Raw genomic sequence first — 144,179 nt, forward strand, 5'->3', positions numbered from 1 at the left:
CTAGAAAGAAGTTTAACTCTCAGATTGTTAAAAAGCTGAAATAGATTTGATTGATGCAGAGGTATTCCTTCCCACTCCTTTTCAAACAAATTTGCGCTAGAGCCAATCACTTTTGTCTAACCTATAACATTCAGTGGTGTATTGTAACTAATACTGTGTTATATATTCATGTTAATACTTGACACTTCCTGATTTTAAAACGTTGCAAAATCAATCATAACTCCCTCTTTTTTTAAACTCTTTTACAGGCAATCCACACTGCCTATTGTTCCCAAGTGTATGAACCAGTCCTTTTCAAGATGTATGGAATGTCACATGTTACAGCAACACCACGAGGAAGTAAATTTGTGCACATTTGTCTGTCTGGGCTTTTGATAAAAACACTTTGGTGTGGAAGGATTGAGGGTGGCTGACAAAACTTGGGATTAGATCTGCTAACCTAACCACCTGTTGAGTTTTTCCTGCATTCTCATTTAGTGTTCAGATAAACCTCTTTTTTTTGAGTGTAATACTTTGCATAATTGAAAGTCATGATTGTATGCATGATTTTGCCTACAGTAAGAAAAAATCTTTCAGGAGCTAATTGCGTATGAAACATAGGTCTACAACATGTCAGTCAGGGAAACACGCAATGCCTATCTTTTGGGCAGTTTGTTGTGTGACATTCTGGCTGATGCTGCTTGACATCATGTACCTCCACTCCAGATTGTTTTTGCCTGGAGAAAAATATAGAGCGTGTTGGTTTTTTTTCCCACTAGAAAGTGAAATATGTACTTTTGGAATGTTAGAGAAACAGTATGCATGGGAATAGCATACTGGGACTACCAAAGGGGGAATGCTGACCTTTATGCATTTTCTTTGCCTCAGCTCGTACTTCAACATTAAAAAAAAATCCTGTCATTCATCTATCGTCTCTCACAGGGGAATGACAGGCATTTACTAATAGCATGATGCTCTAAAGATACCAGAGAGATAAGGAAAGATTGTACCATCTATAATTTTATGTAGCAACAGATATAAATCTGTTATAAATATATATAGATATATCCCTCTGCTTAGCTATTGCTCATATTTTGTAAGATTGACTCTGACAGCTGCTGAACATCTGGCAGCATTTTGCAAACTTGAGCTGTGGTAATCCAGACAAATCCTATTTATTTCCTTAGTTTCCTGCCACAAAGTTAGTGTCAATTTTTGTCACTGTCTCTATCCCTATGCCTACTGTGGCATGTCAGCAAATTTTGTCTGAAAAAATGACAAAATGAAATACCTTAATGATAATGGTGGTCCTTCCATTCCTCTCTGTAGCTATAACAAGTATGTGCACTATTTTCAGCATGAACCAGACTTCTGGGCAAACACCATTAAAATTACTGTAGCTATTGCTTTTGTACCAATAATTATATACCCCAAGGTAATAACCTGCACGGATATTTGACTATAGGCAGCTCTGATTCTGTGCTGTCCTGATTGAGGTGATGCTAAACAGTCCTGCCAGAGTCAGTGTGTCTTTCCTCCATCCTTTTATTTTTCTCTTCCTATGTTTTTGTTTAGCTTATTCATGGTCTTTTGATTTCCACAAGGTGCCTGTCAATGAAGACCTGTCAACTGGGGAAGTTGTCAGTGAATATGATAATGACTCTTTCTTATTTGGCCTCTGTAGGTTCAACAGTGCTTGATGGAGAACACAAGCACAGCCTCTCAGAACATATTTATCAGAGGTATTGATGAAAATTATACTTGTTTAATATTACTTTTATTTCAGTTGAGGTTTTATAGAGTTTCTAGAGATGAAACTAGTTTATGAAGTACTTCCATGGAGAGTTAAAAGCACTAGCTTTGCAATTATGAGGTTTTGGAATATCTCTCTTCCACGTTCCCTCCCCCTTACTGAAATCATGAAACCCTTTCATGAGATGTTGTATGGGATTCTGAAACCTGCTACTGAAACCCAATTTCAAACACTGTATCAATCCACAGTCTTCCTAGTTTTTTGTGAATATCACTGAACTCAAAGCTGTTGAGAAGAAAGAAGACATCAGAAGTGATTACTTGATTGTAACAGTAGCTCCAGAGCAAAATACTGGAATACTTGTGAGGACACCATGCTGGGGTAGGTGTGGCAGATCTCCTCAGTGAAAAGCACTGCCGCAGAAATGCACCATGCACTTCTCAAGCCAAGCTGCCATAGTGCATTCATGAAAATGCTGCACCTGTTGTGAAACCCTCCTGTAGTCTGATGCTCTGGAAAGTGTGATGCAGACACACTGTGGTTGGCTGAATACCTCCTAGGCATTATCTGCATATTTTAAATCCATGTCACTGCCAGCTCCCGTTAACTGAGTCAATGACATATGTACATTTATTATCATGAAATCATGGTCTTGTACTGTCTAGACATTCTCTGAATCAGAGCTTTTTCCTTCTCTCCTCCTCAGTTATGCTTGCACGTTTCTCGATGATGGCACTGCCCACAGGTGCTGCTCCACAAGCCCTTCGAGAGGCTCCCTCTTCACACGTCGCCGCAGCCCTCGGCTGCTTTCCAGTGGTTATTACATTTTGACAGAAGACAGCTTTCTGTCTGATGAAGATGGCAACATAACACTGTCACCATCCCAGACAAGCGTTACCTATAAAGAGAACTCAGTTCGGTAAGCAAACTACATGCAGATTTTACTCCATGCTGGTGATAGGCTCAATATCTCTGGACTTATCGGAAGATACTTTCATGGCTGCCTGCATTTAGCTTGGCTTAAGATAATTTCTTATTTGGCTTAAGATAATTTCTTATTTTTTCTTTATTTGTGTATATCATAAAAACATATAATGACATAGGTTGGAAGAGACCTTATAGATAACTTGCTTTTAACCTCCTGCCATGGGCAGGGTTCCCACCCACCAGACCAGGCTGCCCAAGGCCCCATTCAACCTGGCACTGAAACACCTCCAGCAATGGGGCATACAGAACTTTTTTTGGGCAACCTGTTCCAATGCCTCACCACTCTCTGAGTAAATAATTTCTTCCTACCATCTATCTAGATGTCCCCTCTTTTAGTTTAAAGCCATTTCCCCTTGTCCTATCACTATCAGATCATGTGAAAAATAGGTCCCCCTCCTGCTTGTAAGTTCCCTTCAAATACTGGAAGGTTGCAATGAGATCTCCCGAGAGCCTTCTCTTCTCCAAGCTAAACATGCTCATCTCCCTCAACCTTTCTTTATAGAAGAGGTGCTCGAGCCCTCTGATCATCTTTGTGGCTTTCTTCTGGTCCCATCCCAACAGTTCCACATTCTTCCTGTGTTCAGGGAGTTGTCTCTTCGTAAGAATATCTAAACTGATTTAATTTTTAATTAAAATCTCTTGATTTGCAGTCATACTAACCCAAAACTGTACAGTACACAGTTGCTATAACTAGAGTTGAAAATGAGAGCTACAACTCATTTTGCCAATGGGATGTTATCAAGATAAGGAATAAAAATATAAGTGTTAAAAGAAAAGTCTGGACCTGCCATTCTTTGTTGGGGAAAACTTTCTCCTTGATTCAGAAAAAGCATTGGTTTAGGATGGGATATAAGATATTGTTCAAAAAAGTACAAGAACAGTGGATCCAGGCTATATCACTTTAGTATATGGTAGGGTGAAAATTGTGGGGAGCGTAAGACCCAATACTCAGAGCAGTATTAAAGTCTGTCAAATGAGGTATCATTTGGTACCACAATATGAAGCATGACAATATCCTGATGCATTACTGTGCTGTTATTACATCCCCTGACCTTACTGCAGTGTGCAGCAGTGAACCGTAGTGGTATAGCCAGGTCCACAGCAGAGCTGGGAACAGTATCGAGAATCTGGTTCTTCCATTTCAGTTCTACAAGCTTTTGAGCTCTGCTCCTGCTTGTTAATAAGAAGTAAGTCTATCCCTTGGCAATGAGCCTTTTCTTTCTAGGATATTCCGTCGCAGGAAGAAAATGCGAGGCTCTCTTGCCAGCTTGTTCAGTTTCAGTGCCTCCAGCCAGTGGCTCAGCAGCACCATTCTCAACACTATGGATTCCTCCCATGTAGACGATCCTTGGCCTGACAAATGCAGTGAACTACAGCCCAGTCAGACTGATACTGGTAAGCTCTGACCATGTACAAAGTAATCTAGCCACATTACAATCTGTATTTAGCAGGAAGTTATATCTCCTCTACTTTTTATTTGGATTGTCTGCCAAAATGTGCAGGTAAAGGATACATGAGCAATCGAATTATGGTGAACTGAGCTCCTGGCATTAAAATTCAGAGACTGTGATTCCATAAGGACTTTTGTGGCAAAAGGGCATTTATAGACTGAGTTTGAACACAAAGACATCACCAGTGACATTTGCCCTGCAGTCATTAATATCTGGCTAAGGCTGCTTTCACCTGGTTATTTTAATATCATTGTGTTATGCTCTATGTAGTTCTGTCTTTGCTCTGCTTACTCTCTCCTGCATACATTGAATTTGCCGTTCCTGCCCCTAACAATTTGAAAACCTTCCTACAATTGTTGCTGTTTTGGTTTGGTTTTGTTTGTTTGTTTCATAAAATCTATTACCACAAATTCTCAAAGCTCATCCTTTGTGAAGTCTCATTTATATATCCACTTTTTATAGACAACTCAGACCTTTCTTGTGAATATAACATCTTAGTGCCACAAGGGCAAATTCCAGCATCAATTGGAGCCTCTCTTACCAAAGATGAGGAGTTTATTGAGCCTGGGAAATCACTGTGTGCCTCACCATCCTGCTCTCCATTTATAATAAATGGAAATAAAGATACACTGAACAAAGCAGGTATGTTAGATTCTTATCCTGATAAACTTCATTTTTAGAGTGAAGCAGAAATATTCGCATTAAAAATGCTGATGTACATCATAAAAATGCAAATGTACATTAAAAAATTAATTAAATGACTACTTAAAAATAATGAAATCTTAAGATTGGTATTTACTTGTTCATTTCTCCCTACTTCCTTTTTCTCTCCTATTTTCAGCAATAAACATAAAAAGAAAAATGCAGAGAGAAGAGGAAAATGGAGGAAAGGGCATGAGAACAGAACATGAAAAAGGCAATTATTCAGAAGTGCTTGTTTTCTGCAAGCGGTGAAGGGCACAGAGTCTCTATGGCTGTGGGGGAAAAAGACTCCTGGGAGACACCCAGAGCATGAAAATTAGGTTTCTGCTTTAAGCCAGTCTAGGTGAATCCTCATAAAAACAGAGAGAAACTGCTAGCCTCATGGGCTAAGGGTAGTCTTTACTAACACCTTCTGTCATGTATTTACTTTCTTGAAAATTCATGAGAATTGTTTTCCTTATTTTTCTTTCAGAATCCAATTCAGTGCCAAATTTTCTGGCTCAGATTGCTGCACTGATGGTGTGTTTAATCATTTCAGTATGTACAAGGTAATCCTTTTTAACTTTGTTGCTTTTTATATTAATGCTCACTGTGTTTCACCTGGTGAACAAAACACAAATTAGTCAATTTTGCAAAGAGATATATCTTATGTTATCATACTTTCACAATTGTCAATGCAGGCAAATATCTCAGCTGTATGAGTATGAACAAAAATAAGAAATATGTTGCAGATGCCTACTTTGTCAAGCATGTTTTTGACAAGAGTTGTGGAAGTCTGAGGAGAATCAGAATAGATCTGTATCTTTCCAGGTGACTAATAGGAGTGTTTCTCTCAGGCTGGCAATGTTGATATCCTTATTTCTAGGTGGTTTTCCTCAATAGCTCAAGTAACTTAAGGTTTCACACTGCTGTTCACCTAGAAGAGGTCAGTTGGTTATCTGCAAAAGCGTCCTCCTTCACCCAGTCATCTGTTTATGCATCCCCTGCTTTCCTCTAACTTTATTGTTATGTTCACAGGTATTTTCTGGGAGGATTTTCTGCCATTTTGTTGTTGATAATTTTAGTCTGTAAGTACAGACCTTCTTTACATTCAATACATCTTTTGCTGAGTGATGTCTGTGGACAAAAATATTTTCTTATATAAAAATCCATGGCTCTTATTGATCCTGATAAGATCAATATGTGGGCATATGGGGACAGAATGTAGCCTTCAATCAATTACAGGATTTTGCATTTAAACTTCACAGTTCTTGTATCCCAAGATGCTGCTCTGTCATCTTTCTTCAGTCTTGTCACATCTTTCAAAACAACTAAGTTTGGTAAGTAGCACTAATGTGATGAATAATGTAATTTAGAAATTTTATACTGAGAGAAAGGAGAGCCTCCTTCTGTTGTTTTCATGGCAAAAGACAGAAGGCATAATCTGAAATTATTGATGCAGATTTGGCTTTTTGTGTTACTGATTTGTATTCATAGAAACTTTCTATTTACTTTGAAAAACTGAGTTTTAATGATGTGCAATAAGTGTTGTAACAGTTCACAGAAAGTCACAGAATCACAGAATCACCCGGGTTGGAAGGGACCTCAAGGATCATGTAGTTCCAACCCCCCTGCCTAGCAGGGCCACCAAACATACACATTTAGATCAGGTTGCCCAGGACCCTGTCCAACCTGGCCTTGAACACGTCCAAGGACGGGGCATCCACAACCTCCCTGGGCAGCCCGTTCCAGGGCCTAACCACTCTCCTTGTAAAGAACTTCCCCCTAACATCCAACCTAAATCTTCCCTCCTTCAACTTAGATCCATTTCCCCTAGTCCTGCTATTGTCAGCCCTTTTGAAGAGTTTACTCCCCTCCTGGGTGTAGGTTCCCTTCAGGTATTGATAGGCTGCAATGAGGTCGCCCCGCAGCCTTCTCTTCTCCAGGCTGAACAAGCCCAACTCCCTCAGCCTGTCCTCATAGGGGAGGTGCTCCAGCCCCCTGATCATCTTAGTCGCCCTCCTCTGGACCCTTTCCAAAATCTCTATGTCTTTCTTGTACTGAGGGCTCCACACCTGGACACAGTACTCCAGATGGGGCCTCACAAGAGCCGAGTAGAGAGGGACAATCACCTCCCTGTCCCTGCTGACCACCCCTCTCCTGATGGAGCCCAGGATACCATTTGCCTTCCGAGCTGCCAGAGCGCACTGCTGGCTCATGTTAAGTCTCTCGTCCATCAGGACCCCCAGGTCCTTCTCTGCCGAGCTGCTCTCAAGGACCACTCCTCCCAGCCTGTACAGGTGCCTGGGGTTCTTCCGGCCCAAATGCAAAACCTTGCACTTTGCCGTGTTGAACCTCATTAGGTTCACCCGAGCCCAGCTTTCCAGCCTGTCGAGGTCCCTCTGAATGGCATCCCTTCCTTCCACCGTATCAACCACAGCACTCAGCTTGGTGTCGTCAGCAAACTTGCTGAGGGTGCACTCAATTCCCTCATCAATGTCATTAATAAAGATGTTAAAGAGCACCGGTCCCAAGACAGACCCTTGGGGGACACCACTTGTTACCGGCCTCCACCTGGACATAGAGCCATTGACCACCACCCTCTGTCTGCGGCCTTTCAACCAATTGCTTATCCATCGGGTCGTCCACCCATCAAATCCACTTCCCTCCAATTTGGAGATGAGGATGTGGTGGGGGACCATGTCAAAGGCCTTGCTCAGGTCCAGGAAAATGACATCGGTCGCCTTCCCTTCGTCCACCAATGCCGTCACTCCATCATAGAAGGCCACAAGATTAGTTAGGCATGACCTTCCTTTGGTGAAGCCGTGCTGGCTGTCTCGGATCACATGCTCATTCTTTATGTGATCGAGCATGTTGTCCAGGAGGATCTGTTCCATGATCTTCCCAGGCACGGAGGTGAGACTCACCGGCCTGTAATTCCCCAGGTCTCCCTGCTCCCCTTCTTGTATATGGGAGTGACGTGACCCTTCCTCCAGTCATCCGGGACCTCACCTGACAGCCACGACTTCTCAAATATGATGGAGAGCGGCTCAGCAACCACCTCAGCCAGCTCCTTCAGGACCCTGGGATGCACGCCATCCGGCCCCATAGACTTGTATTCATTCAGTCTAAGGAGGCACTCTCGGACTTGCTCTGCCCTTACAGTGGGAAGGGATTTACCTCCTTGGTCCCCACATAGAGGTTTGGGGATGCAGGGCTCAGGGACGTGAAAAAGACTAGAATCCTGGCCACCAGTGAAGACCGAGGTGAAGAACTCATTCAGCACCTCAGCGTTCTCTTCATCTGTTGAAGCCAGTTCTCCTTTTAAATTTACCAAAGTAGGTACGCCCGTTTTGGCCTGTCTCTTCTGGCCAATGTACCTGTAGAAGGTTTTCTTATTGTTTTTCACGTCCCTTGCCAAGTTCAGTTCTGCCTGCGCCTTGGCTTCCCTGATCCCACGTCTGCAAGTCCAGACGGCATCCCTGTACTCTTCCCAGGTGACACAGCCTTGTTTCCAGAGCTTGTACACCCCTTTCTTCGCCCTCAGTTCTCTCAGCAGGTCCTTGCTGAGCCATGCCGGTTTCCTACCTCGCCTGCCCACTTTCTTATTCAGAGGACTGGAGACCTCTTGTGCTTCCAGGAGGGCATCCTTGAAGAGCAGCCAGCTCTCCTCAACATCCTTGTCTTTGAGGGCAGCGCGCCAGGGGATCTTGGCCAGCAATCCATTGAGTAGCTTGAAGTCTGCTCTTCTAAAGTTCAGTGTCCTGATCCTGCTCTTTGCCAGGCCCACATCGCTTGAGATCACAAACTCAACCAGGGCGTGGTCGCTGGAGCCCAGGCAGCCTCCAACCTTGACGCCTTTGATGATCTCCTCAGCGTTGGTGAGCAGCAGGTCCAGCAACGCTTCACCTCTGGTCGGTCTGTCCAATACCTGAACCAGAAAGCTATCGTCAATGGATTCCAAGAGCCTTCTGGAGCTCTTGCAGCTCGCCGTGTGGTTTTCCCAGCAGATGTCCGGATGGTTGAAGTCCCCCACCAGGACAAGAGCCTGTGAGCCAGACATCTCACGCATCTGGAGCAAGAAAGCCTCGTCAACAGCCTCCCCTTGATCAGGTGGTCTGTAGTATATCCCTAACACCAGCTGACCTATATTAGTCCCATCTCTAATCCTAACCCACAGGCTCTCAACCTGTTCCTGACTGTTTCTCATAGGGAGCTCCTCACAGTTTATCCAATCTCTGACATAGAGAGCAACTCCCCCACCCCTCCTACCTCGCCTATCTCTCCTAAAGAGTCTATAGCCATCGATGGCAGTATCCCAATTGTGGGAGTCATCCCACCATGTTTCTGTGATAGCAACAAGGTCATAACTTTACGAGTGCATCACAGTTTCCAGTTCCTCCTGCTTGTTACTCAGGCTGCGTGCATTGGTATAAAGGCACTTCAGCCGGGCTATCCGTCTCGCCACCTTTATAAGGGATCTAGGATCCCCTAGAACAGCAGCATCCCCAGTATCCCCCTGCCCTACTCCTTCCCTATGCATTCTGCCGTCATTGCCCATGGAGTTTGGTACAAGCCCTCGAATGACCCGTTCAACCCCAGTAGCCCTTATTTTGTCCCCTTCCCCCTTCATTCCTAGTTTAAAGACCTGTCAATGAGTCCTGCTAATTCTTCAGCTAAGATCCTCTTACCCCTCAGGGACAGGCTGCATGCATCAGCAGCCATCATGCCAGGTGAAGTGTAAATTGCCCCATGGTCAAAAAAGCCGAAATTCTTGCGTCTGCACCAGCTCTTAAGCCATCTATTTAAGAGTTGGGTATTTTGGATCCTCCCTGTACCTTTCCTTGACACCACGGGCATAGAAGAAAAGACCACCTGCACCCCAGCACCTTCAAGTATTCGCCCCATTCCCCTGAAGTCTTTCTTGATAGACCTCAGGCTTTCCTTATCAACTTCCTCGCCGACAGCCTGAATTATTAAAAGTGGGTAATAATCTGAAGGCATAATCAACCCAGGAATTTTCTTTGAAATGTCCCTGACCCGTGCCCCAGGAAGGCAGCACACCTCTCTGCGGGTAGGTGTCTCCAGATATCAGCCTTTCATCCAATCTGCACAACTTTTTGCTATGAAATCGGACTTTGTCACATTAGCATTAAGGTTGTATTTACTTTCTGACCTCTTTATTTGGGAGGCCAAAGAAGAATTCGCGGTCAAAGCGTCCAGGTCTTCGTAACGCTGGATCGATGGCATCCAGTCGGTTGGTCGCACCAATGACAACCACCTCCCCTCTGCTGTCTAACCCATCCATGAGTGCCAGAAGCGTTGATACGATGGAGCTGATAGAAAAAATACCATTTTTATTCACCGGTTCGGTAAGTTTTGATACAATCCACATGACTTAGTGTTGCGTTCAGCTTTGGGCACCTCAATACAGAAAGGACACTGAGCTTGCTGAAACAGGTCTAAAGAAAGCCAAGTAGGCTTGTGAAGGGCTTGGAGAATATGGCCTATGAGAAGCTAGTTAAAGAAACTGGGGCCATTTAGCCTGGGGAAGAGGAGGTTGAGTGGAGACCTTATGGCTCTTCTCAAATATCCGAAAGGTGATTGCAGTGAGTGGGGTTGGTCTCTTCTCACTGGTGGCGGGTGACAGGATGAGGGGAAATGGCCTCGAGTTGCACCAGGGGAGGTTTAGGTTGGATATCTTTACTGAAAGGGTTGTAAAGCGGGGGAATAGGCTCCCTAGGGAGGTGCTGAGTCTCCATCCCTGAACGTGTTTAAAAACCATTTGAATGTGGTCAAATGTGGTCACCAGTCAACAAGGAGCGCTGACAGATGCTGGAAAGCGGCTCGGCTATCACCTCCACCAGTTCCCTCAGCACTCTCAGGTGGATCTGGTCCTTCTTCGGTGCAAGCCCGCGCCGCCCGCACGCCTCCTCCGCTCACGGCCGCGCCGCCATCTTGCGTCTCACAAACTACTGCACTTCTTTTGGGGCGGGGGGGCGGCGGCCGAGCCGGGAACTCCCAACGCCGCCCGGGCCCTCGCCTCGCCGCCGCCCGCGGCGCGCACTCGCATCCTCCCGGCGCCTCGCTGCCCCGGGGCGGCCGCGCGGGGAGGACGGGCAGCGGCGGCCGTGCCTCTGCCTCCCTCGCGGGGAGCGGGGGCGGAGCCGCCCGTCGGCGGCGGACACCCGGCGGAGGCCGGTCCGGGCCCGCGGCGGTGCCCGCTAAGTTAGCGCCCGCCTGTCAGCTTCTTCCACCCGCGGCTTTCCGCACGTGCCCGGCCCTGAGCGACGGCGGCGCGGCGCGGTCCCGAGCCGCCGTGCCGCGGGCGGGGGAAGAGACGACCCGCGCAGCCCCGTGCTCTGGCTAGAGGTGGAACTTGGACATCTTCCTCCAGCCGTCGCGGACACGTCGCTGGTAGCTGCCACCGAGATACTTTGCAACGCACCGTGATTACATAGTACGTAGGCTGCTCCGAAAGTCATGCCGCCCGCTGCTTTCCTTGGAAACGACAACAAACACAAAGAGCACAGTAACACCGGAGGACAGAGCAACTTCTCAGCTGAGAAATGCTGTTTTTCAACAGCCACACCATCAGCTATGTATTTTTGCCAGCAGTGAACGGCTGCACGCTGCGCTCACAGAGATGTGCACTACTGGAGCTCACCTGCTGTCTCTCAGCGTTTCACCAGCCACCACCTCCCTGTGCTCACATCCCATTTTGGTGTCCGTAAGCATTCAGCAAGCATCCATGCATGTCAGTGCCATTTCTTCCACATGGAGGAATTCAGTTCCACACCTTTACTTCATACAGACTTCCGCATCAGACACCATTCTATCGGATTGCCCCTCTGCTGCCATCTGCCACACGACAAAACGTAGTAACACAGCAGTGGTGGGCAGGTTCAACTGCTGTACCACCTCTGACCGTGTTGGCCAACGTTACAACAGAGGAGGCATGACTTTCGGAGCAGCCTTTCCATTTCCTCCATCACTAGTTGCAGCTTTGGCTCAGACCCTACATGTGATTGATTCCCAAAAGAGAAAAAGCAGAAAGTGGCTCGTGGGAACCGCTTACAGTAACAGGGAACAACTCATGGCCCATTGAGGCTTCTAAGTTTCTAAAACCGTAGAAGTGTGCTTTGTTACTGAGATGAACAACAGGAGATGTTTGCGCGTAGCCTGAAGATCAAGTTTGTGTGAGAGGAATGCTCCTGGTTCTTCCTTTCCAGTCGCTCCTTGTAAGGATGAAATCTTTGAGCTGCCATGCAGAGAGCTGACTGCATACGATTGTATGGTGATAAGGGAGGAGGAGAACCTGGGAAGCACAAGAGTGCATTGTATGCAGCTCAGAAACTCTTACAGAAAAGCCTGGGGATTTCTCCACTCCATCTCCATTACAAAGACATTTCCAACAAAGTCACTCAGAGAATGAGCTCAGCAAACCCCACGCACACCCCAAACAAATCCGTGATACGTATCTGAGAAAGGATGATATAGGCTTATCCATTTATCCATCCTTTTCTTTTAAGGAGAGGCACTGGGAGCATCTGGAAGACATTCACATCTACACTGTGACAAAGGCACTGACTGCAGTACTTCACAAACCACACAACACCAGGTTAAGGTGCTGTGCATTGCAGAGGACAGCTGAACGCACTCATCTCAGAAGACCGTACTCCTTCTGTCTGAGTTCGCTATTCATCACAAAATATCAACAAATACAGGGAAAGAATACAAAATAAAAACACTTAAAAAGAGTTTCTGAACATTAAAAATGTACGTTAAGATAAACTTGTTTTATCTACATAAAGTACTGAATTACACACAACAATAACGGAAGAATATCCAACGAAAACAACTTTGCAGAACAGCAATCAAGGATGTCACAGATCACATTCGTGCTAAGGCTTTAAATTCTTTCTTCATTACCTAATAAGAAAAAAAACAACAAAAATACCAGTAAGCAGAAATAAAACTGATCAACATTTTCTACTTTTCCACAAAATGAATAAAGAATTCATAATGACACCCAATTGTTAGTCACAGCTAATAAACAGTGTGCTGCCTCTCTCACAATGCCTTGTTATCCCCTTTAGCTTCAGATACATCCTCGTGCATCCAAACTGGAGATTACCACGCAGAGACTCTGTGGATCTATACCATAGAATGACAGAATGGCCAGGGTTAGAAGGGACCTCAGGGATCATGAATCTCCAACCCCCCTTGCACAGGCAGGGCCACCAACCTCCCCATTCAATACTAGACCAGGCCGCCCAGGGCCCCAACCAATCTGGCCTTGAACACCTCCAGGGACGGGGCATCCACAGCCTCTCTGGGCAGCCTGTTCCAGCACCTCACCACTCTTTTGGTAAAGGACTTACCCCTGACATCCAACCTCAATCTTTCCCCCCCTCAACTTAAAACCATTTCCCCTTGACCTGCTATTATCTACCCTTTCAAAGAGTTGACCCCTCTCCACCCCCATTTGTAGGCTCCCTTTAGGTACAGAAAGGCTGCAGTGAGGTCATCCTACAGCTTTCTCTTCTCCAGGCCGAAATACATCAACAAGTAAAAGGTAGAAAATACATTAAAAGAAAATGGCTTGCTTGAAGTATTACAAGTTAAGTAACAAAGGCTCTCAAGGCCTGAAATAAAATAAATCCCTTCTCAAGCTAAAACATATTGTTATCCTAGCTGCGAGAAGGGTGCAGCTTTTCCAAGGGTGGCTTCCCTCAATCCAAACACTGTTGACTCTCCCAGTCAGAACAGAGCATCTTTATCAGGTGTGGAAGAAGAGATAGAGATGGTTGGTGCCTAAACAAAGAGGCTTCCTCTTTCCAAGGCAGACTGAGAGGCATAAAGAATTTTATCTGTTCTCAGGCGCAAGCAACTCAAAGACAAATGGGTTGAAGGATCCTAAGTCTGAAGACTGAATAACCATCACATCCAAATTGATGCAATACTGGGAATGCCTGACTTGGACCACGGTGCCTCAGGAAGATTTCTGTTGAGTTCTGACAACTCCAAAATCCTCTCTTACAGGAAGAGATCAGAGAGCTGGACCCGTTAGCGTACAGCTGGCACAGGCAGAAATCTCCCTTTACGTCCAATTACAGATGCTCAAGCACACTGGTTAAAAGTTGAGACTTTTCTCTAGTCTCACTAGAATCTCTCCTGTTAATGTTTCATACTTTAATTGCTCTTAAGGGTGGAACGTCTACCAAATATCACCGTGTCTTCCTGCCTGCAGGGGTGAAAGAGGAAGCAGAACACTTAGAAAAGCACCCCTTCACAGCCCCCCACCCTTAAGTCAGTTCTCAAGAAAAACTACTGACAGATTAATGCTAACTGCTTGGAAAGGGCCGTGTGGGTGACTCGTCGTCTTCAAGTTCAAGCTTTTTCCTGCTGAAACCACCAGTTATGCCAAATCTAACAATGGTTTTGCAATATGGATAAGTGCCTCCCAGACTGAAATGACAAAGTCTTACTTTGGTTTTCGTCTTTGCACAGACAACAAAACAGTGAAGAGTAATGCTAAAGCAGCACGATCTCCAGAATGCACATACACTGCACACCAGTGATAGAACGTGCTATAAGACAAAAATTACCTTCAGTAATTCGGTTTTGTCATAATCGTCTCGATGTTGATAAATACACTGACAAATTTTAGCGTATAATTTTTCAAAATAGAATATATCAGCCTCCTTTGTTAGATCAGTGACCATATCCAGCAGTTGCTGAGGAAAAAAAAATGGGAAAAATACAAGTTCAGAGTAGCAAAAGATCCTTGGCTCTTTTGTTTTTGGAAGTTTAGCAGTAACGTTAATAAGTAACAGTACTAGCAGGTTGTCAGTGGGCTGCTTTAAGGTAAAAGGGCTGGTCGAATTTTAACACTGAGGTGGAAAAACTGCCTCCTAAGACAATGCTTACCAGAAGTAAAAACGGCAACCTACAGAAACCTACAGCAGCTGTAGGTGTGGGAACACATCAATCACAGTCCATGGTAGGTTGATTTGTGCTGTATATCCCTGCCGTTAACTGTGTAAATTGGCACTGGATAACAACTGCCTCAATTGATAACTGTACACAAAGCAAAAATATGTCCTGTTTCACAATTTAAACAAAGTCGAACTCAGACGTACTTTGAGCACACAGTAATCCACCAGCACTACAATAGCTGACTCTGTCATAATGTCCATCACTTTTTCAGCACTCGCGTGCCTCTGTTCGGTCTGAGAACATCTTGCACGAGTCACGGGAATTACACAAGGATCTGGAATGACACAAATTTCCTCTGTCACGTTTTCTGTTGATCTGGAACACTGTGTCCATAAGCATCCTGTACTGGGATGCAATCTCCCTCTACAAATACAGACACAGCACTGTCACAACTCCTTCACTGAGCAACGCTTGGCTTCTATTTTCTTTCCAGCTAAAGTCAGTCCTCTGCCAAAATGAGAAATTCAGAGCAAAAAGAGCACTAGAGAATACAGAAGGATAAAAGAGGGAAAAGAAACAGTCATGTTGCCATTACAACACCTCATGCTACTCCAAAAAGAATTCAAGTTAGGAAATATCTTACATTGCAAACATGAGGATGCAAGTCTTCTACCCCACACGCTACTCTGGATCCACACAGCTTCAAGTGCACTTTTTTAATCTGACACTGCTCATTATTGGAAAGTTCCTCATACAACAAAAGAATGTCAACAAATGCTGTTTTTCTTATGTTAGGTAACATTAGAAAGACAGATCTGAGGAAAAAAAGAGCAGCTACACAAAAACGTGAGCTTGGCTTACATCATTACATGGGCAACACTGCTATTGAAGAAACTGCTGATTCTCTGGAGATGTAACACAAATAACAGAATGAATTCAAAGGCTAATAATAAATAATACAATCCTCCTTAGATGGAATGTGGAACTAAATGTTCTGTTGGACATTTCACTTACCATTTGCCTCTTGCTTTTCAGAGGAGTCTGGTTTTTGGCAAACACCGCTTTCCCTTCTCAGGTCTGAGTGTCCAGGCAGCCCGACACTCTCCTTTTCACCAGCAGATGTATCCAGATCAAAAAGCCCCCCCCCCCTCTCCTTTTCTGATCCAGCTTTATTTTCATTGCTGTTTGTCTGCCGTTCCTGAAGAACAGTTTCACCTTCTTCCCAAGTAGAAGCCTGTGAGCGTTCAAATTCAGTCTGATCCATGTTAGAAATATAGCTTGCCAGGAAATCTTCTCCGTCCCTCTCATTTGGGTCATCTTTGGGAATTGTATTCTCTTTATTGAATTGAAAAGACCTTCTTCTCTTTGCAATGGGAAAAGAGGAATCGGTTCTTTTGCGTTTTCTTTTTGACACCTCTACAAAGAAACAGTAGAAAAAGCAAACCAAAAGATTACAAGAATAATTCTCTCAAAATCCATCGTCTTCATTTTACTTGACTTACAAGGAAACCAATCAAAGGAATTGAAGCACACACTCCCTACGTTCAGAAAACAGTTCAATCTTTAATAGTGAACCAACCCCGTTAAGTTTAAAAGTCAACTGCTTAATTTCATTCGCAAAATCATCATCTTCAAGATGTTACAGGCAGACAATTCTTCCCTTCAACAGGAATTATTTCTAAAAAGCAAGGTAAGACACTGTATCTTACGACATGAACAACACAGACAAACAGCCACACAGCCTTTAAAGTTGCTATCACACTGCAGTCTTTGAAAGCTAAATACGTATTAAGAGGAGTTTAATTAAAGAGACAACTGTAAGGCAACATTCAAAGGAGAAAAAAACCAGCCTGTAAAGACTTACACGCCATATGCTTTCTGGTTCTGTTAACCTTGTTACAAACAAACTTTGTGGTTTTGCCCAACAGAAAAGCCCACCGTGCTTCGTATTTACCTAAGATTGCACAAAATGTGAGTCAACTCGGTGGCAAGATTCCCACTGGCTCCTGAGACCAGGAATCTTTACAACACGTCATGTGTTCCGATGGAAAGAAGCCAAAGTCTCTTCATGCCCTACTCAAAGGAGCAGGAAGAAATAATGACTGTTCCCTTTCCATCTCTATTTTTATAGCTCCTCACTTTTTCTTCACTTTCACCCTTCAGTTGGAAATAACAGTAAAGGGGTAGCAAGTATTTTAGCATTCTGGGGACAGAAGGGAGGAGAGAAGGAAGATGCTCTTTTGCATCACTGAAAACTAGCTGAGTATTCAGAAACCATGATACCAAGAATTAGCAATTTGGGAGCCACTCGACGTCAGTTAAGTCATCAAGACCAGTGTTTTGTACCGGTAGGCCAACTTTTTATTTGAACTTTAATTCATAACCGTACTGATGGATGACCTCTCACTTTTCATGGATTTATCTCACTTTTTGAAGTAAATTCAAAAACATGAAACCACGGGCGTGACAGGTTTCTCTGATGCCTGACTCTTTATGTCACAATAACACAGGAGATAGTATCAGTGACATTGGCAAGTTCACCCAGAAAGTCTGAATAAATTGCAACTTGCCATTGGAGACAGGTGTACTGGCCTCTACAGGTGTCACTGTCATCTTTGTTTTGTCACTGCCCTCGGCATCTGTTTTCTTACATCCAGGAGCAGAGTTTTCCTTTGGCATCACTGTGTAGAAATCTGGAGCATATGTTGAAGAGCTGCAACCTTGCGACAAAGAACAGAGAGCAAAGAAGTCTGTCTTGCATTTTCAGTTACAAATAGAGACGAGACTTAAAATCCTGACCCTTAAAACACATACCTCTTCTCTTACGAGATTCTTTAATTTCTTCACAACGTTGTTCTAAATCTTCATCTATCTCTCCCTTCACAATGGAATATGCAGTGTCTTTCAAACTACAAGCTCGGTGCCTAATGAGACGATCTGAAATTTTACAGGCAGAACTTAGTCAGGCAGTGAAACTCTTGATCACAGAGAAAAAAGTTGCTCTGCATTGGTAGTTTCTGGAAAAGGATATCTCAGGGAACGCTTTCATTTACATTAACACTTACATTCCACATCCAAGTAGTTAAGTGCCACAAAATCTACAATCTGACAAGCAATGCTGTCCACGGATGTTAAGAAGGATCTGATGCAGTCTACCGCCTACGCACACCACTGATCCATCTATGCATTTTACAAGGATCACAAGTGCTAACTCACCTGCAGGGTCTTTATCCGGGTTATATTCTAAGGCATTACTACAGATGAGATCAATATCTTCCAGGAAATCTCCTGCAGTTAGGTACTGGTGCGAATCAATCTTAGATAAAACCGTGGAAAGATCCATTGGATGCTTAATAACTGTGTCATAGTCAGGCACCTACAGATGGAACAGAAACGTTCAGAGGGTTTATTGGACTCGCACATCATCTACCAAAATTCTTCATTTTAAGAACTTCAACTAAATGACTTCTGAAAAGCCCTGAATATTTGTGACACCAGGAGATACTGAAATTAACTAGCAAACTGTTGGGAAATGGAAGGGCTCTTTATAACTTGTTGGAAATGGAATAAAGAAAAAGAAACAGGGAGGTCGGAAGCACACAGATAGTACAAAACAGATTCATTTCACTTTGTCTCAGAAAAATCACAGCAAAGAAATCTGGGGAAGTCACCCAACATTCTCTTTGTTGTTGGCAGTGAGAAAAAGGCTGCATGAATTGCACCTGAATGAATGTCAGTGCTGGCATCTACTTCAGAATGAGATGACTGGACTCAGAGGTGCAGACTGTTTTACGCAGACGGTAAGAGGAGCCTAATGACTAGTTGAGATGAGGACATATATATTTGTTTAGATTATTCACACCTCAGGAACGGAGGGGAAAAGTCAGCAGATCCCTAAGGGAACAGGACTTTGCTGGTACACAGCTCTATGAAAACTACAGGTGACTTGTAATGATACACCCCTGATTTAGACTTATTCAGTCACTAAAGGAGATAAGGGGACCTAAGAAGTACATGGGAGAAAGAAGAAACCACACAACACTTACGGATGATCTCATACTGAGTATTCCCAGATGAAACAGAGAACAGAATCTCAAAACTATTTTACAAACTGCTGCTTCTACTCCTGTTCCCACAGAAACAACGGGCAGTCCACAAAAGTGCTCTAGGCCTTATTAAAATACTCCCATAAACAACATTTGTCATGATAAAGAAAGATGCCTCTATGTTTTCCAGTGCTATGGTGCGTCTTATCAAAAATCTTTTGAAAAGCAAACTGTGTTGGCTTTTGATCTGATGTTTTGGAACAAAAATAAAGCTTTGACTGAATATTCAAACAACAGACAGCTGAGAGCCTAAAGAAATCAGCAAAAGTCAAAGCTCTTCTTGCTTCCTGCAATACCACTAAGAGTACAGTCCTAAAAACAAGGAGAACCCTTCCTATACAGAGCTCACGAACACTGAGACATTATACGCACACACAGATGAAATGGCATTATACATCAACATCACTTTACCTGCTCTGGGTCAGCAGGCTTTGTGAAGGCCTTGAAACGTCTGTCGACAGCAAGTCTGTGAGTAACATCCCTCAAGAAAATTCGAAGTTCACGCAAGGTATTTTTCTCCTGCTCCTCCAGACACTTCATTTCTTCCTCTGTCAGAGGTCGAGGTTCAGGTGGTGGTGCTACAGGCAATACTTCCAATGCCTGCCCAGCTTCAATTAATCAGAAAATTTTAGCCAGCGTCAGGTACTCAAATACAAGCACATGCAATAAGTACTGATAGAAAACTGCCACCCAAGCAAATACTGAACAGCTAGTAACTTGCAGTTAGGAAAGTTTCAGATGTAGAATATCCTCACCTGCTTTCCTTCTCGAAGCGGGAGGTTTAGCAGCTTGATTCAAGATCAAGTCCTCAAAAAAATGTTTTCTTTCATCCTCACTGGGAGACTGGATATTGAAAACTTCTCCGAAATCACTGTTAAACAATGTTTGTACCTAAAGCACAGAGAGAAAACTGTAGGATAAACTGGTAACGTTGTGACATTCACAACATCTAAGACCACTCACTTTGTACCCACTTCCCTCGCTGCCCTTTAATTTTAACCTGCATAGTAGCTAGAGAAGGAAGAGAAAGGATTCAGTTCAGGAGACCAGAGAGAGCTTTCTAAGAAGTTTTTATTCCTGTATTTAAATAAAGTCTCAATTTGCACGCTTCTAAGGTGCAGTCTATTTTTCTACCTTTACTATCAAGAGGTAGGGAAAGAATTTCAATATTATCTTAGGAGGAATTTATTTACCAGTATAAAAACTTCTGTGGAAACTTAAGCACTCCCAAAGCATTTCGTAACAAACACATCTAGGCAATACCGTCTTCCCCTTTAAGCACTGAGACAAAGTAATCAGAGTGAAAACAGCACATTTCCATTCTGAACACTTTAATGCAGACTCTTAGAAGTCTGCAAAGCATTTATCAGTAAGCACACGTACGCTTATTGAAGTTCAGTTAGAAATACAATAAAAGTTGGATTTCAAAGTTACTTAGAAAGAAGTTGGAACTCAGCTTCCGATTTTAATCTTTAGCCTTTACAAAGAAAGGGATGGATTTTTTTTCCTAGAAGTGTTGCAGTCTTAACTTACTCTAAATTACATTTAATTACTAGCATTTTATCCACCCTACTATGCAATGGCAGTACATCAGAAGAAATGTTCTCACTAAAAATATATATTTTTGCCACCTCCATTGTAAGGACTGCACAATCTGGACAAAGTAGATACCCAACTGCCTTGCAGTCACTCAAATTATCGTCTGAAGTAAATTTACCTTACCTGCTTGTGAGAAGGACGGGAAACATTGGGTCAAAGTTGGTCATTTGACTCAAAAAACACTTGAGGCAAATGCTTTCAGCACTTCCATTCTAAGCAAATTTGAAGGGATTTGTTAGGGAGCCTAAATCACGACAGTATGCGTTTTCAGAAAGCACAGTACTCCAGTGCCTCAAGTGTTCCTCAAACAACAAGAAACTGAATGAAGAGTTAAGGGAAGCATTGACAGAAATACCTCATCCGGGAGAGCTGTGTGACAGACATCTGATGTTGCGAGCAGCAAGACTGGAGCAAATGATGGAATGTTCCGAATTAGTGATAGAAAGGTAGCTTTCAGCGTAGCTCCAACACTGTCCCACCACAAATGGATGTGTGGGATATAAATTATGCTTGGTGCTGTCCTCTGAGCTTCTCGGATCAACTAGCAAAACAAAAGGTTGGATGAGACAACTCAACCATGTAGAATAGGCTGCTAATCCATAAGTCTACGTATCCATCAAACTATCCTAGCAAACGCATGTACACAAAGCCAAACCATCAAAACAAGCTAACTAAAGAACCACTAAGAGGGCAAAATTGCTACTTTTGCACCAATACAGATCATTGCGACACAGACAGAACCAGACCTGAATCTGCCTTTATTCAAAACTTCTTAGGTATGAGAGAACTCCAAAAGAGCCTTGCAACTCAAGCAGCGTGGTGGCGTGCCAGAAGAACCAAGCCTAACCCCTCAGCAAGCTGTTTTAGTCTAGCTAAATTCCTACGTGATTGTGGCTGCACCACTTTCAATTCAGAGTAGACACGTATCCAAGTCAGTCTGCAGCACAGTCTGAAGAAACAAAGGCTTAGCTGGAAAGATGAGGGCTGCACTGCAAAAGAATCCTAGTTTTAATTCATATTTTCTGGTACGTTTTTGTGAGGTCTTCAGCCTGAACAAATGGTTCTGTAACTCAGTTTCTCCTCAGCAAAGGATTCATCAGATCAGACAACAAGCTCAGGAAGTCCAACAAGCCACTGCCCACGTATGGCACATCACACAAGAGGACATGCATCTACCACATGGCAAGCAATTCCTTACACGACACGTTTCTCTGCGCACTCTTTCATGCTATCAGCATTCAGGTTGCACCAGCTGCAAGATGGGAAGCGTATATCCAGGCAGTGACTTGACACCATGGTTCTATGGCCACAGACACAGCCATCACACAACAAAAAAGGAAACGTGGGACAAAGAAGTAACCAGTCACATATCATGCCTGTCCTTACTTGTACTGCTCTCAAATGCTTCCAATAAAGAAGAAAAGTGACTCCCAACAACAGATTTTTTGCCTGAAAGCAAATTGGCTCTAGGATCTGTTTGTTTCTTCTAGTTAAGAAAAACCTCTCCACTGTACAAATGTAAGTGTTGTGAGTTTTAATGCACTTACTGCATGTACTGCAGCAGCACAAAACACATAAGATGGACGTGTAACAAACATAGAAAACTATCAACAAAAAACCCAGACACTTCCCTGAAACATTGGTTGCCTTACAAATATAACAACAACAACAAAGGATACAGAACTGCAGAACGTGCAGTCTGATGCAGAGCCGTCTACTGGGAGCACAGCCTTAGAAGGTAATGAAAATTACTTTCTGAATCCTATTGAGATGAGCAGGATTTCCTGCCACAGAGAGAGGATTATTACAGCATCTTTCAGATTCCTGAATTGCATTCTTACTGTTAAATTTGCAGTGAAAACTACAGCCATGTACAACATTCCTACTGTGTAGGACTAGATTAAAAGAAAAAAAAGGTGATTGTTCAGACATGAACAGAACAATAATGCCACTGCCACTAGCAATGAATTTTGCTCATCTTGCAACTCAACTGACTGTTTACATTTAATTAATGAGATTGTGAGATTAAAGAGTAAAAAAAAAAAAGAAAAAAAAAGATACCTGTGCACATGTCTCTTCAGGTGATGACGTGTTAACAAATAAAACTGACATGTCCAGAGTATGAACTGGAAACATTTCCAGAGCATGCAAAACAGCAGGTGCCAAGTGGGATGCCTGGCCATATCCTGCCTTTCCTACTAACAGCAGATGTGGCCTGCAGGATGTAGGCTGCCAGTAAGCTTTCCTAGGAAAAGAATAGTAAAAAAAAAAAAAAAAAAAAAAAAAAAAAGAAATAGACACAAAGATGTTCAAAGTATTTCTTTTCTACATATGCATATATTTACAATACTCTTCGTATTCCAGCAAGTCAAGTTCTGTGACCAGGAAGTCTATCAAAACCCATGTTCTTACAAACTGCATACTGCCCCCTACAAAATCCTACGAATCCCTGTCATATCTGCCACTCATCTTGCTCTTTTAATTAACGGCTCCTAAATTTGTGCATGGAGGTTGTCCAGCTAAATACACACCTGACAACTGGCTAGTTACCTGAGATGAAGTAGCACAACAACTTCCAGCACACACCAATCTGGATGTCACTGTCAGCCAGACACTAACCTTCAGTGGGGCTCTCATTCAAGTTATTGAGTTTTGACTACATCTGTCAAATGTAGCTGACATGGCCATAATAATTACTGGAGAAGGTAGGAAGAAAGGAGCAGAGCAACGCTGTTAGAAAAGAATGGGTGTGGGCACTGAAATACATTGGCCATATCTAATGGAGCACAGAGTTGGACTCCTTGAGTTACAGCAGTATATTATATACAAGCAAAATATTTCTTTATAGGGCAGAAAATTTTCTGAACAGCGCAGCAATAGGATTGTGAAAAAAAAAGTCTGATTTGGCTGCAATAACATAATCTAACATCTGAGCTGTGGGCTTGACTTCCACATGAGAACATTAACAGAAGTTAGTGGCTGAATGGTAGCAAAAACAGTTCTGAGTTCCTGCTACGTAATTTGCTACTGGTTCAACAGTCCTGGAAAACAGATGGGCAAGAGGGCTGCACAAATCCACACAGGCTTTTAAAGCTGAGATGATAGACAGAGTTCCATGGTGTTGAGTATTCTAAATCAACATGCTCTAATAGCCTGAGGATCACTTGGCTTAGGTAAAGAAAGCTGACTTTTTCAGTTTTGAATTTGATCAGTTCTAGCGATGCATTTGATTAGAAGTTCAGTACCTTCATGCTTACTTCTTGCAAATAACTATCACCCCCTCAACACACACATTTTATTCTACCTCAACATCTACCACCCCCCATATTTGTAACAGCCAAAACTGCTTAAAAAGTAGAATTTAAATGCAAGTGGAACAGACATTTACCTACTAAAATCAAGGAATTTCCCCTGCGGTCTGCAAATCCTTGTATCTGTTACATTCTCTTCAAAGATTGAGGGGGATTCATAATTTCTGCCAAATGTATCACCTTTTAAGAAAGGATTTAAATTGCCTGAAAGACAAAAGAGGCTTGTTATTTTTTCCTAAACACTCTGTACCTCTTTCTCTTGCTCTCCAGCTTCAAAATCAACGTCAAAACCCCTTCTTCATTTCAGGTCACGTGCTGACTGTTATTTCCTAGTGATCATCCTGCTACTGATCTAAGGAGGCTGCACATCTCTGCAGTGCTGCTCCTTTAAGTTCCACAACATGTAGAAGGTATGTTTCTCAGTTGTTCATTCTTTTCCCCATGGAATAAATATAATTAGGAACAATTTGTGCAGTTCTGAAATAGCTAAAAAATCCAAGAAGGCTATTGCTTCCTGGAGCAGGTTCTCACAGTGGAAACATGGAGATTAAGGATGTGGTGGCCACAGACTCCCTGGTCTAGGACTAATAAATCAGGACAGTGACAAACCCATCTTCTAATGAAGGATCCTTAAAGATAACTGAAGGAGAAAATAATGGAAGGAAGGCAACAGAACGGCAGGGCAATTACCAATCCCCTACCCTTTCTGCTTCTATTTTACCAAAGCAAATGAAACTACCAGCTCTGCTGAGAGTAACACTAGTAGTGTTCTCCAGAATATTCTCCAGAAATCAGCATGTCACTCTAAAGGGATCTCCATTAACCAGGACTGGAACGAGCCTTACGCTTCAATACTTCTCTCTGTCTCTACAAATGCTAAATATGGTAGCAACTGTTGGAAACAGGATGCTTTAGCAGAGAATGTGTACTGCTCTCCTATGTATCGAGCCCTTCAGTACTTCCATCTCACATTTCACTTTAGAATCCAGAATAAATGCTATGCATTACATTCCACCAGTTACTCCCATAATAAAAGCATGCACACACAAATCATAAAATTCTATCACTGTTACATCTGAAGTGCTTGTGTACACTGACTGCACAAATCAGAAGCTTTTGCTTTGGCAAAATCTTAAAGTGGATCCTGTTGTTATACCTTGCTGCTGGTCCTTCTTCAGTGCAAGCTCTGCATGAGGAAATACCTTTCGGAGGGCTTGTAGGATTCTGGAGAGTGTATTTCCCAGAAGCGGTGCCATAATAGGTGACAGTGCTTGGCCCGGTGATGGCACAGCCCTCCGTGATGCTGGAACAATTTTTTTCAGAGCCATCATAAAATCCTCTGCTTTTATTTTAATAGAATTGATGTCAAGTTGCAATTTCTCATTACTTGAGTATATCTGAGGATAGCGCCGGCGGAGGGCGCAGAGAGCAGCCTCAGCACACAAAGATTTTATATCAGCTCCGCAGTACCCTAAATAAACAAAGAATTAAGTGTTACATCAGTCTCAGGCAAAAACATGAGCCAAAGTCCAGGTTTCCGAGATGCAACATTTAAAGAATTCGCGTGGGTTAACAGAGAATTTAAGCTATTACTGCACAGTAGGGAAGTTTTGTTCTGTGACTGACTGCCTGGTATCCAAGGCCTATGAAACAGTTTCCTAATCACAACTTTGTTCTGGGGCAAGATGCCTCAAACCCATTCAATGTTCTGAGACAACAATGACAACAACAACAAAAGGGATGCAGATGAAAGCAGCTAATTTTGACTGCTGCGAAGGCACGCCAGCTGCCTAATGGACTGGTTCTGCAGCACAGCACAGCAGCTTGGGTACCGCTGGGTACAAGGTAAGACTCCTTGGAGCTCAGTCACAGTCACTAACACGTTTTGTTTTCAGTCTTACCAACACATTCCGTAGCAAGCTCATCTATGAAGATGTCCAACAGCCTAGGAGTCCAGTCATGGGTATGGATCCTGAGAATTTCTTTTCTAGCCTGGAAACAAAAAATTGTTGCATTTCATTTTGTCCTATGTTTTTCTAAAAACAGCAACAACAAAAGAAACAACACTCCCTCAAAAGCTTCATAATACTACAAACAGTTTGCTTATCTGCTAAACGTTTGGTGCAGTTGACACGATAGAGGGAAAGGATGCCATCCACAGGGACCTGGACAGGCTTAAAAGGTGGGCCCATGCCAACCTCATGAAGTTCAACAAGGCCAAGCACAGGGCCCTGCACCTGGGTTGGGGCAGTCCCAAGTACAAATACAGGCTGGGTGGAGAATTGCTTGAGAGCAGAGAAGGGTTTGGGAGTGTTTGTTGACGAAAGACTCAACGGTGAGCTCACAATGCACACTTGCAGCCCAGAAGGCCGTTTGTATACTGGCATGCATTGAAAGAAGTGCAACCAGCAGGTTGAGAGGGGTGACTCTGCCCCTCTGCTCTGCTTTTCTGAGACCCCACCTGGTGTATTGTGTCCAGTTCTGGGGCGCCAACACAAGAAGGACACTGAGCTGCTGGAGCAAGTCCAGAGGGCCACAAAGACGATCAGAGGGCTAAAGCATCTCCTCTATGAGGACAGGCTGGGAGAACTGAGGCTTTTCAGCATAGAGAAGTCTCCAGGGAGATCTTATAGTACCTGAAGAAGGGCTACAGGAAAGCTGGGGAGGGACTTTTTATAGGGAGAAGGAGTGACATGACAAGGGGAAATGGGTTTAATCTGGTAGAGCATAGATTTAGACTAGATAGTAGGAAGAAATTCTTCACTGTGAGGGTGGTGAGACACTGGAACAGGTTGCCCAGTGAGGTTGTGGATGCTCCCTCCCTGGAGATGTTTAATGCCAGGCTGGATGGGGTTTTGAGCAGCCTGGTTTAGAGGGAGGTGTCCCTGCCTAGAGCAAGGGGATTGCAAGTAGCTGATCTTTAGATCACTCCCAACCCAAACCATTCTATAATTTTATAGTTAATTTAATATGTTCATTTTCAAGCTGGAAATCTAATAATTCTAAGTTTATTTATCTTTTTTTCTGAGAACCGGCAGTTAAAGAAAGGGCAATCCTAGCTTACATAAAAGTTGCCAAAATACGTGACCTAATGATCTTCAGCAAAAAAGCATAGAAAACTATCATGAAAAGCATTTTTTATTTTCCCCCTCCAAGAAATTTCTCTTAAATTTGGAAAATTTCATGGTGACAGTCCCATTAGTTCACTGCACTTGCTTTTCTGTCAGTTCATTCAAGTAAAGTAATTCCAGTACCACTCTTCAAGCTGCTGCAATTTCCATAAAGAAAATAACTATGACTCAAACTAGACACCAGTTTTAACCTTGGTTAATCACTGCCACTGAACTAGAAGCTTCCCAAGCCCTTCCCCTCTGCAGTGCACTTCACATCTTCACCCAAGCCTCTGACAATACGAAGCAGTAAGAATGTCAGCTATTACAGGTAACTCCCAATTAGAACAATCTAATGAAGTACGCCTCCATCCACTCATAAGTGAATTACTGAGACCAAGAGCAGAATTTCAAGGTGAAAATGCCCAAGCAGATTAAGTAATTAAGCAAACAAAACAACTTTGGGAAAGCTCTGAATACATTCCATCACCAGTCATGATAAAAGGTGTGATGCAAGCAAAGAGTAATTATTGAGGATGTACACCACTTCCTTCACCTTCAAGATGAGAGAACAATAGTTTAAAGCCAATTTGCATTTTCATTCCTTCTTAAAACATGCCTGTGACAAGCAACATCCCCGTTTTTCTTGACTAGTCACAGTGAAACCAAAAATAATGTAGAGTGAACTACTTGTTGAAGTTGTCATCATATATATTCAGCAGCAGATTTGCTCTGCACTGTATGGAAGTGTCTCCAGATAGCAGCCTTTCATCCAATCTGCACAACTTTTTGCTATGAAATCGGACTTTGTCACATTAGCATTAAGGTTGTATTTACTTTCTGACCTCTTTATTTGGGAGGCCAAAGAAGAATTCTCGGTCAAAGCGTCCAGGTCTTCGTAACGCTGGGTCGATGGCATCCAGTCGGTTGGTCGCACCAATGACAACCACCTCCCCTCTGCTGTCTAACCCATCCATGAGTGCCAGAAGCGTTGATACGATGGAGCTGATAGAAAAAATACCATTTTTATTCACCGGTTCGGTAAGTTTTGATACAATCCACATGACTTAGTGTTGCGTTCAGCTTTGGGCACCTCAATACAGAAAGGACACTGAGCTTGCTGAAACAGGTCTAAAGAAAGCCAAGTAGGCTTGTGAAGGGCTTGGAGAATATGGCCTATGAGAAGTTTAGTTAAAGAAACTGGGGCCATTTAGCCTGGGGAAGAGGAGGTTGAGTGGAGACCTTATGGCTCTTCTCAAATATCCGAAAGGTGATTGCAGTGAGTGGGGTTGGTCTCTTCTCACTGGTGGCGGGTGACAGGATGAGGGGAAATGGCCTCGAGTTGCACCAGGGGAGGTTTAGGTTGGATATCTTTACTGAAAGGGTTGTAAAGCGCTGGAATAGGCTCCCTAGGGAGGTGCTGAGTCTCCATCCCTGAACGTGTTTAAAAACCATTTGAATGTGGTGCTCAGGGACTTGATTTTGCAATGGGTTGTTAGTTAGGGTAGTATAATTAGGTTGTGTTGGGACTTTATGATCTCGAAGGTCTTCTCCCACCTGAGCAATTCTTTGATTCTATTACTTTCTCCAGTGAGTCCTCAAAAAAAGACACAATTCTGTTGATGATGCTCATCAGTGACTCATTTTAAGACAGACAAAAATAGGTAAGGTAACACAGACCTTGTGCTAGTATTGAGCAAGTGAATTGTTTTCAACTGTTGTCTCAAATAATCTCAAGTTTAGGAGCACCGAGCTACAAGTTTTCAGGATAAATTAATGAGTAATACAAAGTGGTCATCATCGCCCCTCCCACTCCCAGCAGATTCTACGTAGACGTAGAAAACATAATACCTATGAATCTGGTCTTGCTTACTGGACCGGACAGGAGCAAGACCATCAATCTCATCAAAGAAAATAATCGAAGGCCTCATGCGATATGCCTAGAGTGAAAATCAGTAATACTGTAAGTGTAAAACAGCACTGTTTACAGAGAAAACACATGAAAGACATTATGGTTGGCACGTCACTGCAACTAGATTTTTTTTAGAGTAACATCAGGGGTCTCTACTTATTGACTTGGAGTATCTGACATAAGTAACAGAAAGCATCAGTCTACATCAACCTACCGTGACCAGGTGACAGGAAACAAATCATTCCAGTAGTTGTTACAGCTATTTGGCAGCCATAAAGAACAATCGGAACTTAATTCAATTACAGGTTGTGGAAGCAAGCCTCCTCTATGAATTTAAATAACCCTGCTTTCAGACAGCATCTGTTTCCCTCTGATCTAAAGCCATCATCTCTTGCCTCTTGCAGCCTTCTCTGCGGCTGTTCTGGTGGGAGGAAATTTTTTTGCTTTGAAAGCTTCTCTCATTTTGATCTTTTCCCATTTCAAGTCTCTGATCCAAATTATGGAGGCACTGAAAAAGCAAACGCTGACATTCCTATTTCAGTGGGGAAAAAAGCCACCAACAACCCTAACGAAGTACCCAAAAGAGGATGCTCTTAATAATGTTAATCACAGAAAATCACAGTTTCAACTGGGAATGGAATACACTGCATATTTCAATCTTACCTGATCAAATAATAAACGAAGTTGCCTTTCAGACTCTCCAACCCATTCACTAAGGCAGTCTGCACCCTTTCTCATGAAAAATTCCACTCTCCTGTTCCCCTGGCTACACTCATTTGCCAGGGCACGTGCAACCAGGGTCTTTCCAGTTCCTGGTGGACCATAGAACAGACATCCTCTGCAAAAAAAAACCAATCAGATAGGAAAAAAAAAAAACACTGTGAAGAGAAGCTATTACAACCGTCATCCCTAGAACAAACAACTCCTCTTACCTAACCAAAACATTTCACGTACAAGACAACACCAATAGGTAAAGTTGGGTTAAGGTCCTGGCAGGACCTGAAGTTTTGTGCTCCGACAACATTTCTCAAGGCAACAAAATAAATGAATAATGCAGATACCTCAGATGTACACCTGCAGAAGAGCATGTACTGCCCCAAAAGGACCTTTCCAAAACTGCTAGCAGACAAACAGGTTATTGGAGCAAACTGGGGTCAAACAAGCAACTTCTGCCCAGAAGGAGTTAACAGATGAATCACCAGGTTGCTCTTTAGCAACACGCTCCACGCTCTCGCTTTCACACAAGCATGGATTTGGTATCAAGACTTGTTAGTAAAGCACTTAATTCTCTCTTAAAAAACTTTAAGTTACAGGATTTAGCCTCATAGACCATCTTCTGCTGGAGAAAAATGAGGAAGTCTAATGCTGAATAGAAAATTTAAGAAAATAAACAGAAAAGGGTATTCTGCATTTTCAGATATACATAACCGTCAGCTAAGAAAGCACTAAATATGCTGCTGTTTGAATAAGAATTTCAGTGAATAACGAAGTAGGGCTCTGGAAGGCTTTTTTTCCATTCTTCTTCTTCTAAATCATACTTCTAAAGTTTCTGAAGGGAAATAATCTGAACTTAGTTTCCATATACCATGACTGAGTTTTGATTACTAAAAATATAAGGATAATCAATAAATCTAATAACCCAATTTCAGAATTGACAAGATTAGCTACGTAAGAAACGGACAGCTTCTGACTTTATCCCAAGCACAACAAACACCACAACATTCTTGTTGTAACAAGCATTACAAGTGATGATACCTGAGGACTTCATAGAAGGTGAGAAAGAGAAGCAGACTTCCAAGAACCAAATCACAAATGACTTCCATTAGACGATCTCCTCCTCCTTACAAACTTATCAAGCCAACTCGTACATAAAACTCAAAACAAAAAACACCCCAACCCAACTTTATAACACTAAGACACTTTGGAAATACATTCTCCTTTCACAGAACTTCCAACCTGCAGACAAGAAATTTTTATGCACGACAAGGCACTGCTTATGTTTGGAAGCTATATGTATGCACGCTCTGGACTCCATCCATTTTAAGGAAATTATTTTTTACCACTACTGAAACAACCCCTCACTGTTGCCAAGAAGCAAGGAAACATTGATAACTCGGTTGAATATTCTCCTGAAAACAGTTAACTTACAATGAATAGTTTCTATCAGTTACCTTGGAGGCTGAATTTTGAATCTCTCAAACACCTCCGGATACAGCAGGGGGAAAAAGATCATTTCTTTTAAAGCTGAAATGTGGTCAGAAAGACCACCCACGGCATCAAATCGCACCTGAAGATCAATTCAACAGAGCACACGTCGTTAACAAAGTTAGCAATTTGGATGAAGGTGTCACCAAAAGTTATACATCAGCAACAAGGAAATGTTCTGGGCTGTTTCTGAAGTTGCTTGACAGAAAACCATCAGGCATCGCTGCAGATGGCCCATTACTGAAAGCCTTCACAAACACTGACGCAGCAAATTAAACCACTCACCGAACTATCGATTTGCACTGGATCAACATCAGCCAGGCTTTTTCCAATCTTCACTCCATCCCTGCGATCTCCCTTCAGCTCATTCTCCTCAAGGTTTACTGGAAGACACCTGATTTCAATTAAGGAAAAAGAAAAAGCTGCCTTATTTCAGACGTAGCTAGAATATTTGTTTTTATGACAAGTGAACACAGAAGATTTTATTAATTGACACAAACTTCTTAAAGAGCTAATATTCATTTGAGGTCACGCACTTGTTAACATCCATGAGTAAAGAACAGAAAATGGTCACTCCAGACATTCATCTGAGACAGTGGGTTTTTTGTTTTGTTCTGTTTTTTTAAGCATGTGTGAGCATCCGTGCCAGCCAAGATGGCACAAACCTGACTACAACTTTAGAACCAGCAACTCCACATATAGAAACAATGAACACATCTTCACTTTTGTGACGAAAAACCCCAAAAATACACTAACTGCTTTCAAAGATTTTTTGATTCTACATTAAAAAAAAAAAAAAATGACACTCCAAAGGGACACATTTCAGTGTAAATTAGCATTACGAAAGGCCTCCCACCAGTGGTCATTCCCAAGTAGTTTGCATATCAGAAAGCATACCAGTCTGAAAGACATCTGGCTGAAGACTCTTTTTTGTGTGTGCGCATTTATTAAGATAGTTGTGTAAGAAATGAAACCTTTGTCACTTCCTAGGTTTATCAAATTGTTAGATATGGTGGCTTTCTCTCTGGACAAGCTACTGAGAATTGCAGAAGTAGGATTTGACTTAGAAAAAAAATAAGTAAGTGTTCCTTCCCCCATTCTCTCTTCCCAATCAAACTGCTTATAAGTAATTAATTTCTAAAAACTCCAGTTTCAAATGTTTGGTTACAACCAAGAGGTGCGATTAAATACAATCGCCACCTAGTAACTATCCAAGACTAAGAGGATAACTCCACAGTTAGGGAGATGCTATTTGCTCAAATAGATTCATCCCTCCCATGTTCGCAAAAAACAGTAACCTTCTTTTGATCCTGTTACGGCCGTGCCTCCGACGCCTCTCTTGCTGTCTACTCTATCTCAAAACTCACTCTCCAAGATCCATTAACTTTCCAGTCAGTGTGCTTTTTAACAATCTGATCTCAAAAGCATGTTACATTATTTTCCTCAGAACAGCAAAATCCATTTTTTTTCCTCTAAAATGTTTTTATTTTACAAAGAAAGTTCATGAACAAACTGCTCATTTTGTCCAATCAACCTGGCACACTTACACATTTAGCTCTGATTATCCTCTCTGTGAAACATTACCCCTTTTCACTGATGTAAGTTAGGCTTCCAAAAACCCTTCCCCCACCATCTATTTTCAGGAATGCTGGACAAAACATTCCTAATGTGCCTATCAACAGCATCCTCTGTGCTTTAACTGCTTACAGAACCTAAGAAGCCTTCATCATTACTATGGCAATTTATCACTTCATGAGGAATTTTTCTTGTTGAAGGTAAGCTTCGTACAGAAACATTAAGTGATTTCAATAAGAAACCAGTAGTTGAGTGGTTAAAAACTCTACAAACTCTTTCATAAAGCCTTCCCTTCTAAGTCTAATGAACTTATCCTTCAACTTAATAATTTCACCTTAATAATCCTCAACAAAAGAATTTCAAGACAAAAGATTTTAGAGGGAGATTCTGGCTTCAGTTTCAGAACAAAAGAATTTCAATGACACAGCCTCAGGCATGGCCTCCATAACCATCCAGTCAGTCATCCACAAATACTGTATTTTTAAAAATCCAGGAAATACCCACCTCCTCCTATCCAAAGATTGCTTTCCTTCATAGGCTTAGATTACCACAGCGATAATCATAAGGTTACCCTGTAACCACCAACAAACTGAAAACCCTTTAAAGCTGATGAAGTAACAGGACTGAAAACACTACAAATAAATGTCAATTATCACTAGCTGTGCACCAACCTGTCAGGCCGTTTCCGTGGGCTGGGAAAGAGTATCTTGCGTTGTCTCGGTCCTGTTGAAGACAAAGTTAAAAAAAAAAAAAAAAACAAAGAGGTAACATATCTGAGGGAGTAAAATAGGAAAAGATTCAGAAAGTGTCATGTTTCACCCATTTCTAATTCCAGAGGACATTTCAAGTGTTTTTGTCTTGTTTTTCATCAGTGCACAGTAGAAATGCGAACACACACCTGCCTTTAAGGAGACTTGAAAGCCATAGAAGCAAGACTATCAAGCCTGTTTCATTACAGGCGAGGTGAGGCAACGAAATAAGGTTGCCCAGAGCACACCAGTGGTTGGTGCCACATCCCTGGAGCCTTTCCAGGCGAGGCTGGATTAGGACTTAGGCAACTTGATCTAGCTGTGCATCTCCCTGTTCGTTGCAGGGGAGCTGGACAAGATGACCTTTAAAGGTCCCATCCAACTCTAAGGACGATTACTATTATTTCAAGGACAGATGGGTCACCCTTGATTTTTAATTCTCTTCTTTATTCCCCTAACTTAAAAATCAGAAAGATCTCAGATAGAAAGAATAGTACATTGAAGGAAAACTGGTAATATGAACTCTACCATTACGTATCAAAAGAAGCACCAGGAGTACAAAGCAGAAGAAATTCTGGAGCCTCACTGTAGCAGTCAGCAATAGTGCTGCAAATGCAATATAGCAAAGCAAACGAAAAAAGATCAGCAAGTGAGCCTTAGCATAGAAATATAATGTGCACAGGACACATGCATCTGACAAGCCCAGAATTTACGTGCAGAATGAAGGCACAGCATTAAACGGAATGACGGGTAACTAGATATCGATTTCACTCCTGTGCAAGAAATAAACTCTTCAAAGAAACCATGCACATAACCTACTTTCCAAAGGAGCTTGGTGGGGCACAACAGTTTTCCTCTGTCGGAGCTCATAACGCTTTTGATTATCTTCAGCACCACCATCTTCTTTACCCTCAATTTCTTCTGATGACGCTACTGCACCACAATGTGATATTAAATTGTTAGGTATAGTTGCAAACAGTCCTAAAACCAGCATGCGCTACACAGGTGCCTGTAGCTTTTACTGTTACCATCACCTACATGATACAGCAGACCTGGAAAATCTTAAGACAAATTCATGCAACACGTATTTCAGAAATTCCTAATCCAAAACAAGCATACAACATAGAAATTGTTCAGTCCTCTCAGAAACTGTTAGGTGACTTGTCATCATACTGCTTAATAACAAAAGTCTGTCACCTTGCTTAGCTAAAATGCTGCCCCTATGAAAACAGCTAGTTCAGAAAGTTGTTACTTGTTATTTCCATCAAGTGTTTCCTGACAAAAAGTTTTAATAATCTGCAGTGGTAAGAATAAACAAGCTAGCTCCCAAGTTCCAGCTGTGCCCAGGCCCAGTCATCATTCATCTCAAACCCTTCCCTTGGTTTCCTCCCTGCCACTGCGCATCCCTGATCTTCTCTGAGCTTCTGATAGTTAGTGGCAAAGCTTTGCTCGGGTTCTGCCTCCACTCTTTTTCATTTAGAAAGTTCCCACAGGGATCATCTAACTTACTGCCTTCGTCACCATTTTCCTCTTAAAAACTTCAAGTTTTCCCAGCGCTTCCAAGTTAACGTGGTCTTTTGTGACTTAACCTCATTCATCTCGTTTCACACTGAGTAAGCTCCTTATTACAGGCCCCAGAGCAGCTTCCATAGACTACCTGCTAAAGTACAAAAACAGATAACACCAAGTTCTGCCCAGCTGATCTTCGCACTTGGGAGGAGATTCTCATATGCCTCTGGCAGCCTAGTTTACTTCCCCAAATTTCTTTCCATGCTGCTCAAAACCATGAAAATGAGGCTTCTGGCTAGGACATAGTAAAGAAAAATTGAAAACAGAACTAACCTTCAAGCTCTTGTTGATTGTCAGGTACGTCACCTCCTCCAATTTCCTTCTTTTCACAGGAATACATATCAAGGTTTTCCTAATGAAAAGCAACAAGAAAGATCAGTCACAAAAGTGCAGAAAAACGCATGTCTGCTGCCTACACAATAACATTATCAGAGGACAATATACACACAAAAATACATTAACACACAGGGAGAGTGAACAGGATCATGATTATGACACCTACAATTTGTAACAAAAATTTCTGTACTGTGCCAGGGCGCACTTGAGGAGGTTAAACACTTACCTGGATACACAACTGCGTGTATTAGCCAATAACCCAACAGCGTGGCAGAACCAAGGAAAAAGAAACAACCTCTAGCAATACTAAGAAATAAAACCAAAAACACCACAACCAACACCAAAATAGCTCAGAGGCAGGTGAGAGATGTTACACCAGGTACTGCGGACACCTGCGTTGACGTTCCGCGCTCCTAGGCAACCTGCGCCTTGAGGAGGGGGGTTGGAACTCTGACCTCCGGGGGTCCTTTCTAACCTCTACCACTCTGTCACTTGAGGGAAATAAAAAGGAAGTCAGATCTAAACAAAAATCCAAAGGCAAATTTTAAACATCTTAATAGTCTATGTGCCTATAGTTCAAACGCACAGCAGACATTTGTAATCTCATAGAGAAAAACTAAGAGTAAATGCGGCATACAACTTTGACAGTGTTGAATTTAAAGGGCATCAAGATCCTGAGAAGAAACACAGAAACCATCCATTGCCTTTCGTTAAATGTGCCAACTATAAGTGTTCTTGAACACGATGAGAAAGAAGATTAAGGAACGAAGAAAAAACAGCTAAATTACACAGATGGGATGGAAAGCATCAGGTAATCTTTGTGAATTCAGTTCTCAACCAGAACTTTTAATAAGACTTGGAGTAAAAACCCAAGCCCTGAAACAAGTACTTGTTTGACTGGATCTTGTTTCAAATGGATTTTTAACTCCATTCCAAAACCGTAAGCCAGTTCAGAAACTGTATTATAAGACGTGAGGTAACACTAAGCTGTTAAAGCACATCTTCTGCAGAAGGTATTTCTTCCACTCTTAAAGGATGTCTGTAGTACCATATCAAAAGTTCTGATTAGAGAGCTAAAATGCACAATACTGCATTGCAGAAAATGTATCATCCTTAACCAGGAATGAATCTTTGGAAGAAACTTATTTCAGCTACATTAAAATTACTACCGAATTACTTGCCTATGCAAAATATTCAACTTATGCAGAAATGATAAAATAAGTGAGTATTTACTTCAGCATTGCTGAACACCCCAAAGTCTTCCAAGCCCTTTTTATGGCGTCAACGCATCTTCTCCATGTCATCCATCTTTTGCAACACTGCTTCTGCAGTACTAAGACGAAAAGTTGACGTGTAAGAATGGAGATAGGCAAGTACCCCAAAAAATTAAAATGGAACACAGCTTCAATACAACATTTTAATATAGCATGCACAAGTCAGAAGTCACGGACACCAAGCTGAGTTCCTAAATATTAAGAAAAAAAAATAGTATCAAATGTTTGTTTTTTTTTATTTATTTTACACAGATTGAAGTACAAGTATTTGAGGATGTGCCCACATGCACTGTTTGCAGATTTTCCCTCTTGCTGAGCACAATTCAAAAAATGTATATGAATGCAGGAGGAAAGTAAGAATTCTGAAGATCATAGCAGGACCACGATAAAGAAATTCTGATAGCATTACAACCACGCAGAGCAGCTTGAGTACTGTTAAAAACTACCAGGCGTCTCTGCTTAACTGTTATTAAGGAGCTGCTTATTCCTCCTGTAACTATAATCTCTGTTTCTTGTTTTTCCATAATTACATGTGCAGGAAAAATAATCCCTGCTGCTGTCACATTGTGCGAATCTTTTCGATAACAGCACCAACTTGAGCTCCAGAACGAGAGAAAAGCCACAGCTAAAAATGCAGAGTTGCTACATTATTTCACTTGGGCTGTATCAAACTTCTCTTAGTATCTTACCTGAGAGTTAAGTATAAAAGTTTGCTAGAAATGAAGACATCTGATACTAAGAAAACTATTGAAAACAGTATGTTAAATAAATCTAAGGAAAATTGCAATGTAAAGCTACCTTTTTTGGTCAGAAGACGACACAGAAAAGCACGGAACCCACACGCAAAAGGCACTAAGAGCATGAAGATTCCTCATCCCATACCTCTCTCTGTTGTCAAGAGAAAGACAAAGTCCATAGGCAGTACTGTGTCATGGCATGAAAGCCTGCTAATAAGGCTCATTTAGTAGGTCAGCAAGGAAAGAACACTTACTTTGTTATAAGTGCATCAAAGAGAACAGACTGATTTGTAGCAGCGTAACGGCTTCGTCGGACCTCCAAATCCCCATTTTCTTCATGGATTTGTTTGGCAGCTTTTGCATCAGCTCTCATTTTCAGTGTCCTTGTGACTGAAATACAGTAAATGTGTGAAATATTTTGAGACAGTAAAGACGCGATTCCCCTTCTTTCATAATTGTTCTTCTAAAACGTAAAAGCAAGCAAACAGAAAACCTGAAGTGGATTTTTTGCTTTAAATACAGAAGTTTTTGTCATGAGCACAGCACTCTGCTTAGTGCTTGTTTTGAACACGAAGTCTACTTAAAAGTATGACCTGTACAAAAACTTTATTGCTGAAACTTCCAGTGGAGAAAACTACAAGTATTTCTCCAAAGTGTTTTGCTCCATCCATCTAAAATGTATCTAAGTATCTAACAGCATTAAAAAACAATTGTTAAAAAAAAAAAGGCAAGCCTTTTCTTAGGATGCAAGTGTTTCATGACCCTGTGTAAGCATGGATCATTTTTGCTTTCTACATCGTGACACAACAGCTTAAGAACTGTTATGTAATAATATAAACGAGAACTACTTCAAGATATACATCCAAATGCTGGAAAACTCCAGCTCCTGCTTTCTTTGAAAGCCTGCCTAGCATTTAACATAGTACATCCTTTTTCACAAGTTTGTTGCTCGCACTGTCATTGACATATTGACCAGAGGACACTGGGAAGGTAACAGCTACACCACAGTCTTAGTATGACGACAGCTACGCCTTGATCTTAGTTTCATAGTTAGCATTGACAAGTGTGGACCTGCTAAATAACAGACTTTTACAACCAGCACATGAACAACAGCATGTGAAATGCTCTACTTCAGGCACTTGCTCTGCTTTAGCCAATAGCTGGTAGGACACTGCACAGATCTAGCGGATTTTTCCAGGTGTCAGAAAGTGATCTCTCTGCACCAAGTGCTGCTTTCTTCAGCTCTGCAGTTTGGTTCTAAGTCAAACCCATGAACGTCAGTGAAACCTTCCAACCGTCAGTGGATTTGTGCATCTCCTGACCAAACTGCTCTTTAAATTAGATATATTGTAATACTGCAGGAGTCCCACCTATTTGCCAGAACAATTGTCAATTATTTTGTGTCCTGCAGACTACAGAAACCCCATGCAAAAGAGAAACCTGAGGTAAGGATCACCTTCCTCAATGCTTCAGAACTAGCTGGAATTCGTGCTGCATTCTATTAATTCCTTGAAAGCCCAGGAAGAATATCTTCCTATTTACATAAGGCCCATAGGAAATTCATTGTCTTTGAAACATATTAATCTTGGCTGATGAGTTTCAAAAGTTCTGGGGCCAAGTGAAATAGACAAAGTGAACAATTCAAATAAGAATCCTAGTGAATTACAACTGCTTACCTTCCTTATGTTCTTCTTTTTTCAGGTCAGATTTTGTCTTTGTCAATTGCCTACATTAAGAGAGAATAAAGCAGGGAGAAAAACGTTACCGTATCAGCCCCATTAAGAACTGGGAACTTCACCACCTTTATAATCCAGTACACAAAGAAAAGCCTTTAATCTACATGCAGGATTCAGATCCCAAATCTGTCATGTAACATATGCTCACAGTTCTATACAAACATACACTTCCTAACGTGCTGTAATGCTATAATGGGACAGAAAGTACAGCAATAATATCAGGATGGCAAATTCTTTGGCTACAGCAAATGAGAACAAGCCCCAGCGCAGCAACTGTGGACACAAACATGAAGGAAATAAAGCTGCCTACCTCTGGAAAGCCTCAGGTACAAAGGGATCTCCAGTGAGATATTCCTTGCCTCCACTGCCAACCCTTCAGTGAGGTCTGGGAAGGGCTGGATCCTGGTTCCACCCCTTCTGGTCACTCAGCTACACTGCACACAGCTGAGTCCCCCTGGGTTGGCCCTGCCTTCCCATCAGGAGCTCAATCACTGGTTCAGGCTGTGACTTAGCATTTCCACTACACGTGCTCATCCTGAAATCTCAAAATATGAACTATATCCCATGAACCAAAGCGGAAGAGAGACCTCCAAAAAGCTGGGAGAGGATGCATGGTTTTTGGACAAGCAGAAGACTTCCCTTCTGCCTCAAAGTACTGATAGCGATATTAACATACCCAGAGAGCTCTACACATTCTTACCTGTAGACTTATCATTACAAGACTCACTAGGTGTGCTTGCCCTCTTGTTTTTCACTATACGCTGAACACAGATTAAGCGTATATAAATACAGTACCTTCCAAAGTGCCTCCTATTTACATTTTCACTCAATATTTCCATACTTGTCTCAAAGCTGGAATCTGAATGCACAGTGATGTTTTTTCTTATGGGTCTTAAACAGTGTCCGTGGAAACATTCCATTTTGCCAGAGGAAGATCTCTATGAAAAGAAGGAAATAAGAATACGTTTATTGGAATCATATTTATTCATCTGAGAAAGAAACTCTACCTCATTTACACAGGTTAATTCTTTAACCCTCCGTCTTGATAGTGGGGTGACCAACGGCAGGTAGACACCGAGCCCAATAAAACAATTCAGAAAATGAGTAGCTTTCACAGTTAAAGCTCTCCTCTGTCCATCAACTTCTTGTGGATAACGTAAGGTTAATATCTGCAGTAGAAAAAACAACATTCCAGCAAAGCCTTTTACAAAAACATACTATTTGACAAAAAAAAAAAAAACCAACCAACCAACAACCCACATTTTCAATTTCAAAATTGGTTCTGAGAAACAGTCTAGCTTATGAAACACTGTATATCCTAAAATTAAAACCTATTTAGATTTTAGATTTTTTTCTCCTATCTCTGCTCCACTTATGACTGCACTGCAACTCAGATTTCCCAAAGGGCTTCCCTCATCCACAGAAAAGCCAAGGGAGCCAAAAAAACCAAGTTGACACAGTAACCTCTTCCACGTTTATGCGTCTGAAAAGTCTCACACACCTTGCCAAGTACTTCCATTATGAGCTCTGTCCACCCACCGAAAAATAAGAACAACGCTCTCAAAGCTTAGAAGCCTTTTTATTGCCATGGACCTTCGCACTGCTACCCCAGCAAGGATGATTGCCACGTTGATGCTGCGATGACCCTGAAAAGGGGCTCATCCTGTTTACAACATAGAGGTTCGCTAAGAGTACGCCAAACTACGTTTCACACGAAGAAAGGAAGAAAACAGATAAGACTCTTCTGCTTCTCCACACCAACTTCACTATGAGCTATTTCAGTTAGCATTTGATCAAGACAATGACAGGACAGCGGTCGCTGGCTGAGAGCAGCATGGGGCTCACGGGATGCCAATAACCACAGCCTGTCCTACCTTCTCATTTAGCTCTAGTCCCCAGAGTGAAGAGTCCAAGAGGGATCCGGCCCAACCCCTGCTCAAGCAGGGATATCCAGAGCAGGGTGCCGACAACCATGGTGGCTGATCTCCAAGGAGAGACCACAACCTCTCGGCCAGTGCTCAGGTACCCACACAGCACATAAGTACCGACTGGTGTTCAAGGGGAGCCTCCTACGTTTCACGGGCCTCTTGTCCCGGCATTGGACACCAATGGAAGATCCTTGCTTTGTTTTTACTGCACTGTCCATCCAGATACTTCTATACGTTGATAAGATACCCCTGAGTCTCCTCCTGGCTGAGCAGGCCCAGCTCTCAATCTCTCCTCACAGCAGAGGTGCTCCAGTCCCATCACCTTGGTGGTCCTCCAGTGAACTACCTCCTGCTATTTCTTGTACTTGAGGACCCAAAAAAGGACTCCAGGTGTTCAGTGCATACTCTTCATGCATACGTATACAAGTGCTAACAGTGACAGAAGGGGACATCTATCGTTAAGGCCCATGCAGCTTCAATGGCAGCAAGCGGAGCCTGGAGCACACCCACACTGCACATGGGTGCGTACCTCAGCACACGCCAGCACCAACTACCATTCGGCATAGTTGGCAAGCAGGATAAGAGTCTTGAAACAAGGTACTGCAGCAGCCACAACTGTGGACCAGATGATAGACACCAGGGTGTTTACACCAACTGCTGTGCCGGGGGACAGCTGCTGGAGACCACAGATCTGGGCCTGCTACCAGAACCCTGGGTGTGCGTCAACTGGGAGAGCAGGTCAATTCAGGGTCAGTCACTGGCTTGTCTGGGGCCAGTGGCATGGTGCACCCACATCTGTGCAGAGGGGTCTGAGTACCAGCAGCTGGGCCAAGGCTGGGCACCTTTGGGGTTCACATCCAGCTGCTTGGGAGACCTGGGAGAAGCTACAGATGTATGCAGCGTACAAGAACAAATGCTGCAAGGATCTGTGTCACACGTGGGCTCACCCCTTTTCTCAAAAATGGGTTTCCACCCTGATCAGCCAGAGGGAAAAGAAGCATGCTGCATGGACCGTTTACAACCCTCCGAGTGCTGCGGTCTCTCTCTCTCTGCTGTTGCATGGCCAGTTACACGTGTTCATACAATGTGTATTTACACCTAACAGGAATATGTGTTTGGCTTCAATTCTGGGCAAACAGTGCTGCAGCACCCTTGTCTTTGCAGGGCAACTGCGTTCCACCACCCCAAACATACAGCACTTTCACAGGAGAATCAAAGTTTTAAGTACAAGGAGTTATTGCTAAATAACATCGCTTGTGAAATCTCACTTCCAAAGACACAAAGTGTACTTAAGCTTAAGTATGCCAGTTGTAACTGCTGCATCGAGTATTTCTACATCGACCTAAAAGTAAACCTTACTCAGGAGAAAACTTAAAGGTTTCCAGCACCGGTTAAAAGATGACTGCAGCAATATGCCACACAAATCTCTGGGCTGAATTCCAAATTCAAATAAGAACAAACGCTTAAAGAATGCCAATATTGATCATTAGGAAAAAGACAATGTAATGAGTTGGGAAATCTTTCTGCACATTCTTTTGCTTTGGTTTTTTTTTTTTTTTGTTTTTGTTTTTTTTGTTTTTTTTTTTTTTTAAAAAAAAAAAAAGACTTCTCTGTAACAACCTCAGTGGCAAACAGTTGTCCTATCCTTGATAAACTGTGCGGCCCTTCTGTCTTCATTTTTTCCTCAATTCAGAAGGATGCTGACAAAACAGTAACAATGTACACTGCTAACTCTGACCATCCCCCCCCTCCCAGGACAGCACTGCAGTTCAATGCGGGACAGAAGCATGAGGTTAACTCCAGCAAGCTGCCAAAAGAGCAGAATTAGCTCGTATCAGTTGCAAAAAGCTGAAAAAACACATCTGAGGAGTAAAGTACGTAGAAAGAAGCAGGTAAACCAGAACAAGGAGGAAACTGGATGAAGGAATTCTGAAAGTTACTTTCCTCGTTCCATAGGAAGTGATCAACAACAACTGTTTCTCAAAAGTTAGCTGTATGACTCAAAGGAACCGACTGTACGCTGCAGTGCCCTCAGAGCACACAGGTGTGTTTAGGCTGCTCACAAGGCTGGGAGCTCCGGTGCTGAGCACCCATGCAGATGACTCATAAAGAGTCTACAAAAGGGCAAGTTTTCACCTTGTCTAGACAAAAAGCAAACTATGGAGCACACAGACCTCAAGTACTGCTCACAGTACAGTGATCTTGCTCAGCCAGGGGAGTTTTGCTAACATTGTAAACCTGTGGATATATAGCTTCCAGAGGAACACTAAACACTCGTGGCCTCCCATGGGACTCCTTGGGCCTGAGAACTTCGGAGAAGATAAACCCAGCAGATTCCAGCTTACCTTGGACTTTCTGCTATACGCTCCTTAACCTGTATAAAGAAAGTAAACTGAATAACTTGGAGATAAATGGCTTGGTGATAGAACTGCAACAGCTGCTACCAAGACTTTGCACATTGAGCAGCTAGGGAAATGACATCAGGACTTCATCTTGGTTCCAACTGCATGTTCAACCCTACCCTTTAGGGCACTCCTACAGGTCTCTGCAATCCAAGTGCTCCAGCCAACCCTCAGGGGTCCTGCGAAGAAAGGATGACACTGACAACGTGCCAGATGTTTTCTTCTTCTGCCTCGCTTTACATGTGAGGGAGGGCAATACAACGGGCAGCCCCAGACCATGGAGGCTTCCACAGCCATGTCTTGTACACCGCAAAAGTGTGGATTTTTAAGCAGACTCCATGTCTGCTTGTAAAGAAAAGACACCCCAAGAACTTCTTGGAATGGCCTGAAGTTGCACCAATGGAGGTTCAGGTAGGATATTAGGAGAAATTTCTTCTCAGAGTGGTGATGCAGTGGCACAGCTGCCCAGAGAGTTGGGATGGGATCACCATCCCTGGAGGTGCTCAAGAACCATGTGGATGTGGCACTGTGGACATGGTTGGCAGGCATGGTGGGATGGGTTGGTGTTTGGTGGATGATCCTTTCCCAGTTTTAGTGATTCTATGAGTCTTCACAGAATCACAGAATGGCCAGGGTTGGGGAGGGACCTCAAGGATCATGAATCTCCAACCCCCTTGCACATGCAGGGCCACCAACCTCCCCATTTAATACTAGACCAGGCTGCCCAGGGTCCCATGCAGTCTGGCCTTGAACACCTCCGGGGACGGGGCATCCACAACCTCTCTGGGCAGCCTGTTCCAGCACCTCACCACTCTCTCTGGAAAGAGCTGCCCCCTGACATCCAACCTAAATCTTCCCTCCCTCTTCCTAGCTCTACAGTCTTGAGAAGACAAATGGGTCCCGACGCCTAAAGGAGTTCTGAGACCACACAGCACCTTCACGGCAGCTCCACATCACCTCAGTGTTCACCAAACTCTGCTTTCCACGCTCTTGCCATCAGAACAGCGAGCGCTCTCTCTACAACCCTGACCACAACTACCCCAAAGAAAAGACATCTCTAAAATCTTTCTCGGAGCACTTTTTAAGTTTAAAAAAAAAAAAAAAAAAACTCGCACGGGACAGGCAGGAAGCAGAGCGGGCAAGGCGGAGGCAGAGCTCGTAGCACGCCTTCTCGGCCCGCTCCCCCGCACCTCCGCTCGCAAAAGGAACACGAGCTCCAGCGCCGACACCGCCGCGCCGTGCTCCGCACCGCACCGCACCGCACCGCACCGCACCGCGGCGCGCCGCTCCCGCCCCTCCTCCCAACCCCGGCGCTGCGCACCACTCACAGCCGATCTCCCCTCCTCTCCATCCCTTTGGAGCCGGCGGCGGACGAGGAGCTCTGCGAGCGCGTCCAGGAGCGGCGGGAGCCGAGCGCGGTGGGCTGCACGGAGATGAACTCCGCTGCTCCCCAAGACCACCATGGCGGCGGGATCCCTCCGCGGCGACGGCTTCCTGACACCTTACCCACCCCCTCGCCGCCCGAGAACGGCCTCGCCGCCGGCACGCCGCCGCTCCGCTCCCCGCGTTTTCGGAGGCTCGCTGGGTTCGCTCTGCCCGCGGCCTCTTTTTTCCTCCGGCCGCGAGTCCCAGCCCGCCTAGCGGAAGGACACGTGCGTCGCGCTGCGTCCATTTGAGTTTCGGCGCGGAAACGCCGCCGCGCGCCACTCGGGCGCCACGGCATTGGCTAAACGACGCGCTCCGCTAGCAGGGGGGCGTGGCTGCCAGCAGGGGGCGTGGCTGCCAGCGGGGGGCGGGCGCTGTGCCGCCGGGTGGGCCCGGCCATGGAGCGGCCGTCTCCGTCTTCGTACTCTGCGGCAGTGCCTCCCCGAGCTGCCTGTGTCTACAGCAGCTGCTATTGGTAAGGGGAGAGGCGGGAAAGGCCCCGAGGACGGGAGGTGGTCGCAGGATGGCGGCGGGCGTAGCACGGTGTGGGCCCTGAGGCAACGCTGGCGTGCGGCGGTGGGGCCGCGTAAGGTGGGGAGCCGCCCCCAGAGGAATTGAGTCTGTTGGGAATGTGGGAAGGAGGAGTAAAAATCCCGCCCTTGGTGTTTTACGGCGAAGAGAACGCGTGGAAGCTCTGCGAGTACATCAGGAGCCAGGATCGCTACCCTCTGGAAGAGTTCTATGCTGTTTTCATATCCAACGATAGGAGGATGGTGAGCGGTCGCGGTCTGAATGCGGCGGAGGCTGGGAAGCCCCGCCTGGGGGCTCCCCCGCACCCTTACGCCGCAGCCTTTAAGCCACTGCCCAGCGCAGTGGAGATGTGACCCCTGGCATTCCAACCCCTGGCTGCCCTGGGGGGACGTGGCCCTACGGCCCTTCAGAATCCAGGATCAGGTGTGTTCAGACCTCCCGCTGTGAGATGTGGTTGTCTGATGCGCTTGGGCTAAAGGGGGGAAGCGTGGTGTCCCTGTAGGTGGCGGGGAAACCCTGCCTTGTCGCCTGGAAGTGGAGAGGAGTGATGAGATAGTATGGTTCAGAATAGTATCCGATGCTCCTAAGATGTAGGAGCTAGCAAAACTGTTCTGCCTGCAGCAGTGAGAGAAGGCAATGCAGTGGATCGTTGAGATTCATCTGTACGGAGCTGCAGTGTTTCATTTCAAATCACTTAACTTTCAGATTCCACTCTGGAAACAGAAATCAGGGCATGGAGATGAACCTGTTGTCTGGGTAAGGCTTTTTGTTTTCTTTATTTTTTGGGGTATTTGATAGCATGTTTGATAATTGACGTTTGCACAACCATATGTGGGCAGCGTTATCCACATTTCCTGTAACATCTGTGTATCAGTAAAATACTTTTTCAGTGTGCAGACAGATGACTACTGGCACAGCTTGCCCAGAGGCTGTGGAGTCTCCTCCTCAGAGATCTCCAAAAGTCTCTTGGATGTGGACCTGTGCATCCTGCTCTGGGTGTCCCTGCTGGAGCAGGGGTTGTGCCACGTGGACACTGAGGTCCCTGCAGCTTCAGACATTCCATAGTTCTGCATCAGCGTTTATTATTTTTCTGCAGCAGATCCATTAAGAGCCAAAGTCCAGTGTTCCTTTTTATGGCTCGTAGGAAAATAACAGTGAGACACAAATCTTCAAATGCCTGACCTTAACTTTGGTAAGAGCGTATAACAAATCTGTGAAAATTACCATCTGGATTTGTTGGGGCCACCAGCTCTGTAGAATCTGTAGTAGAAGTCTGTATTTGTAAGTAAAAGACGGATGTAAATACCTACATAGGGTTGATGTAGGATTGAAAAATGTAAGCATTACCTGTCTTCAAGATTCGGCGTTTAAACTGCCCTTAAGAGGTGTCTTTGGAGTGTAGTTTGATTGTGAATGCGGTTTAGCCTCTATGGAATCTCTTTTACCTATGCAACATTACAGAGTTGTTCCACTAAAAAATCCTCTCCGTTTTGCGTGGCTGTGTGTTTCTGAAGTTTAGCAAAAGATATCTGCAAGCTTCCTAACTGCAATTGCAGAATCATTAATTCTCTCCGAAAATATTTCTGATATTTCCGAGGACTGTGGCATTTCACAGAATGGCCTGGGTGGGAAGGGACCTCAAGGATCGTCAAGTTCCAACCCCCCTGCCGCAGGCAGGGCCACCAGCATCCATGGTTAATACTAGACCAGGCTGCCTCATCCTACCTGGCCTTGAACACCTCCAGGGACGGGGCATCCACAACCTCTCTGGGCAGCCTGTTCCAGCACCTCACCACTCTCATAGCGAAGAACTTCCCCCTGACATCCAACCTAAATCTTCCCTCCTTCGACTTCAAACCATTTCTCCTTGTCCTGCAGTTATCTACCCTTTCAAAGAGTTGATTCCCCTCCTGTTTATAGGCTCCCGTTAGGTACTAGAAGGCTCCTTGATTTGCTGTCTTCCTCAAGGAGGACTCAGAGCCTGTGCAGTTTTGGCCGTATCCTTTTGGTCACTGATGGCAATAATGATGAAACCAGAAAAACAGAGAATTTGGTCTTTGGAGCAGATGGAATTTTCATTCCATCCTTTAGCAGTTCAAATGTGATTGTTGATACTGCACAGCTATAAAATAATAATGACCAAAAAATATCTGCAAAAAGTCTGCAAATACCTTCCATAGTCTTGCAGTAGCAGTATTTCCATAAGTACACATAATCACAACCCTAGCTTTGAGCAAATTTGCTTGTGTTGAATATGAGCCCTAGGTAGCTGAGAGTTGATGGGTTTAGTCTCAGACTTGTGTAACTCCTCCATATTGCTGAGTGGATGTCTCTCTCGACACAGGTTGAGATGAACCCTAGAAGAACAAATTCCCCAGTACTTACTAAAAAGTGATTCGCATGGGACTTTAAATGTAGAAAGAGTGAAGCTTTCTGGCTACAGAAATCTTAGATCTTACACAGCCCATGTTATGCAGGGAAGAAATAGTTGGCACTAGCATTTGCTTATAAAAGCTTGTCTATTAAAAAGGAGGGTTGATCGCTGAACCGGGCAGCAGCCCAAATCAGCCTGAGCTCAGATGGAGTTTTTGTAAAGCTCATAGTTAATTTTTTCATGTACTTTGTAACAGACTTTTCTAAATGTTGTTTTTGCATACAGTTGCATAGGTAAATTGGTCTGTGAAAATAGCTTGCCCGAGATCTTATTCATTCATTTCTCAGTCGTCTTTGCTTAGGGTTGTGCTCGAGTGTCAAAAGACAGAGCTGCAAACTTTTTGTGAGTGGATTTAGTGTTCTCTGTAGTAAACTGCCAACTACCTTCAGTTTAGCTTTGGAAAGCTGCAGTGTAATGAACAAGGTAAATAACTCCAGTTTCTCTAAGCCTCTGCTGTGCCTGTGTTACTTATGTGTTAAGGAATAAAATAGCTGGTATAAGGAATAGTTTAGCTTTAGTTTGGCTGTCCAGGCTTAAATCAAAGGAGACCGTAAAGAAATGGGAAGAATACCAAGGTTTACTGAAGAGTAACAAGGGTGAGGTGCCATTAGGAATCCTCTCTTCTGGTGGCAGAGATGTCTGGGCCTAAATTTCAAGGACAGAAATGATGGAAAGGAAAGGAGCTGTAGCTTCTGCTTTTAGGAGAATTTTTTTTTTCCCTCTCTCTTTCAGTTTCTGATAAACAGCTGTTTAAACGATGAAATTCTTCTTCTCAGGACTACCATGTTATCCTACTTCACGTTCCGGGTGGAGAGCAGAACTTCGTTTATGACCTTGACACTGTGTTGCCATTTCCGTGCCCTTTTGAGATGTACAGCACGGAGGCCTTTAGGCCGGATGACAGCCTTCATCCAGAATTTCACAGGTGCTGATAAAAAAAATAAAGACCACGGATGGTATTTCCTGGAGACTTAAGTTGAAGTTCTGTCTGTGGATAGACAGTGACAGAAGTTTCTGCTATATTTCAGGAAGCTAAATGCACTGCGTTATGTCTCTAAAGCTCTTTACCTAGGGGTTGCCATCTTTTAGTTATCGAAAGCCCTTCTCTTCCCTGCTCCAGTTTCTTGGCAGCTAGTTTGCTGCTTGGCACAATGTTTGTGAGTTAAGTGTTTAACTAAATTAATGCTATTCAAGAGGAAGAAGAGCTCTTGTTCAGAATGCCTAATTAATAACTATGACTAACAAATATGTGACAGTGGTATTACATGCACACATCATTTGATACAATTTTTCACCATTTTAATATTTATTATTTATTTATTTGATGCATTTATTTGATGTTTTTCATTATTATTGTTTAGGAAGATCAGAATGATTCGAGCAGATTTGTACTTGAAGACATTTGCTTCAGACAGATCTCATATGAAGGATGCAAATGGGAAATGGCAGAAACCTCCTCCTTCATACCCTTGCATTGAAAGTGCTGGTAAGATGACAGAGTTCATAGAATCATACAATCACCAAGGTTGGAAAAGACCTAAAAGATCATCCAGTCCAACCGTTCACCTATTCCCAATAGCTCCCACTAAACCATGTCCCTCAACACAACATCCAGCCTTTCCTTGAACAGCCCCAGGCTCGGTGACTCCACCACCTCCCTTGGCAGTCCATTCCAGTGCCTGACCACCCTTTCTGAAAAGTAATACTTCCTAATGTCCAGCCTGAATCTCCCCTGGCGTAGCTTGAAACCATTCCCCCTGGTCCTATCACTAATGACACGAGAGAAGAGGCCGACCCCCAGCTCACTACAACCTCCCTTCAGGAAGTTATAGAGAGCAATGAGGTCTCCCCTGAGCCTCTTCTCCAGGCTGAACATTCCCAGCTCCTTCAGCCTCTCCTCATATGGCCTGTGCTCCAGACCCCTCACCAGCTTTGTTGCCCTCCTTTGAACACGTTCCAGGGCCTCAATATCTTTCTTGCAGTGAGGGGCCCAAAACTGGACACAGTACTCGAGGTGCGGCCTCACTAGTGCTGAATATAGGGGAACAATCACCTCTCTGCTCCTGCTTGCAATGCTGTTTCTGATGCAAGCCAGGATGCCATTGGCCTTCTTGGCCACCTGGGCACACTGTCGGCTCATGTTCAGCTGAGCATCAATCAATACCCCCAGGTCCATTTCCTCTACGCAGTCCTCCAGCCACACCGCCCCAAGCCTGTAGCGTCGCCTGGGGTTGTTGTAGCCGAAGTGCAGGACCCGGCATTTGGCCTTGTTGAAACTCATCCCATTGGCTTCAGCCCAGCTCTCCAGCCTGTCCAGATCCCTCTGTAGGGCCTCGCTACCCCCAGGCAGATCCACGCTTCCAGCCAATTTGGTGTCATCTGCGAATTTACTGAGGGTGCACTCGATGCCCTCATCGAGGTCATCAATAAAGATATTGAAGAGGACAGGCCCCAGCACCGACCCCTGGGGAACACCACTCACGACCGGTCGCCAGCTGGATTTCACTCCATTCACCACCACTCTCTGTGCCCGGCCCTCCAGCCAGCTCCTCACCCAGCCAAGAGTGTACCCATCCAAGCCTCGGGCTGCCAGCTTCTGCAGGAGAATGCTGTGGGAGACAGTGTCAAAGGCTTTGCTGAAGTCTAGGTAGACCACATCAACAGCCTTTCCCTCATCCACCAGATGGGTCACTAGATCATAGAAGGAGATCAGGTTGGTCAAGCAGGACCTGCCCTTCACGAACCCATGCTGGCTAGGCCTGATCCCCCGGTCACCCCGCACATGCCGCATGATCTCCCTTAAGACAATCTGCTCCATAACCTTCCCTGGCACCGAGGTCAGGCTAACAGGCCTGTAGTTCCCCGAATCCTCCTTACGACCTTTCTTGTAAATGGGAGTCACACTGGAAAGCCTTCAGTTTTCTGGGACCTCACCTGTCAACAAGGAGCGCTGACAGATGCTGGAAAGCGGCTCGGCTATCACCTCCGCCAGTTCCCTCAGCACTCTCAGGTGGATCTGGTCCTTCAGTGCAAGCTCTGCATGAGGAAATACCCTTTGTAGGGCTTGTAAGATTCTCAAGAGTGTATTTCCTAGAAGTGGTGTCATAATAGGTGACAGTGCTTGGCCCGGTGATGGCACAGCCCTCTGTGATGCCGGAACAGTTTTTTGCAGAGCCATCATAAAATCTTCTGCTTTTATTTTAATAGACTTGACGTCGAGTTGCAATTTCTCACTACTCGAGTAGATCTGAGGATAGCGTCGATGGAGGGCGCAGAGAGCAGCCTCAGCACAAAAAGATTTTATATCAGCTCCGCAGTACCCTAAATAAACAAAGAATTAAGTGTTACATCAGTCTCAGGCAAAAACATGAGCCAAAGTCCAGGTTTCCAAGATGCAAAATTTAAAGAATTCGCAGTCCGAAAAACAAGTGGGTTAACAGAGAATTTAAGCTATTACTGCACAGTAGGGAAGTTTTGTTCTGTGACTGACTGCCTGGTATCCAAGGCCTATGAAACAGTTTCCTAATCACAACTTTGTTCTGGGGCAAGATGCCTCAAACCCATTCAATGTTCTGAGACAACAATGACAACAACAAAAGGGATGCAGATGAAAGCAGCTAATTTTGACTGCTGCGAAGGCACGCCAGCTGCCTAATGGACTGGTTCTGCAGCACAGCACAGCAGCTTGGGTACCGCTGGGTACAAGGTAAGACTCCTTGGAACTCAGTCACAGTCACTAACACGTTTTGTTTTCAGTCTTACCAACACATTCTGCAGCAACCTCATCTATGAAGGTGTCCAAGAGCTTAGGAGTCCAGTCACGGGTATGGATCTTGAGAATTTGTTTTCTACCCTGGAAACAAAAAATTGTTGCCATCTTGCGTCTCACAAACTACTGCACTTCTTTTGGGGCGGGGGGGCGGTGGCCGAGCCGGGAACTCCCAACGCCGCCCGGGCCCTCGACTCGCCGCCGCCAGCGGCACGCACTCACATCCTCCCGGCGCCTCGCTGAAAAAGCAAACGCTGACATTCCTATTTCAGTGGGGAAAAAAGCCACCAACAACCCTAACGAAGTACCCAAAAGAGGATGCTCTTAATAATGTTAATCACAGAAAATCACAGTTTCAACTGGGAATGGAATACACTGCATATTTCAATCTTACCTGATCAAATAATAAACGAAGTTGCCTTTCAGACTCTCCAACCCATTCACTAAGGCAGTCTGCACCCTTTCTCATGAAAAATTCCACTCTCCTGTTCCCCTGGCTACACTCATTTGCCAGGGCACGTGCAACCAGGGTCTTTCCAGTTCCTGGTGGACCATAGAACAGACATCCTCTGCAAAAAAAAACCAATCAGATAGGAAAAAAAAAAAACACTGTGAAGAGAAGCTATTACAACCGTCATCCCTAGAACAAACAACTCCTCTTACCTAACCAAAACATTTCACGTACAAGACAACACCAATAGGTAAAGTTGGGTTAAGGTCCTGGCAGGACCTGAAGTTTTGTGCTCCGACAACATTTCTCAAGGCAACAAAATAAATGAATAATGCAGATACCTCAGATGTACACCTGCAGAAGAGCATGTACTGCCCCAAAAGGACCTTTCCAAAACTGCTAGCAGACAAACAGGTTATTGGAGCAAACTGGGGTCAAACAAGCAACTTCTGCCCAGAAGGAGTTAACAGATGAATCACCAGGTTGCTCTTTAGCAACACGCTCCACGCTCTCGCTTTCACACAAGCATGGATTTGGTATCAAGACTTGTTAGTAAAGCACTTAATTCTCTCTTAAAAAACTTTAAGTTACAGGATTTAGCCTCATAGACCATCTTCTGCTGGAGAAAAATGAGGAAGTCTAATGCTGAATAGAAAATTTAAGAAAATAAACAGAAAAGGGTATTCTGCATTTTCAGATATACATAACCGTCAGCTAAGAAAGCACTAAATATGCTGCTGTTTGAATAAGAATTTCAGTGAATAACGAAGTAAGGCTCTGGAAGGCTTTTTTTCCATTCTTCTTCTTCTAAATCATACTTCTAAAGTTTCTGAAGGGAAATAATCTGAACTTAGTTTCCATATACCATGACTGAGTTTTGATTACTAAAAATATAAGGATAATCAATAAATCTAATAACCCAATTTCAGAATTGACAAGATTAGCTACGTAAGAAACGGACAGCTTCTGACTTTATCCCAAGCACAACAAACACCACAACATTCTTGTTGTAACAAGCATTACAAGTGATGATACCTGAGGACTTCATAGAAGGTGAGAAAGAGAAGCAGACTTCCAAGAACCAAATCACAAATGACTTCCATTAGACGATCTCCTCCTCCTTACAAACTTATCAAGCCAACTCGTACATAAAACTCAAAACAAAAAACACCCCAACCCAACTTTATAACACTAAGACACTTTGGAAATACATTCTCCTTTCACAGAACTTCCAACCTGCAGACAAGAAATTTTTATGCACGACAAGGCACTGCTTATGTTTGGAAGCTATATGTATGCACGCTCTGGACTCCATCCATTTTAAGGAAATTATTTTTTACCACTACTGAAACAACCCCTCACTGTTGCCAAGAAGCAAGGAAACATTGATAACTCGGTTGAATATTCTCCTGAAAACAGTTAACTTGCAATGAATAGTTTCTATCAGTTACCTTGGAGGCTGAATTTTGAATCTCTCAAACACCTCCGGATACACCAGGGGGAAAAAGATCATTTCTTTTAAAGCTGAAATGTGGTCAGAAAGACCACCCACGGCATCAAATCGCACCTGAAGATCAATTCAACAGAGCACACGTCGTTAACAAAGTTAGCAATTTGGATGAAGGTGTCACCAAAAGTTATACATCAGCAACAAGGAAATGTTCTGGGCTGTTTCTGAAGTTGCTTGACAGAAAACCATCAGGCATCGCTGCAGATGGCCCATTACTGAAAGCCTTCACAAACACTGATGCAGCAAATTAAACCACTCACCGAACTATCGATTTGCACTGGATCAACATCAGCCAGGCTTTTTCCAATTTTCACTCCATCCCTGCGATCTCCCTTCAGCTCATTCTCCTCAAGGTTTACTGGAAGACACCTGATTTCAATTAAGGAAAAAGAAAAAGCTGCCTTATTTCAGACGTAGCTAGAATATTTGTTTTTATGACAAGTGAACACAGAAGATTTTATTAATTGACACAAACTTCTTAAAGAGCTAATATTCATTTGAGGTCACGCACTTGTTAACATCCATGAGTAAAGAACAGAAAATGGTCACTCCAGACATTCATCTGAGACAGTGGGTTTTTTGTTTTGTTCTGTTTTTTTAAGCATGTGTGAGCATCCGTGCCAGCCAAGATGGCACAAACCTGACTACAACTTTAGAACCAGCAACTCCACATATAGAAACAATGAACACATCTTCACTTTTGTGACGAAAAAAACCCAAAAATACACTAACTGCTTTCAAAGATTTTTTGATTCTACATTAAAAAAAAAAATTGACACTCCAAAGGGACACATTTCAGTGTAAATTAGCATTACGAAAGGCCTCCCACCAGTGGTCATTCCCAAGTAGTTTGCATATCAGAAAGCATACCAGTCTGAAAGACATCTGGCTGAAGACTCTTTTTTGTGTGTGCATTTATTAAGATAGTTGTGTAAGAAATGAAACCTTTGTCACTTCCTAGGTTTATCAAATTGTTAGATATGGTGGCTTTCTCTCTGGACAAGCTACTGAGAATTGCAGAAGTAGGATTTGACTTAGAAAAAAAATAAGTAAGTGTTCCTCCCCCCATTCTCTCTTCCCAATCAAACTGCTTATAAGTAATTAATTTCTAAAAACTCCAGTTTCAAATGTTTGGTTACAACCAAGAGGTGTGATTAAATACAATCGCCACTTAGTAACTATCCAAGACTAAGAGGATAACTTCACAGTTAGGGAGATGCTATTTGCTCAAATAGATTCATCCCTCCCATGTTCTCTAAATACAGTAACCTTCTTTTTATCTGTCATGGTTCTATGTTTTTATGGTTTCAGTATTCCGCATCAAAACATCATGTAGTGTACAGGGCATTAAAGTGTCACTGCCCCAATCCCAGGTACCTATCCCTGTACATTACAGCAGTCACGGGATCTGGCCCTTCCGGGTGGGGGGGCGCTCTCTTGCTGCCTTGCAGTGGGTGCTGGAGGTGCTTTCCTAGCCGTTCCAAGCTTTTCAGGTTTGAATCGGTCCTGGGAACTCTCTCTCTCTTATCTTGTCTGATTTATTAATCTCAATTTCAATTAAATTGTATATATTGTGTTATTTTGTATTCCGATATTATAGTAAAATAAGTTTTCCTCCATAGATTGTTGCTGCTGGTTTTTTTTCCCTTCCTTCCTTCCCATTTCTGTGGGACTGGGGTGGGGGGGGAGGACAGAGGCCTGTTGCCTCTGTCACGGACATAGATTGATCTAGTCAACTCTGTGACATTATCCTGTTACGGCTGTGCCTCCGACGCCTCTCAACGCTCTCCTCCTCATCAGATTAGGATGACAAGGAAGGGGATGATAAGGAAGACGATGAGGAATCAGCACTGTGGGCTGCACGTCTCGGTCTGCAAGCATTTAAACAAAAGGTTAAAAAACAAATAGAATTCTCTCAATATTTGACACTACTTGCTGTCTACTCTATCTCAAAACTCACTCTCCAAGATCCATCAACTTTCCAGTCAGTGTGCTTTTTAACAATCTGATCTCAAAAGCATGTTACATTATTTTCCTCAGAACAGCAAAATCCATTTTTTTTCCTCTAAAATGTTTTTATTTTACAAAGAAAGTTCATGAACAAACTGCTCATTTTGTCCAATCAACCTGGCACACTTACACATTTAGCTCTGATTATCCTCTCTGTGAAACATTACCCCTTTTCACTGATGTAAGTTAGGCTTCCAAAAACCCTTCCCCCACCATCTATTTTCAGGAATGCTGGACAAAACATTCCTAATGTGCCTATCAACAGCATCCTCTGTGCTTTAACTGCTTACAGAACCTAAGAAGCCTTCATCATTACTATGGCAATTTATCACTTCATGAGGAATTTTTCTTGTTGAAGGTAAGCTTCGTACAGAAACATTAAGTGATTTCAATAAGAAACCAGTAGTTGAGTGGTTAAAAACTCTACAAACTCTTTCATAAAGCCTTCCCTTCTAAGTCTAATGAACTTATCCTTCAACTTAATAATTTCACCTTAATAATCCTCAACAAAAGAATTTCAAGACAAAAGATTTTAGAGGGAGATTCTGGCTTCAGTTTCAGAACAAAAGAATTTCAATGACACAGCCTCAGGCATGGCCTCCATAACCATCCAGTCAGTCATCCACAAATACTGTATTTTTAAAAATCCAGGAAATACCCACCTCCTCCTATCCAAAGATTGCTTTCCTTCATAGGCTTAGATTACCACAGCGATAATCATAAGGTTACCCTGTAACCACCAACAAAAATGAGGATGAACATAGTATGCCATAATATGAGCATGCCGAGACATGAATATAACAAGACATGCCTCATTAACCCAATGCACCATTATGTTCAATACAGATTTTTGCCTTTGGCTTGCACCGTAGTGTGAGAAATGTCTTAGAAATGCTAAGTCTGATGAATAAAGGTGCTGATGTTGCTCTTTTTCAGTCTGATTTATGTCAAAGTTTTGGACAGAGCTATAACTTCTAGATCCTTCTGGAGAAAAAGTCTGAATTGCATCTTCAGAACAGCTCACGAATATATCTCCTTGTTACAAAAGTGTATGCACATGCAGGATTGATTAATTACTATTATTCCACTTTCTACGCAGAGGAACATTCTTCTGAATATGTCAAAAATGCTGCAAAGACTGAAGCATTTGGGCTAATCTGAAAGTGTAGTGAAAGTCAAGCTCAAAGGGACGTTGTTTCTAGTGCAATGTCAGGGTTCAGGAGTTGAGTGTATGTCAAGGGCAGCAGGACAAATCCGGCATATCTCTTGCATTTAAATTGAATATGTGGGAAGTTTGAAGCAACAAGGCAAAACCTGGAGAACGTATTGGTTGATTTTGATCAACCTTTGGTTCAACCTTTGGTTGATCAAAATCACATCTCAAATACTAAAATACTGTACGTTATCCTTTGTCACTACGTCATTATTCAAAATGAAATCAGGGCCACCCATGCTCCAATGTATGGCTTTCTGACTTTCTGAATATTTCAGCACAGAATCATAAACAAAGCTGTTCTTCACAAGAAGGAGAAAAATACAGTCTGAGAGCTTTTCAGTCTCTGGGGTACAGAGAATACCTCTTTTACATAATGTGAGAAAAGTTATCCTCTCAAACAAGCATCCAAAAACATGACGATATTTGGCGAATGAGAACCTACATGATACACTATAACGAACTGTTGTGTAGATCAGAATGTACAAAAATGTGTTGGGTTTTTTTTTCCCTCCACAGGAATAATTGAAAAGAAAGAATAGTTGGTGAGTACATGTTTAAGTTTAGAAAGAATTTCATACATTTTGGGAAGAGCCCTGTTATGAAACAGAGTTCAAACATGCCATGAAAGTTCCTCAACTTTTCGTTAAAAACAGTTTTAGCTGTAGGGTCCTTGCCCATTTTCACTGTGAATTATTTTACTTCGCTGTCTAAAACCCCTCTTTGATTTTATTTAGATAATTTTTTTTTAATTGTCTGGCAACAGTTGTTAAGCTATTAAAAACCACTGTCCTTTAGCCTAGAAAGACTGTACTTTCAGTAATGGACAAAGTTCTCCTTTTCCAAGTTGATTCTGAACAGGCCAGGGACTGTAGTGCTCTAGTTTGGTACCAGTCCACTGAATGAGTGAACCAGCATAACTATGTATCAGTCCAAAATATCTAAGAAGCACTTATTTTCTCATTCAAACCTTATCCTCAAATAAGTATAAGGATATCCTTGTCCTTAGATCCCAAGACTGGTGCCTGACTGTGTGGTTGGCAACTCTGCACACAGCAGGAAAATTGGAACTAGATGATCTTTGAGGTCCCTTCCAACCCTTCCAATCCAAGCCATTCTGTGAATCTATCCAAATAAATTTGACTCCAGCTGCTGTTTATCAAGCATCTCTAAGTCTCTGTGTAGCTCAGAGCACTGACTTCTGTCTTCTGGGATGTGGCTATCCTAGTCCTGATTCCCTTTTTTTCTTAGATCTCTTTGAGTTGATAAGAAAAATGAAAAGAAGGATCTAAGTGGTGCTCTACCTGTGTTTCTGTTCCTCACAGTGTGGATAAAACAGCCTTGTTCATCAGTTCCTGGATGAGTGCATTCAGCTTCTGAGATCTACAGGTGGCTGCACAGCTGCAGATGCAACCTGGAAAACTTTTGAGAAATTCCTCAGAAAGAGGAGACTCATCCTGAGAACAAAGGTTTTCAGAACTTCATACAGGCGCTTGATCACTCTGCACAGTGTGAAAGTCAGTGATGAAAAATACAACCTACTCATCTACAGACAAGCAGTGGACAGTTGATACGACACTTCTCGGTCAGTGGGATTGTTTATACAAGGGCTACAACACCATAGCTTCAAAGCTGATTTTTATTTGAATCAATATTACCCAAAGCAGGCACTGTAGGATGGAGTGGTGCTGCTTCCAGCATTTCAAAACAAGCTCTCTTCTTACCTTGTACAGGAACTTAAAAGCAGAGCAGTTAATTCTGTGCATTCTACTATCAGCTCACTGACTCTTTTCATTTCACCACTGCACAAGTTTCTATGGAAAAAAATAACAATTGTTTGTGTCTTTCCTTTAAAATACAAACTATTTTAGCTTATTTTTTATTATTTTTTATTATTTTTTATTTTTATTTTATTTTATTCTGTGTGATGTCACATTTCTTGGTGATCTGCAATCAGTCATGCAAAACCAGAGACCTCTAGTCTCTTATGTCAACGAGGTACTACATAAAGATGGGGTCCTGTAAGCACTTTGATGGTCGACTGATTGTAAGTGTTTAGCAATCCTCATTAATTTTGCACTTGGTAAGCAGCTGATGTCTTCAAATGCTTCATATATATTAATTTATTGTAATGATATGCTAGTAAAGACAGTTGGTTTGGATAGAGACTTAGTAGTAACATATTTCAGAAGCATTACTGTATCATGTGCACATTTCCTTTTGGCCGTCATACCATTATCCTGAGCACCATGAAAAGAGAGAAAAAGAAGAAGGAAACATAAGAAAACATAAACATTAATGGGTGTGAAATTAGTGCCTAATTATTAGAAGGAAAGGTCTCTTCAGAAAACTGGCAATCAGAATGTGGAAAAGCAATGATGAAATTCATTAAATATTGAAATTCTACCTGGATTTAGATAGAAAAAAAAAAAAATACAATACCTGCAGCTATTAACTATGCTTTGGAAATGCTGAGCCTGATTTTTCAAGTTGGATCTTTGACACCACAGAGACTAAATCATACATAGATCCTGTGGGCAACCAAAAACCACTATCTTCTGAAGCCAAACATTTGATAATTTGCTTCTGCAAATATCTCCCTTTATGCTAGTTTAGCTAGGATGGCATGGGTTTCATGTTCTCGTGCAACAGAACGATGATACGTGAGCATGCTGTTGCCCACCAGATCATTCTATAACTAGCATTGCTTCTCATCTGCTTGTCCTCTGCTGTGCTAAAAGTGACATTAGCATATAGCCCCAGCTGGTACATCAGATATGAGATAGTGGCTGTGCAAGTAGTATTGCCAGCAGAGTACAATCAGGTTGGCAGCCACAATGACTGCGATTTCAAAACTGTCACAGAAAAACATACAATAAGGGTGCTGGTAGAGGAATCAACAAAACTCAAACACCACTGTCTGTCCAACTCTGCCTAAGTCAAGATCAAGCACACTATAGCTGTATTTCTAGCACCAAAAATCCAAAGTGTGGCAATGAAGAAAAATGTACGTTCAGTAATGTAATACAAACATTTCTCTTTCAAATGGTAAATAACTATATGCTGGTTATATTTTGAAGTGAAGCATAAAGAGCTCAGGCAGGGAAATTTCACCGAAATTAAAATTTTTGGACAGTAATTTACATTTGCTCAGTGCATTACATTGATCTTTTGTGAATGGAGACTGTCTGATATAGCAAGATCCAGTTTTGTAGTTGCAATAAAAGGTGAACATTTTTTTTTCTTAAGACTTATGCATTGTGTGCAATGCAACTGGAATGGGACCAGGACAACTGGAGTGAGTGAGGGTGCTTCAGCATCAGCAGGAGTCTCCACAAAGCAAATAGCTCGGATGGCCCAGGAGCTGGGCACATGTTTCACTCTGTGCCTGCTGGGAATACATGCTCAGGCTCACTGCTGGCTGGAACTATGGGCATGGAGCTGCAGCATCCCTGCAGTATTGCTCCTGTAAAGCTGACAGACCTGGCAGCTCTCAGTCGAATTTCAACAAGATTACTGCATGAATGAGATAATAAGAGAAAACTAAAATGGAAAACAATGTTGTATAGATAAAGGAGAGTATCTACCATAACTTCCATAAAGTAGCCTTTCTGGACACATATAAACATAGATTACTGGTAATTTATTTACATTATGATATGAAATATCCTCAAGAAATATGTTTCAGCCCTCCCACAAAGCTCCTGCAAGAACATCTCTTTGCAATCACCCATTTCCATTTCTTGCTGTGCCATGTTAGTCTTGGCTAGCAGCCAGACTCCCACCCAGCCATCCTCACTCTTCCTCTGCAACAGAACAGGAGAATATAGGATGAGAAAGCAAGTGGGTCGAAGGAGGGACAGGGGGATAACTTACCACTTGCTGTCACAGGCAAGAAAGACTGAAACCAAGAAAAATTCCATTACTATAAATTGAAATTTTCAGAGTCCTCAGTCTCTCAGAGAGTGGACCTGTTAAAGCACAGCTGGGGGAGGGTAACAAAAATAATCCAAGGGATAGAGCACCTTTCCTAAAATGACAAGCTGAGAGAGCTGGGGATGTTCAGCCTGGAGAAGACTACAGGGAAACCTGACAGCAGCCTTTCAGTATCTGAAGAGGGGCTGTAAGAAAGAAGGCAACAGGCGCTTTAGCAGGGTTTGTTTTGACAGGACAGGGGGAAATGGTTTCAGACTAAAAGAAAGGAGATTAAATTGAATATAAGGAAAAACTTCTTACAATAATGGTAGTGAGGCACTAAAACAGGATGTCCTGAGAGGAGTCCTGGAGACAGTCTGGATGCGGCTCTGAGCAGCCTGATCTAGCTGTAGGTGTTCCTGTTCAATGTTGGGAAGTTAGACTAGATGATCTTTAAAGGTCCTTTAAAAGATTCTATGATTTCACAAAATTCATTCAGAGAAATGATGAGAAATGAATGAGAAAAAAAAAATGACAAAAAAAAATCTCCTCTGTTTTTCCCAATCTCAGCATCATCCCTTCATACACCCAACTGGTCTTTATAGCTTATTGAGAGCATGAGAAAGTAACAGTGTGCAATTCTAGAGCCTGAAAAAAAAAACAAAACAACAGGGTTTTAGAATAACAAAATAATTTGTGTATTTCTGTGCAATGCAGTGTAGACACAGCACTTAAAATATTGAATGTAGAAAGAATGAGATTTTTCTCCTTATTATCAATTACCTTGAATGTGAGCTGTAATCTCAAGTCAGAAATTAATAGTTCTAGTAAAAGTCACAGCTGTAAAAGCTATTATTGGAAGGAGCCTGCAGTGTGACATGAAATAAATGAGTAGATGCAAAAGGCCTTGCCCCCAGCTTTCGTTTCTGTGGCTTTGTAGCCATGAGATGGTGCCGTCCAACCAGCTCTGTCTGAATCTTTGTCCTCAGCGTTAGTGGGTTATGTCCAGTCAGACAGGGACAAATGCCAGAGACTTACAAACCAAAGTCCGTAAACTTCACTTTGCTCCTTTGTGTCTCATTACCTCCACAAAACTCGGTAGCTTTAACTCCACGACCCCTTTCTCCTACTACCCCCTAAATAGCAACAAAATTAGAAAGTTACATTGTGATTTGTATTTTTTAATGGATTACATCCCAGCTAAGTGACTTAGTAAAGGAAGATTTAAAAACAAGCAAATAAATCCTTTCTTAAACTTTTCTAATGTATGTGATTTTTCTGATAATAGATGAGCTTTAGGCTTGGTTGAACCGTTACGTTGTGGTTAACTAAATGTTTTGTGGTGCGTGCTGACTTTCCTGATGTTTACACCTTGATTTGGTTACAATTGTACCAGTTTATGTTCTGCACCTGAAGTTTTGGAGTCACCAATTGTGGCTTCTATAAGATTGTGACCGAGGAATGATGTGGCAATGAACAGAATACATAAACCTGTAATTACTTCATTGCTGATTTGTAATGGTTGTCATCATATCAGGATTAGGTGAAGGACTCTGTGATGTTTTGAAGCACGTCATCCCCTCCACTTCCTTTGAGGTTTAGGTTGCTCTAACTTTGCCAGTTCGGAACTTGCTTAATCAAGCACATGAAGCAACATTATATTATGTTCACTGCAAAGTAGGAAATCCCATACATGAGAATTGATGTCACCGAGACCTCCAGCCACGACTGACACACCAGGTTGGTTGCAAGGTAGGCATTGAATGTGAAGTTTAAGTATGGTAATGACAAGTGAGAGTCCACAGAACACTGCAGGGGGCTGTGATAACTGTGTACACAGCGTGGCACATTTCACACAGCTCTCTGAGCAGATTCATGCCTTAAATAGTGTGGGAAGAGTTTTTTTAGCTGGGACAATCTCAGCTAAAAGGTGAAGGACAGCAGTGTTTGCTGCAAGCACTATGGTGGGCAAATGGGTTGACAAGGACATCACACAGTGGATAGACAGAAGACAGCCTGAGGAAGCTATTTCATATCTGAATGCCAAAGGAAAGTGACAGGACTGACAGACTCATAAACATCGTCATTTTGGAGTACAAATGGTGCTGGCGTTTCCAGCTTTTGCAGACACGGGCAGAGCTGAAGCCACGCTGAGGAGAGCGACGCAAGCGGGCGGCCCAGCAGCGCCCTGCACGTTGCCATGGCAGCGCGGGGCGTCCTGTAATGGCGGCGGCGGGAGCTGCGGGCAGCCATGGTGCGGAGTGAGTGTCACACAGCCTTCCGTCTCACCTCCGGCCCCATCCCTCCTTTCCCCACTCCCTAGCTACCATATTCCCTCTCCCCGCACTTGCTCCTCATTCCTTATACCCTTACCTCAATATTTATTGTTTTCTTCTGCAAGTTTGTTTCCCTTACTCCCCTTAAATATATAGGTAGCATACAGAATGTTAAATGTTTACTCCGTTCCCACAGAAGAACCCAGAAATAGATTCTGTTGGGGATGGTTGTCTCTGCCTTGCATACCATGTATCGAAAATGAGTGTTTCAGCATACTTCCTGCCACAATCATCAGCAAATGGAAATCTGGCTGTAATAAAACTGTCCAGAATAGTTTGTGTCACTTCTTTTTTTCTATAAAGGGTATAGCAAGTGCAGATGTCTCCAATGTGTAAGTGTGCAGATCCTGGGATACTGTTTTCTTGCTCAAAAGCACCTGTTTGCACTGGAAATACTGTCACTGCAAGATCTGACACTAGACACATTGGAAAGAAGGTCATTCTTTTCTGTAATTTCCAGCATGCTTGCAAAGTAAGTTATTAGAATGCTGATATTTTTCATATTTTCTGTAAATACTATTTAGTCATGATTATTGCCATATTTTCTCTAATAATTTAATCAGCTTTAATCAATTTGCTGTTGAACAGAAGATGGTTTTTCAGACGCAGCAAACCTATCCACAGTGATTCAAGGGGATGGGCTCACCTTTCCCAACATGCTTCCTATGCAGACAGGATCCACTCTTGCATCAATACCAGCATCACTGATAAATAATTCCATATATCTGTAAATGTGACATAAATCTAAATTAGATAAAATTTGGGTGAAAGAAGGGAAACTGAACTCGGCTTATTTGCAGAAAAAAAAATGTAATGTGCAAAACTTATTTTGCCTCTTTCCTAAAGGCTGTGGATAGAGGAGCTGTGCTGACACACACAAGACTGCGCCACACAGGTGCACAGATCACCAGGCTTTTAGCAGCTCTGTTCATGTGAGTGTGTGCAGCTGTTCCAGGACCAGTAATAAAGACAGAGCATTTATCAAAACCTCCCTGAGATAAAGAAGCAGTGAAAGAATGTAATAAATGCATGCTAGGACCAATTGGTTTTCATAGATCTCTGTATTTATATATATTTCTTTTTTTATTATTTTTCTTCAGAGTATTTTTGAAAGGCTTGCTAGGCTTCTGTAAGTTTTTAAAATACGAGTAAGATTCGATGCTTATTTCCTAGAAGTCATGTTTTTAATCAGTACTTCACTGTAGTTGACTGTTTATCAAGGAGATGAAAATGCAAGTGCTTTTTTGGTGCAGTGGACTGGAAACAAAGTAATCACATCTACCTCAAGAGTGAGCACTAGTTCTCATAGAATTTCTTTATCTTCATCATACAGATCCTTTTAACTGAGTGAAAGATTGCCTTGCACTAAACATTGCTAAATGAAAATTCTTGAAGCCAGGTTTCTAGCATCTTTCAGCCAATGAAACTCTTCTGCTTGCTGCTAATGAACTGCTGGTGTCTACAAAATACGCAGGATTACATATCATCCCAACACAGATGTTTATAAGCATGAATTAGTTATAGCTTTGCCCCAAGCAAGGTTTGCTCTACATTTTATGGAAGATTCCACAGTTTTCATATGGATTTTTCTAAATGTTGGAAGTGGCTTAATTGTGTTTTACAAATTATTCTCACTGTAGCAGGGTGAGTTGAAGTTGCTTGACATTTGTCTTTTATAGCAGAATTTCTTTTTATTGATACTTGTCCCAAGTATCTGTTTAGTATGATGGAACAAAAGATTTTAATGATCTAAAAAAATTGTTCATAATTCAAATAGTGGAGATATTTTCCAATGACCTCAACTATTTTTTTCAGTCACTGAAGATCTTGTTAGAAGACGTGCAGAACATAATAACTGTGAAATTTTTTCACTGGAGGAAATCTCTTTACATCAGCAAGAAATAGAAAAATTAGAATACCTTGACAAATGGTGTAGGGATTTGAAAATTCTCTATCTTCAGAATAACCTAATTCCAAAAATTGGTAAGCATTTTCTGGATATGTTTTTTATTAAATGGATTGCTTGCATAGTAAGAAATATATGTATATCTTTTGCGTTATTCTTCATAGAATGTGGAGTGTGTAACTACAGAGAAGTTCCTCCTGATTCTACTCCCACAAGCTTTTATTTCCCTTTCATGTTAGCAGATTTCTAAGAAGCTTAGAAATTTGCAGGAGTTTAAATGAAAAAGTTAGTACTGAGATACAAGTCACTAGAATGGAAGTGTAGAACACCTTAATTGGTTAAAAACTTGTATGTGAAGGTATAACTCAAAGATCCTTTTCTTGTAACAGAGACAGTTCAATGCATTCCATGAACTGCAATACGTGAGAACTAGCTGTCCTCATGCTCATTTTTCAATTCAGTTTTTATACACATAGTAGCTTTTGTTCAGATGGAAGTAATCTTCGTTCAGATACAATAATTGCTTTTGTGCATAAAGACTTACAGACAACTTACAGAGAAGTCTGAATGATCTTCCTTTACCACAGGAAGATGCAGTTCCTTATGATCTATGTTTTGTGCTCTTGTGATGCAGCTTTAAGTTTGCTAGGCACACAGAATGATATGACATGGAGTCTTGGTCTGGAAAAGCATCGATCCTACAGATACTGTATAGATTAACTAGAGTGGTTCAGTTGGAAAGGACCTTGAAAGTACAACTGCCCGACCTCTCTGGAACTAACCAAAAGTTAAAGCATATTGTTAAGGACATTATGAAGAATGGAAAATGAGAAGTGCTCAGGAATGATATTAGCATATTTCTTTGAAATTCCGTAAGAGGCAGAAAAGACAATCTAGAGTTTTAGGGTGAAATTCTGTGCTTGTGATTTGGAGGCAAAGGCTTTAAATCTCAATTCCAAGCTGCCCTAACGGGGCTTGTCAGGAAATTCCGAAGGAATATTTGTATTGATAACATCTGCATTACTTCGAGTGGAGTAATCTTCTCCCAGAGAGAGAAAGATTTTTTTAAACTGCTTTATGCTGCTCTATCCCATCAGAATTTGAGTAAAAAAAGTTGTTTTTTCTCTGTTATTTTGTGCTTAAGGCACAAGACCCTATCTTATTATTTTGTCAGTGCTCATATCTCATAGAAACAGTACTGAATTCAAGAAGTAAACCACTGTGAAGTAGACAGCAATGCATTGATGCAGAACACACACTTCTGTATATCAAAATATCATAGCTGTATGTTTTATACTGCCTCTGTCAGGATGTGTCCCTTATTTTAAAGGAAACCCTTAACACCACCCTAAAGATCAGACTAGCCTACTGGTCAGTTAGCAAGCTGCAAGGTATCCATATGCATAGAAATAAAACCACCAAGCTGTGTGAAGAATTCATGGCTCTTTTCTTTTGTATAAATGGGAAGAAAACACAAGATAACATTGTGTTCTACACTGCCTTACTCATATCATGCCCACAGATATTCAATTATAGAAATACCATAGAGAAAATATACAGCAAAATACGCGGCATGAATCCTTGCTGAGAAATTAATTTCATCATCTATGAATGGAGCAAACACCTCTCCAAGGTCTTAGTTAACCAGAAAAAGACAAATTTTCAAGCCTGATTTAGTTCACTGGTTTTAGACAGCCAATTTAAGACAAGACAAATTGCACCCTGAATAACCTATTTCTCTGTATTGATTATAGGGGATCCTAGAGAAGTAGCTCAGCTGTAGACATGATCTGTATCAGTTAGATGAATCTTTCTCTGCTTGAATTTCTTTGTTTGCCTCTGCAGGGCCAGTATGTACAGCAGTTAGTCAGCACAGCTTGCAAATTAGAGTGTGAGGTAAACTTTCTGACTTCACTGGATAGGAAATAGGATTTCCAGTCAGATCTTCAAAAAACCTGAGACTGGTGAAGTCTGTGAACTGCATCATGAGTTAAAGCGTGTATCTTGTATCAGAGTTGTGTCTCAGACCTGCGTGTCACATTTCAAATGGCATTTGCGTTTCCCAGTTATTTTGGCACTGGTAAAGCTTACTACTCCCCCACCTCGCTTACACAGAGGAGGAAATGCTAGGTATTCTGATAGAAATAAAAGAACAAACATTGTGGTCCTGCTAATTTCAATAGCTTGCGGTGAAAATAATACATTTTAGATCCCAGACTATAGAATGGTCCTGTTGTTGGCTGACAGCTGCCTGCTATCTTATGTTTGGCCTGTAGAAAGAGAACTCCTGCAGCTATAAGTGAGCCATTGTATATATTCCAGTTATATCACAGTGACACTATGGATAAATTTGAATCACCATATTTAATAAAGAACAGCGTCACTCATTTATTTCTGTCAAATTGTCTTAATCTATCAGGGAATGTTCCTGGATATATCATCTACTGTATTTATTCTTGGCTTGAAACAAAGTGATGTAGTACCTCCTCTTGTACCCTCATACTACCATACATTTTCTATGATTAGAGCAACTTTCTAATCCTTTTCTCCTCTTAAAACAAACATCAAGCAGTACTGCACTCCTTCAGTGCTTTCCACTATGAGGAATGATACATTAGATAATGCAGGTGATGTTTAGGGTTTACATAATGCTTTTCTGTAAAGAACGCCCATAGAATGCTGTGTAAATATTTATTTTGAATGCAGAAAAGGAATTCTCCATATGCCACTGAAATCCTGTGCAGTGTCAAACACAGAATGCTTCTGACACAATGTGTGATTGTCTCAGGGACAACAAGGTGCTGTAATCCTAACATCCTCTTGGTTTCCGTTTAGTTGAGGGAGCTGAGCTTCTTTGAAGAAGCGTGCAAGCATTTAGGATCTCAACCCTTCTGCATCTCTGTGCAAGCATTTAGGATCTCAACCCTTCTGCATCTCTGAGCTTAGTTTAGTTCCTCTGCAAATGGCTTAACCTCCAGATCCCACGCCACTTGCAATCTGAACAATTCCACAACTCTTTCATTATTCAGCCTTACCTCTGTTCGTTGTGCATCTTTGTAGTATGTGTGCTAATGCTGCGTGCTAAGACAGTGTCACTCAGTACATGGCCATGTAGCACCATAAAGCTTTAGAAATCTGTTGTAGGCAGATGTGTGACAGTGAAGGACAGTGTAACAAAAACACAGGACTGGCAAACTTACTAGCACAGGAGCATGAGCTCTGGCAAAGGGAATTACAAGATAAGGTTTTATTTCCCAAAATGCTAATGCATGCCTCAAGGTTGTTTTTTAGGCTTGTGGCAGAAAGGAATCGTCGTTTGAAGTTGTTATTGCACTTGCTTTACTTCAGTCAGAATGGAGTGTTTGTGTATTCAGTATGACTTGAGTGAAAATGGAAAAGATAATGGCTAACCCATCATTGTGGGCCAGCCCACTGCTGCTTCCTCAACTGATCATGCATATCTGAAAATCCTAGTTGAAAATGACATGACCTATTTTGTTAATCCGTCCATTATTTTCTAATGTCAGGAATTAAAACACATCTTTAGGTTTTCCTAAAAACTTAAGTTGACTCAAAAATTCCATCAGAAAAGGAAACTTCTTAGACCACATTTTTACCAGAATTAACTCATACTATTTTATAGGCAACATAAATTGCAGGCTAAGTAACTTTGGGTTATGTAAGATAGTAGGTCTAAGCTTTATTTCAAAACAGAATAAATTCTTCCAACAGCTATATAACATGGATTATTGATTATTTCAGTTACTTGTAATAGCCCTGTAGATAAAAGACCTTTAGAAAATGAATATATACTAAAGAAACCAATCTTTTCTATATAAGTGAGTGTAAAACTCCAGTTTCATAAAGCTTGACAAAATATGGTCCAATTATTCCAGAGTTTCATGATGAACGAAATATTTCACCACATATTTTGGCCAGTCCTCTTGCATTATGTACTTGTATTATAGATGTTTTGATAAAAAATGTGTTTATAGCCTTCCCTCTTTTTTAATATTAACATATACTTCTCATAGAAATCCTGTTTTCATCTTTTTAAGCGTTAAAATATTAATGCCTGATAGTCTAATACAAATTCAGTTTTGTCCTTCCCATTTTTCTGCTTTATTGTTTGTTCGAAGTTAAGCAAACAAGTAAAATAATAATGCCTATTCAGTGAAGGAAACTGAAGTAATGGATCTGTGTTTTGTTACAGAAAATGTGGGCAGGTTAAAGAAGTTAGAATATTTAAATGTTGCATTGAACAATATTGAAAGAATTGAAAATTTGGAAGGTAAGATATTTTAATGAACTAGTTCACTTTTTCTTACTGAAAAACTTGAGTAGAGACAATGTAAAGAAAAGTGGAAGCTATTAATTATGCCCATCAATAATTGTAGTACGTTTACAGTCAGAAGAAACTGGTTTGTGTGCAGTGTTTCAGTATTTCTTTGTAGCCAGTGGTTCTTACAGCTGAAGTTTTGTCACTGTTGTTTCTTAAATGCATTTTAACTGGCTCTCTGCGTACTCTTTTACCAGTGTTGTCAGCTACGACAGCTCCATTCTTTAATCCTTTACAAAACAGGAATCAAAATTTAATGAACCTTTACAGGATTGGTATTGGTATTGCCCCAGTTGTGTCAGGGTAAGTTTAGGTTGGATATCAGGAAAAACTTCTTTACAGAAAGGGTTGTTAAGCACTGGAACAGGCTCCGCAGGGAGGGTTGAGTCACCATCTCTGGATGTGTTTAAAAACCGTCTGGATGTGGTGCTCAGGAACATGACTTAGTGGAGGGTTGTTAGTTAGGGTAGTGGTGTGGCTTTGTTGTGGTTGGACTCGATGATCTTTAAGGTCTTTTCCAACCTGAGCAATTCTATGATTCTATCATTTGTTATGCAGCTTATCTAGAGCAAAGTTTTTTTGTTTTTATTTTTTTAATACCATGCTGGCTGTAAAAAGCATCTCTTTTTATCATTCAGCAGTCACCTTTGCTTCAGCAATCAAAAGTCTCACAGAAGGACATTCTACATTGTACAGAAGTTGCATTGTCTGGAGTATTTTTACAGAGGTTTTCAGATCAATCTTTTTTCTATCTTTACATAAAATTGTATCCATATGATCTCTATTTAATCATTTAGCCTGTCACTATAATTGCTTGTCCAAGGATTTACCATTTTCCATGAACAGGTCCTAAGACTTAGAGCCATCCATAAATACATTCCATGCTATTTGAACCATTTCTGACTTTTGACTTATTTCCTTTTTCTTTCTCGATTCTGCTTTGTCAAGTTGCTCAGTATATAAAATGTGTACCTTAGCAAGGGGACAAAAAAAAAAAAAAAAAAGCTGTTTTGCTTTATTTTCTTTTGAATCATATGCATGCTGATTCAAGAGAATGGTTTAAATCAAATGGAAAAATAAACAAATAGTTGCAGAAATATATACTGCATTACTTATTTGGCAATTTGTTGAGAAATTTACATCTATTTTCATGCCAGCAAATTTTAAGGTGTTCTAGCAGGCTGCATTATTTATTACTGTGATTTGTCATTTACTTAGATGCCAGAAACTTTGGGAGCGAGAGCGAGCGTTGCAAAAATTGAGGTTGTTTTAATCCTCTAATAAATCATTTTGCATTGTTTATGCTCTTTTCCATTATGCATAGAATACTTGCCAAGTAGACCTGCAAAGGAAAAGAGGTGATTAAAATGATGAGCACAGAAGTTGAATTTGCTCTTAGCTGAACTTTTCTACTCTTAGGCCAAGGTTATGACTCAGGACAGATTATGATAAAAGGAGTAGCTGATAAATTCTGGATCCAGATTTCCCAAATCAGTTTGTTAGCACATTTAGTGCTACTAATTATAATAAATGTTTCTGGTTAACACACCACTTTCTCACCAATTTTTGCAATTTAATCAGTGATAAAATATTCATAACAATAGCTGAGTCCATAAAGTGCAAAACTTCATCTCAACTTGGAGTGGATTTTTAGAAAACATTTTATCAACACTTTGGTAATGTTAGTGAAGATTAACATTACACAGAAAGGAAACCCATAAGTCATCCTGCTCTTCCGAAGTAATTAGGCACCCTTTAGCCATGTGGAGAAGACTTCAGCTGAGAACAGTACCAGTATGATCAGACTCTTAAAGCTGAAGTTTATCGTCTGGAAATGAAGCATTTAATAACTAGTATACAAGCTCTGACCACAGAGTTCTTATAGTCATGAAACCAAGAGTAAGTTTTTTATATTTTCCATCTTACCAAGAATTTTTTTTCTTCCTATAAATATTTTGATCTCCTGAAGCTTAGCTGTGAGTCAGTCTTCTACCTGTGGCCTGTAAAAGATGTATCCTGACAGGATGAAGTTATTATACAAGGGCAAATGTAGGCATCAGTTTTAGTACCTAAGTACATATATGTCTCTGTATGTTTGTGTGTATGTGTCATGAGCATTTATGTTATGAACAAATCAAATGATTTTTTTTTTAATTCAAATAGGCTGTGAAGAACTGAAGAAGCTTGACTTGACAGCAAATTTCATTGGTGAACTGTCCAGTGTCGAAACCCTAAAATATAACATACATTTGAAGGAACTGTTTCTAGTGGGTAACCCATGCACTGAATTTGAAGGTTATAGACAATTTGTGGTGGCAACACTTCATCAATTAAAAGTAAGATTTTTATTGTTAATTCTATGAACAAATCAATAGCCAGCTTTGTTGACTAAACATACTAATACAAAACAAAATAAATGCTTATGGTAGGAAAAAATAGGAATCTTCTTCGTACTGCCCTCAGGAAAGTGAAGTCTGTTCTCAAGAATTCTGACTAAACCACAGTTATTTTTTAGAGTTATCAGTCATTTTCATTGGAGATGCTTTAACGAATTTCCGAAAAGATAAGTACATAGTACAGTTGTGGCTTTTTACTCATTTGTTTTCATACAGACAGTATTTTTTTAAACATATATTTTTTAATATTGTCATGATTTCAGAAAGTTACTAAGTTGTTGATAAGGTACTGATGTTATATACCATACCAACAGTGTAAGGCAATGGAAGGATAGAAGTTGACATGAAAATGCACTATATTGCATCTGCTGTAAATAGATATGTTGAGATTGAAATTCTGTGCAGGAACTGATCTAATGATTTCCTGTCAGTGAAAATGACCCCAAGTACACACTCACACTTTACCTTGGAGAAGCACAGACACTTACTTTCCTTAATGGGAGTAGATTCAACTAACTTTGTCAGCAGTAAATGAACACATTTAAAGAAATATATTTGTCATAGTTCCATGAGCTGAATCAAAATGAGAAAAAAAAATAACAGAAATGGCTGAAGGGACTCTTCCTACTCCATAGTAATAAGACAAAGTAAAATTCTGAGAAGATGCAAAAGGCAACTGTTAGGCACAAACACTTTTTCAGACCTAAATAGAAATTTACTGTTAATTCGTTTAAATATACTGCTTCTTAAATAGTGCTTCGGAGGTTTGAAATGAATAGTAAATTAACCTGAAGTTTAATGGATTTATTTGATTGAATATGTTTAAAAGTTCTCATGTATTTATATGGATTTTTCTTCCCTTTGGGAAGTATTTGGATAGTAAAGAAATAGAACGTTCGGAGAGAATTCAAGCACTTCAGTACTATCCAGAAGTGAAACAGAAAATCAGAGAACAGGAACAAGCTTACCTTCTCAAAAGAGCCAAAGAAAAAGAAGAGGCTCAAAGAAAGATGCATGAAAGAAAGGATAGGAAAGAAAAACAAATGGAAGCTGAGCTTGGACTTGACAGGTAACAGTAGGTAGCAACAGTTTTTAAGTAATCATCTAATCATCATTCTTCTTTTTCTTCATTAATAATTTTGCTTTTCCTCCTGAAATATTGGTTATGTAATTCTACTTAAAGTCTCATGTTTGTCTTTATTACTGATTCTAGTGGGATTCCAGCATTTATCCTCAAGCATTTTATGCCTAAAGAAAAATATAATCAGTTATAAATGCCATTAATTACTGATCTGCAGACAGTACAAAAGAATTTTTGTCCTGTATCTCCTGGCTAAATTGTCTGGGTGCAAAGCAGTGTAATTGATAGCTTCTTTCAGATGGACAGCTGGAAATTATTATTTAAGGTAATGCAATTGTTTCAGAGAAAGCTGTTCTTCATCTATAATTTCTTTTCCTTCAGACATAATAGATATTAAGAATGAAACAATTTGAAGATCTTTTGAGATGTGTAAAAGGCTATGGAATTGTTTACACCTACACTTCTTCTACCTTATTTTACTAAGACAGCAGAAGGATTTTTCTCTCACTTTCTCTTTCACTGTACTTGACCTTCATCTTTAGTCCATTTTTAGTCCAGTAGAGTCTAATTTCCGTGATTCATAGAATCAAAGAATCGTAGAATGGCTTGGGTTGGAAGGGACCTTAAGAATCATCAAGTTCCAATCCACTTGCCACAGGCAGAGTTGCCAACTGCAAGATTGATCACTAGATCAGGTTGCCTGGGCCCCCACCTAACCTGGCCTTGAACACCTTCAGAGATGGGGCATCCACATCCTCTCAGGGCAATATGTTCTAGCACTTCACCACCCTCTGTGTGGAAAACTTCCCCCTATCTGATCTAAATCTTCCCTCCTTTAATTTAAAACCATTCTCCCTTGTCGTATCACTGCCTACCCGTGTAAAAAATTGATTTCCCTCATGTTTATATCTCCTTTTAGATATTGGAAGGCCATAATGAGTCTCCCTGAAACCTTCTCTTTTCTAGGCTGAGCAAGACCGATTTCTTCAGCCTATCGTCATAGGAAAGGTGCTCCAGCCCTCTAATCATCTTTGTGGCTCTTCTCTGGACCTTTTCAAAAGCTAAACATCTCTCCTGTGTTGGGGGCCTGGGCACAGGGACAGTGCTCCAGATGGGGCCTCATGAGAACAGAGCAGAGAGAGACAATCATCTCACCCCTCTTGTGATGCAGCCCAGGATACTGTTGGCCTTCTGGACTGCAAGAGCACACTCCTGCCTCATGTTAAATTTTTCGTTTACCAGGATCCCTATCTCTTTCTCAACAAGGATACTCTCAAGGATTTCTTCTCTCAGTCTTTATGCACATTTGGGATTACTGCTTGCACTTTGCTTTGTTAAATCTCATTACGTTCACAAGGACCCACCTTTAGAGTTTATCAAGGTCCCTCTGGATGGCACCTCTTCCTTCTACGGCAAACTTGCAGTGGGTGCGCTCAATCCCTTCATCTATGTCATGAATAGAAGATGTTCAAGAGTACTGGCCCCAGGACCGCCCCCTGGAGGACCACTGCTTGTCACCAGCCTCCACCTGGACTTAAATACATTGACCACAAGCATCTGGGTGTGTCCTTCTGGCCAATTCTTTATCCATCAAATAGTCCACCCTTCAAATCCATATTTCTCTAATTCAGAGAAAAGAATGTGGTTCAGAACCATGTCAAAGGCCTTGCAGAAGTCCAGATAGATGACATCAGTTGCCTTCCCCTTGTCCACTGATGCTGTCACTCTGTCATGGAAGGCCAGTAGATTGGTCAGGCATGACTTTCCCCTGGTGAAGCTCTGCCTTCTGTTTCGGATCACCTGCTCATCCCTCATGTGCCTTAATGTATCTCCCAGGAGGATGTGCTCCGTGATCTTCCAAGACATAGAGTTGAGTCTCACTGACCTGCAGTTCCCCAGATCCTCCTCCCTCCCCTTCTTGTATATGGAAGTGATGTTTCCCTTTTTTCTTGTTACTAGGGAACTTTGCCTGACAGCCACAACTTTTCAAGTATAATGGAGAGCAGTTTGGCAGCCACATCAGCCAGTTCCCTTTGGATCCTGGATGCATGTCCATCATGCCCCACAGACCTGTACAAATTCAGTTTCAGGAGGCAGTCTCAGACTTACTCTGCCCTTACAGTGTGGGGGAGTTTTCTCCCCAGTTCACACCAGGAGTTTCAGGAATATGAGGTTTGGGGTTGTGAGAAGAATGAGAATCCTGGCTGCCAGTGAAGACTCAAGCAAAGAACTTAATGAGTACCTCAGCCTCAGACTAGAGCAGAATAAGTTATCCAAATACTTAAAATATTGTTATTGGTAGGAATTAATATTCATAGTGGAGTAATCAATTTATCACTGCTGTTACTCTTCTTTTTCAAACAATATTCCATGTGGTTTTGTGTAGCCCAGACTCCCTACAATACAAAGAAAATCATCAGAAAGAAGGAGAACAACAAATGTGGAGAACAGCTGAAGATGATGAAGAAGACAGAAGATTTTGGGAGGAGCCAACACCATATACTCCAGAATCTAGATTAGAAACTCACAGATATATTGAAGAAAAAAGGAAAGCTAGAGACAGTATAAGGTATGTTTTTTTGTTTTATAATATATTTTGGGAACTGAAGATGAACAACTTTTTGAAGGCACAGAGAGGAGGTTGGCGTCTGCCTCCCATTGAATATTGTCTTTACCTGTGCAAATATGCTTTAAAAATGTTAGTAAAATATACTGGCTGCTTATTATTTTTCATTTTCTATTTTTTATTTTACCCTTTATTTTGTTTTCTCTCAAACAGGGTTGTTAAATATAACAATTTCTCTTTTCTGCTCCACTGTTTGGATTTCAGAATTTCCACTGTTCTGCCAGCTAATTCATGTTTGATATCGTGTTTGACAATGAATTCTGAGTGACACACCTAGGAAGTTATTATCTATGTAAATAAATGATACTACAAAGTATTTGCTCAGCTTTAGATGATGCTTTTAATGTTCAGTTGGACATCTGACATAACCTGTTCAGTTTCTGAAATAAGTTGTATCCTTAAAATCCAGTACCAGATAATCCTTGCCTTCCTGACATCTTCTCCTTTCTGTTTTGCTATGCAACATAAAATATGAAAATGTGAAATTATAAGCTGTTTTTCTTTCTATTTTGTTTAGAGGGTCAAAAACAAGAGAGAAGCCTCTTCCAAAATTGGTCACTGCAGAAGGAAAAGTTCTGAATGTCAATATGCCTAAGTATGTAAGAAAGCAATGCTGTGAAGAATTTAAACAGTTGATTTAAACCACTATTTTGAAATGTGTGACAATACAAAAAATAAGAAAAAAGACAAATTCTGATATGTAGTATTGTATTTCAAGTGGGGAAAATTACTCCTAAAATTACACTCTGATGCTGGAAAAATAGTTTTCAGTGAGTAAAGTGTAAAAGATTGGTAATTTATATCTTGATATTTGAAAACAAAAGAATTCATTTTTTGTAAAAACTCCTTACTCTTCTTCCCTTCTATGGTAAATTTCTCCAACAGCATCTTGCTAATAGTGGAAAAAGTGTAACTAAAATCTGACTGTTGAAGATAGATATGTCTAAGTAGCCACTTTAAATGTGGAAAATTATATGTAAGTACTATTTTTGAACAAAATCATTCTGTCTTTAAATGACAGATATAAACCTGGCAGAATTGTGCAGCATATGTAATTCACTTCTATGCATGACATAGAAGTCTGTAGCAATGGAGGCTCGTGTCTTCAAAGGCACATGGATATTCAAGTCCTATTTTAAAATGAATTTCCTGGAATATCAGCTATGTGTTACCATTGATTTCACTTGAAGCTGGAACCAAGCCTTCTTGTATTAATGGAAAACGGAAGACAGAGAATTATTTCCTTATGAACGGCTTCTCAAACTGCCTATGATCAGTAGTTGGCCTTTGAAGGAAAACATACCTGTCTGCTGTTCTCCAAACAAGTTTTTCCAATTGTGGACTGGTTTATCTACAAAAACAAGCAAACAAGCAAGCAAAACCCCAAAGCTAAGAAAGTACTTATCACTGGCATGAGAAATGCTTTCTGAACTTTAGAAATTCATAAACCCATGCAAATTTAAGGGATTTGAAATCTTACATTGCACAAATGCAATTGTATGCATTGTAAATGCATAATTTTCTGTAATCTAGGTAAAATTATAGGTAATAGCAGAAAAGCTTGTATTTATTTGATATTCATTGGAATAATCTTTTCATTGTTTTGATGTACCTTTCTGTAAAAATGTGTTGACAGAAAATGAAAAGAATGATTTCCTAGTTGAAAGATGACAAACCTTAAATAGTTTAAATCTTATGCTAATAGAAAGCATTTAGAATCAAGCTCAAGCTATCTAATTTTAGGAAAAACAGTCATCTAGAGTTAACTGTTAGTAGCAGTCCTATTTATATCACCTGAGTTTACTGGATTAAAATTTACTGTGTGGATGTGCCCAGGTAAAGCCAGTTCATTGACATTCTTTGCTGTTATGGCTTCAACAGGAACATTCCAGCACTTCAGAGCAATCTGGCAGGTATTGGAGAGACATAAATAAAGAGTACAGAGATGGTGCCCTCCAAACGTTTTGTTTTACTGCTTAAGTCTAATGTCCAAAATATCCAAGGTTATCTGATGCTGAAAGCTTATCAAAAGGAATGGCTGTATGCTATTCAGAAAAGAAGACTATTTTTCTCATTTCTACTAAAGTTTTCACCTAGAAAATTTAACAATTCTCTATTTTTTTGCCCTTTGTATTTTAATGCATTCTCAAGATTTTGGGTGTAGTAAGAAAAGGAAGCGTGAATGGGAAAAAAAGCTGTTCGTACTGCTTGCAGTTTTCTGTTCAAAAATATGCATAAGCTAAAAGCTCCATAAGCTTTCTTCTAATTAGTCTGTGTCACAGTGGGGGAGAGAAAAGAATTTAAAAGTATATCTGTATTTTCATTGCTGAGATATTACTGCTAACTGATAAACTGTTAACAGTTTAGCTTTTTTCTATTAGATGAACCCAAAGTATCTGAGGATTCTGATGTCAGTTTCAGTATTTGATCAGAACTTGTAGCTGTAGACAAAATCTCCTTATAATAAAAGTACAAGAGTTGTTTTAAATTTATAATTGCTGAGATTTGTTCATAAATTTCAGAAGTTAGCCAGCAGATCAGAAACACATAGCTATTAAAACCTATGGCCTTATTTTTAACAAAAAGGACAAAGCTTGTAGAATCAAGGATGTTATGCATTTTTATTTATTTTACAAATGCAGATGCAGATATTTATGCTACAGGTAACTTCCACAAGAAAAACCATGCAATTTTTTTTTTTTTCAATAAACAAATTATGAAGTTAGAATTACTGGGTTTCAGGCTGTTCATGCTTTTCATGAACGGTCTTTCTATGAAGATATCTATAAAAAAGACACTTTGCCAGCAGATGTCTCTCTTTCTGCACTGACAGACTGAAGTTAACTAACCTTCAGCACAATTTTTATTTGTTTCTTGGGGATCGGGTAAGAACAGAAAGCAAATATAAGAGTGACTCTAGCTCAAATGTCACTATGTTAATATCTTTTACTACTTATGAGGAAAATTTGAAACCATTTGTCAAATATTCATGTCACATTATCACATGATCATGATCACTATCATTTTTATTTACCTGAAATTGTTAGTAGTTGAAGAGGGTCATAATGTTTGTTTATTCATCCCAATGGATTCTGATGGTGTGTCTTATCATTACTATTAGGCTTCATTTCTCTTTGAAAGATGATGAAGAAAACAATCAGTTCATCTTGGATCTTGCTGTTTACAGGTCAGACTTATTATTTATGTTTCCGCTTCATTTTTGCCATTCGTAAGTTCTAATACACAGAATTCCAAATATAATCCTTTTTGTAATGGAATTTCAAGAGGAAAACAAATAGAGGGGGTTATATAATCAATCTTGATGCCTCTGTCAAAGAAGTGGAACTGTATAACTCAAAGACCCTTCAGATTAATTGAATAAGCTCTGTGTCTTAGTAGTCTTTTTTTTAACTGATGTCTTTTGCAGTCTACAGACAAGTTTCCTCCACACTTGTCAGTTTATACTTATGTAAAATCTTTTCCATTCATTCATTGGCAGAATAGAATTGTAAGAAATGTTTTTGCCCATTGTCTAGCCCTAGAAAGGCTCCAATACAGTTCAGGATCTTCTAGTTAAATTCTTCTTGAAACAAGATGAGATAGCCTAGTCCATAGTGCTTATTGGAAAGAGTCCATGGTTTATGCTATTCCCTAAACTATGACAGAGCATTCTCTAGAATAAAGTTATCTGAAACAGACCAAAATATGAGAAGGAAACCTTATAACTCTTTTATTGTATTTACTACTAAGTAATTTAGCAGCTTTATTTGTGGCTTTACCTCTGGGTCAAAAAGGGATTTGAAAGCCACAAGACTATTTACCCCAAATTGGAACTTGTTAGAGTTTATATTATAATTCACATCAGGTGTTCTTTCCTTTAAGCTTATTTATTTTGTTTAGAACAAGCCCACTCAATTTTTTTCTGAATTATAAGAATTAGGTTTTTTGGAGCCTTAAAAATTCTGTTCTCTTGCAATAAAATGTTGGATATTGTGTAATAGTCTGTGCTTTTCTGTAGGAAATGAAAACTAAAAAGTTTGAAAATTTCACCTTAGAAGTAACATAAATGAAGGGAAATAGGAAATATGTTCTCATGCTTTCACTAGCTGGCCACAGGAACAAGAGTATACTTCACATGATGAAGAGCAGATGTTAGACTGAAGCTTCTACAGGTCACAATCTTTGTTTGCCAGTACTGAAATGTAAAAATACTGTTTTCTGGGAATATAAATATTTATTTTCAATTGATATAAAAAGGGTCCCTTTATTAAAAATTTACCAGCTAACAATAGTAGCAGAATGCTTCTACAATTTTAAATAGCAAGTAAGCAAATTTTCATATTAATGTAAAGCAGCATACTAATAAAAAAAACCACACACACACACAGAAAACTTCTCTGTTTTCACAAAGATTTTGAAACACTGGAGTTATACAGTAGCTGTACTGAAATACTGTTGTGGACTTGACAGAATTAGGCACTATTTTATTTGATGTTCTGTGAACATACATAGGAATATCATATTTTTCTTCCAAAAACCATCCCATTAAATGTAAGTAATATTTCATTTAACTTAATAACTAAAAATTGAATTTTATAGTTTACAAATTGTCAAGTTATTACTAAAGAGTTAAATAATCTGAAGAGTTTATGTACTGAATTGTATTGTGAAGTTTATTAATTTATATAAATTTATTTTTGAAGACATCTGGACACTTCTCTGCTTGATATCGATGTCCAGCCAACTTACATACGAGTACTGGTGAAAGGAAAGGTTAGTTTTGTTCTTATTAAATTCATGTCTGATCAATGTTTAGTTTATGCAATGGTTATTCAGTGTACTCTGTAGCTGACTTACACTAATTATCAACTTTTGTGCACATATTCAGAAAAAACACTCTTTCATAATTGCATTATTTTGAACCACGTATAAATTGTGGAAATTCTAACCAGAAGAGATGCAAAGCCTGAAATGAAATTCTATTCCCTCTTTCTCTCCTTCTCACTTTTTATTTCCATTATAGTGTACCATAAATCACTTAAGAGAGCTTATTAGTTGCCCTAGGCTACTATTTAGCAGTTTCACAATCTGGAATTTATAGCAGACGGAAACAAATGGATGTGTATTCCTTTGAAAGAGTGTTTAAAATGCCATTTTACTTTTCTCCCTTCTCAATGGTTCTATTTTTATCATCAGTTTTTTGAAAAATTTGAAACATTTAAATAGTAAACTAAAGTCCATATTTATGACTTTACCAACTGCATAAATAAAATTTCAGAATTAATTTAAATCTAAAATAGACTAGATAAGCTTTCTCATTTAATTGCTAATGTAAGTCAAGCATCAGTTTACAACATTTTTTAGAAACATTACTTCAGAAATGACAGCAATTCAAAAATATACATATAGCTATTCTTGTTAGTAAAAGCTGTTTAGCATGTTAATCGTGTATTAGGATTAGTAATACTGTATTTCAATTGAGAGGTTTTAGACATAGACTGCTATTAATATCAAAGAATGTGATGGTTATCTTATGTGTGTGTGTTCTATCCAGGTTAAAATAAAAATAAAAAAATTAGCATGATATACTTCAATTCTGTTTTCTCACAGACATTCCAACTAGTGCTCCCTGAGGAAGTCAAGCCAGATAGCAGCTCTGCTAAAAGATCACAAACAACTGGTCATTTAGTTGTCAGCATGCCAAAGGTATGTAAAACAATCTGAGGAGGCATCACAGGAAGGTATTTAAAATGTTGTGAGTACACTGGGAATGTTTCTGAGTCAAAGGTAATAACTAGCTAGTTAAAGTTATTCAGGATATATTTCCCAAAGAAGGAACATTCCAGAATGATGATTTAATCACAGTGCCAAAAGGTCTGATTTAGAATTCCTTTAAAGAACTCTTAAGGAAATCAATATTAATAGAACCTTTTCCTGTATTTTCAACAGATACAGCTTTTTATATGTGAAAATATCCTCTGCAAAATCTGTCATGTTCTGAAGCCATGTATGAAGAAGTGTTTATAATGGAACTGAAAATAAGAAGCTTTTTTGTCTGTATGAGATAATAAGACCACATGAATTTTTCAAAATTCGTGTGGCCCACACATGTGTGAAAACGACATTTTTGGGATACAAATCCTTGTCAAAATGCCATAATATCCATAAAATATCCATAGAAATCATATTAATATGAAAAGAATGTATTCTAGGGAAGTAATATAATGAATAAATTTTGGGAGTAACTGTAATGCCAGCACAAGCTTTTCTTCCAGAACTTTATGGTTGAAGATATGAACAATATTTGATAGCACTAATTTTTTATCATAAACTTGATATTAATTTGATATTTCAAGATGAGAGGAAGGACAGTTCATGCAGCTTCTTTTCAATTTGTATCAGTGATAAGAAAAACCTAATGACTATATTGCACTGTATTTAACATTTCTGATCCTGATAAATAATTATTAAAAAAAATATATAAATTATATAAAAAATAAAATTATTTGTAACTAGATAAAAGAGCTAGCACGTTCCATAGGTAACTGAAATTCTTAAAATACTATTAAACTAAAAAGCAGACTTATACAGAAGGCTTTTTGCAGTACTATCCAGAAAAGATCTCTAACAGAATGCTAACTGAATTCAGTGTTTTTTTTCTTGCTTTAGTGAGTTTCTGGGTAGGTTGCTAAATATTTCACTGTACATCTTCCAGCCTGTTCATCGTATTTTCCCAGCCTTTAAAATGAGAAGTAAAATCTCTCTAGTTGACTCTCCGATGGCCTTGCCATTCCATAGATATTATAGATAGTAAATTCCACATAACGCAGAAGAAAGTAAATTATTTTCACCTCGTTTTCTGGAAACACTTTTCTTAAATGTACTATTTATTGTACAGCAAACCAATGCAGAATGGGTGTCAGAAATTTCTAAGGCACTCCCTAAATATCAAAATATCTTGCAGGGAAGATAAAAAGTGAGAGTTTCTTGGTTAACTTTAACCAAAATTGACATATTAAATCATCAATTTTGTAAAATGCTATCAATAGATTATACCAGAGGCTTGTTAATTACTGCTCATGAACAATAACAGAAATCAGCATTATTAGCAAACATTTTTTTATTCAGGGTTCTGATACATTCCGTATCATGTTTCAAGTTTTAAAACTTAGCTTTCCTTGTGTTAGTAAAGCAAAGGGAAAACTTTGATTTTTTTGTTTAACCCTTCATTATAGAAGCAATAACAAATGAATTCTGACAGCTTTTTATAGTGTAGGTGTTCAAAAGCATTCAGAAACTTACAGGCCATTGAGAATTAGTAACCTTAATATGAAAATAGAAGGATATATATCACACATGTCAGTGTAAGAATTATCTGATAAAATTTCATAGAATTCTCACTCAGCTCGGTGTGGAAAATGTAGTAATATTTCACTGCCATCCAGTTCATATGGAGACATACAGCTGTGGAACCCTACAAATCATTTCTTCCTTCAGAATAAATATGTTTCAGATGAACTCTATTACTCAGTGGAATTCACATTTCAGGAAAAGAAAGCCATTGTAGGAAAAAACTGTAGGCTGAAAAGATGACTCAGCTTAAAAATATTGTTTTCACAAATTCCTTCTCTTTTCTCAAATATATGCCAGATTCTGTTTAACACTCCATTTTTAGAGTTATCTGCTAATGTTCTTAAAAGACCTCTCTTATCTGGTTTCTGAACATTCTAACTACTAACAACAGTTTCGTAGAACTACTTCCAGAAAGCTTCACTATATTCACTTAGACTTTCTTCCTGTATATTACAGATTTCAAATTCCAGTCATTTAACTTTCTCCTGAGCCCAAAGTCTTATATTTAGCCAAAGTTTAACTCTGTCATTTCCGTTTTCCATGTTAGTTAAGCTCACTTTCTTGACTTCTCTGAGAGATCAGCATGTGATCACTGTCCTGTTGAACCTCACATACCATGGTTGTATATTGTTTCAAAAGAAACAAAAATAAAATAGACAATATCACCTACTTTTTTTCTTGACATCTTTTGAGCAAGAGAGCTTTTGAGTAAAAAAATGATGATATAGTACACAAATCCTAACCCTTTTCTTATTTGACAAACCCTTGAAAAAACTTTATCCTGTTGAGGAATCCTTTCCTGTTGATTGCAGGACCAGTGATTTTCCTTACTTTCCTTGTCAGTGTATTCAGTGGGTGAAGTAAGGAACATTAGTGTCAGGGTCATCAAAGGAATGCACGTTAGGGCGCTCTGTGAAGTGAGGGAAGATTCAAAGAAAAAGACTTTCCTTCACCAGAGTGTATACAGAATCAGAAGGGATCAGCCTCTTGGCAATGCATTTCAGAAATGGATTATAGAAGCTACAGAATTATAAATCTGTCTTACTTGTTACACAGTTCGGAGCAAAGACTTTAAGAGATCTGGAACAGAATACTTTCAAGTCAATTTTACTACAACATACTAGATAAAATAAACTATTTGTTTTAGTTCTCTTATAGTTCCGTTGTGTTCCTGTTCTCCCCCTTCCTTTCAAGTGCTTAAGGGATCCCTTTCCCATGATGTTGTTATGAAAGGAAAGAGAGATGTTTTTGCCATGAGAAATGAAATACGTTCCTTAAACAAAATGGCGATGGACATGTTTTCTTTGAGAAAGGGAATTCACTTAGGCTTCAATCTTGAAATTTAATTTTAGTAAAGTCGCTGAAAGACTTTGTAGTCACTTCTCCTTTTCATAAATAGTGAGAAGTCCAGAACTTAGCAGGTGCTTTAATAAAAGTGTCTGAACTAATATAGACATTAAGACTCAAATACAAGCAGAAGATGCATCAAGAAAAAGCTCATTAGCTACAGAGAAAATCAGTGTGCATTATTTACGTGGTACTAAACAAGAAAACATATATATATACATATATTTAAACATTTAAAAATATGCATATTCATATATGTATTTGAATATGATTCCATTTAAATCATTTGGTTAAATGGCCTTATACATGTTTCATCCTGAGTGAAAAGTTTAAAAACCTAACAGAAAGACAAAAGGTCACAAGAGAAAATTTATTCACATCCTCTTACTGCTTCAATTTTTGACAGATAATTTAAATGCTTTTGAGCATAAATATCAACTTTTGTGGGACGTATTTTTCTGTCTATTTTTATTTTAGGTTAAAGAAATAATCCTGGCTAAGCAAAAATCATCAACTTCAGTCAAACCTTCTGACAGCAACACGATGTACAAAAAAAGTACAAGGTAATTCCTTTTTTTCTTTTCCATTAATTTTAATTTTTGTACTTAAGTTATTCAATTACCAGAGTATTTGCTTTCTATTGAGTATCTTATTGTTAAAAATATGAAAATATTCATTTGTATAGGTTACAACACTGTATAAAAACCTTAGACTAATAGCCTGTCTGGTGCTGTTTATAAAATGGTCTGCTCCGATAGCAGAGCCAAAAAAGCACTTAATTCTGCAGATCAGTTTTGTTCCATCAACTCATTCAAATTATTGAAATAGTGCATGCTAAAACTATACTACCTACTGGGAGTTGTCTCTGCACAACTTCTTGTTGTGTAGCCTCTCAAAACCATTCAGAAAAAAAGAGGTTTTGAATCTTTCTCATGAATGTATTTGCTCACTGATAGAGTGAGTATACACATTGAGGTACTGCACTAAGTAGCTTCAGAAAGCAATTCTGCAAGGTTTTTGTTTTCCTGGGGTGCATTAAAAAGAACATTTGCAGCAGCTCAAAAGAGACTCTGCTCCCCTTCTCCTCTGCCCTGGTGAAGCCACAACTGGAGCACTGTGTCCAGTTCTGGGCTCCTCAGTTCAAAAAAGTCTGACTAATCAGTTCAGAAAATCTAACTAATGCATCAGTTTGGTTCAATGGCAGTGGCTGCAATTCTTAGTGAGGTTTCAAAATGTTCATCAGAGATTTTTGATGAAATTTTCCTCCTCCTTTACTGCATCCTTGAAAACAGTTGTTTGCAAATGTGTGTATTGCCAAAAAGGGGTGATACAAATAAGGCATGACTGTGAAGTGAGGAAATGTTTTTCTCTGGTAAAATAGGGCTTGTAAAAGTAAAGGGACACAGTCAGATTTCTGAGTTGAATCTCTGGACTTTGTATGACTAATGAATGAAAATGCATACAATTATTTGCCATAACTTGTGCTGGCACTGCACTGTGCCCTCCCTGTGCCCTGGCTGCAGCTCAGACAGTGTTAATAGCGCACCTACATTTGGCTGTTGCTGAGCAATGGGTTACCTCCAGGGTTGGACTTGCTGAATAGTTGTCTCCTAGATTACGGAAGAAATTCATTACAGTGATCACACTTGACAGATACAGATGTCTAAGCTAAATTCTGTCAGACATAGTCTGCTAAACTATAATATAGTGCTTTAAATTTCTTAACTCATTAGTTGTATTATATGATGACGCTCACTACTTCTGCCACATTCTATGACTGTATACCAACATGTATTTCAAACCTTCAAAGAGATAAGTTATTTTAGCAGGAATTTGGTTTCTTGATTTATTATACTTATAGAACATCTACTGATAAAGCAGCTGCATCTGTCAGGCTTAACTGTTACTGGCGTCAGAATTTATGAGGAAAAGAAGCTGAATTTGCCATTGGTACATAGGTGAAATTTATGTAGTTAGGAACTTACTTTTCTCAAATTATACTGGAAATTTAACAGTAGCAGATACATAAACCTAATGACTCTTATCCCATACACTCAGCTTTAGACTGTTCCTCCTATATCATATTGGAAAAGAAAAAAATAGAAAATGGGAAATATCTCTAAATGTTAATATACACTGTTGCTGTTTGATCTGGCAGGCAGCTCAGCACCACTCAAGCTATTCCCAAGAGGAGAGAATTGGAAACAAAATAGAACTCATGGGTTGATATAAAAGCTATTTACTAAGACAGGAACAGAAAATGAAAACAAAAAATGCATTCTAATTTGAATTCTTGAAAGAATCTTTGCCAAGTGTAGGACTATTCTCCTGTCCACCAATTTATTAGCTGAGGATCTCTCCCAGCACACTTCTGCAGTTTGCAGAAAGAGGTGATAATTTAATGTTGCAGAAAGGAATAACATAGAACAAAATGACTAATTTCCAAACTGGAAATGTGAAGTAAGATGAGGGTAGAAGTTTTGTGAAGCTGTAGACAAACTAACCTGAAGGAACTGCAAGCAGATTTTATGCAGTTTTTCAAAACTCAAATTCACCTTCATTTCTGCTCCTAAATCAGGAATGAACATTTTAACTAAAAGACAGGTAAGTGCAACTGAAACGTGGCCTACACAAAAGATGAATAAATGTGTGGCAAGATCACAATTGGCAAATCAGTTATCAGTTCTACTGAGATGTCATGAGTGCCTTCTACAAGACCTAGGAGTTGATCACAGATCTAGCCAGTTGAATGGATTTGCAAAAATAATCTTTTCGGGCTACATAGATTGATATCTTTTATGAAGATACTGAGAATTCCTGCTCTCAAAGCAAGTTACATTGTCTGAAATAGGAGAAAACATAGAAGTAGTAGTTCAACTGACTTTAAACAGAAACTAGATCAGGTCTGACTAAGAAACATTTTTAAAAGGCTTTTTTTCACTGTTAAGCGTAGAGTGTAGATTGAATTGCATTCTCATGGATGCCCAGAGCTAACCAAAATATACAGTATACACCTCTATCTTTTGACTAACAGAGGAAAAAAATGTCGGGCGCATAAGAAGTGATTTGAAAATTAATTTGCTCACACATGTGTCTAATAATCCATAGTTGCATAAGGGCAAGGACAACTCAGAAAATTCTCAAAAATACTGTTCAGTTAGTTCTTGAGCTTTAAAATCTAAAATCATCTCAAAATGTACGTATGTGATAAGGATAAAAGACTCAGAGCATAGACATACTTAACAGTGTTTTCCATAGAATCATAGAATGACCTAGGTTGAAAAGAACCATGAAGATCATCTAGTTTGGACCCCCTTGCTATGAGCATTATTTATATAACGTTTCAGTACTTTTTAAGTGAGGTCTTAACAGTTTGTTAGAATGAAGTGTTTTCAGTAGAAGCTTCCCCGATGTTTAAACAGGACTCAGCTTTGACTAACAAATTTAGCAGTGCTTTTTGTTTTTCTGGGATAATTAAGATGCAAAAATGTGATTTAAGATGGATTTGTATATTGAACATATTGGAGCGTGTTTCTTACTAACAGGCAAGGTCAGTTTGATATTGTGAAGTGACTGTGAAAAGAAAGGTAAGGGACAGAACTGTGAAGCTGAAACTTGGATTGGCTCTCCAGAGCTGTTGGTCATACTTTGTAAATACCATTGCAAATGCTGATGCAAGAAAGGAAACTTTCAGTCAAATGCCAGTGTATTTTCTGGATCACGAGTATGAGAAATCTTTGGCAATCCAAACTTTTATTGAAATTCAGAAGTTGAAGCAAGAAAATGTAACTGTCAAATCATTAAAATATCAAATGTTGGAATTACGAACGGTATGAACAAAAGTGTAAATTATAAAAAACCCCCTCAAATTATCAGAGTTGTGCTCTGTCACACACCAGATTGATCAGCAGGCTGCTATAGTTATGCAAAATTGAAGGACTGACTGTCATTTCTTTATTGTGAAATCTTTTTCTTTTTTGAAGCATCTTTCAACTATATAGAGATAGAAATAACCTTTCTAAGGGAAAGAAATGCCAGGAAAAGAAAAATCACTTAATATTATTTATTTTGATGATCTAATCTGTAGATCATCATTCTCGCTTGGGTAGAGACCACTCAACAGCAGGTAGCAGTGCCTGAAATTGGAATCATTTGTGAACACTGAGGCTGATAGATGTATTGTAGTTGGTCTTATTGTCTTCATCACTATTTTACCACTGTTTATGAAAAAGCATTAGCAACAAGAATAGTTTTTACTCTCCTAGGCAGAAAATCTTTGCATTCCTTCTTCCAAAATTTTTCAGATAGTCATGACATCATCAGTAGTCATACCATTTTTTCCATAGAAGCGTGATGGGGAGAGCGCATTTCCAGGAGATGTGCAATGGCAGTTCTGAAATTAATGCTTCCTATTTTATTATGTTGGCTCATGAATGACATCAGAGGCAGATGTGGGTGGTAAGGCGGTAGAGGTTGAATCATCCCAGCAATATTCTGTTACATTTTGTTGCTGTGCGACAGATGGCAGCAGAGAGGCGGTCTGACAAAATAGCAACTGACATGGAAGTGCGTATGAAGCAAAGGTGTGGAATTGAACTCTTTCATGCAGAAAAAATGGCACCAACTGAAATTGACATTTGCTGAATACTTACAGAGACCAAACAGTGGATGTGAGCACTGTGAGGCAGTGGGTGGTGCATTTCAGCAGTGGCAACAATGACATGAGACACAAATCATGTTCTGAATGACCATGGAGATATTTATGAATGCAACATGAAGGTTCTTGTTCATAGCTGATGAAAATTCACAGCTAATGGTGGTGACTGTGTCTCGAAGCTGAGAGACTGCTCTGTCAAATAGTGTTATTGTGCTCTTTGTATCTGTTGTAGTTTCCATGGAAATAAATAGGAAACAATAATTTCAGAGTGACTTGTGTGTATGTGTCATATATGCACTGAATTCAGCATGATTAAGGCTTGTCACTGTCCAAACATTTCTTTTATGATAGCTGAGGGAGTAACGTGAGCTGTACTAAAGAAGTACAGAATATCTGACCTGTGATGATTCTCAGTCTTTCCTATTGTCCTTGCTAATCCTAGATAACACTTGCTGATTAAATTTTGAGAATGACTGGTGACAAGCTTGTTGATGTGGACTGTTACTTATGATGCAGTTAATTATTTTTTGGTGTATTGAAGTTTATTCATCTACTGAGCAATGAATTATTCAAAATCCATAATGTTGATTGTATTTTCATGACTAGCAATTTGTACAATTTTAGAACAAATGCAAATTACCAATAATAATTGAAATAAATCAAATCAAGGTAAATCTTTTCTACCATGTGAGTGAAGTACATGCTGAGGCTGATTAAATTTAATATTTATGCTTTTTTACTTTTTTTCTGAGATGCCTTCAAATTAGTGACTTGTCATTAGTGATTATATTAATTTTCTAGACAGGAAAAAAAAAAAAAAGGTGTTCTTTTTAGAATCCCCCAGTGGCTACTTATAAAATCCTTCAAAGTGACAGCACTTTTCACAAATCACAGAGGAAACAGAACTGTTTCTTAACTCTAAGGAATGAACATTTTCTGGAATGTTGCCACAGAATTTTGTGTCATTAAACTGTTTAGTTTAATTAAAAATCTAGCCTCATAAATGGAAGAACATTCAGAGTAAAGAAATGACAATTTTATTGTATCTGTCCTCGTAACACATTTTCTCAGTGGCTTTTGTTTTCATCGCTTGTGGGAAAAGATTTTTCTGATTATTAAGAGGTAGGCTTCTCTGGACATTTCCTGCCCAGCAAAATGGGCAAAAAATTCCCTTAGAACAAGAAAATTCTAGTGGCATAATGCTGAAAGAGGTGGCTAATCTGACTATTACTCTTCTGTTAGTCATGTTTTCCTTGGCCCTAGCATAAGTGAAGAAACCTGCCTCTTCATTTCTCCGTAAGTTGGGCAGGGATCTGACACACAGGCATGACCTGGGAGACTAATGAAGAAGCATGGGCAGACTTTGGAAGCTTCTTCACAAAACCTCGCTTTTTAAAAACTGAAGATGGTGTATTTCAAATTAAAGATCTTCTTATATACTTTATTTACATACTTTCATTACCTAATTTGTCATCAAAGTAAAGCATTTTTTCAACCAGTAACCTTGCTACATTTTCCTTTGTTCTAGTCTTAGTAAACCTTTCTGATCTCCTGGGTAAACAAGGAGTTTTCTCACATCTTGTAATGTACTGTCTTTTGTAATGTTTAGCTTGGAACTTTGACCCAAAGTAGTCCTTAGTGTAATAGTAAAATCAGTATGAAGATAAACAAACCATGCTGGAATTTTCAGGAATTAGATCATCAGACAATGAAATTCCCATTTTGCCTTTTTTTTAAAAGACAGACTTTGCAAGACAAAGTATATTTCAAGTCTTTGATCATCATGTGGTGTTGTTTGGTTGCCTTAATGAGTGGACTGTCCACATCTGCAAGTGTAATCTAAAACAATTTCCTTAATAGTGGTTGAATCTGGAGATTCTTTTGTACTTCTGGCCTTTCTTATACTATCTTTTTTTCATAATACAAACATTGCTAGTATTTCCACTAACAAAACCTATGAATTAGCTGATATAAACATGCAAATTAGTACAATTACATTTTCTGTCTAATTAAAGGAGTATTTCTGCTTTCCAAAGATAAATTTGTCATCCTATAACTAATAATCACCTTGTGTGATAACAGTGAACAGAAGGATGAAGGAACAGTTATGATTGTAAAATCCTGTCTTACATCAGAAGCCAGTCACTTAAAATATGACACCAGCAATCTTCATGTCCTGATATTAGACAAATTACAGATGCCAGCAAATTAACTATCAGTGTTTATTTTTGTAAGATAGAGATTCTGTTGTAAAAAATAGTGAAGATTTAGCTGTACTTTTGTAGTACTCATTGTTTACACTGAGTTTTTATAACAAACAATTTTCAAGTAATAAGGACTTTTAATCCTCATTTAATTGGGCTCAGTAACAACTCTTGCAATGAAGTCATTAAGTTTAATAACAGGTATCCAAAACAGTGCTGTTATATTTGACCCTGAAATGAAGGGGTTTTTTTCATTTGTTTCCCTCTTGTTTCAGAAGCAAACCAGTTGAGAAATTAGAAGTGGATCCTGACAAATATTCATTCCCAGATGTGACAAAGATAATCCCAGAAAAGGAACAAATTGGACAAGGACCTATTAAGCTACAGCCAGAGAAGATTACAGAAACAATGAAAAGCAATGTTGATTTTGAAAATAATGAAGAAGTACCTCCCTTAATTTGAAAGATTTTTTATTAGTCTCTCTGTTTGTAGTCTGTATACCTGAGTTGTTTTCATGATCTGATGCGTAGATTAAGTATTATCTGGCTGAAGCTGGAAATGTCATTACAGTTCTTGCCATAAACTTTGTTATACTTCTGTATTCTGGTATATTTTCTGTAAGTATATTGCTTATATAATTTTTTTTCTTTTCTAGGTTGTTTACTCTGTAAAGCCCAAATGAGAATGGGGGTCAAAGAGTCAAATATTGTCAGTTTTTTTTTTTTTTCCCCGAAGAATTACTGTTTAGCTTAAAAGGGCAACAAGGCTTGCGAAGGACTTGGAGAATATGCCCTACGAGGAGAGACTGAAGGAACTGGGGCTGTTTAGTATGGGGAAAAGGAGGCTGAGGGGAGACCTTATTGATCTCTTTCAATATCTGAAAGGTGCTTACAGCAAGAGTGGGGCTGGTCTCTTCTCACTGGTGACAGGACGAGGGGAAATGGCCTCAAGTTGCACCAGAGTAAGTTTAGGTTTGATATCAGGAAACACTTCTTTACAGAAAGGGTTGTTAAGCACTGGAATAGGCTCCCCAGGGAGGTGGTTGAGTCACCATGCCTGGATGTGTTTAAAAACCGTCTGGATGTGGTGCTCAGGGACATGATTTAGTGGAGGGTTGTTAGAGTTAGGGTAGGATGGTTAGCTAGTGGTTGGACTCGATGATCTTTAAGGTCTTTTCCAACCTGTGTGATTCTATAATTCTGTGGATTATTATTGAAAAAGAAAAGAGAAGGAAGGAAAAACAAGACAAGAATTATGTTTATTCTGACTGAACTAAAGATAGTAGAAAAATCTGTGTATTCTTCCAGTACTGTCATTTTTCATGAAGAACAGCACTAAAAGAATGTGATGTATTCTGGGAGTGAGAGACATTGCTTTACTCTGCCGTACGTGAATTTCCCAGCATAATACAGAGCTCCTACATTCTGGAGTTGGTATACTGGTGCCACTCCTTGAAAATGTTGGAAGAGAAAGTATCTCAGACACGTGGCACTGTGGGGGAGATGTGAGAAAACAGTAAGATTTCTTGTTCCTCTAAATGCAGCTGCTCTGAGCTGTTCCAGATTTTTCAGGCAGGCATCCTTTAAAATATCAAGGCTAATTTTTAGCTCTTGTTAGCATCGAGATGAAATAAGACTGTGAAACTGGAATGAGATGAGCTTCTATTTCCCTAATTTTTTAGCCCATTTTTAGCAGCCACAGACTCTGCTATCGTATTTTTCCATCAGCTTCTGAATTGCCCTGGAAGTGAAACAAGTGGCATCAAAGAACGAATGTATTCTGAATTACCATTTCATAACTGAAAATTATTGCAGTTAAGTAAGACCAAATTTCCTTTTTCCCTCTCTGTTTTCCCAAGAAAATGAGGTTCATGTCATTCTTATCTCTGTTCTGCTTTCAAAAGTAATTTTGGTTATTTTTACCCTGTTTAACAGAAAAGAAGAATCACAGAAATATTCAGCTCCTCTGAAGTTAGTGAAAATGGCCACTGGGAAGAGAGAACTTAGGAATTATTAACTCTGTTAGTAGTCACTCAGCTAATCACTACATGAGTAGCTCTTTGGGCATGTAAACACTCTTGTTGGGTGGTAGTTAGAGAAAGGAGTGAATGATGATGGTGATGAGGCTCTGGAAACCTGAGGGGAAGCTGATGGGTGTAGGATGTATTTACAAAATAACCTTAGACCTTGAATTGCTATGGAAAGAGATGTTAGATACTGAGTAGACAAAGGAATTTTGCGGAAGGAGGGTCACAGCAAGTATTACAAGGTTGGGTTGTTGGTGAAATGTGAGAAATGGGGGACAATATGACATCAGATCAGGGGAAATCGAGCCTCATTAACTCTGTTGTCTATAAAACAATTGATTTCAGGATGTATGTGCCTGAATGCCTCTTCTGATCTTTTAGTAGGGAAACTAGCATTTAACCAACTTTTTTTTTTTTTTTTTTTTAAGACCAAGTTTAAAACGAGCAAACAAACAAAACAAACAAACAAACAAAAAAAAAACAAACCAAGAGAAACTCCAACCAAAAAAACAAATTAAGTGATCTACATTACCTTACTAATTAATTTGAAACTGTTTCTCTGTAAAGGAAGACTTCTTTGGCCCTGCGGAAAGAAAATGCTTTTGATTCAAAACAGCTTTTACTTCTAGCCAAACGGGATGCAGCAAGCAAATTAAACTCAGGAAGTGTCAAAGGGTATTTTGTGGTTAGATTTTATTTTTGTCTTTAAAATAGAAAATTAATAAGATGTATTTGTAACCAAACCGCTAAAATGCCACTTAAGGTATGTTGTTAAGTAGCAGTCTAGGCTCATGTAGTACCCATAATAATGGTCAGTGCATTTCATGATATATATTCTTTGATATATTCTTTGAAAGTGGCCTCTCTTTTACTTAGAAAAACATAATGCAAAAAAATGCAGTGGTTAGAAAGAAAACATTACAATTGAATTCTGCCTTTTTTAGCCTCTCTGAAATGCTTTATGGTTCTTCATAGATGTTTAATGGAAGATAAAGATGAATAGCCTTCTTTTAAAGTGTACTGGAAAGAAATAGAATATATCCATCGACTCAGGCTGATGGGTTGAACTGATGCATTTTCTTCAGTTGCAACCTGAGAAGGTTAAAAAAAAATTGAGTTTCACAGTAACTCTGCATACACAGAGAGATGAAAAGAAAATGTATATATCACAAAGATATTCGCCAAAGTTGGATTTGGACGGATTTGATCTATTATAGTATCATCTTGGATTATTCTTTTCCCATCTTGTACATTACTTGAGTTTTTCCAGTTCCTGAGAAAATTCATTCATGATGTAAGGCTCTCAGCCCTGGAATCTAATTAATTAGCTATACCCTGGTAACTGGAGTACTAAATGCTGGTGCCATCTTATGCAAATATGAATGTGTAGCAGGGGAACAGTCAAGTATAATAGAGTTTTCAGCAGTCTGATAGGCAATTTATCTTCTGATTTCTTTCAAATCTACTCTGTTCTTTGTGTGTAAAGGTATGAATTTTGCTGACCTTGGGATGGGTGAGGAAGAGAAGCTCTACAACCATTTTGTGGACAGAAAACAGTTGATTTTGGCAACAGATCCAAAAAATGTCTTCCTTGTAGCTTTATTGATTGTTGTGGGGATTCTATGATGTTTCCAGGAGATGCTTATCTCTGAAATCTTGTAGGGACAATGCACAATACAGACTTCCAGGCAATGATGAGCCTTGTGAGCTTTTGGAGTCATGGAAAGCAAGCATCCATACAACTTGGTCATATAAGATCATTTCATTTTTCCTAAGGAAAATTTGACCCTTGCTGTCAAACCAAAGGATAACAGAATTAGATTTTTTTCCCATTCAGACTTAGTTTTCTTTCCTCTGGTTTCTAGTGGATAAATAATATTGTTTCAGGGGGAAAAAAAAAAGCAAACAAACGTTTAACTTATATGCAACTTCACTTACATCTCCTAGGAAAGGTAATAGCAGGTACCAAACGTAACTAGAACTAAAAAGAATGAGTTCTTACATATAGGTTGCCATAATCTTGGTATCCAGTCTGAAAATGAGATGTTTTCTGAGAAACAGCCTTGGTGAAAGTTTCAGTGTGTGTATGGGCCATGGAGAATGCAGGCAGCAGGTAACAGCAGAGGAAAGTGTACAAGCACAAGATGAGGCCTGTCACACTGTGCACAATAAACACACATCACAAAGCATCAGCTACTGATCACTAGGGTCATGCAACCTAGAGAAAAGAAAATACAAGAATCTTCTTCAAAACTGCAGAATGGGATGCAAGTTTTGAATTTACTACGTCAGAAGAGAGTTTTGTTGATGCACAGGACATTAGCCTATTTCCTTTAGAAGCCTTTAGAAGGAAACGTAGAAAGCAGTGGCCATAGGAATACTTTTGCAATAGAGATCGGAAGTATTTGCAGGGCTAGCACATGCATAATATCCATGTACTGCATGGAGCTGTTGAAAAGCATCTTTTCACACCAAGATGTAGTATCACATTTGTTATCAAAAACTAATCATAGCAGCTGACATCGATCCATCAATCTACTTTTATGTACTGCTTTTGGAGACTGTTGAGCTTTGGCATGAACGCTGCACAACCATTGGATTGAGAATTATTTTCCAACAGTTTCTTGTGTCTGTGTGCTAGAATGCCAAATCTTTGCTCCCAAAAATATAAGGTAGCTGGATAGCAGTTGTATGACCCATTACCCAACCCTCCAGCAATTCCTATTATTGTTTAGTCATAAATGATTTCATAATAGTTAAATTTCTTCTGGTACAGAATCATTAGCAACAAGTCAAAGATTACTGTTCTCATTCACACCATGTTACTGATTTGGTATACAACTGTCTCCCTCCACTTCTGATACACTTGTGAAGTGTATAAGAAAAATCTTGGCAAAACTGAAAGCCAGGAAAGCACCTTATAAATTATTGTGGATGAAAAGCAAGGCATCATTTTAGAAAATAGAGCTTACTCTGAGAGTGACAGTATGTTTTGTGTTTACACAAGGAAAAATGACCAAACAGACCATGACCAAATAGTGGTAGAGCTATTAGTTATGAGCTGCTATTTGTTGCACAATCATGCATTGAAACCAGCCAGTATTTGGGATTATTGGGAACTGTCTGACTGGGATCTCTCTGATGTAGGCTGTACCAACAGCTCTTGCACCAAACATCTTACAGTCAAAGCATTATTAGAGGCACATACATAAGGCCACAAAACTGTTTACTGTACTGTCTTCAAATTTTTATGAATTAGCTAAGCTGGTTTTAAGACTTATTAACATTAGAAAGAGCATAGAAGAAATAAAAATAATATCCCCTGCTGATGCAAGTGTTGGGCATGTTACTTCTGTTCCTTCTTTCTTTTAACATAAAGTCAGACAGATTTGACATAGCCACTTCTGCTTTTCTGCCTAACAGGCCCTTTCTCTGCCCAGGGAACCATCCATCGAGGCCTTAAGCACCTTCAGGAATGGGACATCCACAACTTCTGAGGGCAACCTCTATCACCCTCTAAGTGAAAACTTTCCACCTAACATCTAATGTAAATCTCCTCTCATTTATTATTTTATTATTATCCCCATAAATCTCATCAGGTGGTCTCAAACATGCTCTTCTCGTACAGTGGGAGGCTTTTTGGTGTCCCAACTGCCACTTAGAGGTTCAAGGATGTGAGAGGTGTAGGAAGCCTGACTGGCAGTGAAGGCTGAGGCAAATAACTTGTTGAGTACCTCAGCCTCCTTCATGTCTGAAGAAACCAGTAATGCTTTAGCTTTGGTTGGTCTGTCCAGTACATAGACTGGGGAGTTCGGATATCCTCAATGGACTCCAGGAGTCTCCTGGATTGCTTGCAGCTTGCCGTGTTGCTTTCCGAGCAGACATTCAGGTTGTTGAAATCCCCCATCAAGATGAGAGCCTGCGAGTATGATGCTTCTTTTAGCATCCTTATGACAGGAATATAATAATAACAGAATCCACACTGGGATTCTTACTGTTGTTACCAGGAATACAGTTTTCAGCATAGCACAGTCTTAGCATCTGGAGAAGGACAACTCGGAAGTTATAGCATGTGTCACAAAGCAGAAACACTAAAAAGCCCGATGGCTCTAAACCGTAAGCATTTTTTTTCCCTCAGAAACTTCACACAAAATATGTGCATGAAAGAGGAGACTGGTGAACATTTGGTTAGAAAGATGTAAGCTGTGGCTGTGTGTTGACCCCTGCTTTTCTGCTATCAGTGCTAACCATCTGCAACTCTACTGGCAGCATAACTACGCCTGTTTTACAGTGTATATAAATTTGTGTTGACTCCTTTGGTGTTGCAACCAGGCAGGCAGCCATCCGATTTTTTCAATTAAAGATTTCACTGAGATTGGTAATAATATTACAACATGCTTCCAGATTTAAATGAAAGTGCATCAGCAGTACAAAAAATTTTAAGGAGAAAACATTTGCAGAGATTTTTTCATTCCTTGTGAAGCATTGCTGAAATGTAACATTCCATCATCTGTGAAAGAAATCCAGACTTGCTGGTTCTCCTGCACAGAACTCCATTCTGGAATGGAAATTTTCTAAGACAATCGAGGTTTTTGGTTTTTTTTCCCTTTTACACACACATATATATACATACATATTTCTGCAATCATTTTATTTATTGAACCCAATCAACCCAAGACCTATTAATGTTTTGAACATTTAAAGATGTTGATGTCCTACAGGATTCTCTGAACTTCCTATGAGCTTATCATCAGCATCGAGTTACATCTTCAGATGTCTATAGGAAAACATGCACTGATCTCTAAAATTATTGTGATTCTGTGATTATTCTAGAGATAAATATATATCTGTTTCAATATATACTTACATTTCTGTCACAGAATTACAAAATCACAGAATTGTAGGGGTTGGAAGGGACTTACAGAGATCATCGAGTCCAACCCCCCTGCCAAAGCAGGTTCCCTACACCAGGTCACACAGGTAGGCATCCAGGCAGGTCTTGAACATCTCCAGAGAAGGAGACTCCACCACCTCCCTGGGCAGCCTGTTCCAGTTCCAGTTCCAGTTCCTGTTCTGCTTGATCTGGCAATTCTCCTATGAAACATTATCAGTTTCAAGCATAATTAAAACTTTTTCAAATCTGTCTGTAGTACAAGTTTATATTATTTTAGGACAATCAATTAAATTGCTTCAATTTCCTTCCCACAAATCTTGAGATTTCTTTTGAACATTCATAGAGTGCTAGTGAAGTGTCAAAGGCCCCTGAGATATATTAATCTGTACCTTTTAGGTATGAATGTCTGGTCAGATTACTTTGTGCCAACTGTGTTGGGGTGATTTCTGTGGGGCTGAAGGTGATTTTTCACACTTTATCAGCTGTGATGAGACACATAATTACGTCTGTGATCTGTAAAGCAATTTCTCCCTCCTTATCAGTGTTTGACAACAGTGGATGTTTAACAATGGGGCTAATCAAAACCAGATTACACTACTAGATTTAATGAGGCAGTGAAAGGGTTTAATGACTAATGAAAGCTTTTTAAAGCTTGTTCCAAAGGGATTGCTTAGTTTAATATTTTATTCTAAGTAGCAGAGAAACATTTGGCATGGAAGTTGAACTTAATCAGTGAAATGATTTTCCCTGGGTCTACTCAGCTCTGAGCTGAAATCTTAGATCTTAGATCTGTTCTCTTTTTAGACAAAAATGCACTTCTTTCCCATTGTGTCAATTCAGGATTTAATGTGTAGGCTATATGCAAAGTCAACTGGCAAAAATGACTTTTTAAATCAGTTTTGGACTGATGTGAAAGACATCATTGTTGCGAATAAGCAAGCTGTGATATCTGAATCGCAGTATTAAAGCAAATCGCTACATACTGCCATAGGTGGACAAGTCTAGCTTTTATATAATGCACTGAATTATTTTCAGCACCTGCTAACTCCTGAGATATCAGAACTTCGGTTTATCACATGAACCTTGAATCAAGAAATAAATGGATCCTTTTGGTGAGACTGAAATTCCAGGTTTCCCTCCTTGGCTGTAAAAACTTTGCGTAGCATTTTTTTTATATGGAGCCTCTTTCAGGGTGGAAGAGAGGATCCATTGTCTGTCCAATGCGTGAGTACCTGTGCATTGTGTATGAATGCAAGTATAAATGTTTTTCCTGCTGCTTGTGCTCTTACCGCCTCTGTTCTTCCTATTGCATACAGGGACAAGACAATGGCCTTTTCATGTGGTTCTAGGAATCTGTTCCATTCAAATACAGAAAAAAAAAAAAAAATAATTGCTTATACTTTACTGTATAAGATAGAGAGGCAGAAATTCCCAATGATGCCTCTAACTTCACTTGAATGAAAGTGGTTCATGGTGAGCTAAATGCAACTTAAGCTTTGAGCACATTAAAAATGCAAATACGATATCTAGATGACCCAGAATAATGGCTAGCATACTGCTCTATGGACCGTAGCTATTTTCACCATATTCCTCAAGATTGAGCTGGACTCATTTACACCTGCAGTCACCCCTAGCTGCTTTTCTTTCATCATTTGTTTTCTTTCTCATGCAGAGCCATTAATGACCTGCATCTCATTTCAGCCTGTGTTCAGTATGAGATGATGTTATAGCCTGGTTACTTGTTCAAATCCTTGTATAACGACTAGCAATAAATGGCATTAGATCCACTCCACACTCCTTCACCACACCTGCCAGACTGTTTCTATCCAAAAGGAATCAGTTTGCACACACCAGGATTGTTGGCAATGCAAAAAGAGACAAGCAGGAGACTTACTTCACAAGTACCATCTTTTGGACTAAACTCTGTTTTGAACAAACTTCGCCAGTCCATTTCCACTACTGCTTGTCTCTGTGGTGATATTTTGCATCTTTCATGCTGATTTTAGAGTTCTTGTTTTATGTTCATGGGAACTTGCCATTTGCTTTTGTAAAAGGAATTTGAGTAAACATCTTGATGAGCAAAGTAACTCTCTAATTCGGCAAGGCATTATGGCTTAAAGTCAAGATCAGAGTCACTTAAGGTAAAATGCCTTTGGAGTAAAAAATCCACAGTGCTCAGAGCCTCAGATCCTTTGCTCCAGGTCGCTGTAATTCAGACCTGACTGATTCCCAGAAATATCTGAGCTTGGCTGTTTTATTTAATCTCTACAATATTCCTGAGGAACTTCATTGGCATTGAATAAAAGACAATCAAAGATCTTCATCCTCATCTTACAGGATGTGTCAACCCTGGAGGTGTTCAAAGCCAGATTGGATGGGGCCCTGAGCAGCTTGATCTGGTGGTTGGCAACTCTGTCCTTGGCCAGGGAGGTTGGAGCTCAATGATCATTAAGGTCTCTTCCAAACCAAGCCATTTTATGATTCCGTGATATTATATAAAGTGACATACCTCAGTGTATTGAAAAACCAAGCTGTTTTAAGCAAAATTATTTTCCCCTTTCATTTAGAGGCACTAAACTGCTGATTCATTAAACACACTCACTTGTGATTTTCTGAATTCTTTACTTTTCTTAGGCAGTTTGAGTTGTGACTCTCATTTCATAGCTTCAAAATTTATCTCAGCAAATGCTATCATCTCAGTATTCATTTCTTTTTCTGTACTGTTTGGGAAGATGTTGAACCTCCCAACTTTGAACAAAGGTCTCTGGGGATGTGCAGATAATCCTCTTCCATTGTGAGAACTGACCATTTATCCTATACTGTTTTCTGTCTCTGAGCAATTTCTGAACCTTGAGGTGACCTTCCTTCTTATCCCATGACAGCTTAGTTCCCTTCATAATCTTTCAATCTTGTCAATGGATTTTTGAAAAAGCTGAGTACATATCAACTAGAAAATAATTTTCCACATGCTCATTAAAAATATTTCTTTTTGAATTGAAATATTAACACTAAGATTTTCAAGTGAGTGGTGATGTCAGTTGGTTCCATTTTTAGTGTCTAAACAGAGCTGCCTTATAAGGGCAGTATTTTTTCACTTTTTTGAAAAAGTACTGAGACTCTGCCTTTTGTCATCTCCTTGGAGGAGTCTATAATGTACAGGATCATTTGTTCCAGCTTAAAAATTTTGTTTGGCAATGTGGGAATACATAAACTAAGTAGAATATAGCAACATTTCTTATGCTCAGGGCAGAAGCTGGTGGTCACAAAACAAAGCTGTAAGGAATTTTTTAAAAAGTGTCCTCAGAAATTGACACTTTTTCTTTGCATCTGACTTCTGTCAGTTTAGCAGAATTTATTAAGCAAGTGTTTTTTTTCCCCATGCTGGCAGATTGGATGTACAAAGATGCTTCCAGTTCCAGAGAAAGCAGAGGCAATAGGTAGAGTACTTACTCTTGTGGAGAGGAGTTGAGGCAAAACATGCTGAGATTCCCAAAGGCACCGAAGTGCAAACAACCTTCTAGAAGTTTTGTCAATGTCAGTTCCTGGTAGTAAATATCCAATACTTGCTCAAGTTGAATATTAGGAAAAATTTCTTCTCAGAGTGGGGAGACATTGGAAAAAGCTGCCCAGAGAGGTGGTGGAGTCACCGTCCCCAGTTGTGTTCAAGAAATATGGAGATGTGTCACTGAAGGACGTGGTTTAGTGGTATGGCAGTGAAGGATTGATGGTTGACCTAGATGATCTTAGTGGTTTTCCAACCTTAATGATTCAATTATTCTGTTCTACAATTCTAAATTCCTAGGAGATTTATTGATAGGTGCCAGACAACTGCCATCTTCATTTCCAGCAAGAACAAGCAGAAACATATTTCTCAAAAATATTCTTTTTAACTGGAAAGTCATTCCAGAAGAAAAGTTCTCCAACAGCTGGTAGTACAAATTTTTAATTTTACCTTTGGGAACCTATTATCAAATCCATTTTTATTTATTTTTTACCAAAGTCAACAAAATCTTATTCTGCACTGAGCTGGAAATAACCAAATGTTCTCTTGATCCTTTTCAACTTGATAGAACACATCATTTGCATGTCAGTATTCTTTAGTAGATCCACACTGTACATCATTTGCACACACTTAACTGTATGATAATTAACAAACGAATACCCACATATGATGTAGTTTTCTTGGAAATGATAAGGTGTTAGTAGGAGTTTTACCACATTCATCATTTTCATTGGCATTATGGGGAGAAGCAATTGCAGTAGCTATAATAAATTTATCACTGCACTCTGTTGAGTGTGCAGAATTTGACCGTTTACCCTTGGATACACTAATAGTCTGATATAGAAACATAGCAGACCATAGAAATGCAAGAGTTTTTTTTAACTTTAATCAAGAAACTTACTCTGAATTTCATTGTAAATAATTTTGGAGTTAAATGGATCTCTGGAGTCTAAAAATAATCTTTCAAGTGGCAGTAGCACAAGTATCAATGAACCTGAGAACATCAGTCAGGAGAAAAAAGCTGTGGTTTGGATTTACAAACATATGCTAGTCCTTTTTCCTCTATGAATTTGTGCAGTTTTCATTTATTTCCTCCTCCATTACTTTCAAGATAAGAATGGCTATGCAGTCAAAAATTCATCTGCATTGCCATGCAGATGTCCTGCATCCTTGGAAAGAAGATATAAATTGTTGCAACACCTGTGCATGTAAATCCACTTGTGTACTGCTAAACTAGTGTGAAGTGTATATGTATCAAACTCATCATAAACAGACCATTGGTCTTTAATCTTGTCCCATGTCACAGAGCAGAATTTCTCAATTGGTGGTATAGAATGATGCAAATAGTATTGGAAGATTAGGACTTGTAGCAATGGGAAAACTAAATCTCTCTCTCCTCTCTGCCTTCACCACAATTAAAGTAGGAAATTCTCCTGTCCATATTTCAAGGCCACATATTCCATTTACGTTGCTGCAGCTAGCCCTGGCATCTTAAGGTGAAGTCCTGGTTGAGAGCTCACCCATCCAAGCCTGTATGAGGAAAACAAGAGGCCCAATTGCAATGGGAGGTGAAGCTATAGCAGCAGTGGATGAGGAGAAAACAAAGCAGTCTTGCTTATCTGAAAAGGACTTTCATTCCTTTTTACAGATTTACTTAGAGTTTAACTGAGGACAGCAGTTATTCTGTGCCAGATTGGAGAAATAGAATCCAGCCTGTGGAAGTTAATTCAGTCTGCTGTGAGATATATGTGGCATGCTGTCTTGACCTGTGTTTGCTGTTATATCTCAAAAATTGCATAAGCTAATGCCAGCTTGTGTCTCTACTTCAGTATGCAATCTCTACTCCAGTCTGCAACAAGTCTATCCATTTGGTGACAAATGCAATTTTCTCCATCATACTTGAAACAGGCAACACCCTAATGACAAATATTTCCATCACTATTTGCTGTGTCAGATTTATCACCTTATTCCTCACATTGCCAATCAAGTAATTAATTTCATCCTTAATATGGCCTAAAAAGGTGAGGACTCTTGACTTTTCTTTTTACTGCAGCACATTCTCTCCTTGTCCTGCCTTGTCTATACCTCCGTGCAGAGCTGACCAATTCTGCAACATCTTTTATCTATTCTTTGTTCCTGTAGCACAGTCTTTGGCCCTGCCCATGGGTCAAAGTAGACCTCTAATTGTATGGGTTTTGCTCAAAGCTAGGTTGTGCTAAGTGCCTAATAAGGACTTTTCTTTGTCATTTCAGAATTAATTTATTATCCAAACTCTATGCATGACTGAGAGTGCTTCTGTAACAGAGAAGGAGACAGGTGAAGATGGAAAGGATCACCATATATGATGATGATAAGCCTTTGATGGGATTGGGGGTGAGGCAAGGGGCTCAGCTGAAGTGCATCTACAATGTATGCAGTGTGAGCAAAAACAGGAGGAGCTGGAAGCCATTGTACAGCAGGCTGACTATGACTTAGTTGCTCTCAGAAAGTGTGCTGCAATGTATGACTGTAAACTCTTTAGAAGGGAAGGCAAGGAAGGAGGGGTGGTGGCGTGGCTCTCTATGTTAGAGAGTATTTTCATAGAATCATAGAATCATAGAATCACAAGGTTGGAGATGACTTATAAGATCATCTTGTCCAACTGTCTTCTCATCACCACTGCCACCACAAGCACTAAACCATATCACGCAGCACGTCATCCAGACGCCTCTTGAACACTGCCAGGGACGGCAACTCCACCACTTCTCTGGGCAGCCATTCCAGTGCCTGACCACTCTCTGAGAGAAAAAGTTTTTCCTTATGTCCAACCATTTCCCCAGGTTCTGTTCATTGCCTGGGAGAAGAGGCCAAATCCCTCTTTTTACCACAACTTCCCTTCAGGAAATTGTAGAGTGCAATGAGGTCTCTCCTGAGCCTCCTCTTCTCCAGACTGAACAACCCCAGCTCCCTCAGCTGCTCCTCATAAGACTTGTGCTCCAGACCCCTCATCAGTTTCGTTGCCCTACTCTGGACACGCTCCAGGACCTCAACATCTTTCCTGTAGTGAGGGGCCCAAAACTGAACACAACACTCGAGGTGCGGCCTCACCAGTGCTGAGTAGAGGGGGATGATCACCTCCCTGCTCCTGCTGGCCACACTATTTCTAATGCAGGCCAGGATGCCGTTGGCCCTCTTGGCCACCTGGGCACACTGTCGGCTCATGTTCAGCCGAGCATCAACCAACACCCCCAGGTCCTTTTCTTCACACTCATCCAGCCACTCATCCCCAAGCCTATAACGCTGCATGGGGTTGTTGTGCCCAAAGTGCAGAACCCGGCACTTGGCGTTGTTGAACCTCATCCCATTCACCTCAGCCCAGTGATCCAGCCTGTCTAACTCCCTCTGAAGGGCCTCCCTACCCTCAGGCAGATCGACACTACCTCCCAGCTTAGTGTCATCTGCAAACTTACTGATGGTGCACTCAGTTCCCTCATCTAGGTCATCAATAAAGATATTAAAGAAGATGGGCCCCAATATGGACCTCTGAGGGACACCACTTGTAACGGGTCACCAGCTGGACTTCACTCTATTCACCAATACCTGCTGGGCACGGCCCTGTAGCCAGTTCCTTACCCAAAGGAGTGTATACCTGTCCACACCACAGGCAGCCAGTTTCCCCAGAAGAAGCCTGTGAGAGACCATGTCAAAGGCTTTGCTGAAGTCTAGGAAGGCTACATCAACAGCCCTTCCCTCATCTACCAGACTAGTCACCCAGTCATAGAAGGAGATGTTATTTTGATGTTATTGAGCTTGTGGCTGGGGATGATAAGGTTAAATCTCTATGCGTAAGGATCAAGGAAATGGCCAGCAAGGTGGACATCCTGATCGGGGTCTGTTATAGACACCTAACCAGCATGAAAAGACAAATGAGATGTTCTACGAGAAGCTGGCGAAAGGGAGATGATTGCCAGTTCCAGGAATACTGCAACTTGCCTGATATGTGATGGAAAACAGTGCAGAAGAACAAGTCTAGGAGGTTTCTAGAGAGCATGGAAGATAACCTCCTGATGCAGCTGATGAGAAAGCCTGCCAGGGGAGATGTCCCACTAGACCTGCTGTTCACAAACAGAGAAGGACTGGTGGGGGGTGCGTGAAGGTTGAGATCTGTCTTGGACAGAGTGACCAGGAAATGGTAGAGTTCTCATTTCTTGGTGAGGTCAAGAGGGGGCAGCAAAACTGCTACCTTGGACTTCTTGAGGGCAGACTTTGAACTGTTTAGGATACTGGTAGGGAATGTCCCTTGGGATTTAGTCCTGAAGGGTAAAGGGGTCCAGGAAGGCTGGACACTCCTCAAGAAGGAAGTCTTAAATGTGCAGAAGCAGGCTATCCTCCTGTACCTTAAGATGAGCTGAAAGGTAAGAAGACCAGCATGAATGAGCAAGGAGCTTTTCCTTAGGCTCCAAGAGAAAATGAGGATCTACCTTCCATGGAAGAAGGAACAGGCAACTTGGGGAGAGTACAAAGAAGTTGTTAGGATGTACAGGGAGAATATTAGAAATGCAAAAGTCTCAACTTGGCTGATCTCAACTTCGCTGTTGAGGTAAAAGAAAATTAAAAAATGTTTACAAATATTAACAGTAAGGGGAGAGTTCAGAGAATCTCTATCCTCTACTGGATGCAGCAGGGATCATGACCACTGAGGATAAGAAAAAGGCTAAGGTTCTCATTGCTTGCTTTACATCTGTCTTTAAAAGCCAGACCAATTAGTCTCAGGGTGCTCTACCCCCTCACCTGGAATTATTGGGTGGGAAGTAGAATAAAACCCCCACGATTCAGGTGGAAACAGAGACCTACTACTCTACCTGGGCTGCCATAAGTCCATGACGCCAGATGGAATCAACCTGAGGGTGCTGAAGGAGTTGGCAGAGGTGATTTCCAAGCTGCTTTCCACCATCTATCAGTGTTCCTGGTCAACTGGAGAGGTCCCAGAGGATTGGAAGCTCATCAGTGTGACTCCTGTCTACAAGAAGGTTAGTAATGAGCAGATCATCTTGAGAGAGATTACACAGCATGTGTGGAACAACCAGGGAATCAGGCCCAGCCAGCATGGGTTCATGAAGGGCAGGTTGAAAGGCAGGTTTTGCTTGACCGACCTGATCTCTGTCTATGATTGAGTGACTCACCTGGGAGATGAAGGAAAGACTGCTGATAGGTAGTCCACCTAGACTTCAGTAAAGCCTTTAACACTGTCTCCCCCAGTATTCTCTTGGAGTAGCTAGCAGCCTGTGGCTCAGACATATACACTATTTGCTGGGTAAAGAACAGGCTGGATGGCTGAGCTGTGGTAAACTCAGTTAAATCCAGCTGGTCCAGTCCTGAATGATATTCCCCAGGAGTTGCTGCTGGGGCCTGGCCCTTTCAATATCTTTATTGATGACCGGGATGTGGGCATTGAGTGCACCTTCAGTTAGTCTGCAGATGACACCAAGTAGGCTGGAAGTATTGATCTCCCTACAGAGGGATCTAGGCAGGCTGGATAGCTGAGCTGAGGCCAATGGAATGAAGTTCAAAAAGACCAAGTGCTGGGTCCTGCACTTTGACCACAACAATCCCGGCAAAGTTACAGATTCGGGACAGAGTGACTGGATGACTGCACAGAGGAAATGGATCTGGGGCTATTGGTGGATACCCAGCTGAACATGAGCCAGCAGTGCTCCCAGGCAGCTGAGAACTCCAATGGCATCCTGGATTGTGTCAGAAAATAGTGTTGCCTGCAGGAGTGAGGAAGCGATCATCCCTCTATACTCTGCACTGGTGAGGCAGCACCTTGAGTGCTGTGTCCAGTTTTGGACCTCACTGCAAGGAAGACATTGAGGCCCTGGAGTGTGTTTGAAGAAGGGCAACAAAGCTGGTGAGGGGTCTGGAGCACAGGGCTTATGAGGAGGACTGAAAGAGCTGGGATTGTTCAGTCTGGAGAAGAGGAGGCTCAGTGGAGGCCTTACCACTATCTACAACTACCTGAAGGGAGGTTGTGGTGAGGTGAGGGTCAGCCTCTTCTCCCATGTAATTAGTGATAGGACAAGAGGGAATGGCTTCACGTTGTGCCAGGGGAGATTCAGGTTGGACATAAGTTTGGAAGAACTGCTAAGATCATCTAGTCCAGCCATCAACCCATACCTTTGACTGCTCTAAATCATGTTCCTTAGTGCCACATCCATGTTTTTCTTGAATACCCCCAGGGACAATGACTACACTACCTCATTGGCAGCCTGTTTCAATACCTCACCCTTTTTTCTGAGAAAAGGTTTTTCCTAATATCCAACTTGGATCTTCCCTGGTGTCACTTGAGGCCATTGCCTCTTCTCCTACCACTGTTATCCAGAAAAGAGGCTGAACCCCACCTTGCCACAATCTCCATTCAGTGGGTTGTAGAGAGCAATAATGTCTCCTGAGCCTCCTCTACTCCAAACCGAATGACCCTATTTCCCTCAGCCACTCCAGACCCCTCACAACTTCATTGTGCTCCAGATCCCTCACAACTTCACTGACTTTCTCTACACACTCCAGGACCTCAGTGTCTTTCTTGAAGAGAGGATCTACCTGCAGGAATGATAGCAGAGAGCACTGTGTCTGACAAATTCATAGTTTCCTCTGGAATGCTTCCCCAGCTTGCTTTTAAATAAATTTTTGTCCAGAAACTAAATTTGCAAGACTGCTACAAAGCAGAAGCATTTATGTGGATCAAAAATTGTCTCAACAGTTTTTGAAAATATGGCTCATTATTCATTTGCTTTCCAATGCCATGTTTCTAGTATAAATGCAGATCTTTTGTGATTATGAGCTTGCTATGCTTTTTTGGATGGTATGTTTCATTGGCAGACAGACCTTTATTGTACTTTTTTTTTTTTTTTCTGGAATGAATTTCATGCTGTCTATAGATAGTGGTGAGTCTGGGATTGAGACAGAGTGTTGTATGTGCTACATAAAAGAGAAGATAAAATCTGATACTAAGTGTGTCAGTGGAGTGCCAAAGCACATAGATGTAATGGTCCAGGAAATGCTGGCTCCTACCCTGGAGATCCTGCAATTTGAAGACTTGGTTATTTGTGAAAAAGATCTGCGCATAATCTGTGAATCGATGTCATCGTTTTTACTGAAGCAAAACACAGTTTAGGGAGTTCAATGCTGGCAATGTCTGAGACACATTACTCAGTAGTCAGCACAGAGTATGTACAGAACTCACTGCATGTATTACTGGGAAGAAAATTTCCCGTGAAGAAAACTTTTTTATAGACAAGGAAAAGAAAATCAAATGCAAAAATAAAACAAGGTCAGAATGTCACTTTCTCAAGAGGGTCAGCTTTAATTCTTGCCCCATGTCTGATTTTAGAACAAAAGAATAGTTTTTTCAAGCAAATGTGTCTTACATCATCTAAATTTAACTGATAAGTCTGATATAATTCAGTATCAACAGAAAGAACCTCAGGGAAGTTTCCTTGTAGGCTGAACATGCTCGTAACATTTTAAAGTGAATATACACTTACCTACTTATACCTGAGTATTGTGTGATTATTTTTTTTTATATCTTCACACCATTTTCCTCATCATATAAAGTTTGCTATGAAAGTCAAGAGATGTCCGTGTTGCATCCTGTAGACAAGGAGGAGAGAATTTTGAAGATTAAAAAAATAAATAGAAGATCTTGTTATAACTCCAAAATTAACTGAAAATCATCAATTTTCTACATCCTCTTTTGACATTTCCATGTTTAGCAAGGCAAGTTCTAATGTGAGAAAGTGCTGATTACTTTTCTTTCCCATCTTCAACATTAAGCCTGAAATATCAAGTGATGGCAGAATGGCAGAAAACATGATTCTTTTCAGAAAACGGCCTCTCCTCTGTGGCACTCACTTGGCAATCTTTATTGAGTCTTTCTTACCTTTATATAGAGAGACAGAATGAATGTGTGTAATTAAAAGGCAGGAGTGAATTTGTACTGAAATGAACCACAGCAATTGTAGAGATTTCTGACTTTTTCATGCCTAAATTATCTTTCTTTGAACTAAAACTTGTGTTACTATTATTTTTATTTTTAATTTGTTCTAAAAAAATGCTTTAAACTCCAGAGATTCTGAAAGAAGTAGCAGACAATTATAGACTCTTGCTTAATACTTTGAAAAAGGAGAAAAGAAGCTGTTAAAACTATCCATGGTCTGTGCCAGAGCCCCAAACGTTTTCTCTGAAAACTAATTACATCTTGGCATATGGAGTCCTGGCAAAAGCGTTGCAATAAAAATGGAGGACAATAAAAAACTAATTCTCTCCATTTAAAAAATAATTCATAGAGCAAATCTCCTTGGTCTCCTGCTGCTTGCAAGCTGTTAATATAGAGCGGAGAGGAATGTTTCTTAATTTAGTCTGGACTTTCTTCTAAGAACTGCCAATTCTTCGGATGCTGGGGGAGAATTGGAATAGCAGAGCTGTCCAGAATATCAGAATTATAATTGTTTTTTTTGTCTCTGCTGCCTATCACCAGAGCGGCTGGCAAGTAATCCAATTAAAACCAGCATCTCTTATTTGGTGATTTGAATCCTAACAAGGAAACCCAAGTTCTAATGACAAAAAGGGCAATCCAATTCACATCACCTCCAGTGGAACCAGTATTAAAAAAATTGTCCTTAATCATCCATTGGTAAGGACATTTGAAGTATATGCTTAAAACACTATTAATCAAGTCCCATTTGCTTTGATTTGAGGCATTATACTGGAAATGTAACTGTCAGACACTTCAGAGAGATTGACCTCTTCATCTCATCCATCTACTGTTAGAGGTCTACCATGTAGATGTTTCTTGACCAGTCACTCTTCATGCTTTTTTAGTCCTGGAGAGAAATAAGCACCTCAAAGATGTAAGTTACCCATCTCCAGTGTTTGTGACAAGGAGCCTAACTCTTCAGGCTAACTAAAGGGAATTATCAGGCTACATCTGTGCTAAGTTAACAGTGTTGCGCCTCCACACAGAGGCTGTGGAAGCTGTTCTTTGTTCATTTTTTGAATTCCACATATTTTTCCAAGCAGCCCAAAATGCAAGCTGGGGACTTCCTCCATGGGCAGTCTGGATGCAGCTGATATATATATATATATATTTTTTTTTTAATGGGGAAATTTGTTCACACAGATGTGGAAAGTTCTGCTTCGTAGCAGATAGCATGCATATAGATATAAACCTCCTCTGGTTTACAGGTCTGCTCTGCAGATGGCTGCATTCAGACACACAGAATCACAGAATAATAGAATGGTCTGGGTTGGAAGGGACCATTAAGATAATCTTAAGTGCTGGGACATCTCCCTCTAGACCAGGTTGCTCAAAGCCCCATCCAGCCTGGCCTTGAATGCTTCCAGGGACGGGGCATCCACAACTTCATTGAGCAACCTGTTCCAGCCTCACAGTAAAGAAATTTCTTACTTTCTAGTCTAAATCTACTCCTACATTAATGCCACTTTTTGCATCTGAGTGTAGCCATGCAAGTAGGAAGTCTAGGAAGCAAGTTCAACGTTTGGAACTGCTGTGCAGACCCGGTCTACATGACTTAGGTCAAATGGGCACTTGATGGTATGGTTAGTGCATGGTTGTCTGACAACTCCCAATGTTTATTTTACTACCTCTGGCTGTTACACATCAGCAGTATAATTAGTATTCAGATATTTATATAGAAGAAATCAGAATTTAAGCTAAATAGATACTCTCATGCTGTCATGGATGTGGTGACAGCACATCTCTGAACATTTCTCAAACTTTATATGCTTTGTACCTTTTAGTTTTAAGTATTTTTATTCCAAGATCCATACAAAAGAAACACTTGTGACTTTAGGCAAGTATTTGTGAAGTTCACTTGAGGTTGAGTAGAAACACGTTCGTATATATAGAGGTAACGGTGAAAGTCAGCTTTAGTCATTCCAGCCACAAATCAACTTACAAGAGTGTGATTTTCCAGAATCTGAGTAGATGCTCTATTTAAAGCATACGGAGAATATTTTGACCATCCAAACAGCAATTTTATGGAAGGCATTTTCAGAATCAGACAAGAAATTAAAAAAAAAATCAATTCAAGTCTCTAGGGATGTTTGAGAGATTTAATCAGTTACGTTAAAATTTTCTACCTATGTCATTTGTCACCAGGAGTCATCTGGGAAAGATACTCTGGCACCTTCACATGATTTCCAAGATGATAGTCAAGGAAACATTTGAGCTGGAAGGGACTCTTAAAGGACATCAAGCCCAACTCCCCTGCAGTGAACAGGGACACCTACAGCTTGATCAGGTTCCTCAGAGTCCCGTCCTGCTTGTCCTTGAGTATTTCTAGGGATGTGCTATCCACCACCTCTCTGTGCAACCTGATAAATAATGATGATAAATAATGAATGTTTACAACATACAAATAACCCACAAGAATGGTACAAATTCTGAATCTAAACAAAATATACATTAAATAAACTAGTACTGACATTGTGCTTGGAGATTAGATGAGACTCTGTTAATACTCTCTAACTTTGCTAGTGTTGGTTTTGATCTATTGCACTGGATTTGTTTAGCCTGAAATGGAGAGATAGTCATACCTGCCATGCTTAAAATTAAAGAAGTGTGTACCTCATTTAGCTTAACAACTCCTGCAATAATGAGGACAGCACAATATCTTGGAACACTGTCTTAAAGAAAATACTATGAAACTAGTATTGACTAGACAAAAAAAAAAAAGATAATAATGAGATTTACTGTGATTTTATCAAGAACACAGTATTTCTGTAACTTTGCCTTGTAGTTACCAAGAACATTTGTAACAGATAACCTAAACAGTCTAATTTCTGCAAATGTTTTCTTTCTATTTTGCTTTTCATTCAGCAAACAAGGTTCTACTAATCTACCTTAACAAAAGGAACATTTTGGACTATTAGTAAAACTAGAAAGCAATTGGTTGTTGTTAAATATTTTTATTATTCCAGAACTAAACAGTAATCAAAGGAAATAAAGGGTAGAACTTAATAAAACTATATATATTTGCTCTAACACAATGAGTGAAAATGATGAGCTCTGCGAACATTTCATACCTAGTGGTTTCTCCCACTCTGTAGTAAAGCAGCCATCAAAGTTAGAGAATGAAATGCTTGAGATGGATTCACAAATGAGTGAATGAATTGTTTTTTAATGAGAGCAGCATATGGCTATTCAGGGAAGAGAGGGGCTGCCAGCAATGCTGCAGTGAGAGCGAGCACAGTGGCTTGATTACTGAAAATCACACTGCAGTGAGAGCCCCAGCCTCCATGTGTGGTCCCACAGGCATTGCTGAAGCACTTGGCTGGCAGTTTGCAAACACCTCCTTGAAGAGCTGACAAATAACCTCTGGCCCTCTAACCCAGATGGTATAAACATTTTGAAACCCCAAGATTATAAACTGAAACTACACTGCCAGGAATGGAAAAATGATGCTGATGTTTAACCGGCAGGGTACCTAACCATCCTATCTTCATGATGAATTAGAAATTTTCTCCATCTTTTCATGCCTTTAAACAATGTCTGAATGTCTTCTGCTCTAAAAATTACAGGCCAACTCTTTGTTAATTTATGGCATGTGTTGTGTCTCAATACAATTTTAACTACGCTACTCTTGACTCCTCCCAGGGGGATGATTTAAGATTCTCTATGATTTGAGTTCCACCCTTCCTTCTGCTATCCTATTTACTTTACCTTACTAATGGTTCCTCTAGAAGTCCATCACAAACTTCACTTATGATGGTTTAGACAAAGCACACTGCTCTTCTGCAGTCTGCTGTGGGAGTTCCTACCTGGAACAGAGGTGGGGAAGAAATCACTTCTTTTTAAAATAGGGAGAATTCAGAGTGTGAGTGGAAGTCAGATCACGCACATTGTGATTCTTTGATATCCACGTTCTTTGACCAGAGGATTAATTAATCTGAGGACCACAGGAGAGATCTGATGTGAGAAAGTAACAGCAGCAGTACATGTCACTTGTAAGTTAAAACTTATGCTCTCAGTAAAGCTCAAAGGCATCTCATCTCAAGAGCAAGATTGTTGTGTATGTCATTTGGAAATGGCAAAAAAGTAAATGCAAATAAACTGACATGTTGATGACACTGAGAGAGTATGTCAACAAAAAGAAAGCCTTGGTAAGCTTGCAGCTGGCTCTAAGGGTCCATTACCTTGTCCACTGTGGAGCAGCTACTCCACAGAGGATGAGATGTGAGCAGCCACCAAGTCCATGGTTATAATTATTCAGACAGCCCTTCATCCTCTGCCTCGATTGCTGATGCATCTTGCATTCTGCATCCCAGCGTGGCCCTGCTGTCATGCACTTTCCATGTTCTCCCACTCACTGTGGAACCAGCTAAGCTCCTGGCCTTCTCCCCACAGCCCTTGGGAACAAGAGTACTGTGGAGGTAATTCTGGTTCTCCAAGGTCAGAGCATGGACCAAATGTTTCTCAGATCATTGTCCAAGCAAGTATTTATTGCCACCATGTTTTCTTCACTGTAGGTTAAGGCATCACTGTTTGATCTGCCATCAGTGATCAGATAATGCTGCTTTGTCCTTCCACAGCAGCCTCACCTGTATTCTACAATTTCTTGGAGGCCCAGCCGTCCTCTCAAACTGCTTCCCAACTGATGCTGTGTCCAAAACATTATTCTCTTTGGACATCTTGATCTATCTACTCTTTCTCTTTCCAAAAGTCAGTATTAGAATTAAATGATCGTTGAATTCAAAACATTATTATTCCTAAGGGCTATGCAAATGTTTGTGGAAGATAAATTCAAATTCAGCAGTCAAATGTGCACCCACCTGTGATTTTCTTCTGCCTAGAATTAGGTCTTCATTTGAAATGGTACCAGGAAGATGAGAAGGGTTTGTTCTATTAAAGAAGATGAAACGAATAAGTAAGATAATTTATTATCATTGCTAATATTCAGTAACCATGTGGGAAAAGAACCACAGGAGTAAGGAGGACTTCATAGGCATCCTGATGACTTTACAACCAGTGCAGAGAAAAGGGCAGCAAGTAAAGAAAGTGATATTTTAAAAGCCAATTTCACCAAGGATACAGGTCCAGACTGAAAAGAGGTATTCTACTTTGGAAGTACATGGAAGGAATATAAGAGAGAAAGTTTCAATTGGGACACTCTACTTTCATTAAACCCAGTTCAGGAAATGCACTGATCCCAATTGCAAGTACTGATTACATATTACAGAGAAAGCTGGAGAGCTTGGAGTTGTTTTTGGGCCTTGTTGATCCCACTAATGACTGCTGATGGCTGTTCAGTAGGCACTAAAGACAGAACCTCTATTGGTTGAAGTCCTCTTAGAGTTTAAATGTAAGAGCAGAAAATAACAAAATAAGACTCGAGTATAATGTGTCTATATCTGGGGAGAGAGTAATCAGCTGAAATACTCAATAGGAGAAAGGCACTGAGAAAGAAGTAATGATGAAAGAGACATAAGGGATTTGAAAGCAGTGAACTAGATTTGAGCTTGCAGAGCTGTACAGAAACTACACTTTTTAAAAGAAGCCAGTATCATTTTGCACTGGATACCCAGGTTTGTCCCACTGCAGACTGTAGCCACTTAACAGCAGCTACTTACATTTAGTGTTTGCATACTTTGTTTTCAGTGGTGTTTCTGCCATTTACTTATTTCTGGGTTCATTACCCTATATACACCATCAAATTTTAGTTTGCATCCCTCTGTTCAATCCTAGTGCTGCATTGATTTCACTTTAGCTTCAGGTTTCTTTAGGCACTTTCATTCAAATTGTTCATGTATAAATACTTTTTTGAATATTCTATTCACATGCAAACCTAATTCTCAAGTGGTGGATGTCCTGTCCCTGGAGACATTCAAGGTCAGGCTGAATGGGCCTCTGAGCAGCCTGGTCGAGCTGTAGGTGTCTCTGTTCATTGCAGGTCAGTTGGTTCCTTCCAACTCAAATGATTTTATGATTCTACAATAAGCCCTATACAGTTCATGTTTAGAAACTTCAGCTGAAATTTGAAGGACTTTGATGTTCATGAATGCCTTTCAAAATAAGTTCAGAAAGTTTATTGTCTTTGGTGCTAGCCCTAATGGAGTTCACATTGGTTTACAGCAGGAATATGTGCAATGGTGGACTGAGCTTGATTTAGTTTGACCTCTGCAGCAGGCAACACGCAGAGGAAAACATTGATTTATCTTGTTTTGTTATGCACTTTCATTGCTTTACATTGCAAATTCATCCAGGTAAGCTTAAAAACTTCTAGGCAAGTTGGAAAAAAAGTAATAACATAATGCTAGAAAGATTTTGGCAGAGAGAACTGAGTTTTGGAAGAGAAAGCAATCACAGTGGGAAGAGATTGAAGCTGATGGTATTAAAAAAAAAAGAAAAAAAAAAAAGGAATACTGAATCTAGCAGTCCTTAAATTGGAGTTTACCAGTGATCTCCCAGGGAGCTGATTTAACAGCAGACACTTGGAAACATTTAGGGACCTAGTTCACTTAAATTTCACCAGACACCTAAATGGCTTTTAGAAGAAAAATGGTTTTAGGAGAACATTTTGGTTCTACATTAGGAGATGATTCTTTGCTACAAGACTTTAGCTTGAGGAGTGCTGTCCCAGGATGATAAAAGAGGCTACAAACCCGAAGCATTGCCTAATCATTGTGTTCTGTTCTAAAGGGATAGGAAGAATGTGTCACAGTATTTTCATCCAAGGCTGGGTGGTAAATAATGATAATAGTGATAATAATAATAATGATATGTAAAAAAATTAAGCCTAGAAACAGGATTTGTCCTGATTGAGGTGTTCATACTGCCTTTGTGTTTGACAATTACTCTGCACTGTATTAGCTACCAAGTATATGCTTGCAGAAGTCACACGATCGCCAGCACTTGTTCTGATGGGAGACTTCAACTTCCCTGATATATGTTGGAAATCTACTATAGCGCAGAGGAAGCAGTCCAGGAGGTTTCTAGACTGTGTGGAAGATTGCTTCCTTATGCAACTGGTAGGAGAACCTACCAGGGCAGTGCCCTGCTGGACCTGGTCTTTGCTAACAGAGAAGGACTGGTGGGAGAAGTGAAGGTTGGGGACTGTCTTGGGCAGAGTGGCCACAGAACTGTAGAATTCTCCATTCTTGGGGATGTCAAAAGAGTGGCCAGCAGAACTACCTTCTTGAACTTCCAGCGGGCAGACTGTGACCTGTTCAGGGAGCTTGTAGCGCGGGTCCCTTGGGAGTCGCTTCTCAAGGGTAAAGGGGCCCAGGAAGCCTGGACACTCCTCAAGATGGAAATCTTAAAGGCACAAGAACAGGCTGTCCCTGAGTGCCATAAGGCGAGCCGCAGGGGAAGATGACTGGTGTGGATGACTGGGAATTACTGTTGAGACTCAAGGAGAAAAAGAGAGTCTACATCCTCTGGAAGGAGGGACAGGCTGCTTGGGGAGATTACAAAGAAGTAGCTAAGGTATGCAGGGAGGAAGTTAGGAAGGCAAAAGCCCAACTTGAGCTCAGGTTGGCCTCTGCAGTAAAAGACAATAAAAAATCCTTTTATAAATACATCAGCAGCAAAAGAAGAGCCAAAGATAATTCTCATCTTCTACTTGATGCAGCAGGCAATGTGGTCACTGAAGACAAGGAGAGGGCTGAGGTCCTCAATGCCTTCTTTACATCTGCGCCATCAGTAAGTTTGCAGATGACACCAAGTTGGGAGGTGGTGTTGACCTGCCTGAGGGTAGGGAGGCCCTTCAGAGGGAGTTAGACAGGCTGGACCGCTGGGCTGAGGTGAATGGGATGAAGTTCAACAACGCCAAGTGCCGGGTTCTGCACTTTGGGCACAACAACCCCATGCAGCGTTATAGGCTTGGGGATGAGTGGCTGGATGAGTGTGAAGAAGAGAAGGACCTGGGGGTGTTGGTTGATGCTCGGCTGAACATGAGCCGACAGTGTGCCCAGGTGGCCAAGAGGGCCAACGGCATCCTGGCCTGCATTAGAAATAGTGTGGCCAGCAGGAGCAGGGAGGTGATCATCCCCCTCTACTCAGCACTGGTGAGGCCGCACCTCGAGTGTTGTGTTCAGTTTTGGGCCCCTCACTACAGGAAAGATGTTGAGGTCCTGGAGCGTGTCCAGAGTAGGGCAACGAAACTGATGAGGGGTCTGGAGCACAAACCTTATGAGGAGCGGCTGAGGGAGCTGGGATTTTTCAGTCTGGAGAAGAGGAGGCTCAGGGGAGACCTCATTGCACTGTATAACTTCCTGAAGGGAGGTTGTGGTGAAGAGGGATTTGGCCTCTTCTCCCAGGCAACAAGCAGGACACGGGGCAATGGCCGCAAGTTGTATCAGAGGAGGTTTAGATTAGACATAAGGAAGAACTTTTTCTCTCAGAGAGTGGTCAGGCACTGGAATGGCTGCCCAGAGAAGTGGTGGAGTCGCCGTCCCTGGCAGTGTTCAAGAGGCGTCTGGATGACGTGATGCGTGATGTGGTTTAGTGCTCGTTTCCAACCTTGTGATTCTATGATTCTATATCTTTATATAAGCAAATACCAATATATCTGCCAACATAGCTTCCCAAATCCAAATACTATTGCAGCATTACCTCATTCTTCTGCAGGCAGCACAAAACACCTATGCTGAAAGATGTCTCTACTCATAAATTACAATTTTTCTTGTTAATAGTTTCAGCAATATTTTTCCATTACAGCAGCTATGCTGACCCACTGCCCTTCATTGTGCCCTGCAGACAAAAAGCAAAAAGGTGATGACTACCCTAGAAAGCAACAGAAGAGTATTTGAGGAACTATAAACACGTTTCCTATTTGAGGCTTGGAGCTGACCAATAATTGTAAAGCCTAAGTTTAAATCTAGAACATAATATTAATGAGTGTTGTGCTCCCTACTGCATTGCCAGCTGAAGCAGGCAAGAAGGCTGGCTGAGAAGTGAGGTATGAGAAGGGAGAGGCAGGTGAATCTAAGTCAGATTGCAAGGGAGGAAAAAGGAGGATGATGTGCTGTGGAAGATATTCTCCACTGTAGCAAAAGAAGTGTGCTAGAAGTCATACAGATATTTCCCAAGTTAGCTCACTACAAAAATGGTGCATTATGTCTATGATCTCTGTGTAAATTTTTGTTTGACATCAGTGAGAGATCCCTTTGCTGTCTTTTTCAGGTTGAGGACCATCACCAAAGAGGACTTCACCAATCACCTCCCATTGTCAGTCACTATCCAAAGCAGCACTACTCTGTTTAGAAAGTGTAATTCTTCTGTCCATCCATTTTTCCTCCCTTATTGATACACCAATCTAATGACAGAAAATGTTTCCAGGTCAGCCTTGAAGGCTTCAGCTCTTCTCTTTTAACTCAGAAAGACCATGGGCAGCTGTGGGGCAGACAGACTCTGCTCTTCTAACCACTATACCTGATTCCCTAATGCCAGGAGCCTGTAGGATGCAGAAGGAATTGAATTTCTGCCTTCCCTATATTTATATTCCTAATGAAACAGGCTCATGAACACATTCCTTCTGGGATATAGAAATCTATTTTTGACAAACAAGATTGAGAGCACAGCTCATTTCATCTGGGTAGCTCATCAGTGAAGACAAACACATATATGATTGAACCTCATGTTGCTTACAGCCTTCCTCTGGGTGATTTGTTGGAAGGCAAGGGAGAATTGTGAAGATAGGAATTAATGCAAGACCCTGAGCATAACTCTCCTAAGTGGAAAGGGAGTCAGGCATAAGCAGAAGGTGTTGAGATTGAGGAGCATGCACGATAGAGGTAATTAGAATATATTCAGTGTATATAGCATGCAGCTAATGGCCCCTTGTCTTTCACTAACAAAGTGGCCAGGTGAGATGGGTTCCAATTCCACAACAGTATTCCACCAAACATGGTAGCGGGGAGGCACAAGGCAACAGTTCAAACCTTGATGACACTCAAGGTCAGGCTGGACCAGGTTCTGAGCAACCTGATCTAGCTGTTCACTGAAATGGAGTTGGACTAGAAGGCCTTAAAAGGTCTCTTCCAACTCAAACAATTCCATAATGATTCTATACTATGATCTATGACACTCTGAATCCCAATTCTCCTCCAGAACTTGATAAATCTTCACTTGGATACTTTTTTTTTTCACCACATAAGCCTTATTTTTTGCCTTTCTCCATCACTATGATCCTGATGTCTCTATCTTAGCTACATTCAGGGAAAGCCAAAGTCTACCCTGCTTTTAAAAGCACTGAATGGAGGATTCTTATAGTCTTCCTAACCACCCAGGGAAAGCAGTGACCTTGAATTCAAAAAAGAGCTGAGCCTATTTTCTGCAGAGAACATAAAGAAAAATCTATGGAGACATTGCTCAAATCTTCTTCCTTCCACCTCGTAAGAATCATGAGAAGCTCTGCTAAAAACTGTGCGTATCAGAAACTTACTAAAAAATAAATCACTGTTTAGTGTGCATGTACTGCAGGGCAGGAGTGCTGTCCTTCGCCTGGAAACGCAGTGTCTCATACCCAATGTGGCAAAGCAGGCTGCTGCGAACTGCCAACAGCATCTGAGAGCAGCCCCTTCATAACACTGCTGGAAACACATACTTGTGGTAATCCAACCAGCCACTAAGTGTCATCATTGCTCCACAAACCCAGCTGGAAAGTACTTGTATATGAGAAAGAAAGAAGGATGTTTGACCCCTAAGGGATGCTCAGATATAACAACTGTTAGGAGCTAGACCCAATCCTTGTTGCAAACTAGTGAGCTTTAATTAGCTCTCCTGCTTTAGTAATGCACAACTCAGCCTCTCTGATCTGCAGTTCCTCTCTGTTATAAAGTAGGTATTTGAACCTAGAGATCACTCCTTGCTTCTAGAGAAGGGAAGGGCTTAGTTTCTCTCTGCTGTTGCCTACACTGACATCAGCTGTGTTAAACTAAGGAGGGATTTGACTTGGTGAGTCATAGGGCTGAGCTTGTGGGCACAAAAGCAATGCTTTATATCTTCCTCTTTATAATTAGTAGCGGATCTCACAATACAGCAATTTCTCTGCTTCCTTCCTCATTAATTAATTACTGGATATGATTTTCCTGTTTTTGTCTTTGTCTCTTTTGTTACAAGTAATCTGTAGGTTTTCCATTGAACAGTGGGCAAGGTTTTCTGTCCAGGGATCAACTCCTACGTCATTTGAACTGAGCCTCCTCCCTACTTAATGATCATAATTCTCCTAATGGACTCAGCCTCCTTCCCAGCTCCTGAAGGAAAGGTTTTTGTGTAGTTCCAAATCTGTTCCCTGCCAGTGCAGAGAAGGATGCCAGGACTTTAGGGACCTGCTACATATTTCGTAGCTTGCCAGGAGACATGCTGTCCCAGTTTAATTTACAACAACATGACTTGGAACTCTGGGCAACTCCCAGCATCTCTCTCCCACACTCTGTAGTTATGGTTCTCATGTGGGCAAAGCCATGCACAAATCCATTTCCAGCTGCTCCAAGATGCTCAAAGTCATTTTCATCTACCATTAGCCATGGTGACTGCAAAGGGCTTTACCTTTGCTTAGCTACAGGGCTCTGAGCACCTTGCTTCCTAATCCTTCTCCTTTATGCTCTCTAGGAGGTCCTGGACAATACCACAAGATATGGGTAAGCACAACTGCATTAATCAAAATGAATTTAAAGATTCACTTCTTGGTTTCTTGATACTATATATAAATCCTTAGGAAGCTTGAATCCCTGCTGGGGCTGATCAGGAAATCATTAGGCTGAAGTGGAATAAAATTAAATCCTAGAGGATACTGTTCTTCCTCAAACGTACCATAAGTATACAGAAAAATATGGAGATTCATGCAAAAGGAGGGCCATGCATACCAGAGAGATTCTCTGCCCCCAAGAACTTCTGACAGAAGGAGAAACAGAAGCATGGAAATGTCTGTGGGTATATATTCCATTTCATTTTGATCTATATGTCTTCTGTGCTGACACATATAGTTACTATGTTGAGACAGCAGATGAATAGTGTCTGCTTTCCCCCAGTAATTTTTCTTTGGCTAATTAAAACTGTAAACTCTGAACATCCACTGGGACTACTACTCTGCAAGAGGACAAATTTTCCTCATGTCCAAACAATTGCACTTGGAGATGTCTGAGTAATGGGGCTTTCAGTTCAGTCAATGGGCTCCAGGCAAATGGCACAAATTTATCCAGGTATCAGATATTGAGGTTGTATTTCATAGGTGGAGTTCTGAACACAGACTTGAACACTGGCTTTAATTTCTAGCCCAGGTCTCTCTTATCTTGCCCTCTATCTGAGTAAAATAATGACAAGTTTCATGTTTAAGAATTAGGTAATGCTATTAAGAATGCTAAAGATTTGTGCATGTCTGATCTTCAGTACAAATCCTCGGGTATTATTTGGGTTGGAAGCAGTGACCTTGAAGTATGGCTTAAAAGAATATGTTTTGTTTTACAGAAGCACCAAACGAGATCCTCCTGACACCTTTTTTTCTATATGTATATCTTCAAAATGTAAGTTATACAATCACTGGCTTTCAACCAGAGAATATGTGAATATCTTTTTGCATCCGGCCCCTGGGTGGACTGGGCTGTTTTTGTTTCACAGAATCATGTAGCAGTTGAGTTTGGAAGGCACTCCTGGAATTCATCAAGTCCAACCGCCTGCTCAAAACAGAATCACCTGGGACAGGCTGCCCATGGCAGTGTCCTTTGGGTTTTGAATAACTCCAAGGATGGAGAATCCACAGCCTCTCTGGGAGACATATTTAATACCAAGTTAACAGTACAAAAGTTTGTTTATCTATTTATTTATTTACTTTAAATTTAAGTGGAATTTTCTGTATTTCAATTTGTGCTATTTCCTCTTGTCCTTTCATTGCTCACCACTGAGAAGAATCTGAGTCTTTCCTACCTCCATGAGATATTTACACAAGTGGAAAAGATTCCTCTGCACCTTTTCTGCTCCAGGCTGAATACTGCCAACTCTCTGTGTCTCTTTATAAGGCTAATGCTCCAGTTTCTTCATTATCTTTGTGACCCTCCATTGGACTTGCTCCAGCATGTCCATGTCTCTCTGGGAAGCCCAGCACTGCACACAGCAAGTGGATGTGATTCAGCATCAGTGAAAGGATCACCTCCTCTAACCTGGATGTTAAGTCTTCTTTGCCATTTCTGCATCCTGGTGTCAAAATTTTCCTGGTTCAGCCTGGTTTCTGTGACAAGGGGGTGAAGGGACCCACGGATCCATGCACTGGAGAGGGGAAGGAAAAATGTAGGAAGATGGGACTGAATGAGAAAGAACAGCAGCAGCAAACTAAAGGGAAAAAAATTTACTTTACTAAATACAGTAGCAGAATGTGAGATAATACAATAGAATACAATATGATTGAAATCAAAGCTAATAAATCAAATAAAATGAGAGAGTTTCCAAAACTGATGTCCTTAGTCTAATGCTATAAGAAGTGTCCAGGGAACAAAGAGCCTCCCAGTCAGTTTTATCTTTTCCTTCAAATGGAGAATAGAAACAGAAAAACAAGGTCTTCCAGGAGCTGTAGTTCATTCTTCTCTTCTGAGACCAAGAGTCCAGAAATATTGACAATGCATGGAACTGCAGCATTAATTAATTGACTCCCAGTGCACTGCATGATGTTCTGATGTGGAATACTGGTGATAAACCATGAAAACCATAACACGTGGTTACCTTGGTATCCATCAAGTCCTTCTCTGCAAAGCTGCTTTCCAGCTGGTTGACATCTAGCACATGCCAACATATGGTGCAAATTGGTGTTTTTTCCTTCCTAGGTGCAAGACTTTTCATTTCTATTTGTTTTGTTTCCTGGGGCTGATGTCTTTTTGAACGGCAGCACAACTGTATATCCATGTAGTAGAAATGCTAAGTCATGGCCTGAAACAGTGATTGAGCACTGTCTGGGAACTCAAGGCTGACCCATGGGAGCTCAGGTGTGTGCAGTGTACCTGAGTGACCAGAAGGGCTGAAGCTAGGATGCACCCCTTCCCAGACCTCATTTAAGAGCTGGCAATGGAGGCAAGGGTATGTTGGGTATGTTGCTGGAGATCCCAGCCTTCCTGAGGCCTTCTAGAGGCAAGCAGCTTTATTTCCTTCATTTCTGTTTCCATGGCTGCTGCATTTGGGCTTGTCCTCATTTGCTGTAGCCAAAGACTTTGCTACCCTGCTAGTATTGCTGTACTTTCCATGATGTTATAGCATTACAACCCACCACTGAACCTCTCAGTTCAGTATCACTTGAGAACCTGAAGCTTCTGAGGTTGCACTCTCCTACTATCTAGGTCAGTAAAGCAAATATTAAACAATATTTGTCCCAGTATCAGTCCAGTATCAGAGGTAAACCAGAGGCGACTGGCCTCTGGCCAGACTTTGTGCCACCTTTAGTAAATCTTTGAGTCTAGCAGTGAATTGTTTATGACCTGCTGTGTTTCTACTCCAGATGATACCAGGATGATTGAAGTCTCTTACAAGGACTAGAGGTAGTGAACTCAACTACTGATCCTGATCTGTAAGCTAATCATCCACTCCCAGGCAGAGCTCTGTGCCTTTCTGCTGCTCCCACAAACAGAAAAACTTACTTCTGTCCTTCATGAAGGGCCACTCCATCCACTGCAGCATCAGTCATCTGAGGCTTCCCATTACAGTTCTGTGAGCACAGTGATATTGTTGATAAGTTTTCTAATTCAAATGAAGTATTTTTATTACATTAAAGTGATCAAGGTTAGCAGCCTTCAGATGCCTAGATCCATGTTCATAGCAGTGTCTAATGGATAATCCTAAACAAAATAAATCACCCAAAAACAAAAGCGGTATTGATGAAATAGGACTGCATGGGAAAGGTGAAGAGGCATCAGCTTAGAAAACAAATATTCTTCAATAAAACATTAACAGTGTGGGAAACACTGCAATCTAATGAAATTTAGACCTCAAATGATCTCAAATGTCCTTTCAAGTCAAAATAAAAGGTGTAATAGAAAGCAAAGACAGAGGAAGGTTTTTGGCATCTCAGGAGACAATCCTCATGGTAGATCTTGGGAATGAAAAGTTGTTCATCTGCTGTAGTGTTCACCAGAAATATTACCATTTTTGTCTTGCTGAGAGAGCTGCTTTGGAAGGGGACTGGCTCTTAAGAGCCATGATAATTTTTTTCCTGCTTTTGGTTATTGTAGTAAACTGGCAAAACTTCTGCCTAGATGAGGCAGATGTCCTTGCTATGGTGCTCATCAGCAAGACTCATCACAATGATTTCTTTTGACATTAATGAGACAATGGAAAGAAGCTCAAGTGTTGTGATGTTTTGCAATTTTTCATGCTGCTTGTCTTTCTTCTTTATAGCAATGCATGTGATTTTGGTCCTTTCTTCTTTATCTTTAGTGCTGAGGCACTGGCACAGGCTGCTCAGAGAAGCTGTGGATGCCCCATCCCTGGAGACAACCAAGGCCAGGTTGATGGGTCCCTGGGCAGCCTGAGCTGCTGGGGGGCAACCAGCCCATGGCAGGGGTAGGAACTGGATGAGCTTTGAGGTCTCTTCCAACCAAAATCATTCTATGATTGTTGTTCAAGTATTTTCACATTTTCCCTATTTCACTTGGTGAGCATTCTTTTTTGAAACAAAAATGATTAGAGGTATGTACTAATTATGGATGTATCAGCTTATCCCCAGAAACTGAAAAAAACAATGAGCCCATAGAGTCATGCCATTGATGCAACAGCTACAATCCAATTGCTTGCCCTGCTTGCCTTTACACCCAAGCTGTTTCGCCTGGAGCATTTTTTCATTGTCTCTGATTACTTAATCGTAAAGATTTAAGGAGTAAGAACAAAAATCCTGTCTTCTTGGTATGTCTTAAAGCTGGTACAGAGCTTGCTATGTCGATATTAATGAAGGGTTGCAACAGTTCAGCTATTAATACATTTTCCTTGGCACAGCTTAGCAGAATATGATGAATGTTGGGTAGAGTATGTTATGCAAATTAGCATAAATATAGGAAAGACCTTTTCCCTTCTGAATATAAGAATATTCAAAATGAATACTGTAGTTACCATATGCACACAGGAACATAAGATTATGTGTATCACTGGCAGCATCATCTTATTAGCTACTAGCATATGGTTTATGTGAGGGACAACTTTGTAACTTCCCTTAAAGGAAGGACAGAATACTGCCACATGAGGAGAAAGAAGAGGAGAAAGAACCAGAAGACAGAAATATTTGGGTATAGCTCAAATAGGCAATCAGGGAGGGTTCTGAGATTGAGAACTGCCTGTTTTCATGCAAAATGTAGGTCTCCCTGAAAGTAATGCCTCCTATTTATTTCCATGGAACTACAAGAGATACTAAGAGCACAATAGCACTATTTGAAAGATATTGTTCTGTCGCTGAGAATTTGCTCTATCAACAGTCACCACCATTAGCTGTGCATTTTCATCAGCTATTAACAAGAGCCTGCATGCTACATTTGTAAATATCTTCACGACCATCCAGAACATGGTTTGTCTTTCATGTCATTGCTGCTGCTGATGAAACGGACAACACACTGCCTCACTGCACTCACATCTACTGTTTGGTCTCCATAAGCATTCAGCAAGCATTGATGAATGTCAGTAGATGCCATTTTTAATTCCTGAAGGAATTCAGTGCCATATCTTTGCTTCATAAGCTCTTCCATGTCAGACACCTTTCTGTCAGACTGCTCCTCTGCTGCCACGCAGCAATTTTGCAATGAAATACTGGTGGGGGAAGATTCAGCCTCTACTTTCATGTCACTAACATCCACCTGTGATGTTGTAGGCCAACACAATGAAGTAAGTTACCGCTTTCAGAATAGCCCTTCTATGCGGGACACTGTAATCAAGGACTTGTGTAGGGAAAAAAAGACTATGATCCGTCTCCTATCGCATTTATGTCGGATGATTAACATAGACTTTCTTTTTCTTTCTTTTCCCCATTCTAATAAGAGCAACCTTGCGAGAAGAAATGCTAAAACCAAGCTGAATAAGGACATATTTTCCCTGAGTATTCCAAGTATTCAGTTCTGTGAATAAGAACTGTCTTGTCTGAAATGCTTCCCTATTATTAAACCAAGAATATAATAATTCCATAAGAATGAATGATTTTTTTCTTTTCCTTTCTGTCTTGAATTGAAAATTCCGAAGCTTTTGTATTCAACCAACAGAACTGGATACTGTTTATGAAATACTTCTTTCAGAAAGATAACCAGGACCATGTCACAGCAGGAACTACACTAGGATAATGAAGCACAATCCTTCTAATTATGAGACTGAAACAAAACAAAATGCTAATGCTTCTCAAATCACATGTATTGCACAGACACAGATGTTGTTAAAGTGGAGTTCTTTGCATTTTTCCCTTTGCTCTTGGTATCCCTTTAAGCCAATAAGAATTTCTCTGCTACTGTTTGCTCATGTAAGGCAGATTTTGGCTAGGATATGACACAATGATCCTTATAGGTCCCTAGCAACTCAGGATATTTGATGATTCTATCATTCTGATGCGTAATGGCATTGATATAAAATTGTCTACCCACCTGAAACAAAAGCAGGGACTTGATGAGCAGTGGGAGTATTGGATTTGCAGACGTGAGGGGCATAGCGTTGGGAAATGGGCATCTCTCAGAGGTGCAGGAGTCCTCACCACTTCTAAAATTTGTTCTTATTGCAACAACATGGAGCTTTCTGTGCCTTTCAGAGAAACTCACGTCAGGCATCTGATAGAAAAGTCCACTAGAGTGGATTATTAGGTGGACTTTGGATCAAACCTAATGTAAAGATCTATCTAGTTACTTGAAATTGAACTGCAATTTCTCTGGCGACTTATGAGCAGTGTCGTATATGGGTGCAATAAGAGGAAGTGAAGATAAATGGACAGCAGAAGTTCCTTGCATTTTTCATTCATAAACGGTCAGAAAAGTCTGCTTTCTTCATCCCAAGGTTAAGAACTGTACCAATGGCATGTTTGAAGGATTCTGAGTGAATACTAATGATGTAAGCAGCGTGATCTAGCGGTGTGGTCAGAACTCAAAGCAAAGTTCCACACTGACTTCCAGAAGTTGTCCATGGTGTTTTGAGACTGAATGTTTCTATTTGACCTGTGCTGTGGTGCTGTATGCATCATAAAAAATTAAAATGATACAAAATATCTTCTATTATTCAGCATAACTCTGAAGATGCATCAAATGGGGTATGTTTTCCAAACACAAGATGGCCTGTCTGTTGTTGTGTTGCAGTAAATTCTCCAGAGGATACATTATGTGACTCAGATTCTCTTTGAAATAGCACAGTCCCATTTGGCTCCTGTAATCACATTGTGGATGCACTTTGCACCATGCTATGCACAGAACATGTTGTCTTGTTCAAATCCATCTTTTTAGCCTCTGTTTTCTTTCAAGTACACAAAACACAGTGGTAGGTCAACAAAAGTTCAGGTTTTGGTGAGACAGCCTTTGTGGTTATGGCTAATTGTGTGTTTATTTGTTTACAGTAAAAGAAATGTAAGTGTACATAGCTATACTACAAGGTCGCATCTCCAGACTTATCTTTTCTCTTCCAGGTTGAAGAAAAGGGGAGGCAGAAGTTAATGCAGATATTCAGATATAGATTATAGAATTTGTGCGATTTTTTTTTCTCATGCATTCCTAGGTACTTTGCTTACAAAATTCCTGTATTTTCTATCCTTAATCTCACAAGTATAGACTTCTACATTTGATACAATGTAAATGTGGTAAAGGCCAAAATGATCTCAAAACTGCTGTGTAGATCAAAAATAATTTGTTAAGAGACATATGATGCTCCACCTCGCAAAAGGCTTTGACTTTTAAGACAGATACTTCAGAGAACATTTCTCCTTCTCTCCCAGAAATCTTATTGAAGGTCTCTATTTAGAAACAGATAGTGAATGTCTTAGAATCATAGAATCATTAAGGCTGGAAAGACCACCAGGATCATCAAGTCCAACAATCAATCCATCACCACCATATCACTAAACCGTGTCCCTCAGTGCTGCATCTACATTTTTCTTGAACACCTCCAGGAATGGTGACACCACCACCTCCCTGGGCAGCCTGTTCCAATGCCTCATCCCATCTCTTAAAGAAGTCCATAGAAGTACAGCTTCTTTAGTTATATTCTGGACAATTTTGGTTAACAGGATCCAAGCATTGGACCTGCAGTGCATGGATGCATTTCTCTGAGTTTCTAGTGGGAATGCTGTGGGAACCATCCTGAACTGGCTAACAACTCTTTTGAATGTAATTGCTCAGAAGAACACGAGGTTTCTTTTGTAAGTTATATAGAAATGTTCTGCATATTTTACTTATTTTTCCTTTACATTTGTTTTCTGTCAACCAGATTAAGATTTCCTGTATCTCATTGTTGTACTGTAAACACTGGTTAACTGAAGAGTTGGAAGTATTTAATTATTGTGATAGTATGAGGCCATTATATCCTATTGATTGTAGGTAGGTCGCTCTAGGGAATATACTATACAAGCTTCTGAAGTGCTTTACAGACACTAATTATTGCCACAAGTCTATCCTTCCCATTAGAAGGTAGGGAAATTAAGGCATGGATCAGCAAGCTTGGGGCTTTCAAGCACAATAATTCCCAGTCTAGACTCTGAGATCCATACTGAAAATGTCCAACTAATTGCAGTGCTCTGCTCATTCCCCTCTTGCTGGAAATATGTCAGGGAATTAGAGAGGTCTTCAAAACAGCATACTGAGTCCTTTTGGTTTAGCTAAGTCATTCCTGCATTAGAAAGGACTGTTTATCTTCTTGTGGTTAATACACCTTATACCTAGTTGATTTATGGGAAAATGCTGGAAACCATGACCCCAGTGGCTTTCTCCTTTCTGTACTCTGAGCTGGTAGGACGAGACCTGGAGATTCCAAATCTGACTTCCCAAGTCTCCTTCCTTTCCAGCTTTCAGCCTTCAGCAGGAACAAGTCATACTGCTGCTCCAGCAGAGCTGCAGACAGAACCACCAGAATATGGCTAAGGTAGTGAGGAGGAATGCAGGCTTCTCTCTGCTGCACGCAAATATGTAACATCTCACTAATGCATTTAAATTAATACTCTTGCAGTTTCCTGCTAAGAACAAAAATATCTTGTGGTGTGGGCACTTTCCCTTTCAGTGAAGAGTGATGCTTCTAAGGAATGAAGTTCTGGTAGTCTAAAAGAGTTAAGTCTCTTTTCAAGCAGAAAGGTCAGCTGCAGGTGAATGATCTGCACTGAGAATACTTTTAAACTACTCTGTCACTTTCCTCCATGACAGATTGCTGGGAGCTCTTTATCCAGGATTGATAAATGTAGACTTTGATAGATAATTCTTTAAAGGCAGAATGATAGGGACAAGGTATAAATGGAACAGCTCTAATACAGCCTAATAGTAGGTAGTGAACTGGCAAAACAGCTCCTCACCTGCAACTCTTTTCTCTTTTTTGTGTAGTAAATCTGCTCCCATTCACTAACTGGCATCTATGCCAGCTCTGCTATTTTTAGAAGTGCCAGCAAGACTCAAAGAAACAAGAGAATGCCCAAGAAGACATTTTATCAGTTTTAAATCTCATTAAATGATGGGATTCAATCATAGGCTATGAAAGTCTGCTGAAGTGGAGGGTGCAGAGTGCTCCTCTGCAAGCAACCCCAAAGATTTGGGAGATGCTTTGGCCCTCACACTGTCCAAAGCTACCCTGCAAGGGACTGCAATTTCCAAAACCTCATGTTGTGACATTACAGGAAAATGAGCCTTCCCAAAGAAACCTAGAAATGTATTCCTTGGCATTCCTTTGACATTTTTTAATTTGCTTTGTCTACCCTTATGTAGTCAGAGAAGTGGATTTGAGGTGCTCATCTGAACCTACAGAGAGGTGCTCAGCCCTTTCACCAAGGAAACATCCCTACACAGTGGTAGAAAAGAGAAGCCATCAGATTACCTAAACTCTTACATTGTTTTGCATATTTTGCAACCAGCAGAAGACATTGTTTTTACTCTGCTGCAGAGTGACACGGTAAGAGCCTCATAAAAGTTCAACTCCATTAAAGAACCTCATGCAACTTCCACACAGCAGCAAGCAAGCAATGTCAGGGCATAGAAGGGATACAGAGGAAGACAGTGCCTGTTCAAAATGCTACACATTGGTTTTGGCCAACTTTCTAATTTGATTACTTCTGGTTGAACTTCCAAAAGAGAGCTCTGAAATGATAAAGCATACTCATCAAACAAACAAACATTAAAATGAGAACATTTGACTCTCTCTAAGCTTCTTGAAAATAGGTAAAACAAAAATTCCACGCAGTTTTACGGATAACATTGTATTTTTGTTAATAATTTTTGAGTTTGACCAAAAGAAAAATATACTTTTTAGCATAGCTTGAAGCCCTATCATGAACTCGGGGGATTCAATCTATTCACCTGATGATGCTTTTGTTCTTATAACTTTCTAAAAACATCTGTCAAAGACTTCAGGTTAAGGGTTTGTAATGAACCTGGCTGTCACAAATTATCTTCTTCATATCGCAGAGAATTAGGCACAATTACATCCACGTGCTCCTCAGTTTGGCTTCAGCTTCCTTCTTACAGGCTAATCTCCAGACACATTCAAAACCCAGCTATGCTGCGGTGAAAACGAAGTGGTACAGAAAGATGAACTCGTGAGAAAGGAAGATTTTATTTAAACATTTTGAACTGAAAGCCAGAGAATAAAACTGATGTTCAACTTAGAAGTCTGGGAGTTTATGACATCCTCTTTAAAAGGTGCAACTTTGTAAGACCAAGTGTGATTTCAGGCTATATAAAGATTCAAGGATGCATGCAGATATGTGGCATTGCAATACTGAGCCCCAGCTAAAAATGCATCAAATGTTCCCAGTTCACAGTTTCCACAGTTCAGCAAGCAGACATTTGACTGACTGGGAGCATCCTACCTGCTCTCTGCCACTCAGTGATACTGTCATGGCTGGCCAAGGCCCCAAGGAAAAAGCCATGCTCTGCTATAAGTCTTTCTGAAACTCAGAGCTTTAGGAGCTGCTTAGACACTTAAACTTTGAGTTACTGTTTGCTCAGACTTAACAAACTCCTAACAACGTTATCTTTTTTTGTTCACTTGTTTATTTTCAAATTGAGAAACAATCAGCTTTCAAACTATTTAGTGAAAAGAAGTGATTTGCTTTCTTCTCCCAGAACTTATTTCCAATATAGAGTAATAAAAAACCAATAAAGAGTAATTCAAAAATTACATTGATCAAAAAGACATATTTCTCATCTGTAATTTGTTCATACCAAACAAAAGGAAGAAAACTCTGACTGTGTGTCTTTAACTTTTTGCTGGAACAATTTCCACAGATTTATGTTCCCGGCAAAGTTTTCAGATGTCAGACCATGTTCTGGTATCCAGGATTTGTCCGTTCCTCAGCAGCCTCTGAACAAAATAGATGAAATAAATGACAGTAACTTCAGGCACTGAAACGAACCATCTGGTGGAGATGAGATGAACAGATGTGCTTTCACTGCCACTGCCTCCAGACACATACTTAAGAACTTCACTGCCATATAGCTCCTTGTTCACCTGCTTATTAATAATGTGGCATTTCTGTTCCTGAAGCACCTCACGCTAGACCTTGTGTAGAACCAGACATTGTAGTCTCAAAGCGCTAATACCGTGGTGCATCGGCTTGGGAAGAAAATGGAGCATGGAGCTGAGTCCTATGGAACTGAGACAAACAACGGCTCCCTTTTGGGACGTGGAGTTGTACTGACAGCCATTGCACGTCCAGAGAAGGGCAATGTAGCTGTGAGGCGTCTGGAGTACAAGTCTTATGGAGAGCAACTGAGGGAGCTGGGATTGTTCAGTCTGGAGAAGTGGAGGCTTGGGGGAGGCTTTATTGCTCTCTACAACTCGCTGAGAGGAGGTTGTGGTGAGGCAGGATTGGCCTCATTTCTCAAGTAGCTAGTGATAGGATGAGAGGGAATGGCTAAGTTGAACCAGGGGACGTTCAGTTTCAATATTAGGAAGAATTTATTCTCAGAAAGAGTGGTGATGCATTGAAACAGGCTGCCCTGGAGGTGCTCAAGAAAAGAGTGTATGTGGCACTGAGGGACGTGGCTAAAGTGGTCACAGGCATGGGTTGATGGTTGGACTAGACAATCTTAGTGGCCTTTCCATCCTTAATGACTCTATGACTCTATGAGAAAAAAAGTAATAGAAAAAAGAGAAACCAGGATCTTTCAAGTGTTACATCTATACAGTAATTATCAAAACAACCCTCTTCCTAAACTTAGGAGAGCAGATCTTACCCTTTCCTACTGTGTCTGTTAAACAGGCCATATCTGATCAAAGTTTCTGAAATCAAACTTAGCAGTAATATGAATTAAGGAATACATCCGTATTGTCACTGGAAGGGTACCCTGAACTCACCCAGACCCACATTTGTTACATTCACATTTCCTCTGCAGAAATCTGGAGTAGTCATTCAGTGAGCAGAATCCCTTTGTATCTCTTTCCAGTTGAATAAGCAGCATTGTGATGTAGCTGGAGCTGCGCTGAGATGGTATCCACACTGTGGTTTCTTGACTGCAGTTGACTTTGGTGCTGTGTGGGCTGGTAAACAGAATTGTGTGATAGAATGCAATTTTCTACAGTTAATGACAATCTGTTTGTCCTGCTGAAAACAAGCACTCAGAAGGTGCAAATTACCAAGTGAAAAGGCAACATTTCAGAATAACAGAAACCATGCATTTGAAACCATCATTCAGAGAGAATATCTGCACTCAGGACATTTGTTCAACTGCAAGCCAAGTAGAAAATACTAATAAAAAAGTGAGCTCCTGACACTGTCCAGATTTCTGTTGTCTTCAACAGGAAGAGCCTGTAGGTTGTGCTTGCCCCAGAGATGCCACCTGAGAACTGGGATATGTGCACAGTGAAGGCTTTTGCTGGGCCTGCTGTTTTTGGAAAGCCATCAGGGAGCTGCTCGTCAGAGATAGATTCTGATGAGAAGGGAAATTGGCCATAGTTGGGTCATGATAGAGAGATAGCTAGGCAGGGAGAGAGTGATTGGAAATAGATTGTGACTTTTATGTCTGTGAAGCCAGAAGCTGTTCTAACACAGCACAACTTCTTTCTGTGCTTGGGGAAAGTCGTAAGTGGCATGTTTGGAGGACTGGAGTTTAACAGAGATTGTGGGCACAAACTTTGCCAACAGTATCATTGCTAGTTCACAGCCTCTTTCAAAAGATGTTCTACTCTGAAGGGCTGACTACGAAATAGAGGTGGGATGGCTATGCAAACCAGAGTTGATTTTCATGTGGGAAGGGCTGATATTTCTGAACCAGAGTGCACTTCTGGGTTAAATTCCTTGAAATTAAAACACATCAGGCACTTCAGTTGATCCTCTGTGCAGCTGGGTGTTCAGAAGTCAGACACAGCACTGAGATAATACCTTAGGACTGCTTCCTATCCATCAGATAGAGCTCCCACTGAAATTAATAGGACTCTGCCTGCATAGGTCTACTGTATTTGCTTAGCAGACCATGCACAGTGATAGCCTGAAAACCAACATCTCCATGTCAGTTTGTGTGATTCTTCATATGTTATGGTCCTGACCAAAACTGGTGCTGATTTTGTTCCAGCATTCAGTCATTCTCCTATTTTACCAATAATAATGGAATACTATGGAGAAAAAAGATTCTGGCATTCAAGACACCCAAAGCAAAGACGTCTCTTACCTATCTCCACTAGAAGGAATTGCAATAGGTCAGTTTATGTCAAATATAGATGAATATTCAAAGATTTCTCTCATATGTGGCAACCCCTTTCCCTTATGTTATTCTTTCAGTCAGAGTCACAGAATGACACAATCACAGAGTGGCCTGGGTTGGAAGGTACCTCAAGGATCATGAATCTCCAAACCCCCCACCACAGGCAGGGCCACCAACCTTCACATTTAATACTAGACCAGGCTGCCCAATCATGCCATGTGACCATTCTATTTCTGGATAAATTAGAAGCATTGAATAAATATTTCCAGGGAGGGAGAGTCCACAACCTCCCTGGACAGCCTGTTCCAGTGCTCTGTCACCCTCACTGTGAAGAAGCTCTTATGCGCATTTGTGCACAATTTCCTATGCTTCCAGTTTATGGCCATTTCTCCTTGTCCTGTCCCCACAGACCACTGAAAAAAGGTTGGCCATCTCCCTTTGACTCCCACACTACAGGTATTTATAAACATTAATCAGATCACCTCTGAGTCTTCTTTTCTCAAGGCTGAACAGACCCAAGTTGCTCAGCCTTTCCTCATAGGAGAGATGCTCCAGGCTCTTATCGTCTCTTTGGCCCCCCACTGGACACTCTCCAGGAGATCCCTCTGTTTTTTGTATCAGGGAGCTCAGAACTGCAAACATGATTTCTTCAGGTCTAAAGACCAAAATGAAACTTGATGGGACGTCCTTACAAAAGCAGGCACAAACTGCACCTCCTAGTAACTCTAGAATATCTCCATTTGCTGTTGAATCCACAGCATGATCAGACTTGCAGTCCTTTCATTTTAATTCATTATTTCCATGGTAGCAGAAAGTGTCTGACTGATAAATTCACTTAGACACTATATTCTATTAGGCACAATGTGCAAGCCTAAAAACTATGTGAAAATAAATAGAAAAGTAATTTCAGCTAGTAACAATTCCACAACATATTCCTCAGAGTTGTCAGTTGCAGCAATGAGAGTTCAAACATGGGGATTTCAGGTTGACCCTGTGATGTCCCAGCACCTGGAGGTGAGATCTCGCCTTGCTTTCCTTCACTGACAGTCAGGAGGGAAAGTGAGAAATTCCACACGGCTAAAGGAAAGTCACAAAACATGAGATGGGATGAGGGAATATGAAAGACCCATGAAGACCCATCTTTATTTGTTTGCTTTCCTTCCCTGAATAGCCGTGTTATTTTTTTTCAGGTCCTTTGACTTTTAATGTTATAATGCTGTCCTGCCTCTTGGGCCTGAAAGTGAATTGTGATAAGGCAGATCCAATAGCCTGAAAAGGTTAAGTGTGCCCTGCTCAGTGGGTTGAGAGATAAGAGTTTGAGACAAGTGTTTTTTCAAGAAAGTCACGGACTAAGATAGTCTGAGATCAGAAGGACCCAGAGTCCAAGGTTTGGAGCTACTGACAGACAAGACCCATAAAATGCATAAACCTTGATGGCTGAAAGCCTTCCTACTATCTCAAAGACAAGGCATATGTGAAACGATGGAACAAAATTATGAATGTACGCATGCTTTCTATACTGTGCCATGGACGCATGGGAGTCAGCGTGAGTGAATTATGGATGCCCTTTTGATTGGTTTGAGATACTCTTTTAATGGCATTGAGACACTGTGAAGATACATTTTATTGATTTCTTTTGTCTGTGTGATAATTTATATAGGTAAAGATTTATTGTCTTTTTAATACTCTGGTTTTTTTTCCTTGGATCTAGTAGGTAGTGGAGCTAGTGGCATCTGGCAGTTTGTCTCCCGCTTTTGTTAAACCTCATCAGGTTTTTCTTTGCCCAGCTCTCCAGCCTGTCCAGGTCTCACTGAATGGCAGCACGGCCTTCAGGCGTGTCAGCCAATCCTCCCAACTTCGTATCATCAGCAAACTTGCTGAGGGTGGCCACTATCCCCTCATCAAGGTCATTGATGAAGATGTTGAACAAGACCGGACCCAGCACAGACCCCTGGGGAACACTGCAGTTACAGGACTCCAACCGGACTCTGCACCACCAACAACGACCCTCTGTTCTCTGCCAGTCAGCCAGTTCTCAACCCACCTCACTGTCCACTCATCTATCCCACACTTCCTCAGCTTTGTTATAAGGATGTCGTGGGGGACAGTATCAAATGCCTTGCTGAAATCAAGGTAGACTACATCCACTGCTCTCCCCCCATCCACCCAGCCAGAGACAACATCATAGAAGGTTACCAGGTTGGTCAAGCATGACCTCCCCCTGGTGAACCCATGCTGACTACTCCTGATAACCTCCTCTTCTTCCAGTTGTCTAAGCATCTTTTCTATGAGCATCTTTTCTATGAATTTTTTTTTTTTTATCTTTTCTATGGAGGTATTTAATACACACATATATACATGCATATATATATATATCTTTTAAGTTCTTCCTATTTCCTCCTATTTCACCAAGATAAAAGTCAAGTCCAAAAGCTGGCCACTTGCTAGTTGTAGAGCCAGAGCAATTTCCAAGGCAATCAGTGAAATCACCCTAGAAAATGTATAAAGAGGGAGAAAAGGACAGGCCTACAAATGGATGGGCTTTAATGCCTTGAGACTAGCACCAGACCCACAGCTCCTCAGTCCCTGAGCAAGTGCTAATACAGGCTCTGGTTTTCAGCTGCACCTTCTTGCTGCAGAGAAAAGGAAAACAGCTTGAGGCAGCAGCAGCTAATTTCATCAGGCTTATCTGCAGTGTGGGAAAGGAAGAGCTGGCTGTCATAGCTACCTTTTTTTTTCCTGCACAGCTGTAAGGTTTCATGAGCATCTCTTTCTTGCTTCCATGGTCAATTTTGAGGAGCAGATGTTGATGTCAGTCTCCCCAATAAGACTTTTGTGTGCTCTTTTGCCTGGCCTGGTTTCTTGGAGGTCACACAGAAGGAAGCCAGAAGGTGACATTTTGATCACTTGGACCATCTGCAGATCACAGACTGTAACTTTGGCTTAAACTAGGTCACAGCTTTTTAAAATAAAGATCAAACCTGCAACTATGACTTAAGACGAAGGCTGGGAGTATTTTGTGCATGACTGCAGGATGTTCCACTGATAGACTGTTGGGCTTCATTTTGTGTTCATTTAGCAGGCAGGAGCAATAGCCACAGCTTGTATTTCCTCAATGCTAAGCATTAAAAACCCTAAATAATAATAATAATAATAAAAGCCCTAAAAAAAAAAAAAAAGATATTTAGTTATATTTAACTGTAAGGAAGGAGGAGAAGATGGATGCAAAGAGATGAGAGAAGAAACGTGAGCATATCTTTTCTGTCAAACACTGAAATTGTGATACACAAGCTATGCTGAGAGTCATAACAATGACACTGCAGCAGCACAGAAACCAGTCCCCATGGAGCTTCAGGATCTCTTTTATGGCTGGATTGCTCCTACTGCATGAATGAGCTGTGTGTCAGTGCTTTTCTGTGCTTACAGTCTCACTTGTCATTGATCACAGAATCATAGAACCCTTAGACTTGGAAGGGACCTCTGAAGGCCATCAAGTCCAAATCCTCTGCACTGAACAAGGACACCTACAGCTACATCAGGTTGTCCATGGCCCAATCCAGCCTCGCCATGAAAGTCTCCAGGATGGGGCAACAACCACAGCACTGGGCAACCTGTTCCAGTGCCTCACCACCCTCACTGTAAAAGACTTTTTTATATCTAACCTAAATCTACCCTTTTGATCTTGAAATCATTTCCCCTTGTCCTATCACCACAGACCCTGCTAAAGGGTGTCTTTCTTGTAGCTCCCCTTTAGATACTGAAAGGCCTCTATCAGGTCACCTCACAGCCTTCTCTTCTCCACTCTGATCTATAGATGCTTCCAGATGCAGACAGGTACGTTGGTTCATTTTGTGGACATACTGATGGTGATTTATAACACTTAAAAAGGACCATGAGGTAGGCTGATGGTTTTGTGTGTGGATGGAGACTTCACTGAAGCCTTTGGAGATGAGAACATGAGAGTGCTTGATGCAGCGTCTATCAAGGGTTGAGTGGAGGTTGGTGTTAGAAAGCAGCCAAAAATGGGATTAGATCTTTGCACTCTCTGTGAAAAAAGAGATGCCCTAAAACACCGCAAATCTGTCAGAAGGATAGAAAGAGAAGGACAAAAATACTCAATGCCATCAACACAGTGCTGACACTGAAACTGAGATCCCACTTACCTCTGCAGTTAGATATCTTCACCTTCCATGTACTGTGTCTTGCTCTATCTGGGATTGCTAGGTCAGGAGGTCTTCATCTCAGAGAATGATCCCAATGGTTCTGCTCTTCAGCACCTTTCTCAGAGCACATCCTACTGAAATAGGACATGTCATTTTAATGACATTTGCAGTCATTCTACAGACAGTTCGACTGTCCTCACACCTGGATATCCCCTTGCCCATTTTACTGAGTACTGGTTTCTCACCCCTTTGCTCGTGGGCACTTTTGGCCTGTGCACCAGCAAGGTTTTTACAGAGTAACTGAATTTTCCTGAATTTATATTTGCATTTTTCCTCTTGTAAACATGATCCAGATGTTCCAGATGAAAGTACATGTGAGTCTATTAAAACATAATGTCTGTGTGTGTGGTTTACCAAGCGGTCCTGTGCTTTGTCATTCATAATAATAATTCAGCTGATCTATGAATAAGCGAAGAGACAGCAGTGTTATCTTGACCAGGAGATGTCTTGTTTTCTTGTACTTTCTGATTGCCACCTATCTGACTGAACGAAGCTTTCTGACAAAGGCCAGCATGACCCACAGGAGATGTTTATCAGTGGTCCCTCCGCACTCCCCCAGCAGAGCCTCTTGCAGCTTTCTGGATGCATGCTGCAGTTCAGCAGAACCACTTGCTTTTGATTATTACAAAACCTTCCTGTGTCAGCCAAGGAGGTGGATATCAAACTTGTGTGCATTGAGTGCTGCCAGCAACACATCATAAATAATAGTAATGGAGTGTAATTGCTCATCAAACCAAATCATAGCCTGGAGTGCTCCATCTGTCCATGCTCCCTTTGAAGTTGATGGCGGCTTGTGCCAGCAGGTGTGCAATTGGACTAGGGCAGCAGTGCCATCAATGAGATTTTCAGCAGCACCACTACAGGATCTGATGCAGAGCCACATGAAACCTCTGGGTGTCTTCGCACTGAGATGGAAGGCTTTAGCTAACTGCCCTTTGCTAAACCTCTTCCCAGTCAGTATGCTTGTGTGCAACAGTTATCCCAGAAGGAGCAGGGAGGGGAAAATTCCTGACCCTAAGCAACGATGTTTTAAGTTTTGAAAGGAGACGGAAACTCAACCAAACATGGTCCTAATAGCGAGTTTGCATTGCGGTAATTTGGATCTTTGAGATGTCTGAGGCCCTTTGGAGGATGCCTCTGAAAGAAAAACAAAACAAAACAGCTTTTAATTGGGACAGAAAAGCGTTGTGTCTCTAGCATAAGGCCTACAGAAGCCAAACAGGCTGGTGAGCTTGCCCATCAGTCACCCATTGCTATCTGACATTGGTACAGCCCTTGGCTAATGAAAATAATTTACTGTACCCTCAGGAAAATAACTCACAGTCCCCATTTCACGCTGAACATTCACTGTTGTGGTTCAAAACTGTGATTAACTGGTTGGCCATAAATTTCCTTCCCTTCCCCCTTTGCCTCTCACTTCTCCCTGTGTAAAGCTGGGTTAAGGCATAGCAGGTTGTGTGATGTAAGCGCTCTATTCTTCATGCCCCACACATCCTCAGTAATGCTGATAGCTCCGCTGTGGCTTTGGGAAATATCATCACCATTGTACTGAGATGGAACAGGAGCTGGAGAGAGATAAATGGCACAGTTAGCAAAACTTCCTTACCTCCCACAGCCCTCGTTGCTAATATGGCTGCAAATGATATTCAGATGATGCCGATAGATGTTAGAGCAGGTGTGAAGAAGTGTGGTCCCTCCATCTCCAGATGTCTTTCCGTGTGTTTTCCCTCCAGCTCTGGGAAATAGAAGGACAGCTCTGAGCAGAAATCTTTTGGGAAGCAGTGCGGGAGCTGTTCGAGTAGGTGGCAAATCTGTTTCCCTGTGTGTCTGGAAGGGCTTTTGGGTTTGTTGGCATCTCTTCAGGAGATACCAGGAAAACTCCCCCAGGTGGGGGAGGAGGACTTCTCATGGAAACAACATGCAATCTGTAAGGCTTTGTCTCTTTAATTTAATTATTATTAGCTGTCAAGGAGGAAGGATTAGATTGGACCCTTTGTATCCCACCAAGGTGCAGCCATGTGAATACTCAGCTCTGCGGGGAGGTTTTCACTGACGAGCTTTAAGAGAAAAAGGGGATTCTGCTGCGGTGTTGTGGCAGAAATCCCAGGGCAACAGGGCTGCAGGAGCACAAAGCAGATATTGGCTTCCTTGCAGTCAGGAAACCGAAAGAGCTGACGATCCCATCCCTTGTGGATTTGGGTCCTGCTACTGATGTCTCAGGGCAGGGGCTGCAGCTCTGCTCGGCTCTGCTCCCACATAGAGCCATTCACTTTGGCGACTGCTTTGAGGACCGCAGCCCTTGTTACGGTAGTAGAACCAGCATCCCCCGCAGGAGAGCCGTGCCGAAACCCGAAGCCCAGCTCGGCTGGAGGATGCACGGCCGCCCTGCCCCCAAGCCCCTTCCCCGGGTGGAAGCTCGTCTCGTCTCCGAGCGAGCCGCGTCGGCGAGGCAGAGCCCGCAGCCTCCTCTCCCGGCATCCTTCATCCCCATCCTCCCCTCCTTCCTGCTCCGGCGGCGAAAGCAAACCCCCGCGGGGGGCCGGGGATGCCCTTCCCTTTCCCTCCCTCCCCTCCAGCCGCAGCGAGGCGGGGTGGGCTGTGATGCTGCGGGGGTTCCCCGGGTGTTCGGAGGGGGCTCCCCTCCCGCCGGCTGCCGGGATCTCCCCGCTCGGCGGCCCCAGCAGGGGGCTGGCAGCCGGGGGTAGGAGGGGGGGAGGGGACGATAGGGACAGCCCCGCGGCCCCACGCAGCCGACTACAGACACCCAGGGCTGGGGGAGCGGGGGGAGGGCGCCGGGCTATTTGCTGCCTGCATACAATGGGCCACTCCCTAACGTGAGGGCTCGGGGAAAGGGGGGGTGAGGGGGGGGGGGGGGGGGGGGGAAAGGCAGGAGCTGGGAGGAGGAGGAGGAAGAGGAGGCGGGGGGGTGGAGGGGGGGAGGAAGGGGCTCGGGCATCGGGCTGGTGAATAAACTCCGCGATGATTTCCCTGCCTTGCGCCGGCCCAGGTGCTGCTGCCCGCCGGTGGGGATGACCTGAGGGGGATGTGACCGCCTCCCCCCACCCCATTTGCTATCCCCCTTTCCCCCCGTATTATAAGTATATATATATATACATATATATACTCCCATGTATATATATATATAAATCCGTAAAGAAATCCTTGCCGGGGGGGGGGGGGGGGGGGAGGGGCGGGGAGCTCAGATCATGGCCTTGGGGCTCCCGGGGCTGCCGCCGCCGATCTGCAGCTCGCCTCCGGGGCCCGGCGCCCACCATGGGGCTGAAGGCGCGGCGCGGCGCGGCGGGCGGTAGCGGGGCCGGAGGGGCGGCGGAGGGGCGGCGGGCTGCGGGCGGCGGTGGAGGGGACCCCGAGCAGGGCTCGCTCGCCCTGGGCTCCGGAGCCGATCGCGACGGGACGCTGCTGCTGGAAGGCGGTGGGAAGGAGGAGGGCGGCAAGCGGAGCCCTCCGGGGTTGGGGCTGTTGGCGAAGACCCCCTTGAGCCGCCCGGTGAAGAGGAACCACGCCAAGTATCGCCGGATCCAAACTTTGATCTACGACGCCCTGGAACGACCCCGAGGCTGGGCGCTGCTCTACCACGGCTTCGTGTGAGTAACGCGGAGCGGGGCTGCCCGGGGGGATGCGCCGTTTCGCTTTATCATTCCCGACCGGGGGGACTTTTGTGGTTCTGTCGTTCTTCGACTCGCTCCCAGCAGCGGGGGAGACGGCAAGGAGCTTATTATGGGATGTGCTGATGTTTATTTATTTTTTTCTTTTATTATTTTAATGTTTTTCTATCATCGGGTGTTCCAAAATGAGCATCTCGTAAGGCTCGGGCTCCCTCTGGCATGTCCCCCGCGTCGCTGTGCTCAAACGTGTGCCTCTTACACCCGGCTGTAGTGACCGAGCTGTGAACGGTTTTAAGGCGCAGAGTGCTTAAGAGGACACTGCCGGCTTCAGTTCAGTGTAGAGCATTACATGTGGATGAAGTCGGTTTTCTAAACCCCGGGTGAACCGGCTCTTAAAAAGTGCCAGATGAAATCCGTGGGGTTTTGGTCTGGTAAGCATCACCCTACGGTGCACGAAACCCGAGCATTGCAGCACTGTCTGCCAGAAAGTTAAGCCAACCGCCAGCAAACGGATAGAGCAAACTCATCTCCTGGCCCAAAGGGGATGAGTCAGGCACTGCTGTTTTGCCTTCCTAAAAAATCGGATCCCTTAAGCTTTCATAAAAATATAGGAAAATAAGTCTGCTTACAGCACACAGTGAATTTGGCACAGACCTATTCATATTAAAGTGTTCTTTAGTTGTGAATGTGTGTGAAAACCCAAGGGACTACCAGTGGTCAGAGTGGTACTGCTGTTCTTTAAGGCTGTAACATACACAGGGTTCTATGTGATAGAGGATTTAACCGTGATTTCTGAAATCGGTGTGTTTGCCAAAGACAAAGTGCTGTAGGCTGTATGGGCTGAGAGCCTGGAGCTAGATCTGTAGAAGCCCTCCTCACTGGTGCTGTCTTGCATTTGCGAATAAACACCTTGAGTACAGGGCTGGAATTTTACCTTCAGGCAAATTTCTCGTGGATGTTTGCAGGGATTTAGCCCCGGGCAAGTAGCAAAAGGCAGCACTACTGATGTGCTGCTATGTACCACTCACCTATTGCTGCCCCCTTCTTTTCAATGTTTTCATAAAGTGTGTCTTGGGACAAAGGTTCTTGCTTTCCAGCTGGATTTCTATGAAAATGTGGACTGCTGTCACATTTTTTCCCTATTCTTGAACCCCTTTTTGCTTTAGGAAAAACTGAAATACCAGACAGGACGAGGCAATGTTTGAGGCTGGGGAAAGATGCTGTGGTGGGGGAGGCTCTTTGGTAACAAGCTTGCTGTAGGGTTGTGCTCAGCATTACATAACACTGCTCCTGCTTTGGATGAGCTGCATCTGGATGGATTTGCACCCCAGCTCATCCTGCATGGTCAGCCTGTGCAGGCTGCATAAACAAGGCATTAGCACACACCAGAGCCTTATGAGAACTTGGCATCTCTTTTTGTGGACAGCTGTGGCAGTTGGGTCAAATCCACACCCAGGCTCCTGTCTGGATACAAGCAAAAGGATGGTGGATGGGTCTAGAGAAGTTCAGGTGAGCTGATTGGCTTTTAAAGGGTATAAAAAATCTCAAGCTACAACATGCATTGTAGGCAGCTCTCTAGGTGTGAGATTACCCTTAAGATCCTTACACAGTGTGGATTGTAGCACGGTCAAAATGCTAATGGTTTGGAAAGGTTTGCTCCTTCTTAGGTATGGACCCAATGTTTTACATGGCCAGCTGCTCCTTGGTGACACATAGTGCTGCAAAACACCAAGATGTGAGACTGATATGCTCAGTCTCATCACCTTTTAAACTCAGTAGAAGGTGTGGATTCCTACTTTGCTGTAGGATCAAATCCTACTGAACAAATCTGCTGAAAGTGATGGAAGAGTGTGTTGAGACCTTCCTGTGACTGGAGAGCAATGACCTGCTCGAGAGCAGGAGCAGAGCATCAGGGAAGCAGTACTCCATGCTGACATTCGAAGTCTTTGTTCTTTTTTTCGGATGAGTTGTCTTTTAACCTTTTTTCCTTCTGAAATGGAGTCCCTCTCACGTTCGAGGTGCTGTAGTGACACTGTGTGGTGCTGTCCTGCAGTCTTGGCTGCTTTTCACATGAGAACATTTTACACTCTCTCTTGGGTTGGTGAGAGATTGCTGACTTTTCTGCAAAATCTACAAATCTGCCATTTTGCTTATGAATAAAAGCTCCATTTATCCTAATAAAACACTATGTACCATCTCATTCAGAGTAACTTTTTAATAAATACCAGCATTTTTGCAATACAATG

At 41.1% G+C, this 144,179-nt stretch overlaps 5 protein-coding genes across 6 annotated transcripts in view; 4 read left to right on the forward strand and 1 right to left on the reverse strand.

The window, feature by feature from the left end:
* Positions 1-279: 279 nt before the first annotated feature.
* On the forward strand, positions 280-58,710 carry TMEM71 (transmembrane protein 71; the record flags this gene model as incomplete). The annotated part of the gene is given in 12 exon segments (XM_079533439.1): positions 280-357; positions 359-400; positions 404-424; positions 1,664-1,721; positions 2,439-2,477; positions 2,567-2,651; positions 3,945-4,114; positions 4,633-4,812; positions 5,345-5,420; positions 5,890-5,939; positions 6,120-6,191; positions 58,643-58,710. Coding segments are annotated over 12 exon segments (939 nt in total).
* LOC306944635 (ATPase family AAA domain-containing protein 2-like) lies at positions 12,745-45,065 on the reverse strand (the record flags this gene model as incomplete). Its single annotated transcript, XM_079533213.1, is given in 29 exon segments — positions 12,745-12,783; positions 14,463-14,591; positions 14,997-15,127; positions 15,808-16,209; positions 17,364-17,513; positions 17,608-17,730; positions 18,010-18,169; positions 19,311-19,507; positions 19,655-19,790; positions 20,854-21,039; positions 22,560-22,743; positions 23,887-24,013; positions 24,966-25,280; positions 25,711-25,801; positions 27,765-27,924; positions 28,771-28,859; positions 29,495-29,669; positions 31,003-31,118; positions 31,322-31,430; positions 33,283-33,334; positions 34,180-34,290; positions 35,203-35,281; positions 36,499-36,546; positions 36,550-36,598; positions 37,531-37,666; positions 38,953-39,002; positions 39,808-39,950; positions 44,671-44,684; positions 44,687-45,065. Coding segments are annotated over 29 exon segments (4,080 nt in total).
* On the forward strand, positions 45,166-51,829 carry LOC306944771 (protein N-terminal glutamine amidohydrolase-like; the record flags this gene model as incomplete). The annotated part of the gene is made up of 6 exons (XM_079533371.1): positions 45,166-45,242; positions 45,441-45,540; positions 46,004-46,054; positions 48,509-48,657; positions 49,094-49,218; positions 51,489-51,829. 6 exons carry the CDS (start codon positions 45,166-45,168, stop codon positions 51,827-51,829), a joined length of 843 nt encoding a protein of 280 aa, XP_079389497.1.
* A 4,545-nt stretch (positions 58,711-63,255) lies between the features above and the next one.
* Positions 63,256-91,307, forward strand: DNAAF11 (dynein axonemal assembly factor 11; the record flags this gene model as incomplete). The annotated part of the gene is made up of 12 exons (XM_079534029.1): positions 63,256-63,385; positions 64,752-64,919; positions 69,056-69,133; positions 71,345-71,517; positions 72,447-72,646; positions 75,045-75,227; positions 75,802-75,879; positions 78,406-78,471; positions 79,988-80,057; positions 80,895-80,990; positions 84,462-84,547; positions 91,121-91,307. 12 exons carry the CDS (start codon positions 63,256-63,258, stop codon positions 91,305-91,307), a joined length of 1,515 nt encoding a protein of 504 aa, XP_079390155.1.
* A 50,273-nt stretch (positions 91,308-141,580) lies between these two features.
* KCNQ3 (potassium voltage-gated channel subfamily Q member 3) overlaps positions 141,581-144,179 on the forward strand; it is a gene marked incomplete at both ends in the record, with an annotated part of 188,259 nt that continues 185,660 nt past the window's right edge. For both annotated transcript variants that reach the window (XM_079533740.1, XM_079533741.1), the window contains one exon: positions 141,581-141,912. In XM_079533740.1, coding sequence (XP_079389866.1) covers positions 141,581-141,912 — 332 coding nt within the window. The remainder of the gene's footprint in view (positions 141,913-144,179) is intronic.

The sequence above is a fragment of the Tetrao urogallus genome, assembly GCF_951394365.1.
Source record: "Tetrao urogallus genome assembly, chromosome: 3".
NCBI classification, from domain to species: domain Eukaryota; kingdom Metazoa; phylum Chordata; class Aves; order Galliformes; family Phasianidae; genus Tetrao; species Tetrao urogallus.